Here is a 144,179-nt window from a genome sequence, read left to right as displayed (position 1 = left end):
CAATCAGAGCTGCTGAAGAGGAATAGATATTATTAAGGATTAGAGATGAGCTTTCCAGTGAGGATGAGACAAGCTATTTCCTTTTGTTCTCTTCTCTTTTCTCTCTGTGTGTCAAACTCTACCGTAGTAGACCACAAAAAAAGAAGATATATCCAGTAGCTGTCGTGTTGACAGTTTGGGTGCTTCCTCTCCAAAGCCCAGCAGAGGCCACATGCAGTGTCACTGTTCGTCTTTAATCAAAGCCACACTCGGATAAAACAGGAATGAATAAATAGCTGAAAAACGTACTGAGTGCAAATCATTGTATTTAGTATTATGTGCAACCCGCAGTTTATTCTACTATATAGACCCACTCAAAAATTACACTTCCCTGGAACACGAAAAGGTGAACTTTTAGGTGAACATCCCACTATTTTCCATGTAATGAAAGTAAATCAGGAATAGGGCTGTCGAGATTTCCAAAGCCACATGATAGCTTTTTGTCAAGTCAAGTCAATTGCATATTTATTGTCATTCCTCAATATAACCGGTATACATTGGAAAAGAGATGGCGTTTCTTCAGGACCATGGTGCAGTAAGGAAGGAACAGATTGAAATTGTATCATTAAACAGTGAAAATATTGACATTCGTTAATGAATGAATCGTTCTTTTAAGTCAGATCTTTTTGACTGTTCGAATGAATCAGACTGATTTGGTTCACTGGCTCAGTGATCCGCTACACAAAATTATCAGTGAGTAATTTTTTTAGTTTGTAAGTCACAAATAGCTACTGTATGGCTTCAAATGACTTCAAAACACAAGTCAAAAAACTATATTTTGATGATATTATGGTGCTTTTGCATCTTTTTTTTTAATCTTGACACTTTCCCCATTTATACTACTTCAATAGAAAAGAGTGGATTTTAGATTCCTTCCAAATTTCTCTTTTTCTGTTCCATACAGGTTTGGAATGACAAGGGAGCCTGTAAATGATGACAGAACATTCATTCTTAGGGAACCTTTTTTCTTTAAATAAAACTGTGAAAAGCATTTCTGAAAACGTTTCAGCAAATTACTGATGCACAATCTACCAGATGTGTTACTTATTTTTTACTTCCTCTGCTTTTTTTAATCACACTTCGTAAGTCTAGAAGTGCTGTTGTAATGATTAAAATTGCACATATCTATATTATCTTGCCCGAGAGAAAATCTCACCAGAATGTTCTGTAGATGGCTCATGCCACGATGAGTGATGTGATTGTTACTCAGTATCAGCGTTCTCAAACCAGTCTTCTGAAAGCTCAAAGCATCACAAATCTCCTCCAAACCTGTGGAACAAAGAGAAATGACTACACAAGAGCTGAAACCAATTGTATAGTTTAACCACAAAAATGGTTTTCAACCGTGCTATTGGAAGTGCGCAATGCAGCCTCAAACAAAATGTGTGTACCTGAGTCAGACGTGGTATTGTTGCTTAGGTCCAAGGCTCTAAGAGTGTTGTTGTATTTGAGAAGGTCTGCGAGTTGCATGGAGTCCTGGTAGCCGTTGAGCTTGTTTTCAGAGAGGTAAAGCTCCTGCAAAGCGACGTTCCTTTTCAGAGCACCGACTAGGGCAAGAATTGAGAAAAAATCTTCAATAAGCATGGTGCTTTGTCCTTCTCCGAGATATGTGTGCCAAAGAACTCTGCCACAGTGCAACAACAAAAGATGTCATGTAAGACAATCTGGAAGAAAAAAGAAGAACACATTTCTGAGAATGCCCACAGCGGTTCATCCAAATGACAACAAAGGCTTATTGAAAACTTTGAGGTTGTATAGGACTAACTCCATTATCATTTTTATTTACATCGCTGTGATTATCACGGTCATCATTTTAATCGTCAACATCATTACGTGTCCCTTTTAAGGCCAGAGAAGCTTTCATGGGCTTTTTGTCTGTGGCCTCACAGAGCTGTCTGTCCAAATCAATGCGGCAGATTTGATCAGACCCTTTCGGTTGCATGCGGAATGCCAACATCGTCATCATACACAGTAGGAACCAAACAGGGGGATCGTTGAATTGATCGGAGGGACTCCACTGTGCGAGTCAGCGAGTCCCGCAATCAGGGCCCCACCGATCGATAGCAATGATCAGAAGCTGGGCGTCCCGCTGGGAAGAATGAGGGGGGCGGCCGAGCGGCCCCGAAATATCAAATGGATCCACTTGCCGCTTAAAGAGACAGAGCCGTGAAGACATAGGATGTGCCACTTCACTCCTCTGTCTCATTTAAGGTCATTTTACTTGGGTCCTGTTAATGGCCATCACTTTCTTTATCTTTCTTTTACCCAGTCATTTTCGGGGGCTGCCATTTCCATTTAGACATTAGCGTGATGATACAGCAGTGACAGCAAACTGTTTCTATGCATACATAGTTTGATGACCAAATATAATATGCTTATATAGGCTACTGCATTAAATACTGTATCCCACAATACAAAACCATTTTCAAGTGGATTGACCATTCATCGTGATGAATGAATTTAGCCACGATTTTTCTCTTTTTCTTTCTAGAATTGGAGTAAAATGCAGAATAAATAGATGTTAAATTTACTTTGAAGAAAAAAACAATTTCATTAAAAAATTGCAATAAAAACAATCATATTTAATAAAAAAATATATATAAAAAAGTATTTGCAAGTTTTAACGTTTCATTCAAATATTATATTGTTGAATATTATTGTATATTTATTTTAAAAAACTCAATCAAAATGTTATATTTAACTAGATGTAATTTGAACAACTAATGTACTCAGGAAAAATCTGCAGACTGATTCCAATTGGACTTTTGAATTTTTCATTAAAAAGATACAGTTCTTAAGAGTAATTTGTTCATGAACCAGACTACACTGAACTACACAGTATATTTCTGCATGCCATTCATGAGGAAAACTCAAGAAAGATGTGTTTTGTTGCAATATTTTGCTGTGTAGTCTTTTTATCTCTTCAAATTCAATTCAGATTGTAAACTCTCATTCAGAACGGGAGTAAATATGATTTGTTTGCTCTGGCCGTGGTGATTGAGCAATGTCGAAGCAAATGCAGAAAACACAGCGTACTGCACAGAATTCAAGTTGTAAGCAAGTACATTACAAAAATAGCTTATTTGAAAGTGCTATTTTTAATAGAATGTATTCAAGTTTAATCAGAATGCATGGCTTGCAGGCGTTTGTGTTTTTTTTGTGTGTTTTTTTGCAGACTATACCGCGGTCACACACCACTTGCAATGTTGACTGATCTAGCTCTGTTATTTAGCGCCATTGCTTGTCACAGAATGCATAGGCCTATGGGTAAGTTTTCATGGAAGTCAGTTTCTGCCTCATCAGTAAAAAATAAGATATTTTGACCTACTGTAAGTCACATTGTAAAATAAAATGTCACAATATTAAGGAAATTATAAGGGGAAAAGCCAAATTTATACATATGAGATATTCACAACTGTGATCAAACAAATTGTGAGATCGCAAATACAAATGCATTTCCAATTACCTTACTTTTCTGAGGTGAAAACAGGCTTCCACATGTTTTAATAATACATGTCCTAATGACAGTGTCCTTCACCGGCTTGAAGGGCCGCCACATGTCTGTTAAACCTGTGTCTGTAGTCCTGTGTCCTTTTTAGGAGACAAGCTCTATAGTGCCGTGGGAAAGACTCCATCTCACAGTGAGCTGGCCGAAGTGTCCTGAACGGATCGGTGCAGCAATGTGTAAAGTGACAGGAAGAAGATTACGACATCTAATCCAAGCCCAGTCTAGCTGTTAGGGTCACTGGGCCAAAATCTGCCACTCCTCCCCTTGTCCTGCTTCATCTGTTCCTGCTGGCCAGGGCCGCTCATGGAGAACGCTCATTTCAAACACATGCTATCTGTACTTTAGTACTGACATATTGCTGTATTCACACTAGAGCAGGTAAAGCAACTCGTAGACTGAAATTAGCACTTTCTGCAAAAAAAACAAAAAAACTTTAAAGGTCCCATGACATAAAATTTTCACTTTTTGAGTTTTTTTAACATTAATATGAGTTCCCCTAGCCTGAATATGGTCCCCAAGTTTCTAGAAATTTCAATCGGTGTAAATCGAGCTTTTGCTATCTTTCTCTGCCTTTGAGAAAGTGGAAGCTCAATCGGGCTGATCTTGAATCTCCTCCGTATGACGTCATACGGAGGAAATGTTACCTCCGCTTTCTTTGCTTTGACCGCCCAGAGAATATTTCCCGTCCATGAGAAAATGAACTAGGAAGTAGGAACGCGTGCGCGCGATTTTAGTTTGTCCACGGAGATATCATGGCTTTTGAGCGAGCGAAGCATAATACTTGCTCAATAATTGGATGTACAAATGAACACCGAAGCCTTTTTTTTAGTGCCTTCATCCAAGCCCCAGAACCAGTGGATTAATTTCATTTCCTCCGGAAATGCGCCGACACAACTCCCCAAAGTTTTGCTCTGCGGCACACATTTCACCGACGACTGTTTCCTCAACTTGGATCACTACAGAGCTGGCCTCGACGAAAATAAATCGATCGAAAATAAATCGATCAAAATAAATCTGAAAATAAATCGATCGAGCCGAGCAACAATTTCTGATGTGTAATTGTTCAAGTTCAGACAGGTAATCTTTCTCTCAAATCGTTCAATACTGCTGTTTATGCCTCAGTAAGTCAAGCCAGTAACTAAAATATCAACTTCACATCGTTTCTTTTAGTAGGATGAAAATAATCGTATTTAAATTGTGAATAAATTATATACAGAAAGCGATCAAAGAACAATCTTTGTAGGAATCGCGCGCACGCGTTCCTACTTCCTAGCTCATTTTCTCATGGACACAGCGCGATCGAGTTTATCTGGACACTTGCCAAACTCGTTATGAAATCAATAACGCACGTTACACTGCACATGAAGCTCTTACTGTATTTACATCATCGTGTTTGCATTGGTGAAAGCAGATAGAGTGCAGAAACTGCGTTGCAATGATAAGATCTTCACTCTCGCGATCAACAACAGACTGTCATCTGCTTGCACAATGCTCATCACGGCAACATTTTATGTGATGGGAATAGATCTAAATACTTTAAATACTTCTGACGATTTGTTAATCTCAATAGCTGTAATAGTAAAAACGTATAATAACTGTAGTAAAAGTATTCGAGAGAGTTTCACATGTAATAAGTAGCTATTTCATATGCAAGCATGTCAGCCAATCACAGCAGTGGCCGGTTACACTGAAGTCTCACACAGACACGCCCCTTCAAACAGAGCGTTCAAATCAGAGGCTAAAACTGGGCTAGGAAAAATGCCTTTTGTTTCTAAATTATGACTATTTTCTATCTAAAAAACATACTAACATTATAAGGGCAACCCAGGACACATTATAAAATAATATAATAACCCCATGTCATGGGACCTTTAAGAACAGCGTTGAAGATTTGGGACAGTATGTTGAGCTGTCGTGATACTCAAAACTCTGCCTACCCTGGAGTAAATGTACTTATGCAGTGGGAAATTTTGCACAGCACTCGCTAGACCAAAACCAAGCCAAATGTCACAAAAAGGCCGTCCCTAATATGAGTTTATATTAGCACTGATGCAGTTTGCTAGTTGTTCATGATTTATCCTCAATCAGGGCTTGACAAAACTTTTTTTGCACACCAGCCACTGTGGCTAGTGGTTTCCAAGGTTACTAGCCACTCAGCATTTTCACTGGCCACGATTTTGACATTGATACCATGGGGAAAAACTGCCAGTTAGATATTTTTAATATTATCTCATAATTTAGCAGCAGGTATATTAGGCTGCTGTCACTTTAAGACCTGACGCACGGATCCATTATACTGTTACACATGCGTTTTCTTTCCCAACCGTTTACATTCACTTAAACCATAACTGACTGGGTTTACATGAATACTCGCCAAGACTGGCATTTTGACATTATTTTGTGTGTATTTGACTGTTTAAGTGTAATAAGCAGTTAAAAAGAACTCAATTTAGTACTGAGATTTATGTGCTCGCACTTTGGGTGTGAGCACAAAATCTGCGCGAATGAGTCCCATTAAGTGTAATTGGCAGATGTTAATATCAAGAAAATACTATTGCAACTTCCATGCCAACTTTAGTTGAGAGCAAACACATAAAGAGTCAAATTATGTAGTTAACCCCATAACCCACAATGCACCTGTTAGCATAATTTGCATTTCACAGCACAGGGTCCTATTCTCAGGCAGCAAGCACCCAAACTTTCTTTCATTGTAGCTCGCATACACTTCAATTGGACGGTGTGTGCTGGGCATACCAAGTGTGAAGAGAGGTTTGCCGCTCAGGCAGGTGTTTTCAAGGTGTAGCACTGTCAGCCTGCTGGTGAGAAGGGCTTTTGACAAGGCCTGTGCGGCGTAGTCCACCATAGGCATGTTGCAAGCATCCAGCCTCCACAGGCATCCACTCTGAAGAGACCAGACAGCAAACCATCAGAGAGAGAGAGATAGAGAGACTTAGAGGCCTGGTTTTGCCCTCGCTGCGGACTGGCCTCTCTGTCTCACCCTCTCTCATCAAAAACCACCCTGTCTACAGAAGCAGAAACGTCAAAACCGGAAAACAATTCTGACGGGAGGTTCCCAAAGATCTGCAGGCCATTCCGGAGTTTCATCCTGTAGTCCACCACTTCAAAAGTGTCCAGATTTTTTTTTTTTCTTCTTTCCTTTTCTTGGGAGATTTTGATTGATCTCATATAATACTGCCTGAGAGCGTGCCTTTGGTTTTTACCATTGAAGTCCTCATCACCGTAAGGTGATGCTGTCTTTCATCTAGAGCTGTTGCTAAATGAACACATATTGTCAGGAGTTTTATGAGGACTATAATGATGTCCATTAAAATCAAAGTGTGAATGAGGCTTTATTCAGCAGTGGAACATTTTCATCTTTGATGCATGCAATTCATTGCTTCCAATTCAATCTGAATACCACTGTGAGGTATTGGTTCACACTTAATGACACTTTTAAAACACAAGGTGTGTTTCTGAACTTTAAGAAAATTAAGGCAACGTTTACATAGCGTCTTTATTTATTTAATTAATAACTTTTTAGATAAAATGTCAATTAAAAATGTCAAGTTGCCATAAATTATTATCTGCCATAATTTTAAGATTAAATAAATTGAATGTTTAAAAATATATATTTTTAAAAAGGAGTTAGAAATGCAAATTGTTGTATTTAAATTGTTCCGTTTATTTTGTTTATGAACAAATAAGACTCTTTTAAATGTAAGAATCGTTCACTTGCACGGAATTATTTAATTCATTAAATAATATTTTTTACATTGTAGTGTAGCCTAGCCTACTAATAAAATGTTAAAACGTTTTAGCATAACATATTATAACTGAATTACATATTTCACGACCCATTGGGCAGTAGGATTAGATGTGCAGTAAATCTTACCCGTCGGAGGAGGTGTGACAGTGAAAGCCAACCTGAGAATCCCATGCCTGAGTTTGAGGACACGTTGAGGTGCGTAGCTGATTCGTAGTACAACAACATATCCAGCAAAGATGATGCTCCCTTAATGAGATAAAATACATTAATATCAACAAGTAAAAATAATCCTGACATTAAAAATGAATATTTTGGACAACGTTTTTGGGGCGGACTGACAATAATCTGGCGTCAGAGTTTGGCGCGAATTCTGCAGGCCACATCATCACTTGATCGCGACCACTGGTTAAAAAAAAGCGCAAAGCGCCACGTCAAAAGTCATATTTTACCATATAGTGTGAAATCCTAATTTAATGTAAGGAGAGCAAATGATCGTCTAGCCTAGCGCGAAAGAATGGTAGTAGACGGGCTCTGATGGTACGAAAACACGTCTTCCTGCGCGCAAAATGCTCGACGAGTCACTCACAACAACAAATGACGAGGACGAGCCTGGCTCTTTCCTAATCCTTCCAAAAAAAGACTATCATTATCATTATCAAATTAAGTTATTTCTTTCAACGATAAATTGTAGATATATGTTTTACAAAATATATTTAAAATGTATTTATTTATAAAATATTTATTTATTTATTTATTTAAAGGTGTTTCACGTGACAGAAAACTTTTTTGAAAAATTGAAATTGACTAGTGACTCAACAATTGAACCAAGTGTGGAAAAAAAGCCTCTTTCTCGCCAGCGTTTTTGAAAAAAAGTTTCCACATATCAGCATTTTTTTTACCAAAGTGTCATGACCCCCAGAATACTTTGTTGTAGCTATGACCAGACCAGACCCTCTGCTTAAATTTATTATAGCTCCTGCATTCCATTTTAGCAAAACTTGCATATGGGTAAAAGCTGAGAAAATCGCGTTTTTATCAAAGACTACATCCAGATCGGAATCATCGGATTCAGAACGATGATCAAAACATAGATGGAGTAGGCTATATCGAGTCAATCAACATCCAAGCTTCACAGTCCAACCACACTCCTGGGTCGTGCTGTTTAATATTGATGATCATGTTATTTTACATATGTTTCTGCTTCTTTTTCACCTGTGTTTTGATCAGAAGATTCTCTTTCGGAAGATGTATAGCGCCCCCTACCATATAACAGTGTAAACACGGAAAGCCTTAAATTTACGCCAATGGCAGACAAAGGAGTTAAAAGCAAAGGTTCATATACTTACATTTTCCTCCAGCTCGGCCCCCTGCAGACTGATAAAATCAAATTGCACTGATTTCAGGATCTCTTCAAGAGATTCGCAGGAGCAATAATCTAACCGCTCACCTGGAAAAGCAATCAGAATGGAGATACCACTTTTTACACATATGTAAAAAGTGGTATCACCCTGGCCTGGACAAAGTGTCAAGCGCATTTGCTGTGACAAATTTCGTACAGCACTGGATAAACTAACATACATCTAAGATATCTGCCCCTCCAAATAGTGAGGCATATTAGACACTAACACACATAACACGATCACGTCTGATCCCCTCCCTTCAGTGGAGGAGACAATCAAAGAGCTTCTGATTATGCAGGAACAGATGACTTTTAAACAAAGCCCTGAGAAATACTTTGATGGCCACAGCAGTCCGTCTATATTAGACACGCGTTGCAAAGGCCCCCTTCCCCTCATAAACTCTTATCTTCCTGGTCGGGGAGAAGCCAGATCGCTCAGAGCTGCATGTTGGGGAGATAATAATTTATTCATCATTAGCATAATCATTTGTAATTTTTTTTAACAATAATCACTTAACTGTACCATAGGAAGGGGGGATCAGAAATCCCATTTTTCTAATCCCCTCTGCCATGTGCAGATAATGACACTGAGACTTAGAGTTAGATGCCATCAGTGTGCGACTAGGGCGCAGGAAGCCAGAACATGCTGACCCGCACATCAAGCTCACGTCTACTGGTATCAATAACCGCTGTTTCAGTCATCAAAGGGACAGCGCATTTTAATCCCAAACTAATGCCCTTCAGCGTCGGCATGTACATTTCAATTAACAGGCGCGTCAAAGTTCTGATCTTATCAAAGTGTGGTAGCTAAAAAGTACAGTTGCTGTTCACTTAAACCACACTTCAGGGATAATGGGAATAGGCTATCTTTACAGCTAAGCAACTTAAAACACACATACAAAATAGTTTAAAATGCACATACTGTAAATACGGAACATACATTTTGTTTAGGTTGTCAATATGACAATGAGCTTTCTGAAATACTATTTCTGTTTAGTCAATCGTGGCATTCAGCGGAAAAATATTTCCTAATAATCACCGCCGTCCATGACAATTCTATATTTCAGACCGCTGAAACTCACGAAACTCGTAACTATTTTACATTTTGCTGAATTATTGGCTAATTCGAATGAATTTGTACAATTTCATTTGTTTCATTTTGTCAATCTGTGTAGGCTACGCCCCACTGACGGTTATTCCCTAGTTTTTTTTGGGGGGGGGGGTTTTATCGTACTGTATGTTTCCGTACAAATCCCATTGTACGAATTCTTACGAAATCACTACCTCATTAATATAGATACGTTTTCTCATCAGATTTGGTTGAACAATTTTTTATTATTATTTATTTACTTTTTATTAGAGGAAGCTTAATTTAGCTCAGTCAGTCAGCATTTCATTTCTGAAATACTTTTACATATTATTTAGGGTCAACCCATGGCATGGGTTTGGGGCACACACTATTATTCGGACTTTGCGATAGTCCCGCCTCAAAATTACGTCATTGGTTTGAGACAATGGCACTTTGTCAGGATGCTCATTTATGCTATCTTGTTTTGTCTCAGTTCCAAAAGTGAAGGGTTTTTGGGCCCGTGTTTTACTGATTCATTGTGTTTACAATTCTGAAAGAACAAAAGCAGCTATGGCTACATATTCTAATGGCCCCATAATTTCCATAGATTCCCAAAACAAATAGACTTATAGGCTGCTACGTGATTCCACATTTTAGTGCAGCACAAAAGGGCAAATTACCTGAGTTTTACAACTGAAGAAAAGATAAACAAAACATCTGATTGCTAAAATGCATGTTTGAACCTTCCATTATGTTGTCACGGTTGGTGTGCGCCTCCTCCCAGAGTTGTGTCTATGAATTTGAAAGATTCTCTGTTTGTTTTAGGATCGCGCGGTAGAGCGTTTACAGTGGGTCAGACTAGTGATTCCAAATACGTGCTGATGGAAAGAAGAATAAAGCTGGAATACCTGGACGGATGAAGGGATGAAAATATCAGGTGAAATGATAGCACTGGGGGGATTTTTCTGGTGGTGTTTATAGCTTTAAAAAAACAATAAGGCTGTTCAAGAGGGATAGCAAAATAATAAATAGTGAATTATTGAACTTACCTGACAGGTCAAAACACCTGGCTCTGTCGGTAACACAAGTAATTTGCTGCATGAAAAAGAGACACACAGATCAAAATCAAGAGATTTCTGTACTCAGAAAAGATTTTCAGGGTTTCAATATTTGCCTATTGAATATTTCAAAATTGAAAGCAAGAATAATGAATGCGTGTATGCTGTAAAATGTTTGGGTATAACTTGGAAAATATGATTCGTACAGTATCATCTAAATAAAATGGATTAATAAAAAAGTATATATATAATTTATTATATAACAAAACTGTCTCAACCTGACTGCATTGACCAAACGCCAAATTTAGAAAGGACATTTAAAACATAAAAGTGTCAAAATATTTATTGCAATGGTCTCTATAGGATAGAAATTACATGTAGGGACTTTTCCTAGGCCTATGTGTGGGGGGGGGGGGGGGGGGGGGGCAGGTCCCAATTGTTATTGTGTGATAGGCTATGAGCTAATGCTAAAGTATTTTGTGAAGCTTAGCTATACAGACACGCCTTAATACCTCAAACAAAATGTAATCATCAACATTTGAAAGTGACATCGTACAGTTTATGTAAATTTCAAGTACGTCACAGCGCAGATCATTTTAGCTCAATCTGGCAATCTAGCCGCTAGACTGTAGCTAGCAGATGGCAGTTAGCATCTATCAGGCAACGGACTGATGAAGTCCCTCAGTCAACCTGCTGTAAACACGAACAGGACGTCATATGGGATTTTGCGTTTAGAGCAAAACAAATTAAGCATCACAACGTGCGAACGAACACTCTCCCGGTTTCATGTTATTCGGAAAGAAAAGTCTCAACAAGGATGACTTAAGGCCACGGATTTGTACCTCTCTTTCTTTGTTTGATGTTTTCCATCTTAATAAATGTGGAAACTTCTGAAGCCCATTGCTGCTAAGCAAGCTTCTGTGCTGTGTATTGAGGAAAATGAAATGACAAAGTACAAAATGCATTGATGTGTCAGGAGGGAGAGGACAAAATGAAGTGATAAAAAGAGCTCTGCTTCCTCCAGGCAGAACGGGACACAGCTTATAAACTTGACTTCCACAGACGGCATCTCAAGTGCATTTCCAATTCTTCACTCAGACTCCAGGAGACCCACTCCAGCGCTCGGCAGTCTGGGTGGCTTTGTATTAGCAACTGTTTGAGAGCATATATTTCTCCTTTTTTTTCTTCATTTAATTAGTTGAAAAAATTAGTTCGAAACATTTTATACAGTAAAAGCTCTCAGGGATTCAAATCAGCCGCACATTTTCCTTTCAGCATCTTTTCTGCAATAAAGGATAAATTATTTAAAATAACACGACCTTTTATCTCACACCCTTTGAAGGCAGCAAATTAAAAATGTAAATTGGGATCTAATTAATATGCAAATATATTCATTCCCAGTTAACAATTAGCAATTAAACCTGCAGTGTCTAGAAAGAGCATAGACCAAATTAATAACTTAATTTATCATTAACAAAATTAAAATGTACACAATTTTTTTATTTTAAAAATTGTTACGCTGTCTCCCTGGCTCTTCATCAGCAGCAGTGCCGGGAAGAAAAAAAACACATTTAATAGAACAATTTGGTGCTTGTCATGGAAAATGATAAATAACTAGCCTAAAAAACAACATGATTGGCTACATGGACGGTGACTGCAGCGTTGCATCTTCACACAACTGGGAAGGAAATAAACATGCCCATTTCATGCGGTAAAGAAAGAAATCATTGCGAATCCTCAGTCTAGAGAGTGCAATGGACATTAAAGATTAAAAGTGTGAAAGTTATTTATACTCTACGGTGTTTAGATGTGAGAGATGTGAAATTCGACTCTGTATTGGGGGGGGGGGGGGGCAGTTATTTCACTTCAGACACTCTGTGGCTTTCTGATGAATGTTCAACGCTCAGAGCTAAGCAGCTCGACAGAGTTAGGCTGGGAGCAAGGATGTTTTTGGGGAGCTCTGCAGCGCTGCATTCGCTCTAATGGGAGGACGGTTCAGTCTGAAATACAAACTTCTCACAAAATCTACCGCCTTATCCTGCAGGGAGATGTGAAATGCTGAATCGTTTGATGATGCTTCCTCGGCTTCTGAGGCGAGCACTCATACTGTATGGGGCGCTTCTGTAAGTCTTTTCTCTTTGTTATTTTCTGTTACTACAATTGCCACCACCTCCGACAGGATTTGCACTTCAGTGGCGGTGACACTTCAACAAACGTTACTCATTTACAAGCCCCTGGGATAGTAACTCATATCAAGAAGTTTCTGTGTGTTCGGAGACGGAGTGGACACGGAAAACTTCGAGTGAGAAACTTCAAGACACTAGCTTACGACGCTAAACAAAGAAAGCGGGGTATATATGAGGGTGAGGGTGAAAAAAGTATTAAGTATTTAAGCTGGTGTTGAACTAAGGGGGCCTGGGGTCCTTCACACAGGCCTTTTGTTTGTTTACCCCTTCTATGAAGACGTAACCAAAAGCAATACTGTTTTACCCACTTTATAAATAAAAAAATCAAAGAATAGAGAAAGCCCACGGGTACAATAACAGCTTTAAATAGATTTCAGCAGCCATCCTCTTGGGACGACCCTGCCTGGGAAAAAAAAAAGCACCTAATTTGATAAATATGCTCTTTAAGCAGCAAATTTCATTTAGCATTCTCTTATTAGAAATTCACACGCAGTTCTCAACTAAATATCCTTCCTTTTAGCTTCTGCTTAAGCATACATATTTCACCCTTTTAGGGGGACCACCTACATTCCTTTCAAATGCAGTGGGGTTCATTAGCGGCGTGCAGATAATGCCGAGAGTGTGTTTAATGTAAGCACTGCTAAGTCCCTCATTTTCCACAAATAATTCTCCTTGATCTAATCGTAAATTTATGCAGAAGAGAAAACTGATGCTCTTAACGTTGCTGGTCAATGTAAAATAAGTGCGGAGCTTGAATTATGCATGCATGCTTGTGCGTGTGTGTTTGTTTGTGTGTGTGCGTGTGCGTGCGTGCGTGCGTGTGTGTGTGTGTGTGTGTGTGTGTGTGTGTGTGTGTGTGTGTGTGTGTGTGTGTGTGTGTGTGTGTGTGTGTGTGTGTGTGTGTGTGTTTGTGTGTGTGTGTGTGTGTGTGTGTGTGTGTGTGTGTGTGTGTGTGTGTGTGTGTGTGTGTGTGTGTGTGTGTGTGTGTGTGTGTGTGTGTTTGTGCGTGTGCTTCTCATTTCCTTTCATTTACCTGTTTGTTATTGTCTTGCTTTTTTATCTCAATAAAACGTGGCTGGCTAATTAACCTGCTCCCTAAGAGGGATTAAAATGTGTTTATTTTTCTTTTCATCCTCTTTCTTTCTTTCATTTCAAAGTTATTTTCACCAAATAATGTTCATTACACATAGCTATTTCAAACCAAATCTTCTGCACAAATAACCTAATATTAGCAGGGAATCAAAGCGTGAGAAGTGCCGTGTGTTTTAATGCACATTATTCCACTGTACCTTTAATTGATCAAGAGCCTTTGTGTTTGGTTTCACCTGGTGCTTTTCACAGCTCTGCTTGTAGGCCAGAATTATATCTGTCAGACTGAGACTGTCAGCTAAAACAGAACAAACGAATTAGAGCCACATCAAGAATATTCCATTTTTAATCCTAAAAATTTTTATTAGCTCCATGAGATATAGGAATTAAAAGTCATGCATTAAAATATTTTTTTTCTTGTACATTCATTTCTTTTCTTTTTATTTACCTTATGACTCAAGATAAGAAGCCTATACACAAGTAGGATTTTTTCAAAACAAATGTATATATTTAAAAAAAAAAAAAATGTTTGATCAATTGTGACAGTAAATTGATAAAAAGTGACCTTGTAAATACTTTTTTGAACATTCTATTCATCAAAGAATCCTGCAAAAAAAAAAAAATTATATCACGTTTTCACTAAAAGCTGCACAAGAATAGGATCATGTGACACTGAAGGCGTTGAAATTTCAGCTTTGCCATCACAGGATTAAATTCAATTTTACCTATAATATATTGAACATTTTAATATATTTTTAGCCTTGGTGAGCAAAAGAGATTCTTTTCAAAACATAAAAAAAACTCCAACCATATTATAACAATTTATGTTGCTTTTGTGTCAAATGTATGATGTTACATGAACAAAGACAAGCACAATGATCTGAAGAGGCCGTCAGCATAACATCAATGCCATCTCACCCTCTTGAAGTCGAACCCTGCTCTCCACAAAGTCAGACACCATCTCCTCATCTGGGGGAAATGATACACGTTTTTCTCTGCCCTCCTTCACGGACAGAGATGTTATCTCTTCCTCTGAGTGCCCTGTCATTCTTCTGGATTGAGCGATGTCCCACAAAGTTGACTAACCAAAATTTCCATCAATATGTAGCTCTGATGTCATGTACTTCTATGTCAGACATCCTATTAGCTCAGACGTCAGTCCTCTGAACTATAAAATCCATCATATAAGATAACATCTCTGGACACATCATGTTTCCCTTATTGCTGCAGAAACCAAACCATTAAATGTCCTCCAAAATCTGCTTCTGTCAATTCTTGTTTCGTTATTCTGTGGCCTAATAGTCACTACGCAAAAGAAAACCTAAACTCGCAGCATAGCACTTGTACAAAACAGTTACAGGATACCACATTACATACTCAATTATTCATGAATTATGTGCCTCTCAACGCTAGTAGAACTATATAAGTCAACATCAAATATGCACAGGGGGAAACAGAGCCTAATATATTTTTTTGAGGGTTACTTACTGTTGTAAATACTTTAGATTAAATGTGTAGCAGTATGAGAGAGTATGACAAACTCAAAGTTTACACTACACAAATTGGACTAAAATTGTAAATGCCTTCAAATATACATTTTGTATTAATTTGACAAAATGTTGTGTTTTCTCTACCCACCAGTAATGTTAGTTTTTAAAACATTATGATAAATAATTTCTGTTAAATTCATATTTATTTATGTTCATATTACAGATTTTGGAGTTCCACCGCCCTCCAAAAACATAACCAATTACAATATCATGCTGTTCAATATCAATATCAAATCGGTAAAGAAACACTGCAATACATTTACTAATCTTGAAATGTTCTGCAAAATAGAACAAATGTTGCAGCATTTATTTATTTTCAAATTGCCCTATTTATTATGATAACAAAACATCGTAATTTGACTGTAAGTGTTATAAAATACATATCCCATAAGGCATTGCAAAACCAGGAACCACGCAGCCCTCTTTCTAACCAATCGCGTTCGCTGAGCTTCACTCTGAAGAGCTGTTTTGCGGGAACTTTGGAGAGGAAGAGCTGTTACAACCTGCCACTCACGCGCGGAAAGGTTAGTAGAATACTCTCGACCTGCTTCGATAAAGTGTCCATATATGTTTACCAGCGGATTATGAGTAAAAATTATCGGCTCTGTTGTGATACAAAGCCGGAATAAGGCAGCTAACTCTGCTAGCATATCGAGTTGAAATTGTTGAGTCGCAGTTTCCCCCCAAATACAATATAAATAACTCAGCGTCACTTTCATTGATAATATTAAATGACATTAACCGCATGTTTATCACTCTTAAATACTTGTATCATTCCTAAACAAAATAAAGCCATGAAAAGCTATTAATGTCTGTTTTTCTTTTAAGTATAAAAGTGAAACAAACAGCATCATTGGCAGGACTGCAAATTGAAACTGGTATCCCTAACACAAATGTCATCATCACTGACCTTGTCATTAATTGTAGTGCTTATACGAATACATCTCTCATTTTGAAAGTCTGGCTATTCAATATATCAAAGTGTATATGTCAATAATTATGACAGAAACACCCACCTTCATGTCAGTCACACCCTAGTCTTGTTTTTACATGTAACGTTAGTGTAACTATTAGTAGGCCTGTATCTCTGAAAGCACATGTTCAATGTAGCTAAAGTTATGTCCATAATATTATAATCATACGAAGAGACTACATCTGATGGTCAGGCCCAATTTTTATGTTGATGTCCAAATGTCTAAAACCACATTAACAATCTTTGAAAATCTTTTCATTCTACCCTGTTTTTTAATTTATTAATTTTTATTACTACTGTTTTGAAAAAAAAAAAAAAAAAAAATTATATATATATATTATTATTATTAGTTGGCCACTAACCAAATGTAAGCAAATATTTGACAGTGAATTTTCTGTGATTTCCAGGTTTGTAAATAAAAATAATAATAATTTCACAAAACATTTTATAATAAAAATTTATTTAGACATTCAGAATTTAAGTAAAATTTCCAGTTAAACTATTCACAATATATATGTAATGTAATGCCCAATGTTCACATCCTGCCCAATGTTGTCCTCGTATTAAAGGCTGTGAAAATGAATATAGTGATTGTAACCATGTAGGCTGATGCAATGTGCAAGATGGCGCTTGTTCACTGAAGTCTGTGAAATTTAGCAGAGACTCGCTTGCATAGGGATCGTCCACTCCTGACAGCAAAAATGGTAATATTTACAGATGGAAATTTAAATATACCTGTGAAATGTAAGTTATGCACTAAGACAGACACCTAATGTCAAATGCATTAAACAGCACAAGTATCTGTCAGAGCAAGCCACTTTAAAATATACCCGTTAACTATGTCTTATGAGTTATTTGAAGCCCTAAATATAATATAAAGCATGTCTCATGTTTAGGACAAATTGGATTATGCACTTTCTCCACAGCAGCTCACTCAGTGTCCTCCACTCTTTTTCAGATCCGCTCGTAATATCAGACTACTGTATATATAAACTGTATTGCCTCATCTCATCCTATATCATTTATAAAAAATATATTGATATATAATACAAACTCCATAATACCGCCCAGTCCTAAACCCTAGTGGTCCCAAATTCAGTTGTAATGATGCTTGGGTTTCTCTTCTTTGATACATTTAAGAAAAATGCCACCCAAGTCCAAGGCAGGTGGGGTGAAAAAAGCGAGAGCTCCACCCAAGAGGAAACTGGCTGAAGAATTCCCACCTGGAGAAGTCCTGACAGATAACGCAAAGAAAAAATGGAAGCTTGGATCTGCTGTTGGGCAGGGAGGTTTTGGCCTGCTGTATCTCGGTAAGATTTTTTTTTTTTTTAAAGTAGAAAGTTCTAATGCTTTTTGGATTTATTTATCAGTTGTTCAAATGTAAATTTGTCATATATCATTTTAGCTAATGAAGACTCCTCAGGATCTGTTGGCACTGATGCACCTTATGTCATTAAAGTGGTAAGGGACAGTGTGTATCTTTTTGTTGTTGCGGACGGCAGGTACATGTCCAGAGTTTGAATGCCTGTGATGTTTTGGTGGTCACAATTTTATGTATTTATTAGTTATTTATCAATAGAAGAATTTCTGTGGCCTTAACTATAAGAAAAAAAATTGAATACAATAGAAAATAAACAATTAACTAAAAATGCAATTATCGACAGTCATTACATTTATTATTAAAGAAAACAAAATAATTCCATAGACTTATGTCGAAGAAGACTGTAATATCATAAAGAAGCAACCACCTAGCTTCCTAACAACTTTTGCATGAGCATGTACCAATCACATTTTCTTGAGGAAAATGTACAAATGTTTATATTTGACAAGCATTCCAAATCAAATTTGTGCTTTGTTAAAATGGCATGACATGGATATGTGACAATGGAAGTACACTTTCCCTCTACAGGTTTTTTTTTTTTTTTTTAATGTATGAGGGTTCACGTTTTTTTCCCCTTCTTTTTTCTTTTCTAAATGTCATTTATTTTTGGTGCTTATTTTTACTGTCTTGCAGGAGCCAAGTGACAATGGCCCTCTCTTCTCTGAACTGAAGTTCTACATGCGAGCTGCCAAACCTGATCTAAGTATGCCCTTGTGACTGCAAACACACTCTCATATGCATGATGAGCCAGGCTGAAACAAAGTCGAAGAGCAACTCTTTTAATTAAAGAAAGTTCTGAGCTCACCATTGAGGGCCTTATGGAGACAGACAAACCACAACTCTCTGCTTTTGGTGGCTCTTATGGCTGCCCCAAGGCCACAGTATTGCGCTTTATTTAATAACAATCCAAATGTCAGTCTCCCTTGACAATTAACTGGTATATTACTAAGGGATGCTCATGTTTTATTCATTGGAATATTGTAATGTTGGTAAATATTTGTCCCACCCGCAGATTACCTTGCGGCACACTCACAGTTTGGTCCCAGGGGAATACTCTTATATTACTTTGAGCACCAACAAATTTAAAGAATAAGTTTTGAATAATTTGCCTTTATGAATTGATCATGTGATTGCATTTAACTGATTGTGTGATCGTCTTAGTTCAGTTTTAGGACTGATGTCTCACTGTAGTGTTTCTTCTTTTCACTGGGAAGTGGAACAGTTTATGTGTTGAGAATCATGTTTGTGATGGAATGTTTTTTTTATATTTTGATTCAGTTGGGACTTGGATGAAGTCAAGGAAAATTGAGTATTTGGGAGTTCCAAAATATTGGGGCTCTGGGTTTCATGAGAAAGGTGGCAAAAGGTAATTTTCAAAAGTATTACATAATGAACAATATGTGAGTTTTTTTCTTATGAATAAAATGTTTAGGAAGTTATACATTTCTTAAATGCATGATTTCACATGAATCTTTATGACAGGTACAGATTTATGGTCATGGATCGATTTGGAACAGATCTACAGAAGAAATTTGAGGGAAATGATAAGAAATTTCCAAGGAAACTGGTTCTTCAACTGGGTCTCAGACTTGTAGGTTTCTTCCAAGTGTACTTCTATCAGAATAAGTAAACTATGCTGAAAGTTTAATGGTGCATCAAGTTATATTTTGTTTGTTTCGCTGACAGGTATGACATTGCACTTCATATTGACATTTTGACAAAGCAAATATTTCATGTCATTGAAATACCCTTCACATATGTCACTCATGATTAATTTATTTCACAACCAAAATGTCCAATAATAGGTGGGGTTACTAAAATAAAATGAGCAGTGAGTGAGGCCACTCTTCTATCGAATAATTTACTAATAATTATTCAACATTTGTCAATAAGCACAATTCATTTTTATAATTATTAAACTTTGTTAAAACCCTTTTGAAGATGCACAGAAATCTTCAACATGACTGTTTGTGGCATTGCATGCAGTGAGAGAAAATCTTATATTCCAGTATTATTATAAAATCTCATATTCTAACAAATCTTTCATCTCTAGCTTGACATTCTGGAGTACATCCATGACCATGAATATGTGCATGCAGACATCAAAGCCTCCAACCTTCTTCTGTCCTACACCAACCCCAATCAGGTTTGTTTCAAGCCTTCCACATGTTTAACAGATCTCTGTTGCCATGGCTGTACAGCTCTAACTGTAGAGACATAGACAGGGTGTGTAAACTGCAGGACTATACAGAGCTCCTACTTCTTTTAATTGGAGTACCAGTGATTTGCAATGTAAGAAACTACTTGTCTTATTTTTTTTTCCATCTGTTAATGAGATTTGGGTGGGAAAAAAGCAAAACAATTTAAGCCTTTAATGCGGCTCATAAACTGGAGAGATTAGAGACAGTATTGAAGCTGTCTCTAGCAAATAAGGTTGGGGGGGCTGGGCAGGGGCAAATATTTAATTTGAAGATTAATAATGTATCAGTGGTGTATTATTAAGATGCTATTTTTAAAGTCACAATTTAAAACTCGGCCTCTTGGGATTAGTCGCTGCGTACTTGGTGAGTCTGAGCATCATTTTTTTTTAAATTACTTGGGTCTTTTCTTTGCTTCTGAATACATGTATTTCTGTGTTTTATTAATGTGTGTGTTAAGTACTCAGACACTGAAATGCACCGGTTGTAAACTAAATAATACGGATGCCTAGTTATATTTTCATTTCAATCAGATATAGGAATGATTTCAAGTGTTAATGTATGATAGGAACATGAGACTAGTTTTTAAAACTAATTGTAAAAATTAATTCTGAACTGAATGTAAACTACTCTTATGAACTGGTTCTCATAACAAATGATTCCAAAAGACTCAAACTAGTTACAGTTAAAATCAGTCTGACAAATCTTTTACAAAGTAAAATCACAAGTTAGCCTAGTGTTTACTAAATTAACATCTGAAAGTAATGTTAACATACATTTTAGTAAGGTGATCAATCAGTAACCACTTGAATGGATTTGAGTGTCTTTCACACATGGTAAACGTGTAGTTATTTGCAGCTTTTTTCTTTCTTTTTCAAATAAATGTTATTTCGCAAATTTGTTATGCATGCACTTTATAAGTGAAGGATGGATGATGGTGCAAAAACAGAACTCTGTGTCCAGAACATCCTGAAAAAATCGATCAAATGCAGATCAGATCTTTAGGTTAGACTCTTCCTAGTATAGAGCTGCATGATTCGGGTTAAATTGAGAATAACAATCTTGTACTAGATGATAGAACAATAATGTACTAGAGATTCTGACAAAATGTTAATTGCTGCAGTCTATTTAAAACATTTAATTTATCTGAATAAAACAAAAAAGAGTTTGAATAAATTATTCAATGACTGAATTATAAATACTTCACTTGTTATAAAAACGTAGATTAATCCAGTAATGAAACAAGTCTCTTGAATGAATGATTCAATGACAAATACATTTTTTAACAGTCACTTGTTGCCACCAGGTGGCGACTAACAATTTAACGAACCGTTTTGATCGCTACCGTAGACATCAGTAACTGTTTACATGTGCACCAATAATGTGATTATTTCTAATAATCAAGGTCAATCGCAGTAAGACACGAGCAGAACTCTTTACTCCAGTTTACATGCAATTTTCATTATTCTGATTATCTGCTAAGAAGTATGGTTATACCACACTCAGATAGGCATACAGCATGCATATTACTGGCCATTATTTAAATCTACTTACGTCAAATTCACAATACATTTATATGGACGTACTACTGGATATTATTATTCAGCGCTCTGATGAACATCGCAATGCTGGGTTTGCATACACTGCAAGTTGTGTTGACAGAGTTTAGTGATTTGGTGAAGAGAAAAATTCAGACTAATGTCATGGAGTTCATTCGTGAAGTTGTGTGAACAACACATGGCATTCGTGTAAATCCGTGCACATGCGTGCTTTGGTCAGAGCGGTAATAATGTGATTAAGGTGTTTACATGCCTGTTTATTGCGATTAAAATCAGCGTACGCCACATAGTATAATGTGAATATGGTTACTACGTATTAATCGTACAGCTCTATCCTATAAATCAAGCTGCTCTTTAATGTGTTTTGTGTTAACCTCGTAGCATTCACCTGGTCTAGTAAAATGTTGTTATTTTTGTACAACCATTTCTACAGATTTGTAGAAGAATAATGACTCCTTTGAGATAGATGACCATCCTACAAACTGTTTAACAGTTGGCAAGTGTGGGTTGAAGACATTTTGATCTCTAAACAAACATAAACATGTCCAGATGTAAAACGCAGGGTAAAAGGTGACTCATCCGACAATATACATTTTCAGATGCCTAGAGAGGACTCTTTTGTTCTTGATAATATTCTGTGCGTTTGTCATGCAGCTATACACTGCATGACATAAAGTTATAGTTTAAGTAGTTTTTCTTAAAAGTAATTGATGTTTGTCACTGTGGGTGAGCTGTTAATCTTTACTGTTGCAAATTGGTGTATACAGTTATTTTTGAGACACTTTACCTGGACACATCAAATCATTTGGCACTTTTTTGTGCAAAATGGGTAATAGGTGCACCTGCAATTTGTGCACTGACTGTTTTAGTATCTTTGGAACCCTGTTAGCTGCTTCCTGTTGCTTTGAAAACGCTGCTATCAAAGTGCTAATTGTCAGACCTCTTTTATATGTGACACTGCTAATTGGCAATCAGTCTATTTGCAGCTGCATATGTGATTTATTTGTAGTAACCTTATTTCATTTACAAGTCTTTTTTTTTTATTTTCTGTAATTCTTTTAGCTGTGATTTTACATTTTTGTTGCACAGGAAGAATTTGATTCTGACTTTTTTTATTTGTTTAACCCAGGTATATTTAGTGGATTATGGATTGGCCTACAGATACTCTCCTGAAGGAGTGCCAAAGGAATACAAAGAAGACCCAAAGAGGTGTCATGACGGGACCATTGAGTTCACTAGTATTGATGCGCACAAAGGAGTCGGTAAGAAATTGGAACAATCAGGTCTATCGTCACTTTTAAGTTTAGACTAGGCGAATCTCTATGGCCTGTCAACTAGAAATGTTTTACCCCTGCAGGACATCATCACCTAAGTTTTTGTAAAACTTGTTATGAAAAAATTATAAAGGCAATTCAAAGAAAATTGTTCTTTTAATGTTTTGATACTTTGCATAAAATACTACAAAAGTGGTTAACCCCTTAAAAATGGTGTGGGGGAAAACATTACATTTCAGCCCCTTCAAGAAGAGCAGACCTGGAAATCATGGGCTACTGCATGATCCAGTGGCTTTGTGGCCGTCTGCCATGGGAGGACAAACTTCAGGACCCATTGTATGTCAAAGACTCCAAGCTCAGGTGAGTATCTTTAACCTCACTTGTAGCATTTTGGATTTTACTTTTTTCTCAACCAAGATGTACTTTTTTCTCAACCAAGATGTACTTTTTTCTCAACCTTATTTTTTGCCATTGGCCAATGAATATTAACTTTCATGAAAAAATGCATGTTCATGCATATATGACTAATTCATGTATTCTTTAATTGTTTTAAATTTCTGGATACAAATAATAATGGGTTAGATTTAATGAATTATAATAGATACATTTTCAAGATGTTGTATGATCCATTTTTACATATTCTTCTCCTCAGGTGTAGAGACAATATTGATGAGTTCTTGAAAAGCTGTTTTACTTCAGAAAATAAACCAGGTGAGAAAAAAAAAACAGCATTAAGTTCATAGGAGAAACTTATATTTAATATTTATTTAAAAAGATGAATGCACTTTGGTTTTAAAATCTATTATGTAGTTTGTATTAAAGTAGGTTAATAGTATTGGACCTTAAATGGCACATAACACACACAGTTTCTGCCAATCTCATGTTAATCTTGAATACCTTTAGAGTAGTATTGCATCCTTCAGATTTATAAAAGAGAGATACGCTGTACTGGTTCTTTCCGAAAACAGTCGAGCTCCTGGAGGCGTGCCGTGGGCGGAGCTAAAGAGACACACACAATACATAATCGCATTATCCCTCCCTGGATAACGTTTGATTCTCTATATGTTCGTCTTGTTTACGTTATATGCACTTACGTGCCGATTTCCAACAAAACACAGACATTTGACGTTACTTAGTGCCTGCAATTTCGATTCATGACCGGGATTTTTTAGCTCTGGAACCGCTCCATCTTTCATTTTCAAACGATCTGCAATTCCAGCATCGAACTGGGCCTTGTTTAACATTTCTCGCTGAAATGCAGAGAACAAACAAGCACACTTGCACAACTTTGTTGCTGCGCTGGAGAAACTAACTGCATCCACTGTTCCCCTACTGGGTTCTTTGGGAAGCTGAACAAGATTATCTTTCCCTCTCAACCAAAACACACTGATTTTGTGGTCTAAAAACAAAATGACATTGCTGCCGACGGCTTCTGTAACCCGAATGAAGAACATTGGTGAGCGTGCTCTTGCTCTCGCTTTGGTTGATGAGTGCACTCACTCTTCTGGGAGAAGTACCCATACAAGAAATTCCACACTTTATGACGTCATACAGGGCCATACTCGGAAAAAAAACTTTCAGAAACTTGTACGAACCCTGAAGGAGTGTTTTTGGCACAGAAATACTTTTTTTTTTTTTTTTTATCTTTGGCCATGTTAAGAATGAGAATCCAACTCTTTAACAGTGTAAATAAGTCAGAATGCATGAAATAGCATTAGACATCCCCTTTAAGCAGTTTCTCGCAACTAAATGGTATTTAAGCATATTTATTTTTTAACTGGGTCGCGACCGCAGAAGCACCTGTGAATTCTGCAGTAGTACTTTTTGTTTGTCTGCCAAGCGGTAATTGGATAGATGCACTTTTCGAGCTCTGATGCGCAAACAAGAGCACGAGGGCCTCTTCTCGTGATAATGAGTGTCGACCTTCTGATTTAGCCTTAATTAGTGCTAATCTATCATATATAGTGCTAATTCTCGCAACTTCTCACACTAACTTTAAATGTGTGATCACTTTCCACTTTTTATACGCAAATTTTCTGTTGACAAATATTTTAGTGAAATGTTTTGTAAATCTAACTAAAAAAAGTGCACATAACTATTGTATCAGCTACCCCGCTCGACCACAAAGCAGTGACATAAATAAAAGATGCAGTTTTTAAACAAACTTGTTTTTCACCCTTCTCCGTTCTCGACCTCTGCATTGCCTAGTTTTGCAGTCAGTATGTGGCAGTCTTTACTTTTGCAGAACTTTAGGGCGTTCTTTCTTTGTGTCATTTAAAAATCAAAGATGTCATTGGCTCCCTTTGCTCAGTCGCTGATGTGATGGCAGTTCTTAAGCCGTGTGACAGCCGCGCGGCAGACGGCGAGATCCCTCCTCAGGCTGTTGTCTTGTGCGTACACGGCGCATCACAACACCGAGGTGATGGGAGGCGGCACTGTTAGCACGGCCATCACGACTAATTCTGTTTGGTGTGACTATTTTAGCAGCCGACAGTAAACAACAGTTTGTGAGCGGAGAAGTATAAGGAACAAAGTGACAAATGTCAGCCCCTCTCCTCTAAACTTAGCCTGAAGGTTAAAGTGTGAGCGTCTGCTGTGAAGACGCTGCCCTACAGGGACTGTTCTGTCTATGCTAAATGCACAAACATACGTGCACTTGTAACTTATCAACGTCGGACTTCTGCGTGTTCCTTTGAGACAGAGGTCCAAGTAACTTGTGCTTAATCACACATAATTGCTCTTCGTTTGTTTATTGACCCAGAAGTGTCTTTAACATTGTGCAGCTGTATTGCTATGTCTGAATGAATAAATCCATCAGCATTAAGATTTAAATGTTGTGCTTAATGTTTTTTTTTTTTACATTTCCAGAGGAAATGGGGAAGTTCATGCAAGAGGTCAAGGTTCTCGGATACACAGACAAGCCAGATTATGCAAAATTGCGAGGTATTTTGCAGCAAGGCCTGAAGACCATCGGGGTGACCGATGACAAAAAGCTGGACTTCACCGTGTCTACTAACGGCTCGGGCCCGCCCTCTGTCAAGGTGAGAACCACCTTCAGTAGAACATCAAAAAAGCGACCTCTGTGGCACTCCATCATTCCCGGCACATTGAAAATGCTCTGACAGTCCCTTTTTGAAGCCTGGTGTTTAAAAACAAGCCAATTCAACATCCTATAATTTGTTTACCTTTTGAAAGCAGATTCAAATTTGAAAATGCCCACACACGATCCAAGACTAATTGCACAGGTTAGTAGGAAACGTGGTCGAGCGCATTGATTTTCAAATACGATTAACGTGCAATGCTTTTAACAAACGTTTCTTGAGCTTATTTGGATTTTTCAGCCGACACACAAACATGCTCTTTGCTCACCTCATTTTAACTCGGTGTCATGATGTTAATATTTTAATGAATGGTTAGTTTAATATCTTAATTTTTAGTATTTATCTCTGCATTTCAAATGGGAGAATGTAATTTGACCTTAGTTTCCTATCCTATATTGCAGTCAACACCCTCAAGGTGTCAGCTGGTATGAGAGCTCACTCTGAATACCTCATCTCTGAATACTTGTTAATCACTGAATCGTTTTATCTTTATTTCAAGCGATATGATCTTTAGAAGTGAATTCTGCAGCCGTCACGTGTATTTTGTGTAAAACAAACTGTCCGAGCCCACAAAGATGCCCTTGATGGCATATACTTTGTGAAAATGATAAGACTGTGGCTTCATTCATGGGGTCCGGCACAAAGAGCTCTTGGCAACAAAGCCGTCTGCATCTCAGGTTCTCTCCAGCGCCCGGGTGTTTATCCCAGTGGCCCCTCCTCTTCCTCCCACAGACAGGTCCTGAGTGCCTGTGTTTATTCCCTGCTAATGTATCACAAATTTGCTGACACGGTAACCTTGGAGTCGGTGCGGGCCGGCAATCAGCGAGCCGCACTTACAACGGGAGGGGACGGACTCTCCTCACTTCCCACAATGCAGTTTGCATATGGAAGGTGCCACCAGGGAGCTGGCCCATGCCAGCTGAGGGTTACCTGCCCACTGCAGTTATTGTATGTAATTATCGAGCCAATCTGTTCAGCTCAGCAGGGTCTGGATGGTAATCATGAGGCAGCAATTGGCAAAATGGAAGGGAAATGTGAGGGGGTGTGGGGGGGGCTAGTAAGGATGATAGTTCAAGTCCGAGAGAGGGGCGAGCATTCATTATGCAGTCTGAGTGAAGAAAAGGGAGAATTTGATTGCTGTCGTTAAGTGCATCTTCTTCATAACCCCTGGTTCGGTTTGCACGATTTCCCTGAATTGAGGACTTGAGCTTCTATGCTAGAGTTTTCATTTGAGGAGAAAAAAAACAAGGATTTTTGATTGATGAAATTGTTAAAATAGATTAACTCATAGTAAGTTTATTGTTTGAAGTTCTGAGGAAAATTCTCAATATTGAATTCAAAATTTGGGTTCGGTAAGTTTTTGAAAGAAGTCTCTTATGCTCACCTTGGCTGCATTTATTTGATAAAAATACAGTAAAATTGGGAAATATTTTTACATCTTTAAATACATTTTCTGTTTTAATATATTTTAATGTTTAATGTATTCCTGTGATGGGACAGTTGAATAGAGTCAGTCACATGATCTTTCAGAAATCATTCTAATATGCTGATTTTGTGCTCAATAAACATTTATTATTAACTGACCATACATTTTTGAATGGTATATACATGTATTGCGTTTGACATTCAAATTATTTTATTTGTTCTTTCCGGATTTACTGGATAGTTGAATCATAATCACATTTTCTCAAGAGTTCACAACGCTGAAGGCGCTGCAACAGTTTTCATGTGTATATATAGAGCAAAGGGTCCCTTCTTAATATTTGATTTGAACTTCCTCCAAGGTTGCTGTAGGCAAGTGAATTGACCACTGCTCTTCCATCTTTTCCATTCCCATGTTCGTGTTTTTTTTTTGATGGCAAGACTCCCAAGCGAAAGAAAGCGGAGGAAAAAGGCCAGTCTGCTGATGAAACCGAAGACGCCCCTGCAAAGAAGAGACGAGCTCCACAGAAAAGGGGTAAGCCATGTTAATGGACATTAGAGTAATCTCTAGCTTTACCCTTTTGCAATCTTCATCAAATTTTGTAACAATGGGTGTGGTAAACATTTTAAAATGAACATGTAACCTGTTTAGACGTGAATGGAGCTAAAAAGGCGGCGACTCCTGCAAAGCGGCCAGCGAGGAAAGAAGCTCAGGCCTCCTCTGAGCCAGCGGTGAAGAAAAGCCGAGGAAGGCCCAAGAAGAACTCTTAATCCTCTTCGAACTCAAGTTCAAGTTGTTTCCTTTTTGTATCTTTTAAATTGTCTGGTCTGTATTTGTTCTCTGTGGTTGCATTTTCTTAAACTTTAGCAGGGTGTTGGGCACACTCTCTCGCAGTGAAATGATAATAAATAAGAGGTAAAAAAAAACGACAGTGGCTTTGAGTTGAGTTATTTTCATTCCTTTGTAATGCCTTGAATAATCAAGCCTATGCGGATGAGGTCCAGAGGGGATTGCTTTGCCCCCGATAAGGAAATCCCTGAAGGAGCTCAGAGTCCCGACTCTTCCCCCGCCACATTTTCCCCTTGTTGTTGTGCTATGAAAGCCACCGTGCGGCTGGCACTCCGACATCTGTGGGAGAGGCGAGCTGGTCTTTGATACCTGCATCGAGGCAGGCAAACGTGTGGCAGACGCCACTGAGCCAGGTACGTGCGTTTGGAGAAGGGGGCTCTGCGCCTTTCCGCTCAGCTGCCATTTGATCAAGTGGAGACAAAAGACTAGCACTTGGGTCCTACTTTCCATGTCACTCTCACTTGAGTCTTTCTTAACTTCCTGTTCTCCGCTAGGAAATGGCTTCAAAGAGCTATCATTAAAAGTTAGTTGTGGCTCCACCACTTGTTATGCATTGTAACTTTATCGCTGGTTTTGATAACGCACGGCAGCATTCGCAGGCGTATTTTTAGGTCGAAATGTCATCTTGAATTGTTTGCTTTGTAATCGCAGTAAATTTGATATGACATTGAGGGGACAGGAATAATTTGATGAGGACAGGTTAGAATACATGAATAATAGATATGGCATGTATACAGGGTCGTGACTGGAAGAGCAGAGTTATGTTTTCCAGGAGTTTGGGGAAATACACTTGTAATAAAACCAAACTCAGGTGTGTGTTTTTTTTGGGGCACAAGAATGTTGCTGCCACAATCTAAGAAAGAATCCACGCACTGTATAAAAACAGATCTGCTGATTCACAGGATCTGGTTTATATTTGATTCTAATTTGATTTTCAAATTATGATTTATTTGCTTGCCTTTCAGTTAGAATGTCCATTTTGTATACAAATAGAAATGATCATTATGTTGCTGTAAATGATACAGCATCAGCAGAGGGCTGTATATATGCCATTTCAGACTGATTCAAATAGGTAACTTTTGTTTTGAAAGATTGATTTAAATAACAGGCTCACAAGAGACATTTGTGTGAGTTGGATTACATTAGTTTGTATTTTTGTTTTTTGTGTGCTACTGAAAATAGGCATTAAGCAAAAGATATATGGAATGAAGATCACAATTAATTCAAAATTAAGTGGGAAATGTATTGTTAATTGGGAAAAGGATAGTTTTACCCAGCCTTAGATGAATCTGAAATTTTGAATTGGATTTCTCAATGCTTCAGCGTGTTCTTTGAAATTAGACGTGTAAAGTCAAAACAAACCATACAAAACCTGGGTATGGCACGGTAAATTGATGCACTTAAGTTTCCAAACCATTGCAACTTGTGTAGTTCCCAAAAACCCTGAGTTGTTTTCTTTCAACACTAAACTGATTGCAGTTGTCCATCATCATCTGCCCTAGGGCAGATTAGGCGATTCTCTCTCATGTACACAAAAACCATCGTTGATGCTGTTATCCCCAATTTGCCCATTTCAAAGCTCCTCTGAGGCCAATCTCCCACCTTTCACCCTCTCTGGTTTCCTTGCTGAGGGGGGACCACGGCCTTGGTTGCCTTGTTAACTCTAGTTAGACTCAGTTGGCCCAGCAAGAACAGTGAAGGGGGAAGATGTTTCTCCTAATGTTTGTTTTCAGAGCGGAGCCGCGTGAGCCCTGAGCTGATGCCGGCATCGATTGTTCCAACAGTGAGGACTAAAGTGCACCCCTGTGCGCTTTCTTCCCCTTCCTCACCACTGACCTTCAGGGCGCACAGCCATTGCTCCGCAGTAGGGGGCAGTAGTACATAATGATTGCACAGCTGGGGGGAGGAGGGTGGGTGAGGCAAACCTTAAACACAACATTACCACCTGTACCTCACCGGAGGACATGCTGCTTTGATGGTCCTGACTGTGGCCATTGATTGACCTGTGTTTATATCCACTCTCTTAGTTTCTAAGAGTTTGTCTTGGGCTGTTGGGGTTTGCTGGAGGGCTGCATGCTGGAAAATAATTTCTCCTCACAGAGGTTCCACTGGCTCTCTGCTTTCCTCAATGTTTCGGAAGGAGGTTGTTTGTTTTTAACGGTAACTAGTGTTCTTGTTTCGAAACTTTAGCTTTTATCGACTTGCTGCACTCATGAAACTTTGTGAATTAGGGAATGGCAAGATGGTTCTCCATTTATTACTCTAAAACAGGGACGGGAAAATAATTTTAATTCATTATTAGGGCTACACTACTGTTCAGAAGTTTGTGGTCATTTAAGAATTTATTTATTTTTATTCAGCAAGGTGGCATTAACTTTATCAAAATACGTTTATAATGTTATAAAAGATTAATATATAAAAAATGCTGTTTTAAACCTTTTTTCTTCAAAGGATACTAAAAAAGTAGTGATTATACTGTACTATTAAAAAGTTATTATAGTATGCACAACATTTGTTGTATGCACAGCATTAATAATAATAAGATAAAAGATGTTTTTAAAATAAGGATCATGTAACACTGACATGTGATATGTTTCCATTACAGAAAAAAAATATATATATATATATATATATATATATATATATATATAAATAAATAAACTAAAAAGAAAATGTTATTTTCAAAGTGTAATAATATTTCACAATATTACTGTTTTAACTGGATAAAAATAAAAAATAAACTTAGAAAAAAAAGTAGCCTTGGTGAGCATACAATATACTTTAGTATACTTACTAAAAATTGCCGACCTCAAACTTTTGAATGGTAGTGTTTTTACAGAAGCATCTAAATGATTGTTGCCAAGAGATTTGGGAGCTTTTGGCTGCATGTTGGAATACAAACTACATTCATGACTATTTTATATTAGTACAGTGGCATTTTCTGTCCTACAATTCCAACATTCAGAGCCACAGGTTAGTATCAGAATAAGGGGAGGGGGTAGTTGGCAGTGGTAGAATGTAAAAATTAAAGGTCTTCAATGATGGTTCCAAGCTAATTATAATCACAGACTTCATTCTTTTTACTTTGTTGTGGTCATTTCTTCTCTGTTAGGGCATCTGATAAATTTATCCATCTCGTATCTTCATTTGTGTTTTGGGGGCATAAAAGAATAGATTCTTCTGTGCGATTTATCAACACCACCTCTGTTTTTTTTCCATCTTTCGCTCCTTAAGATGAAATAAATTTCACTGTTATTGTGTTTTGTATTTATTCCCGTCCCCATGTGCCCCCATTCCAAAATACCCACACATGGAAAAAAGAAATATACTGATTTTACATGGCAGAGAGAGATAGAGCTCTTTCAATGCAGTTATGGTACATTTGCGATTCTAGTTGTGTGTAAATATTAGAAAACAGCAGGTTCTCACATTCACCGAGGAAAGGCATAGCAATGGGGCTAAGACGCGCGTTCTTATCGGTATTGTATTCACACTACACCGTCCTCCTGCTGTTTCTAATCTGCCGCCGCCGCTGTGAGCAAAACTGGACAGGCATTTATTGTCCCAGCAGGGGTATGCTTGACAAGAGAATGTTAAACACTCCACTACCTGCAATTTTCAAAGGTGATACTACACATGATAAAATGTAGATACACGCTTAATTTCTGTTTTTGAGGAAACAGGAGAGAAACTAAAAAAAATTAACTGATTTTTCTCTTTCTTTTCCGTACATGAGCTGGATTCAGCAAGTGTAGTCTGTGCTTTTACTCTTTGTTAGTTGAAAAAGCTGTGCCTCTTAAGCCGTTGATCCTCCAGGCGAAAGACTTGTCCAAAACGAAAGTGCCAAGTCCAAGTCTGCGGGCCAAATTGCAATCTTTAATTCGATTTACCCTTGGCAGCGGCATTGAGTGGGTTTAGTGGTCATCAAAAAGACATGTTCATCAGCGTGAGGCGAGCTCTCTTACTCCGAACTGTCCGTGTCGTTCATCAGGGCTCTCTCAGACGACTCCCTCAACCTCTCCATGTCTCTGACAAGCGACGAGTGCCAAGCACAGGCCCAATAACTGCTGGTGACATCGGCGAGAAAATAGAAGAGGCAGGAGACTTAATTAATGTGACATGGACACGTATCTCATGGCCACTGAAAGATTTCTAATGAAGTGCTGGTAGATGTCCTAATGAACTCTGAAGGGGTCCTAAAGAGGATGTTCAAACTTGCGTTCCGCCCCGTTAGCCCGTGATCGCTGTCTCTCAGCGATATCAAAATCACACTGCTTAAAAAATACGCCTGGATGCTTGCTTGTGAGCTACGGGTCTTCGATTAGGTCTCACTGTCTAATGGTCTTCACGCTGGGTGTGTCGTTTAAAGAAACAAAACGTATTTATCTAAGCAATTTATGGGACACTGAACATAATTTTATTAACAGGGAGTCAATTATCTTTCTTGATAGATGGCTGCACTGATGGAAATGTTGGCTATGATGCTATCAATGGTTTAAAGATCACTGGTAGGGTTTGGTTGCCCAAGTGCTATTAATGCGTTCAGTCCACCTTAGTAGTTTTGTCCTGGACCATCAGTGTTGCTACAGTAACTGTAGGCAACGCTCAGCAGGGAGCTGAGATCTTTCCTTGAACACAAGGCCCATGGGATGCCCGGGGCAAGGTCTTGCATGTGGCTTATGGAACATGGCGTGCCTATTTGGGGGCAATCGAACACCACTATTGTGGTCATTTTGTGGCTGGATTTGTTATGGCATTTTAGGAACTCCCTTGAATGACTTTTGCAGCCCCTTATCAAGAGTGTAATTTTCAGCTGTTAAAATAAGGAAATGGCCTTCTTAGGATCATGGCAAAGGAAAGAAGCTGCAATAATTATTTTTTGCAAGGATATGCTATCCATCTATCAATCTTCTATCTATCTTAATATATATTAGGGCTGTCAATAGATAAAAAAATGTCATCACTGTTAATCGCCTTTTTCATCTTTGTCGTGAAATTAAACCTACACCATTTATCTGTTCAACATGTTAATTCTGTCATTATTTGCTATTGTAATGCAGTTCGTTGTTGTGGGAAGGAGGCGGCGGGAACTGGCAAACATTCACAGACTTAAATACAATAAATTAAACGAATACAAAACTAAAGTAAAGACAGCAGCCCCTCACGGACGACTGCTGTCACATATAACAAAATAAAACGCAACATAAATCCAGGCCTGGCCTCTCTCGTTCTCGACTGTCGTTGCTCCTCCTTTTATGCTTCCGCTCCTCCGTGAGAGATACGAGACCGGTGCGTCTCTCATTAGTAATCACGCCAACTCGTCCTGCTCGCCACAAGTAAACCATCAGGTTTATATGGTGATTCTCACAAAACTGTTTTCTGCAAGCTTTTTTCAATGTAAATTTAGGCTTTTTTCAATGTAAATTTACGTTTCTTTCCAAAAAAGGACACCAATTAACCAAATTATATAAGGAATCAATAGCATAATTCACAAAAGTAATGCACACCAAAAAAACTAAAGAATTCAAAGTCTGCCATGAGTACAGTACAACAGCAAAGAGCTTGTCTACATTTTAGACAAGTCAAGTTGCAATACCGAACCAGACCACATAGAGATGCCAGAAAAAACTAAATCAACTGCCACCCTTGACCCGAATGCACCTAATACACTGCACTGGTCTTCAACCCTGCTCCTGGAGGGCCACTGTCCTGCAGAGTTTAGTTCCAACCCTAATCAAACACACCTGAATCAGTTCATCAATCTCTTCAGGATGGCTTGAAAATATAAAGGCAGGTGTGCTGAAGCAGGTTGGAACTAAACTCTGCAGGACAGTGGCCCTCCAGGAGCAGGATTGAAGACCAGTGTAATACAGTAACCTATACGAAGCCATTCAGAATTACTAAACAGAAACAACATACACATGGCAAATCAAATCGAGAGCACATACACAGTTTGTTTGCACATTATAACGACTTAAGCGTGCTTACTCTACGACTCCTGTACGTCACCGTAATCGTCTCTACCTTGATTGCAATCCTCATCCATTAAATCTTTACTAGCAAGACGCTGGTTTGCTTTATCCAGCCGAGAAACGTAGTTTGCGTCACATCTGGCGGCCGTACAGCGGTGGGATGGATTGACGTTCGTATTTCACACAGCACGATGCGTGAGGACTCGCGCTCTTCCGAAACAATCACAGAATATGACAGAGTTAGTGTTTTAAAGCGAAACGCAAGAATGAGTACTGGAAATGCAACATGAGTCTCTATTCTCTCTGCCATCTCTGATATAACCCTCGTTTGCATAACATTAGCGCTGTTTTAGAATGATTGTCTGAATTAATTCACGTATGCCTGGATCATAGGACTGAAAACTTTCAATGAGTTTAGCAACTTAAGAAAAAAAAAAAAATTCTGATCGCAAACAGAAGCAAAATAGATAGACAGAGAATAGAATTTTCCGCCTACCAGGGTTACAGGTGCTTTGTAGATGCTCAGAGGGATAAACTCCAGACTTCTAAGATCATCAAACGTTAATGATGCAATTTCACGTGCTCCAGTCATTTATTTGTGTTAAATTATTTGAACGCGTTAAGGATTTTGAATTAATCGCACACATTAACGCTGACAGCCCTAATATATAGTGCAAACATTTTATAATCTTTTTGCGGATTATAAAATGTGTTTTTGCAGCAGCATGACGATGATGAACCATGAGGTTGCGAGACCCCTCTGAGAGAGTGGTTCCCATAAGATAACGTCATCAGCTTCTCCAGCTCCCAGCAGCAGAGCTAATGCTTGAGGGCTTCAAACAGCCCTGCGGGTTCTATTGTGGTGTCCGGCTTGTGGGGAGGAGAAGAAACGAGCAGCTCAGGTTTCATGAAGCACCACTCCTCCTTGACACAAAAAAGGGCCAACCTTTCTGACCCTCTGCCCTCTCCCACCATTGTGTTCTTTCTCTGTTGCTGTGGCTCCAGCCACCAGATTGGTTTGCTCAGGAATGGGAGAGGATGTGTCTGCCGCTCCATCTGTCAGACCGAGGATCAAATAATAGGATTTTCTGTCCTGGAATTGAAGATAATTGCAGTCTCTATTCCGCTCCCTAACCGTATGATATTAACCTTGCGCTCCTGAGCCCACTCTGGGGGCAGAACTTGGGCCAGATGGCACTGTGTTTTGATATCCGATCCAGGCAAGGAGGTCAAGTTGAAGTTCAAGTCCAAAGGACCGCTGTCCCGCCTCCGCTGATACAATAGAGGTGTCATTCAAATAGGACGTCCTTAACATTACTGGTTCTTTGCTGGGAGGACAAAAAGTAGAAGCAAAAGAGCAGTTATACATACGGTGCGCTGCTGAGGGTGAAGACGTAAACCATTTATACATACCGGGGGCACGGTGGGAGAGGCCGGAGGTCGGAAGAGGTTTGCTTTGGGAACATGAGCAGTGTCAGCGAATAGATTTGGTATCAAAGGTTTTTCCTGTCGTATGTGGGTCGAGAGCGAGTAAGATAAGCTACAAAGCCATTCATATGTCTCGTCTCATTGCTGTCCATTTGCTATCTGGTGTTTGTAAAGGTATTGTGCAAAAAAAAAAAAAAACATAAAGGAAAAATTGCTTTGTGTGATCGACTAACCCCATCACCAAATGTAATGAATGAGCCATTTCGAACACTTTTGATGATAAGACTGTCCGCATGTGGTACGGTGGCCTCCTGTGGTGACTGAGCCGAATACACTAATAATGTTCCCCTTCTCCCATGGTGCTCCTGAGCGTGCCCTGGTTACTGTCCCCTTGGTAACATGCACACATTTAGAAAACCTTACATACACACTTGCAATCGTGTTGGTAAGAAGCAACTAATTAAATCATATCAAAAGTTTTGTTTATCTGATACAGAATATTGTGTCATGATATAAACATGGGTGAATCTCCAGTTCTTGTTTCACACCAATATCAATAAATGAATAAATTAAGCTTATTGGACCATAAAAATTTGGGACTGTATTTTTTTTTTCCATGGCAGCATTTACTCCCCATGTAATGTGAAAGATATCATTTTTATTTAGTGTACATAAAGATATCGCTTCTAAGAAAACTTGTTTAAAAAAAATGAGATTTTGATATTTTACTCTTAAGGCATAAACTGGCTTCCTTAGAATTTTTTTTTTAGATTCACCCAAATACTGACCTTCCCAATTTTAGTTCACAAACTTGAACAATTAATGGTATGATTTATTTTATAATGCCAATAGTTTTTTTCTCCTATTTAAAAATAGATGTTTTCCCATTCTTTAATATGTTTTCTTTACATAAGTACCTCCACCTTATATGCTCCGTTTGTGGATGATTGTCATGATTTATGTAGTCATGCTCTCTCTTTCCTCCTCTTCCTCCCTCTCTCTGCACCTTGCATGGGATGGCGTGAAGTTATTGTAATTTAGTGATGATTTGTCACTGTCATCCTCCAGGTTCCCGCTGTATCCTGAGACCAGCGCTGGTCCCCTCTCTGGCTGGGCTGTACCAGCGGAGACTGCCACGTCATATATATGGGAGCCCCATTAATAAGGGTTAAATCTGGCTAATTGTAATCCAATTAATAACAGACACAATGATCTAGCATCCGTTTGTTATTTGAGGACCCAGCTGAAACGCTTTTGAGGGTTCATGCCCCCCAGGGTTCGCCCACCATTGTTGGCTTACTCAGTATGCAAGGCTAGTTTTGATTAAATCCGTTGACTAGCGGCCAATGCTAGGCTGCAATGCCAGTGGCCCTCAGTGCGTCTCACTTCTTCAAAGGGGACAACTTAATGGCAACCCTGGTGTTATTATCCTTACCATATTTCTTCCAATTACCCCTGTTATCTCTCTCTTTCTTTACATTCCAATTTAGTACAGTAAATCCCGAGAAGCGGACTTTTATTGTCAATGATATATGCCGTAGAACTGAGTGAGAGAAAAATAGGAGAGTGAACCTATTTGTGTTTATGGCTTTAGAGGGAAAGAGATAAATGACCTGGCTTTTTTATTTAGTTTTAATGAAGAAGGGATTGAGGGACTCCCTGTCCCGGTGGCATTAATGTGATTTTCCCCCCCACCCCCCCTCTCCAAAGAAGCGCTTGCCTGTCCTCACATTTGTTTGTGACCTAGTTGTGCTGGTCTCCGGAAAGGACATCCGGCTTTGTTTGCGTGAACATCCAGTGTCCTCCTTGCTCATAAACACACTAATGGGTTTTTCACTGCGGCAGCTGGACAGGGGTGGAGAAGGAGCGAGCACTTACAGTAAACGATCAGTGTCCCTCGATATTAAACGTCCCTCCGGCCACTAGGCTAAACGATGGTTCCATTTAGACCCTCCCCAAAGCTCCCTCCTACCCACTTAAAGCCCCCGCCTCCACCGTCTCCTGCTCCGGTACAAGGCAGCACCAAACAATATTAGCCGAGCCACCTTATGCTCTCCACATGAGTCCCCTCAATCGTTCAGCGTTAATTGGATACTCAGTCCCCAATTAAGTTCTTGGCCCAAAAGGAGAGCATGAAAAAACAAGACAGGTTTAGCTCCCTTCTGTGGGACTTCATTAGACGGCTACTGCTGCAACATCCTCAGGGAGAGAGAGAGGACAGTGTCGTACGCACGCACACACTCTCGCACGGTAAACACAATAGCCCGGTGACACAGCTCGAGTGAAGGGGCTGGAGCGTTGGGAGAGTGAGGCTGGAGAGAAGTTAATTACACACACTGTGTGTTTCTCACTCGCCTGAAATATTTGGAATTCATTAGCAAAATCAATATGCATTCGATATCCACGCAGAAACATAGAGTATGTGTTGTTCGACTAAATACAAAAATTGTAATCGTTTACTCATGCACCCTCATGACCTTCTAAGACTTTCTATCCCTTGTGGAACACGTGATATTTTTTACTCTTTTTCAATATAATGCAAGTGAGTGAGGACTGGAGAACTTTTTAAAGCACCAAAACGGAGCATAAAAGAATGATAAAAGTGGTTCCACATGACTCTGCTATGTTGCAACCCATTCTCACTCCGAAGGTGTCGCTATATATATATATATATAAAATAGGAATGCCATTTTCTTCTTAAAATTTAAATGGCAGGTTTGAGAGATTAATGAACAGATCTTTTAGTGATGAACTTGATCCTGTTTCGTTTGTGAATGTGGTTCTCACAGATTTATTGATCTGGTCGCAATTACTGAATGGAAAGAGGAACATTGCAAACATATGCAAAGAACATTTTTATTTCATTTCTAACATTTATAACATTTCTAACATAAAACTATCATATGGCTTTATAAGATTTGGAATATTGTGTTTAAGTAACATGGGGTATTTTCTGGTGCTTTCTAAAGAAGATTCATTGTTACATGTAAAAGAGCAAACAGAACGTTAATCCAAAATGTCTTTGTGTTCCACAGAAGAAAGGAAGTGCTACAAGTTCGAAACAACATGAGGTTGAGTAAACGATGACAGTATTTGCATTTTTAGGTTAACTATCCCTTTAAATGCATGTTGAATTTGCCCTCTGTGGATGGCCTCAAACCAGTCCGCTTGTATTTACCGCTCACATCCCCCTTCCGTCTCTTTCCACAAGAACGGGGTTGTAGTTTACTCATAAATTCATCAGGCGCAAGGTTTGCACGTAACAATTTGTGACTCGTGTGTCTTTTCATTTTAGGGATAGTAGGACACGGACACCGCCGCAAAACAGCATGCTGTATACTGTAATGAAGTTGATTTTTTAATGTTCCTGCCACACAGGATAAAAGACAGGCTAATCACAAAGACCAGCCCCCCCCCCCAACCAATCAGTTGCTATTTATTTTGACTGGAAGCTCCAGCTAAAAGTGATGGCAGTGTGCGTGAAGCGATTTAGTCGAATCAGAGCTTGCTAGATTTTAATTTTGTGTTTGTGTGTATAGCAATGTTAAATTCCTCTCTGAACGATGGAAAGCCATGTGTGCTATGTTCAGAGAGGTAACCTCTCTTTTATACGGGTAGTGAAATGTCTATTAACGGAATGGCTGTTGTTCCCTGTGGTTGGCATGAAAATAGTTATCAGGGTAACGTTAACTTTTAATGCACCTATAAATTTACAATTAAATGGGTTCTTAGCTGTGGATAGTGCCGTCTTCTCCAGACTGTTTTTCCACAGGGTGGTGATAGCATGTTGGTGTTGTCCTGAAGCTTGCCTGAAGACTGCCTTAAGGGGAACTCCTCAGAGGAGGCCATGAGCCTACTGAACTTCCCTCCCTTCACCCCGCATCAGCCAATCGGCTTCCAGCAACTACGCAAGCCTGGCTAACCACTTTGGAAGATGTTTCTCTGAAATGTAGGTAGAAATACGAGTGGGTGTACTGGCTCGGTTTTAATTTTAATGAAGTGAAAATGCCGGAAAGCACATTTTCACAAAGGAAGGGGAATAGTTAACCGCATTATCCTTTTAGATTTTAAAGGATTGTTCAAGTTCAAAACAAGTTAAGCTGTCAGCAACATCGGTGGCATGCTGTTGATCACCACAGACAATCATTTTGACTCGTCCCGCAGTTTGTAAAAACAGACAATTGCATTTATAGTTATGCATTTAGGGAACATTGGAAGTCTATTGGCAGGGCATTCTGGAAGGGTAGAACAGGTTTGTTATTGTTAACTAAAACTATTGAAAATAATTGTATTTAAAAAAAAAAAAAAAACACTGAAATAAAATATAATATAATACAAATATATAAAAACAAAAACCTATGAACTGAAATCAAAACTGAAAATCTAAAAAGAAAAGCTTATTTACACTGGACATATTTAAAATATATAAATAAAATGACACTTTGCACAGTTTGCAGCTTGTATTTTTGTAAAGCCTTTTACTGATAAGCCAGTAATTATTTTAATGTTATGGCCAATACCGATAAATGAATGAAATTAACATTACATACAATTTTGTAAGTAAAACACAAATTCTCATCAAACATTTCTAATGCTACAGCTAGTGTATCACATTATTATAATACAATTTGAAAAATGGATATTCACTTTGGTATTTGCTTTAAGATTACATTTAAAAGTGTTATTAAATTACTTATCTTTTTGAAGATTAACTGTAAGTGAGCATTAGATGACCGGAAAAGGTTAGTACATGGTTTTTGTTTGTTTTTACAAGTTAAGGGATGAGTCGGTTATTCTCCGGTTATAGTGTAGAGATGACGTCAGAACCCGGAAGTCTAATGAATCTAAAAACCCAGAGGAAAATCTCGAAGGATCCAGCGGCGAATTAAGCTTCCGGGCACTGGCATCATCCCTGCACCACTCAATTGGCGTGATGACATGCACAAGCTTATAATGAAAGAGCTAAATTGTTTTAATTCTTTGAATAATGAGGCACAAATCAGAAAATGTTGCCAGCTTCAACCGAAAGCCTGGCTAAGCATTTTGCACTCTTGCCCTTTACTTAGCCAGCTGAGAACAATCAAACATATCTCTCTCTCTCTCTCTCTCTCTCTTTTTTTTTTTTTCTCTCTCTCTTTTTTCTCTCTCTCTCTTTCTTTCTTTCTTTCTTTCTCTATCTCTCTTTTTCTTTCTCTGTCTGTCTCTCGCTCTCTCAGGCACACATATAGTACATGAGTTAACAAACCTCTGCCTCTGGTCCCCAGGCTAGAATCAACAGCTCCTCTTGATGACACGTATACGTGCGATCTCCCACCTATGTTAATCACCTCTTCACACAAACCGCTCGCTTCACAGCGCAATCACATCCGTTAACAGCCACCCTCACGCTCTCTGTGCAAATGGAGCACGACTCCAACCCACAAGAACCCACCCCTGCCTCCTGTGTGTGCCAAAAACATGCCCCTGTGCCCTGCAGTAACTGGCATCGCATCAGACAATGTCCACTGCACCGTGGATATAAATCTTTGCTTTTTAAAAATCAAGAGGGGCACATTTCTGGCAAGACGAGGGCTATAAATTTGCAACTCCCAACCATGTGTTCGAAATCCTGGTGCTTTGGTTTGGACTGGGCTTCAATTAAAACAAGATACTTCTGGCTTGTGGGACTCAGATCTTTGGTCAAACACATTAACTACCATCTCTCTGCCAGGACATCCAGAGGCATGTCTGTAGGGCTCCCGAGCTGTTAGAAGGCAGTTCTTTCTATAAGACGCTGAGGGAGAAATGGACATTATTGGCAAGCCCTGGGCAAAAGTAGTGCATTCTGCCGACATTTATTCATACAGCCTCAGAAACGCTTTTAAAGACTCTTAACTTATGCAATGGGTATGTAGTATTTTACACATACCATTTTGCTGTTTTTAAAGAATTTGTTCACCCAAAAAATGGCATCATTTACTTCACCTTATCGTCTTAAACTTGTATGTATGAATGTTCTCCTTGGAACTGCTGGGACTGCTTTCAAGACTGAAACGCTGAATCGTTTTAAAAAAAGAGTGAATCTGTAAATATGAATCACTTCTCTTATCTGAATCCCCTCTTGCCAAGATTTTCTGTGAAAAAACCCCAAAAACAAAACAATGTAAATTTCGTTTCGTTTTTCAAACAGAACCATCATATGGTTGAGGAAAACATGAAGTGTTGCACACAACTTGTGTTTTGCCCAGTCCTCCCTAATAGAAGAAAGAAAGCCATACGGTTTGGAACAACATAAGGGTGAGTAATTGCTCTCAAGTATTGTGCCTTTTTGATTATAGACCAGGATAAAAACATGTTGTTCAGTAATCTGTTCCCGCTAGCTGGTCTTGTAGCCTGTCATATATCACGACAGTTATCACCTCATTTTCAGCTCTAATGCAGTTGTTGTTTTTGGGTGCTGGTGTAATCACCAGCTTGCCATGTCCTTGCTTGACCAGATCATGGCATGTTCAACACTTCACCATCTGTTGTCTTTTCTTTTTCCCACTGCGCCTAATTGCATGCATGCTCAACTCATCGTGGACACAAACCCTGCTTGTTGTTGTTGTTTTTTTGTTGTTGGTTTTTTGGGCGTTTTATTAATGGTGTGTTTGTGTGTTTAGAGGAAGATGAGCCCTGTTGGTTTGTCCAGAATGTCCTTAGAGATCAGATCCATGCATTTTACCTGTAATGAAACTCCACAGAGGGCGGTTGAAGGGAAAAGGCCGTGTTCCTCTGGGTCACCCTTCTTCTAATTGGGTCTTAGTGGTCTCTTAATGCTTGAGGTTCCATGACCTCCTGTGGCCACTTTGTAGTCAATACACTCGCATTGTTCACGAGGCTCTGCAAAACAAGAGGGATCTCACTGGCTAACTTTTGGTCTTTTGTTGCATTAAAGGTTTTGTTCATTTTAAGGAAGTAGGACTTGCCAATTATGTAGTCAAATTGTCCACTGTGCTGATTTCAGATTTAACAGCACCTATGGAGTGCTTGTTGGTAGAACAGCCTTTGAAGATTAAAACCACCTCCACTCTTTTTAGTCTGCATCCTGCTCTCCATCACTGTGAGGTACTGTTGCCTATTAATTTTCATACTCCCTTTTTCCTGAAATGATACTTTTGACAAGTGTCAAAAGGCTTGTTTTCATATTTTTCAGAGGTAATTTATTGGGCATGGCAGGGCTTCCTTAAAGGATATATTTTGCTTTTCATGTCGATCAGGCCAGCTCCAGACAGCGCTGGCTGTGTGGTGAGAGGTGAGTGTTGGGTGGAAGTGTTCCATTGGAGAGCTGCATTGCAGCATCAAAGCCCCCTGTCAGCTTAAAGCTAGACATCACTGGAATAGATGGTTTTGTTTTGAAACAACAGACAGGAGCTGCCAGTGTGACAGCAGTGTTGGCTAATTGATACAAAAGTATCTGATGTTGACCTACAAAATTTCTGGGAAAGTTTTTTTTTTTTTTTTTTTTTCATACATATAATTTATATTTGTATGTAGACCTTATGCCATGTAAAGAGTGAGTGCATATGTTTTATTTTCCATTATTTATGTTTTATATTTTCTTTGCTTTTCATTATATTTCATTGTTTTATTTTTAAAAAATCCTTTCTTCCTTTCCCTTGGTCACATAATACTTTCCCTATCTTTAGCCTTTTACCTTTTTTTTTTACCAGTTATATATTTATTTTTATAATATTTATATTAATATAATTAATAATATTTCCTTAATGTATTTTAGAGGCGATGTATGTATTTTTTTTACTTTTTTAAATATGTATTTTTTTTCCGTACCTCTTACAATAACAAAGACGTAGGTTGATGACGCATAAGCATTAAGCGGAATTATGGATCTTGTCGTCAAGCTGATGGATCTAATAATGTTTATGGATGAGTGAATACATTGATGTTTTTAACATGACTGTGGTATGAAGTAGGGTGCGATTGCTAATAAGAGACCGATATCAGCGCCACTACAAAATTCTTACATATTGTACATTTAAAGCAAAAAAAAAAAAAAAAAAAATATATATATATATATATATATATATATATATATATATATATATATATATATACCATAATATGTTTTCAAAGATTTATGAAACATGCTAAGTTCTCTGAAAAATGGAATGTCGTTGTTTTTTGGTCTGTGTGATCCCCACCACTGACAATTTATGCAATAGTATTTCGCCACCATTTGGCGGAAAACACAGCGTATTGTAGCCACGGAAGCCAACAAACAAACTATAGGTCAGTGATCGCATGTCCATTGCGCTCATTCCTATTGCGTGTCTTTAATCTGGTAACCAGCGTAAGTGTCTAGTCTGAGGAGGAGGGGGCAGGAGAAACAAGCCTCTCCAATATTTAGAATTTGTATCCATTTCAACCACTAGCTGTCAATATTACATACTGCACCTTTAAGTGCATGTATGTTTAACGTAGTATGGGCATGTTGATTTAGCTACATTAAGTAAGAAATAATATAGTCACAACTAAAGGGCCTATTCAGCCTATAGACTGTAAAAAAAATGGACGACGTGTCTCCACTTCCTTCTACTGTAGAAAAACGGTCCCTCCATTGTAGTAGAAGAAATTGAGATCTTGTGCCAATTGCGTCATTTGCAGACCGATTCTGCGCAGTAGCTACCCTGATGTGGAGCCACGATATCAAGGTCCTGGCCAATCTCCCACTTGTTTTTATTTTTTTAAGTTTGGCTCATGTCCCATTCGAATACATTGAGAGAGCGGAGTTTATGACCTATACTGCAGCCAACCACTAGTGGGGGCAATCGAAATGGTTTGGCTTCACTTTTCAGGATGTGTGCGGCACACTTGATTCAGCCATGAGCATATTGATAAGCTTTTTGCTTTCTTTTTTCAACAAATTTAAATATTAGGAAAATTTTAGTAAATGTTATTTTAGATTTTTTTTCCGTTAATTGCCATGCAAACACCAGAAAATTAAGTGTTTTAAATTATAGCTGTTACTGTATTGTTTAAGCATGACTGGTGGACCACCGTGTTGACCAATTATGATCAAAGACCAGAACTATTTGTTTTATAATATATCAATATCATGATGGGAGCAGATGCACGGACAAAGAATATTTTCACAATCTCCCCGTGTCATTGTCCATTATTAACTCTTCAGGCTGTCCTGTCCTGGGTTTGTTTTGATGTCTTGAAAATGGACGACCATCCCACCTGACGCTGCACATGAAGTGCCTCAAGTATATCCCTTTAGAAACATAAAGTAGGTATATATTTCAGAGCGAGCTGCCAAATAAATAAATAAATGAAATATTGTTGCCAGACTTGGGCCCTTGATTCATCTTCATTTTGGGTTCAGATTTCACTTTTGGGACTAGTGCAGCAGATCAGATGACACCAAGTGAGCCAAGAAGGAGTGTGCCCTTGACTTGTGTTCGTGCCTTTTTTTAGTGTGTGTTTCTCTCCATCTCTCATCCTCTGTTTATCATGTGGAGGTTCCGCTTTGTGTGTACGTCCTGTCTGTCTCAGACTGGTTGGAAAGGTTGGAAAATTGCTGATTTCCCTGAAGAACAAACGGTACCTGCAGGCCCCATTAAAGCCATCTGTAGCATGCGTCCATGTTTATCTGCTCACCCATCCTTGGGGAAGACATACCCCCCAACCTCCCCCCGCCGCTCCACTGGACTCCAGCTTCTTACCAAAGACCTATGGCACGTGTCCCCAAAGTGCCTGGCCCCGATGGCCCCCCATAGGTTGGCGCCACGGTGTGCCAACTCCCTTCCTCTGCCAGCAACCTTCAGGTCCATTACCGTTCGCTATCAGTAGGGACCAAGCTGGGGGAGCCGACAAAAGTGGCATTTCCAGAGCGCATCAACATACTATCCCTCAAGCGCTTCAGGCCTCGTAAAATTGGACTTATGGCTCGGTTGCCAGCATAAATAAGTCCCTTTGATAGTTAGGGGAAGAAGTTATGACACTCTTGGGTACGCGTGAGGGACAGTGGCACTGTCATCTCATTCCTGCTACCCTGGCACCCTGGTGCCTCTGATCTTTCTGCCGATTCAGGGCACGCTCTCTTCATTACCGCCGGCCACCAGGGACTTGTTTTTTCTGCAAGATTAATGAGTGCCGCGGAAATTCTCCAGCGCATCTCGATAATTAAGTCTTTGTTTATCAAAAAACAAGTTATATTAGGAGCAGGAAATTCGCAGTAATTATTCATAATCCTAACAATTCAAGTGTAGCTACCTCATTTGCCTGTGTAATTCTGCTTTTTAATTTCTTGCATACATTTGCATATTAATTTTGCCCGTTGGCTGCTGCAGGCCTCTGACAGTAATTTTTTTTCCCCCCTTTCCGCGTGATGTTTTTCACAGGGTGAGGCTCAGTCGGGTGGCATTTCGGCTGGGTGTAATGATAAATTATGAATTTTTCTAATTTACTGCATAATGAAGTAACCCCTTCCGATCCATTTCCTCTTCCTGCGATGCAGCTTTAGGCCCATCAGATGGTTGTCGGAGCGTGTTTCTTTATCTCTTTGAAATGGCCATGTGGTCATTAGAGATGTCGGTGCCACGCGGGTGTCAAAGGCTGTTTCTCCAGTCGGGGTGAGAGATCGTCAGTTCCCTGGCATCCGCTCCAGCTATGCGCAATGCCTTTCCTCATTTCCACTTTGCAAATGGTGTCAACTCCCATTTCCATCGAGCAGAAGAGACTCAGGACCTGTGTCCAGCTCGAGTTGTGTACACTGCGTACGAGCGTTCGTTGATGAGCACATCTCAAAGACGTACTGACGTCCTCAAATGTTTTCCGTGCGGTCTTTAAAGCATTTACTGTTACACAAAGTCGACTGGGGCTGTCAGAACAGAATGAATATTGATGATCTTAAGCATCATGAAAGCAGGATGTTATGCTTGAAATTCATCAGCCCACTTAAAGCACATCAAAGCCACATCGCACGCTGAGGCACTTTGGAACTTTTATGCTAAAGTTTTAGGGTTCTGTTGTTTGACAGATAATCTTTTAAAATACAGTCAGGGACGAGTGGACATGTTAAACGCTTGAGCCAACACTTAAAGCAATAGATAACCCAAAAATGTCCATGTTGTTCCAAGTCTCTTTTCAGAAGGAAAACTTGATTTATAATGAACAAACTTCAAAAAAGCCGTTATTCACTGGAAACCAGCATTCGTGAATGAATAATTATTTTGAGTCAGTTCATGTCAATAAAAAGTTTATTTGGTTCACAATACTGGTATGAATGATTTGTTCACAACTTAAAAATAATAACGTTCCATTTTTGGCTTGCTATTGTATGGCTTCAGAAGACTTTGAATATAGAACACAATTATGGGCCACTTTAATGATAACTTTATAATTCTTTTGTGTTTTTAAGCTTCAGTCCACATTGAATTTAATTGCATGGGATAGAGCGATGGGAACTGTCTTAAATCTCTTAAATCATTCTTTAAATGTCTTGTTTTACTCATTCTTTTTTTAGGGGAAACATTTAGGCTGTTTATAGTACCTAAGCCACCAACTTTAGAAACAAAGCTCATAGGGGAGCTTGACCATTAGCCGTCTGCCTCTCCTCCACACAAGAAGAAATCTCAGTGCACTTTCCATCTTGCCAAACCACCTGTCAAACAGCAAAATTTGTATTCTATAGTGCTGTTTATGTTGTAGGCAATGCAACAGATGTGAGAGTCGCCAAACTATGATGCGACGATACGACTATAACTAGAAAACGAGTCCTCTGAGTGTGCCAATTGTTTGTACTCAGTTCTTCCTCAATATTTCCATTTTGCCGCCTCTGAATCTCATTTTTTCAGTGCGTTTACTGCAGTCAAACAGATATGGGGTCTATTTCCTCTAATCTAGTCTCCTTGTGACTTCGATAGTGGGTCCGCAGGGGTGTGTTTCGCTGTAGTCATGTCCATATTGCTCACCATGCACATATTACGAAATATGCATTCTCCTTGTGTTCAATTGATTGTGATGCTTAAAGGGATATTTCACCCAAAAATAATTACTCACCTTTGTGTCGTTCTAAACCTGTATTTTTTTTGAACATCAGAGAAGTTTTAAAGATTTCAACAGGTCACTGTTTGTCATTCAATAAAGGGTGACTAGAGGATATCAAACTTAAAAAAATTATGCAGAAGCACTTTAAACGTATAACAAAAGTGGTCCATAGACTCAAGCACTATATTTCAATGTGATGGCTTTATGTGATTATAAAAGTCATTATTCACAAAAAATTGAATGTCCACAATAGTTCCCCGAAAACTAATTATTTACTGTAAAAAGTGTTCAGTTCACTTACTTAATTTTAAGGCAGCGGGTTTAGTAAAAAATATTAAATAAACGTAATGCTTAATTGAAAAAAAAATACTGGTGAACTTGACAATTCCACTTAAAATTATTAAGTATATAAACGTCATGCTTAATCGGAAAAAAGAATTAAGTCAACTGATCACTTTTTACAGTGTTCTTTTGAGTTCTAATTTTAATAATTCTAGTTCATAAAACTGACCTTACTGAATTGTTTACAAATTAAACTGATCTAGTTATCAAGTTCACTGACTCAATGATTCAGTCGCAACAGATTAAAAAAATATATTTTTAACTCACTAAATTTAACACTTAAACGCGTCATTCACTACCCTCTCCCTCATTCATAGACATCAAACGTCTTAGTATCCCTCAATATATTCACTATAAACAATACGGTATAACAAGAAAAAATTATAAAAGAATATGTTTTCTAATAATTTTTTGTAAAGTGTATAGGGTCACTAGAGACCCGAGGTATGTAATATTGTAAGTATATATTTTTTTGCACAATAATAATTTAATCTCTGATGACTCAGTTAGCACAATTCACCTTTATTCTTGAAGGTGGCAATAATGTGATGTTTTGTGAATGTGGTTAAGATCACAAATATTAGCTTGATCCTTAATGTACTGGGGAAATGACATGTGAAAATGATGATGGTTAAAAGCATCTGCTCAAAATGAACCCTTTAATGTTTCGAAAAGTAATGAAATATGCTTTATTTTATTCTTTTGTAATGTATATTTAAAAAATTTGAAGAGTTTTATACTTTTGCGGGAGTTAGAGATCCATCCGTGTTTGAGATAGATCCGGGTCGCTAAAAACCTGAATTTGTAATAATGATTGGTGAATCATTCATGCATTTAAAGGTTCATGGAAAAAAGTTACCACTTTTGTGATACTTGGTATGTGTACTTGGTAGTACCGTAATGGTATGTTTGTCTTCTTTTGAAGCTTTAAAGACCCTTTCATTGGAGTTGCATGGAAAAGAGCGACCATTACAAATCATCTCCTTTTGTGTTCCACTGAAGAAAGTAAGACATACAGATTTGGAACAACATGAGGGTGAGTAAATGACACATTTTTAGTTCTGATTACAAAAAGTGAACAGTAATAGTGAACTGCAAAATAAATTTGCATGAATTATACTTATAATTGAATGAATTATACAAAACAACCCTTACGTTTATCAGATTACAATTTTGTTGCCAGAACAATTTGTTAGCAGTATGACAACGATCCACGGGGCAGAATTCTGTGCCATTTAGGCATTATCATGTAGTTTGTGCATTTATTCATCAGGACCTATCACCTATGATAATACTTGCTTTGTACACAGGTTGCGCACGACTGACCTGCTTTTGATTTCCATCCTATTTCCCGATGTCCGCACATGTAGCTCCTGTTAATGGGGCCATGCCGGTCATTATCGAAATCTAATCTGTTTGGTTGAGGGGACATATGCATAAATAGTGATAAAGAAAGAGGGCAGCTGTCTGTAAAGGTTAGATGGAGATGACTGTAGAGAAAGGCCAATATTGTCTGATAATATGGCGGTAGCACGGCTCTGTAATTATGAGGTGTCGCCCCATGCAGCTGCTTCCGCCCTGGCTGGCATTGGGTGATGACACCAGAGCGAAATATAGCACGGAGGTCTCTCCAAACAGCCTTAGTGTCAAAGGGGTTGACATTTGAATTCTGATGTGCCCAGAGACATTTACATACTGCCCTCATTACCAGACATTTATCCTTGGCTGTACTTTCAGACAACACACAAAGAGTTCACATTGACTTTTTTTACTGTTGAAATGATAAATAAATGCAATGAGTGATTGATTTTTATTGATTGTGTATTAGGGAACAAGAAAGTACTGGGGGACTGGGAACAGGGCATGGCATGTCTCTTTACTTCCATATCATGTGACCATTAACAGACATCGTCGTGAAATGATTGAAATATTAACTTAAAATATTAACTTAAAATCTCAGGGGGTACTTCAGGTAAATTCAGCTGACAAAAAGTTTGGGAACCGCTGATTTTTGGTGTCAACATTGTAAGTCAATTAACCTACTTTAAAATGGCTGTTTTTCTATCAACGTTTCCAGAACAGACTGAACTAGAGCTTTGGTTTACATAACCGGATGCGGGGGCAAGATCACTGGGGTGAAAAGGTCCCTGTGAGAGAAAAGAGAGAAAGGGAGAGTTGGAGGGGGGGGGTTGACGTTGAAGTTGAAGCCTGTTCTTTTGTGCAGCCGCTCTTGATCATTTACATCAAGTTGACATTCGGAGAGTTTACTCTGGGGTCTGTAATTGTATTCTTTCTCCAGTTCTGCATTGCCAACCGTGAAAATGGAATCTTATCAACCCTGACCAATTTTTAATGTACAAAATGAATTGGCAGAGGTTCAAAAAAGGGAGCTACAATTCAAATCAGGTGAATGATACATGTATTTTTTCCTCTCCGAAATCCTTCTAGCTGTTAGCCTAACCCCCCCAATCAGCCCCCGCTCACTGCTATCATATTACAATGGATTTATTTTTCTTTCAGGGGAAGGGCAGGAGCCACAAGGGCTGAGGGAGGGTAATAGGAGGTGTTCTAACTGGAGGAAGAGGTTGAATTGCTCAGATTTATTGTAGTCTTAGCGGTGGATGAACTAATTGAATTGATGACCTAAAACAAGGACGAACAATTTCTATTTAGCTGAGATCACTCTATCAGAAAGATTGAGAGCCATATTTCATTCATCGTGCCATAGGTTAGCATGGGGTTGAGGTAAAACATTGAGTTACTGATCCAAGGATCCCTTCTCTTTTTGATGCCTTACTCAGTGCACCTAATTGCAATAAAATCTAGATTGGGCAAAAATGGATATGACCTTAATGTGGTTTTCAACACGATGATTCAAGTTTCCTGGAGAAAAGGTCACTGCGGTGTTAACGGTCACACCTCGGCTGGTTGTACCTCCATTTTAGATCCCTAACTAGACAAAGTTTTGATGGCATGAGCAGGATCTTGATAGAATCTTGGGATGACCACTCTATAGTGGTGATTTGAACTTATAGTGATGTCATATTCTTTGCATTTTTTCTGAAAATAGATCTTTGTTCTGCCTTTTTCTACTCCCAGTTAAAATTTCATAGGTGGAAAAAAAAAAACAAAGAGAGCGAAACGAAAGTTATACATATGTTAAAATCACATCGGTGACAAAGATCATAGAAGTGAACAGCATCCTCAGTCACGCTTGTGGTGCTAATCTCTCTTTTTTTTAAATCAAAATTAGATTTGGAGCAACGGAACAAACAGGGGGCGAGACTTTGGCGTAATATTTTAATCAAATTGTCATGAATGACTGGATACAATTAGAGAAGCTGTCAATCAGAAACGCAGGGATCCTTTTGTTGCTCATCTGTCAGAGACTCGGATGCAGACAGGGCATGATGGGCCTGCATCGGAGATGACCTTTTCTGGGATCCTCGTATATGAGCTACTTTCTCCTTTTCTGGTCAGTTCCTTTCCTCTCCTTAACTTCTTTTTATGCGGAATGGGCGAACAAGTGCTCCACACACCCTGTCGGGCTTATCTTTTCAAGGCTGCGATTGGCTGATGCATCATCAGACGGCAGTGAGGGACAAATCTGCTAATCTTTTTAAATGACATTAGAGCTCATGCAGAGCTGCATAGGCACGTTTGAGAAGGAACACCATCAGAAAAATGACTGCCATGGATGACATGTTCACCCTTATTAAAAGGAACAGCAGCATGCTCTCCATAACCAACCCCCCAATTCCTTTTTTTTCCCTTTTATTGTATTTTGCATGAGCACTTTAAAAACTAAACAAGTGTGAAAACGATCACTTATTAGAGCAATTTAGGCTCGAGAGTCCTTGACAGTGTGAATAAACGGCCTGATTTGGCTTAACAGCAGTAATCTTTGAACATTGGGGTGTCTGCGCATGGTGAGATAATCAATTTCTGACACACCTAAAGAAAACAAGCATTTTCTTTCCTTAATTGGGCTATTATAAGTGCATGAGGCATAGACAAACGAGAAAAGCATTTTTTCATCTCTGACTTTTGGGAGGAATGTGTTTGTTTCCCTTCAGTTCCTTTGCTTTTTCTACTTCAATAGAAGATAACATTTTTTGTTGTTCTTTTTCTTTTTTTTTGGGGGGGGGGGGGGGGGGGGGGGATTGTATTGAGAGAAACAACAGACCACAACACGATGGCTCCAAAACAAAAGACTCTGCCCAATCGCACATATATATTTTTTTATCCTAGTGCACTAATCTATGGTTCATTCCCTTGAGTCTAGCACTAATAATATGTGTCATATATCCATGAGTCAGTATATGGTCATGACTGTTATCTCCAATAATTATGTAGTGAAGTGGATTAATTTGTTCAAAAATGAATGGTCGATTTGATATACTGCCTTGGAGACCAAAAGTGCATGCAATTATGCATGTGTATTTAACAAACGGGTACATGATCCTACACCTGGTGCAATTATAATGTGATTCCATACATGATGTGCTGCTGCTGGAACCATCCACTGGTGTGATTGACTGATCATGTGACATCTGACAGAATATTCCTCTCTCTCCATGACAATCTGTTGAGTGACACTTGATTTACTATCTGTTTTTTTTTTTTTTTTTTGCTCTATTGTTTTTCATACTTAATTCGTATTTACTGTCTTCCTTTATTTTATTTATGTTGTCATCAACTGCCACTTCATTGTTGTAAATGTTCAATTATCCTTATATTTGTTATTTGGTTGTTCATCAGCAAAAAAAAAACAGTTCGGTCTGGTCGAACAAATATTAAAATATATCTGTCTGTCTGTCTGTCTGTCTGTCTGTCTTTCAGTTGTGTGCAGTGGTGTTTTAAGGGCACCTATTATGGAATTTTGAAATTTACCTTTCATGTAGTGTGTAACATAGATCTAAGTGAACAAAAACATCCTGCAAAGTTTGAAATATGAAAGTGCACCGTATATAAAGTTATTGTCTTTCAAAAGTAAGAGTCGACTCTGAGTCATTTTTATGAATCGTTAGAAGACCGAAGCTTTTTCTCTGACTAGATGACGTCAACTTGTCAAGTTATTTGAATACGATACGCCCACTTATTGCGCTCCAAGGCCAGCAGGGAAAACATCAGGGCGACGAGACGCTGTGTTCTGAAGTGCGACTCAAAAGCAAACTTTTTTCATCTGCCCAAGGAGGAGCATTTGAAGACTAAGTGGCTACAATTCATATAACTGTAACCACAGAAGTATACCGAGCCTTGTGCTTTGCTCGCGCCATTTTCAAGATGATTGCTTTACCAACTTAAATGCAATCAAACTTGGATTCGCGAGCCGGCTGATATTGAAGGAAGGTTCAGTTCCAAGTGTATTTGCATCAGCTTCCTCCTCCGTATCACAACCTGTAAGTGTTATTAATAATTTTTGCTTTTATATTTTATGTAGCATGCTTAATAATTATTTTGTTTGTTGTGTAAGCACCGTTTAGCTTCTAGGTCTTCAATGACAATTGTATTGAGATTGCCTATGTGAAGTGTTTGTTGTTGTTTTCGGAGTTGTCTTAAAGAATAGAGTAATACCTCGTAGTAACGTAACTACATTTTATTTTTTTTATTTTTGTAAAAACGTTATGTTTATGCATCGGGCTAACGCAAACAAAGACTGATTGTGCTTTTACAATATGAACTCTGGGCTATGCTCGATAACATAACATTACATGCTTTATCTTATTTTTAGTTTTTTACTACAAACTACAAAGCAGTGGACTATAATCATTATTATAACACGATTTAATTGATAAAAGCATCATTGTACTCCGTGTTAAACAATAAGTATTATCTTTGTAAACACTGCTGGGTCATCTGACCAATCACAGATTAGCGTCGCGCAAAGGAGGGGTTTGAAAAAATGAGTCGTTGAACGAAACATTTGGGAGTCGGTGAGCAAATCAGGTAAAAATAAATGCATATTATGCGACAACAAAAGTGTTTTTTGTCATTGCATGCACGTAAAACTGTTGTTGGGGACTCCCTAAACAACATTAGGAACATTTTAAATGTCATAATAGGTGCCCTTTAAAATGAGGCAAATACCTCTCACACACACACACACACATATATATATATATATATATATATATATATATATATATATATATATATATATATATATATATATATATATATATGTGTGTGTGTGTGTGTAGCTTTAATTTAGTTGATTGCTCACTAAAAAAAAAAACAGTGTTGTGTTTTCAGACCATTTCAAGTTTGATTTTTATGTGCCATAAAAGTGTTGTTATCTAAATGCATTAGTTGTTTATTTACTTTAGTCTACCCATTAACATCATCATTGTCTTCATTCAGGCGCGCACGAAATTCGAGATCGAGAACGCGCACGAAAACTTTAAGATGGGTTTATCGCCCGAACCGATCATATTCAATCATAACCGATCATATCCAATAATAGAGGCATTGTCTCCTGTCATGTGACTTTCATTCTAAATCCCCCCAGTGTGTTACTTCATAAAAAGGAATGACATTTACACTTTTTTGAATGTCTCATTTTGTTATATTTGCATTGTGTTGTTGTTATTTTTTTATCGATTATTTTCTCATCCGATTTTTTTGAGGAGACACTGCCTACCTTGGACATGGCCTTGATATAAACATACTGTATGTCTGTCTTTCTATCCATCTATGTACCTTCTTTAAAAGTACGTTCTTTCTCCCTGTCTGTTTTCAGTTACTGATTTGCCTTGCATTTGGTCTCTTTTTTATTTTTCTTCGCTCTCAGTCTCATTTATCTACATAAAGGCCTTCTTTCAGTTTGAGATTGAACTGCATCCAACCTTTACCACTTAATCAGGGGGTTAATACCACACTCAGTGATGGTGGTGTGTTGGACATATTGAGATGTCAACCCATTTACAAAGTGTGCATAGGAAATTACGGAGGTCCTGTGTCATTTACACTCCATCTGCCCCCTGACGCTATAAAACCAAGAAGGGTGGAATCTAGGAGAGAGAAAGGGGTGTTCATCAAACCAACAGCCCTCCATTTTTGGAATGGCCATCACCCTCTCGTTGCCCCCCCCACTTTCCATCCCCTCTTCTTCGCTCCCCTTCTTCCCCACTTTATCAGAACACGGAGGCAGCCGATCCTGTGAAATATAACTTGTGGTGTCGGCGGCCTGCGCACGCGCTCCAGCAATATGCTCTCACTCAATCAGATTTGCATAAGTAAGCTCTCAGCAGGCCTGCTCCACTGCCCAGGTGCAGGCCTATTTGCATATAGAACTGTGAGAGGGCTCCCTAGAGTCACTTTAGACTCCAGTGGCTGCTGAGTGAGCTTACGGGCCGCGGCACTGGAGATGAAATTTGAATTAAAAACCTTGGCCGTGCTGTTTTTTTTTCCTTGTGCAAAGGGGGGAAATGGGGCCAGCGAAGAGGCACGTAGGCATTGAGCTCGGAGACAGATAGATGGTGGGGGTAGATGGATGACTGGACAGAGGAAGCTGGATGGGCCGCTCGGAAAGGCACGGTGAATCTTAACGTGGTGTGATTTTGACTTATGTGTTTGCCATGAGCTCGCTTGTCGGTCATACACCCCCCACTTTTATGAAGTCATAATGAGCGCATGTTTTGTAATGTAATTTAAAGTTATCTTCTGTGTCATTTCAATATGATATGGGCTGTTTGAATTTTGTTTTCAATGTATTTCTTCACGTAAACTCAAGCGCACATTACAAGACATTACAAGATTTTACTATTTTAAGAGTCAAAAACCTGATCTTGCAATTGACAGATCTACAGTAGTAAGCAAACAGTTGTAAAACGTACGTACCAAAATGTACAGTAAGTCTTGTAGTGTGAATTTGGCTTAGTTTTTTAGTGGTCTTCGCAAGAACAGTGTGTGAACTTTTTCTTCTTTTTTTGGGGTTGGTCTGCTAAATGGGATATTGTTTAATGAGTGCATAAGAAAGCTGCTTGACTATTCTTGTTTGAAGAAATTTGTAAATCTTACAATTATTGTAATGTATGGTAACACTCCTTGTTTTAAAGACACTGGAAGTGCATAATCTGGAGGTCAACACATATGACCTTCATACAACTATAGACTGATTACTGGAACTATGTGTAATGCTAAATCATTCCGAATATATTTTATAAGAGGAAGAAATTGTAGATATGAAACATTGATCAATTTCAAAATTCAGAACTTATTTAACTTGAGAACAAGAAAAAAAGCCTGACCCATAAATGGATGCTCCAATTTGATTGTGGCATGGTGTCTGTAATCATTTATCAAATTTCATATTTATTTGGCCACTTCATGGGTTTTACACATGTATATTATTTCTATTACAGTTAATTTATTTGTAATATAATTAATATACATATTTACACACATACTGTACTAAAATTGACTACTGTATATGCTTTATTCCTAATATTGCGTCTTGGATTGACAACCTCTATTCAAGCCTATGCTTTTCATGAACCGTATTGATTGGATTCAAACTGAACATGAAATGATTGATGGGAAAAGGTGCATCCACAACACAAGCTCTTTATTTCGCATTATTGTCATGTACAGTATGAACTAAACTAAACTGAACATGGACAAAGGTGCATCCACAGCACAAGCTCTCTATTTCGCATGATTGTCATGTACAGTATGAACTATATTCAAACTGAACATGGAAAAAGGTGCATCCACAGCACCAGCTCTTTATTTCGCATGTATCAAAATTGCAAACGTCTGACCAGTTGGCCCTTATCTGTATGACCAGATACCATCACAAAACAGGCCTGTAATGGGCACATGCTCCATTTGATAATCCAAAAGCCTTGTCCTGAGATAGGATTTATATATTTTATTTTTTTCCACGACCCAGGCTGGGGGCTTATGGTCTGGAGAGAGCAAGTGAATTACCTATACAAAGGAAATGCATTTTGGTCCCTCTGCTCCTCAGACTGGGTTAACATTATGGCTTCCATTCTGCCCCTTGCCTTGTTTTTGATTGATACTTTTCAATTACAGTCTCTTCAACCTTCCCCCTTTCCAGCCAACATTCAAAATGCTTTTTCTCCCTCACGTCTGTGATAACTTCAAACATTTAGGGGGTTACAGGAGCACCAGTAACCCTGTTTAGCTGGTGCAGTAAATTGGTTCCATGTTCAACATAATAGCAGTGACAGGGTTTTGCTAGGGAAATCAGTCCAGCAAAGGGACATGCCAACGATAAGACATCCAGCTTTGAAATTCTATTTCTTGGTATCAGAATTAAATCTGGACGTTATATTTCTTTGCCAGCAAGGCACTCTGTAGTTGCCTCCCGTTGATGCTATTTGATCATTGGTTGACAACTAATACTAACCCGGCCTGTCCTGTCCCTTCCTTTGGGGGTGGGTTTCATTTATTTATTTATTTTCAATATTTAATCAATAATATCTTTATTTTAAAGTTACAAACTGTTTCTCGTCTCAAATTTTGTGGAGGTGGAACAACTTTTGGTGATGTTTTGGAGAAACTCAACTTGTAGGAACATCTTCACTGCATAAACTGAAAATGTCCAGTATATTATATTGTATTATTGCAATGTAATCTATATATTGCAATGTAATCGACCCTTAAACAAGATACTTTTACTAAAGAGCGTTTTGAATAAAAATGAAGATAATCCAGTGCAATAAGAGAAAATAAATTTGTTTTCTTCTATAGTTAAGGAAATGTAATATCTTATGAAGTGCTTCTTCTTAAATCAATTAATTTAGATATTTTTACTGATAAACAAGTGTAAAAAAATGAAATAAAAAAACACTAATTAAAAACTTATTATGAAGTTATTATTGATGTGTTCTTGTTCAATTATATTGTCTTGTATTATAAACTCTTTCACATTTCCTAGTATTGCTTCCAAATAAATTTTTTTTGGAAACAATTAAATCTTCTTTTACTTGTTACCATATGAAATCGTGAAAGCAGTTGCCTCAAAGTACCTTGACAATTCTTATATGAAAAAAAAATCACAACAAAAGTTGATACATCACGAAACTTACAGTTTAAAGTGTTCTAATCCTTAGCGGCACCAAACCGTTCTGTGCCCTAATGCCATTAATTATCATTTCCAATTGGATAGTTTCAACTGTATCATCCCCAGCTGTTCCATTAGGCCAACATTTTCTGGGAAAGATTCTCTCTCACTTGGTCTCTGACTATCGGTGCATCCCTCACCAATTCACTCCTCCTAACAAATGCGCCCCATCCGCATCAACTCCTCAACTTTGCAAAGTTGAGGGCTGGGATTAATACGTGTTAAGTATTTGAAACGTGTCTTCGTTGGGCGTTCAAACATATTGTTATGTATATGTATCTCCTTGGTCTCACCATATTATATAGTCAGTCATTTATAGTGCTTATTTATTCTTAACAGTACAATTTAGCGAGGAAAGGTAAACAAATACTTCACATACAACATCTTAACATTGGTAAACAAGCAACTGGGTTGGTGCCTTTGTATTGCTGGATATACACGAGGTGCCCGTGTGCATACTGTACGCAGGGACAGACTGACGGATGTATTTTGAGGGGATTAGGGATTCCAGGCATGTTCGGGGAGGTGGAGAGAGAGCTCCTCCTCAGTTCACCCTGACATTGTGAGTGTCAGCATCAGATCACTTTAATCAGGCAAGGGATATGCATGATAAAACGGATAAGGGACTTTAATCAAAAAAATTCGCTGGTCTGGAAACGTGACACACTCCGACAAGCACGCCTCATCCCTGCCGCACCCCCGTGTCACTGCCAGGCGTGGGCTCGTCATGAATATGCATGGCAGGAAGGCAAGGTACCACATTAAAATGTGCTATTGTTTGTTCAGCTGCACGGCCACCAGAAGAAATAACCAACAGACTCGTAGAAGAGAAGTTTTCTAAAAATCCATCATAATAGTGTGTACTTACAAAACTCAGATGTACAAACACGAGGGGGTTCGCATGGTCTGCTTTGCTCTGACCCGTTGTGGCTGTGCCATTGATATATTCAGTTGTTCTGGAAAATGTGCATATTCAAATAATGTATGTACAATGTAGAAAACATTTGAGAATTAATGTCAGAACGTGTGTTGCTTATTACAAGCAACTGGTTAATGTGTGTGTCTTATGAAGATATATTGTGTGTATTATATATATGAGTGTGTGTGTGTGTGTGTGGTAGCGGTTCTGGCTTATTTGGTGCCCTAGCCTAGGCGAAATAAGACATGCTGACTCGTGAAATGTGTACATGTCAGTACTCGACATACAAAGATGGATCCTTACAATTTAAACGTAGGCCTAAACTGTTATTTCATCGGTCAATGGTGGAAGTCTGATGGTCGATATAGCTTTTGGTGGTCACCGTGATTTTGCCAGGCAAGACATATTCCGATCAACATTTTGTCGAATCTGGAACAACATATCTGTCTGAAAATGTAGTCCTAACCCCATCTCCACCCCTAACCCACCCTACCCATGAGTTATCACTAAAATCAGAGGGAAACGATAGGAGAATAACACTGATGTAGAAGCACCTAACCGTAAACTTGTCATAAACTGTAAACTTGTCCCATCTGATTGGTTGATTGGAATATTGTTCCAGGATCGACAAAGATGTTGATCAAGGAAGATGTTGTACTTGTGTGAACATTCACCAGCCTCTGGCAACATTAAATCCAGGAGATAAGATAAATCTACAGCAAGAGCATATGGAGATTCGCAAATGCACAGGACAAGTTTGAGCGCGCACACGCAATATCTGAGCGGGAACAGAGCCATGAGAACATTGAGTATTTGAGAGCGCTCGTCCAATTTTGTGTGAAAATGAAGGAAATCCGCATACAAGAGAAAAGATTTGCGCATTACATGGATGTGCTCTCGACATTAGTCATTAAAATAACGTCATAGAACTATAAAGAAGAGAAGAAAGTCATGTCTCTGCGTGCGTGGGTGGTGCCCCATGCCTCCCCTCAGCTTGTCTATACTAAGGTGTGTGAGTGTGTGTGAGAGATAGATAGATTCAGGTATTCAAACTGTCCCCACAAAGTAATGGTAGAAATTTTTTACATTGTAGGCACAATTTTTGAGAGGAAAATTCTACATTGTATATATTATAAATAAACAAAATGCCATTTTAAGTGCATATCATGCACACTTTTGTTGGAGGGTTGTGTGTAGGGGTTTATAACTTGCTGTATAACAGTATATAGAAGTCAATGTCCCCGTCACAGCTTCAGTAACGTGTGTGTGTGTGTGTGTGTGCACGTGCGAGTGAGTAATATATGTGAAGTAACGCGTCTAAAAGTATTTTTGTGTAATATTATTATATATATAATTTACTCACATATTTTACAATTACAATAATAGAAATTGCAATTGTTTTTTTAATGTATTTTTTTTAAATACATGGGACATTTAGAAAAATAAATTATAAAGTAAAATAGTCTCATTTATTAGAATTTCTCTCTCTCTCTCTCTCTCTCCTCTCTCTCCTCTCTCTCCTCTCTCTCTCTCTCTCTCTCTCTCTCTCTCTCTCTCTCTCTCTCTCTCTCTCTCTCTCTCTCTCTCTCTCTCTCTCTCTCTCAATGTTGTTAATACAGTACATACCACATAAATTACCTTTAAGGCTTTTTTGAAATGACATAGGTTGTAATTTAAATATACTATTCGCATAAAAAAAATGTATGATGACCTACATGTATAGAGATACTAGAAAGATAAACACACTTGTCTGTGATGAAAATCAGTCTAAACAGCCATAAGAGCAGATGTAAACTGACAGCTCAGTGGAATCCATGCACAAACTCACACATCAATGTCAAGCTAATGAAGTATGTTTAAGTGCCATTGATGTGCTAAAACAGTGACATGTGACTGCCTCTTGAGCAGTTGTAATTAATTAGCTTACATGAGTTCCACGATGCCAGCCATACACGTAACGCAGATGGTCTTTTAAAAACAATGTCTATCTCTTTATATTGTTAAGTAAAATGAGTAAAAAAATTAAGAAATAAGTAAACCTTCATTACAACATTTGCATTGTGCTTGCTTGCATATCTTACTTATTTAAAGTAGAGCGGTAAAGAAACAAATGTCTCTTTGATTCTGGACTTTATGTGCATATTTTGTTATGATTTGTCTGTCAGGGTTGACTGAGATTTCACAACAGTGTCTGATTGTTTACTTGAGAAAATGTTAGTTAATTTAAAGGCGCTTTTTTTTTGCGGCCGAGGTTTGTGTGTTTGTTTACTATGGCAGTCTTCTAAGTGATTGAATATGCAAAGCAATTTTTGGTGATTATTTTGTGCTAATTTGAAGGCCTCTGCCTTTGCCTAGCCATTTATTGGTTCACCCTCCTGAACAAATCCCTAGAATTCAGAGGATCATCATTTGGAGGGAAGGGAGCTTGTTAACCTAATGATTAAGTTTAACCAGGCCTTGAAGAATATATGGATGTGGTTCAGCTGAGCAGAACTGAGTAATGGGTTGTAAATGAGGGGTGTTGGCAGGGGAGGGTTCTTTGAATATGGAGGTGCTGCTCTGTGCAGGTCAAGGAGCTTCCAAAAATGACTCCCAAAATAACTTGAGCGAGAGGGAAAGGGATGAGAAAACCAGAGCGACGAGGAACTGATTACAATCTCAGCAAGAGACGTGCGCTAGTTTCTCTCTGTGTTCTGCATTTATCTCACTAAATGAAAAGTGCTATTCAGAAGAGTCATTTGATTGATTGAAGTTTGTAAAAGTAAAGTACAATAATGCATAATAACAATCATAGCAATGGGAGTTATGCCTTCAAATTGTTATATTACTATAGTAGCTTAAGAAAACATCACTATGTATTTATTTACATTTATTTGTTTATTAATTAATAATTTTAAAACATTTGAATTTCATAAACAATTAAAATAAGGCGGAAAACATACTAGTTAGTTTTACCACAGTTAAGTGAACTTTTGGGTGCATTTAAATTCATTTATTTATTTTTTACTTTTCTATTGTTAACAATGTATTATTGTTGTTGTTTGTAATATTGTTTTAATTAGTAATCATAACATTTTTCCTGCATGTGTCCTCAATATCACTTAACAGTCTTTCGTAATATCTCTTTAGCTAACATACACCTTAATGACATCATGTCATTGACATTACCATGGCATTAGTTGGTCTTTCTCACTTTAAAACACTGCATCCAGAAGACGATATGATATTTATGCAAGAAGAGTTCAAATTCAGTCAAAAGATATTAGTATTTTCTGTGTTCAATTCCATACAGTATATCTGTAAATATTAAAGTTATTATGAATAATGTTTAAGTGCCTGAACTTAACCAGAACATATTTCTGAATGTTTATTTTTTATAGAAATACTTCCTTAAATTACAACAAAAGTTTTTTTTTCTTTTCTTTTCTTTTTTTCTTCTTTGATTTGTTTGGTTTTGCTTTGCTTTGTTTTATAGAAATGCTTTCTTAAATAAATAAAAAACAAGTACTGGAATGACCCGTATAATAATAAATGGATTGTGGACTTGCACATTCCAACAGTTACATTATTTTACACCCTTCATACTGTGACTTGTAATATTTCTCTCCCGATATTAATACTATGCATATGTGTTTTGTGTATGTATTATTCCTTTGGAAAAGGTCATGTGAGTAGAATATTGGATGCACAATATATCGGCCACCATATCGGTATTGGCCGATATATGATCATTTTTTTTAGGTTATCGTTATCGGCCCAATAAGAAAATTTGGCCGATATATTAAAGGGCACCTATTATGACATTTAAAATGTTCCTAATGTTGTTGTGGGAGTCCCCAACAACAGTTTTACATGCATGCAATGACAAAAAACACTTTTGTTTTCGTATAATATGCATTTATTTTTACCTGATTTGCTCACCGACTCCCAAATGAATCGTTCAACGACTCGTTTTTCAAACCCCTCCTTTGCGCGACGCTAATCTGCGTTGATTGGTCAGATGACCCAGCAGTGTTTACAGAGATAATACTTATTTTTAACACGGAGTGCAATGATGCTTTTATCAATTAAATTGTATTATAATAATGATTATAGTCCACTGCTTTATAGTTTGTAGTAAAAAACGAAAAATAAGATAAAGAATTTAATGTTATGTTAGCGAGCATAGCCCAGAGTTCATATTGTAAAAGCACAATCAGTCTTTGTTTGCGTTAGCCCGATGGATGCATAAACATAACGTTTTTACAAAAAAAAAAAAATGCAGTTACGTTACTACGAGGTATTATTCTATTCTTTAGACAACTCCGAAAACAACGACAAACACTTCACATATCTCAATACAATTGTCATTGAAGACCTAGAAGCTAAACGGTGCTTACACAACAAACAAAATAATTATTAAGCATGCTACATAAAATATAAAAGCAAAAATTATTAATAACACTTACAGGTTGTGATACGGAGGAGGAAGCTGATGCAAATACACTTGGAACTGAACCTTCCTTCAATATCAGCCGGCTCGCGAATCCAAGTTTGATTGCATATTTAAAAAGCAATCTCTTCAAAATGACGCGAACAAAGCACAAGGCTCGGACTATATTTCTGTGGTATAGTGAAATGTAGCCACTTAGTCTTCAAATGCTCCTCCTTGGGCAGATGAAAAAAGTTTGCTTTTGAGCTGCACTTCAGAACACAGCGTCTCGTCGCCATGATATTTTCCCTGCTGGCCTTGGAGCGCAATAAGTGGGCGTGTCGTATTCAAATAACTTGACAAGTTGACGTCATCTAGTCAGAGAAAAAGCTTCGGTCTTCTAACGATTCATAAAAATGACTCAGAGTCGACTCTCACTTTTGAAAGACAATAACTTTATATACGGTGCACTTTCATATTTTAAACTTTGCAGGATGTTTTTGTTCACTTAGATCTATGTTACACACTACATGAAAGGTAAATTTCAAAATTCCATAATAGGTGCCCTTTAAAGCCGATAAATAATGTATAATTTCCTTCAACTGAGACACTTCAGATGTGCACTGTTCAATATGATGGTTTTGAATTGCTTGAAATATGATTGGAATTACTTCAAAAAAGAAACTACAGTAGGCTACACATTACAAGTCTGTCATATCAAATTATAATGAGAACATTATAATTGTGTGCTTGGGACATGGCTTTTAATGGTGAGACTTTTGTTTTTGTAATCAGTCTTTCAAAAATGATATAAAAATATGGATTTAAATTTATCGGCCAATATATCGGTTATTGGGTTTCAAATATAAAGAATTATCGGTATCGACCAAAATGTTCATATCGGTGCATCCCTGGAATATTGTATATGAACTCATTGTTGAATCCGGGTTGCTTTTGGAAACTTCTGTTCCAGTTACTATACCTGGTCAAATCAGAAGGGATATGACCTGATAAAATCTGCTAAATTCATAAAGCCCACCAAACATGTTAAAATCTGGGATTAAACGCTCTATTATCACCTGCAATTTAAGAGAGATTTGTGGTTTATGTTTTGAGCCTGTGCAGGTATTAAGCCAAATGAATGTGGGATGATCTCAGGTGACACACCTCACCGCAACCTGTCAGCGAGACGCTTTACCCACAATTAACCAAAATAAAAAGAGAAAACCGGGAACAAAGCAGACACGCGTTCCTAAACAACTGGCGCCTGTGTTGAGCTCGGGTGAGCGTGTGGATACAGTCGAGTGCTGCTGTACATTGGGTTCGGAGGGCAAGCGCTCTGAGTGAAATTACAGCCGCTGGTCAGACCTGTTGCAGGGAGTTTGTTACAAAAATGGGTCCTACAGTGGAGGGGGAATATTGAACGCTGAAGAAAGGGATACAGTGGCAGAGGATGTTTGCTGTAATACCCAGGACAGGTTCCTCCACTCTGAAGTGGACAGATCAGATGCAGACGAGATTAGATTTCCTTTAAAAGCCTTTCCCTCGCGCTAATGGCATGAGGCCTCTCGCTCAGAGGCCAGAGTAAGGTCAGTGGGATGGAATTGAATGCCCCCAGGAAAATCTCGCTTCTCACATCCCAAAGCTAGGAAAGCGACACGGGATTTAAATTGGCAGAAGTGTGCATACATATTGAAATCTCATAGTGGTGGCAGGTTAAACATGCATATTTGGTAGGGAGGGGGGGGGGGGGGGGGGGATGCACTTTGGAAAATGCATTCGGTTTGTTTAGCATCTGTGAATCTTTGCTTTTTGTCTTAATGGGGCAGTGTGTTGTTAAAGAGCGACGCGCTTAGTTGGTATTTTAAAGTAGCCAGCACTGATCAGTTTTCAAATACCTGTGCTTGAAGCTGTGTTTGAGGTTTTTCTTGATCTTTTGGTTTTCATCCAGGTGAGTGTGGTTGGATATTGTGGCATAGTGGCTAATGCTCAATGACGATTTGGACTTTTCACTGCAAAATATGAGATAGAAACAGAGAGAGAATTTAGCCTTGCAACAGTGTTTTGTAATGCTACATCACTGTTTGTTTGAAACAGTAGCTTGTTACTCCTGAGCCACTATGTCATACTATTGAAGAGGGTCGTTTTTTCAATAGTACAGCAGTTTTTACTTTGTAAGGTTGCTACTTTTAAAGTTAATTACTCCTGGTTATGGCCACTATGACTTTGAGCAAGGCACCAAACCTCATTTTGATCCGGGTGGGTTGTCACCGTAATAAGCAGTATTGGGGAAAGTTACTTTTAAAAGTAATGCATAACAATAGTTATGACTAGTTGTAATAGTCACAATAATAAAAAAAGTAACTAAAATAGTTTTTCTTATTTACTTTTTTTTTGGAAAGTGTTGCTGTTACGAACTCTTATTTTGATATTCTGTTCTGTTTTCATTAGTTCCTGTTTCCCTGCTCTGTTTAGATTCTGGCCCCGTTTACACGTACATGGTTATTTTAAAAACCGGAGACATTTCCCTTCATTTGTGCCCTTCGCTTACACGCAAATGGAGAATTTGCCTCTGAAAACAATTATTTTTAAAAACTCCGGCCAGAGTGGAGATTTTGGAAAACTTAATTTGCACGTTTGCATGTAAACTGAGAAAAACTGAGTTTTAGGCATCTGACGTCACAGTATGTGACTATTTTCGGGATTCTGATTGGCTAACGGGGGCTTGAGCTTCTCGTTACACTGCCACCTACAGGTTTGGCATGCTCTTGACGGCATATACACGGGTTCGTCTAAACGTACACTTTTCTGAAAACTGACAGGTGTGCACAATGTTATTTTTGAAAACGGAGAGGGGTGAAATGTCCGTTTATGAAAATAGCCGGCCACTTGTAAACGTAGCCTGTTTCCTTGGAATCTGATTATGTCCCTGTTTTTGTGATTATCATCAGCTGTATCTTATTTAGTTCCCGATTATCCCCTGCATATATACTCTCTGTTCAGTTTAGTTCTTTATTTTCTACATTTAGATTCATGTTCCTGTGTACTCATTGTTTATTATTAAAGACTGTTAGCATTCCTAGTTCGTTCATGTTGTTTAAACTACAAAACGTGACAGTTACGTTTCTTTGGTTACATTTTCTCATCTGGGCTGGGCTTGCTTGTTTGTTTTTTAACAAATGTAAAATGTAACGTCCCTTTCACACCAAAAATGAAATGATTAAGCCTCAGGCTGAAGGAAATGCAAATGTACAGTAGAGGACGGAGCTCAAACAAACCTTTCAGCTGTGCTGCCATTCTGGATTGCAGAAGACTAGGATGCAGGAGAAGAAAGATAAACGCTCTTACTTCAGCAATATAAAAAATAAATAATCACAAATGTGAAGTCATTTTTGCTGATTTGTATGGTTGAATTGGATAATTGAAGGTCAGCAGCAAAGACATTGGCTAATAAAGTGGGATTAAATACATAAAGTATATTTGTGCAATTTAACATTTAATTAGGTTTGGGTAATAACCTTAAAGTTTACCCACAACGCCTCTGCACTTTACTCCTAATTTCTCTCAACATCGGGACAAGAGAGATGTAAATGGGAAAACAAAGTAACTTTGTTGTAAATTCAAAAAGTAATGTGTTAGTATACTAGTTACTTCAAAAAGTAATCTGATTATGTAACTTACGTTGTTTGTAATGCGTTACCCCCAACATGGTAATAAGTGTACTGTAAGTTGCTTACATCACTGAATATGTGTTGACCTTACCTTTGAATATATTATGAAGACTTTGTAAGCCTTGATGTGAAATTCCTTTCACTCGCATTATGCATATTAGGTTAAGCTAGCTACCGTGTGCCCTCGGAATCCAGTATGCCAAGGTGTCATGCATACAAGCTGTTTGTTTTTATCTGTGCCAAAAATCCTTCTGAAAACATTATGCATAATCAACAATTTATAACAAATTATCAATGTTTTTTGTGCTGTCCACGACCTAGAGCAAACATTAAGATATTCACCATCAAATATGCTGATGAAAATCAAACGGGTAACAGTTGGTGGAGAGCAAACTCAAAGTGCCCTTGTGCATATGCTTGACAAGGGAACTCTGAGAACTATAAGTTAATTTCTGATATGGAGCTTCTTCTGTGGTTGAGTAAAATGGCTGGTCTGATTGACTATTGTTGAATTTAAGAGACAGGGGGCATTGAGTATTTTATCATCTTTTTACAGACAACAGCACTTGCAAAACGAATGTTTGGGAAATTACAATTACTTTTAATCCTCCAAGTTCAGCCAGCCAATTTTCTTTTTGAGGAATTATTCCTATTTCTTGCAGAATTCTCAGGTGTCTCCTCAACTTTTTAAACGGCAGATACCCACGGTTTATTGGCAGGAGTTGTTAATTTAATAAGGGTGAGTTTCAGAAGCACTTGTATAAATCATTTAGTTGGAATTTAGTCCTTTCATCCACTCTTGAGATTAGCAAGCCATTAATGAATTATTTGAAAGAAAATATGAAAAACTTCAATGCAAACACGAATAACATAACCAAAGAGAAAAGTTGAAAGCCCATAAGAATTTTGACCAAATTTGACATTATCTTGACATGCAGACTTCAATTTCTCTCATTTGTTTTATTTTTCCTTTGGAGATAGTTTTTTTATTATTATTATTATTCTGTTATTGTCTTGTAACGGCATTGAACAGATTTTGTGACTGTCTGAGATGGTTAGAATCACATTCACACTTAAAACTCAGAAACAAAATTTAAACAAAAAAGCAACATCTAGAAAACATTTAATCCCCATTTTAGATGTCATAGCTGATTGGAAATCATTTAAGAGTACATTTTGTTGTTCAATTTTTTATCCCAAAAAAAATGATATATATATATATATATGAAAACTTCAGATGCAAAACCCTCTAAGTGCAATCTGAAATTTTCTTCTAAAATGAGCATTTTTATCAAGCTTGTATATTTAAGTTCAGTAATTTCACTATAATGACAATTAATAGGTAATTTTCATTGCCATCAAAGTGTAAAAGTGTTAAAGTAATAACTGAACATAAACATACAAGCTTAATAAAAATTATCATCTTCATACATACATATATATATATATATATCACATTGTGGGTTTTGGTCCTTGTTGTTGTCTGTCATGTGATCCCCTGTTCTAGTCATGTGATCCTGCCATGTGTTCTCTTGTCTGTTGAGTCATGACTCATGTTGTCATTGGTAAATCATCTGATCATTGTTCACAGGTGTTCATTTTCTTGTAATTAGTCTGTGTGTTTAAGTCTGCAGCTTGGTCTAGTATTGAATGTTTCTTGTCGATGTTCTTGTTTCCAGTTTCAGCCTTAGTTTTATGTTTGATCACGTCAATGTTTTGTTAATTAAAGTTGCGTTTGGGTTCTCAACCAGCTTGCCTCCAGTGGACTTAATCGTAACTATATATGTAAGGGATATTGTATAGCGAGGCGGTTGTTATAGCGAATACAACCCCGACAGGCTGATCATCTTGATTCAGCCTGAAGGGGTTGTATTCGCTGTAACAACCGCCTTGCTATACATTATCCCGCTTATTACATGGCTGCCTACCAAATAAATCAATAATTTCAGGCAAAATATTGATTTAAAAAGGAGTTTATTGACTTAAAAACGATTGTATTGCTTCCGTTAAAAAACACTGTGTCCATGGTAACGCTCTGTTTTTCATGGCAACAGTGTGTTATACTTAGCAGGGGTCTGTTATCAAGAAATAGCAGGCCACATTCTACATTAGAATTTAACCAATCCATGTAATATATATTACATGGCTTGGTTAACAAATGAAACCTTGTTATAAGGTGTTGGGTAACAACACTTTACAACAAGGTTTCATTTGTTAACGTTAGTTAAATTAGTTAACATGAACTGACAATGAACAATACTTCTACAGCATTTATTAATCTGATCACACTTTAGATTAGGGTCTAATTCTCACTATTAACTATAACAATTATGACTTTTGCCTCAAAGTCCTATTTACTGCTTATCAATAGTTAGTAGGGTAGTTGTTTAGTTTGGGTATTGGGTAGAATTAAGGTGTGTAGAATATGGTCATGCAGAATAAGGTATTAATATGTGCTTTATAAGTACTAATAAACAGCCAATGTCCTAATAATATGTTTGTTAATAAGCAACTAGTTAATACAGAGAATTAACCCTTTACTAATAGGCTATTGTTAAAATAAAATGGTTTGTGTTAACTGGTAAATGCACTGTAAACTAACATCACATGTTTATTAACTACAGTAATGTTAACAAAGGTTAATAATTACTGTAAAAAAAATATTAACTCATTATTTTATGTAAGGTAATGCATTAATTAATGTTAAAATGAGACCTAGGCTACTTGTAAAGTGTAACCATAAATTGAATATAATTTTCATCCTGCCTGTGTACCTTTGTGACAACCAACTCCCAGTCTCTCCATTGTTTTTTACTCAAGTAGCAAACTGGAAATCATTTCCCCTTTTTTAATTAGAGAAATATTAATGCAGAAATGTCATAAAGAAAGAAAAATCTGATATCTGAAGTACTTCATGGCATGAGGAAACTGCAGTGACTGACGTCCTGAATTGCACATGCCATTGCACATTCATTCTGCTGCCCACCAGGATCTCTTTCAGAGAGCCCGATTCCCCTGCAGTCGAGCTCATACCATTGGCGTGATATCTGTGGAACCAGAAGGCACCTGAAGTCTCTCCAGCCAGGCCCTGGATCAAAGTCAGCTGACCCGTTCCAAATGCACCCCTGAACCATGCATCAAAATAGCGCCGCAGCCAGTAGCTCAGTGGGCATGGGGCTCGGGCCGCGGGTTGGCCTGTGCCAGTGCAGGCCTGGGTGAACACGTCAGATTGATTTATGTGACGTGTGGCCCACCCTGACCCCTGTTAGTGGGCAAGCCGGCTGAACTGTCTCCCCTGGCTGGTGTCCACCTGTTCTCTGGACTGAAATATCCCTCATTGCGACGGGCAGGGGCGATGCCGGCAGCTCCAGGGTCACTGATCACTATTCAGATTAGGAGTGTAAGTTGAAGTTAGAAAATGTGCATGAAGTATTGTTTTTTCTTGACTCAATCAGGACGACTTTAATGAAGGAGAATGACATCATGACAACACTAATTGGATGATGGGACCACAAGAAAGTGCTTTTCTAGCCCTTCATTTGCAACTACCCTGAGCTACTTCAAAGGATCTCTCCAAAACAAAAAAGGCACTGCTAAAATATCTTCTATATACTAAAATAATAGCAATATATGTTGCTTTTACTTTACTTTATCAGAATGGTCATCCTTTTCTCTGGCATATTGTTTAGTTACGATATCTACTAGAAGGCAGTGTTATTTTGGTATTAAGGTGCGTTCACGGCGTGTAAGACTCTGAATTTTGTACCACGTGACCAATCCAGATTTATTTTTCCCGAGGATGTGAACAGGTCCAAGTAACGTCACGGCTTGTCACAAAGTCCCTTTGAGGCAAGTTGTTTCACTCGGCGGCCATCTTTGGAACGCCTCTCGGGCAGTTATTTCAGTAATGCAAGTACAGCTCCCATATCTTTGAATGGGGAAACATCAAATTCTCCAAAGCTGTTGGTTAAGCTTACGAAAAAAATTCATATTTGAAATCACTGTCTCACAAATGTTGTTTCTATGGCTATGTTCACACTGCGAGCCTTAGTGCTCAATTCCGATTTATTGCTCAGATCCAATTATTTTGTATAGCTGTTCATGTTGTGGTTTAAAATGTGGCCAATATCAGATTGTATCAGATGTGAACAGATCATGGTCCTGAACTGACCTGCATGCGAAAAGAATGATAAAAAGATGTCAACGCAGCACACTGTCATATAGAAGTAAACATGGAAGACATTAAAGTAAGCGATTACACGTTTATTTATTGTGTGATCTGCTGCGGAAGCCAGCTAATTTATGCTCTGACAATATTAAAAACAAAGACAAGGATGTGAAAAAAGAGAGCAGTTTTTTTTATGATATGAGCCCTTGTGTTTTGCTTGTATATATAACTCTCTGTAATACTTTGAGCTCTGACACATCACTGTCCTTCTACTCAATACCTTTCACAACTGTCTTGGACTTTGGGTGTGCAAAATCTTTGAAGTGACTCCCATCAGTGCAGAATTGTGACGAATGTTGCTGTGTTGTTTGTTGCTTCTAACGGCATGCTGTGTGATTAAAAAAAAAATATATATATATGTTTTTGGGTTTACAATACTTTTCTGTATGGATTTTACATAGTTTTTCCGTAAATTTCACGGTAATTTTTTACAGTGCAGCTGCAGTGACGCAGTGACTTTACCAATAGCCGATTGGCTCTTTTATTTTGAAGGCGTGACTTATTCCGCCATGTAGAGTTGCAACAGTGCCTTTTTCAGTGACACTGGTTCTGGAAGGTTTTTTTTTTCCATTAATTTTTTCCATAGGGATTTGAAAATAGTCTTCAATAAAGAGTTATAAGCCGTGAATCACAACACTACAAACTTTGATTTGAAGATTTTTTTTTTTTTTTTTAGAAATTGGACAAAAAGACAAAGCTTGTCTTTTTCAGCAGTTATTATGTCCCGTAATTCTGTCGACTGAACCAGCAATTACAATCATTGGTGAATTAATTATTCTTTTGAGTCGATTCTTTGTTTCAGCGAATTGGCCAAACATGTTTGCAAAAACGGTCTTAAATCGATTTGCATGCGTTCTTTATCCCATTGAATCATCTGAAGCGATTTCTCAGTCACTAAAAACAGACATGCAGAGAGAACAAACAGCACTGTTTTTCCAGTTGTTTTGATGAATATGCGCTAAATGGATGTCTTTGAAAATGTATATGCTTTTTACAGTTTTCAGAGATACAGTAGGCTTTGCTCTTAATGATGGTCCGGAAATCCTGCATAAAGGAAGTGCGAAGTGCTCATAGTTATATAGTGTATATTAATCAAATCAATTTTCGAGCAAACTATCAAGGTTTATGGTCATTGAATGGCTTCTCTGAGGTAAATGTGTTGCCAATACATGACATATTGTTTTGTTTTATTGACGTCTTTCCCCGAATGCAGCGAAAAATAATAAATAAATATTGGTGTAATTTTTTTCCAACAAGGATCAGTTTAGCTTGACAAACATGACACATTTCACAACACATTGTTTGTGCATTACAGCAAAGCAAGGCAACTGCACTCTCTCTTACATGGGCTATGTAGCATTGGAAATTCAAATTCACTCGAGTGAATCGGGTTGTTCAATTCTTAAAAAAAGAAAAAAAGATTCATGGCATGTTAGGTCTGCTTTTTAAAATGCTGTTTATTGCTGTTTGTGATGCATTTTTGTAACTTTTAAATATTTTATTTATTGTAATTTCTATAAATTCCTGTAAATCAGTAAAGGTGACATTATGCCTCTTTTCACAAGATGTAATATCTATGGTGTCCCCAAAATGTCTGTGAAATTTCAGCTCAAAATACCCCCAGATAGTTTATCATAGCTTGCCAAATTTGCCCCTTTTTGGGCGTGAGCAAAAATGTGCAGTTTTTGTGTGTGTCCCTTTAAATGCAAATGAGCTCCTGCTCTTCGCCTTAGTTCAGAAGACGGCTGATCCTTTACAGTTTACACGAGCTTCGGATACTCGGAAATAACAAAACACGCGAAATTCAGTCATCCAAAATCTCAAAAATAACCAGTAGGCCTAGTGGAGAGCAGCCTTACAGATTAGACTGCACCTGGACGTTTTTGAAAGGTTAGTGGATACTTTTAGTTGTTGTGGAGTTAACTTGCATTGTTTCATCTCTTCGACTTGCATGTACCAACATGTTCAACTTTTACACAAGTTGACACAGTTCCCAGAGATATTTATTTTTATTTTACCTTTATTTTACCAGAAAGTCTCATTGAGACTTATATGAGACAGAGCTGTGACATTTTTTAGGTCAAATATTGTTCTGTGCTTGTCTGTGCAGCCAAGGGCAAAACAGTTAGCAGTTGCTAACTTTAGCTTGCATGCTTTGCTAGAACTTTTGCCATTGTGTTAGATCTGGTTACACTGCTGTGGCTTGCGAAAACCAAATGGCAGCCCCGTGAAATGTGCAGATTATAGTAAGATCCCCTTACTACGTCAGACGGGGAGCGAAATCGGATCAGTTTATTTTTCAACATGCTTTCAGAGAAAGGCTTACCAAAACAAAGTTACTGGGTTGTCACTCTTCATGTTTTCTGGGTTAGTAGACGCACCGATTATATACTGTAGCACTTAAACACAGAAAAAGACCGGTTCTTATGATATGTCCCCTTTAAGGTTAATACCGTCTATTAATGTGATTAATAGATAATGTCATTTTCTTGTGATTCAATTTTAAATATCACTGGATAGTTATATATTTTAAAGGTAGCCTACACAATATAACTTTTTTTTTTGTTTAAAATGAACAAAATATTATTAATTATAATATAGATCCTTCTTCCAATACGTAATTTTAGTCTTACCCTGGCAAGCCTATTATGGATTCATATTTTAGTCATAACACAATGATTTTCGTGGTAAATTGCATTGGCTACATTCGTCACTCGCATGTGCGTGTCTCCTCTCTTCATATCTATAAATAGAGAAAAGTTTCTCCATGTATGGTGTGAATGTGGCATAGGTTAGTTGTCACACAAGTGAGAAAGGTTGACATGGAGCACTAAATCTGGAACCTCTGGGGAATCACCCGTTTATGTATGTTTTAAACACTGAACAGAGGAGAGTCTGCTGGCAAAAAGAGAATGCGACAGACCTTGTAATAAAATGAGAATCATCATTAGCTTGGCTTTTCGGAGATGGCGAGAACTGGATTTGAAATGTTGTAAAAGCAGATATAGCGGAATTGGCGTTTATATTACTGGTAAAGTACCAGGCGAGTAAGGTATTTTATTAAACTGATAAAATGCCATATGTTGCTCTCTAATAGAGTTCATTGCAAAGCATTATCTATTGTAAAGGGTTATCATTATGGGTTGTTTTAGCGCTTTGCTGGAATTTATTTTCAAGGAAATACTGTCTATTAATGGGTAAAGCAACAGTAACGACTTCAGCTAGTCAGCTTGAGATCCTTTCCATCTAAACTGGTTATATCTTTTAAGCCTATAGTAATGTTTATTGAGAAGTAGGATAATCTCACTCTCTTTTTTTAGTTATGAGAAAGAACCATATTAATCTGCACAGTCACGCAGATGCCGAAGCACAACCAAAACAATGTTCTTCCGCATGCAGTTTTATTTAAAAAAAAATAATTAAATTGTTATCCTTATCCTCAACTTTGATCACCAAAATGACATATTTAAATATTATTATATAAAATAATGCCTTGAAATAGCTTGAATGTAACTTGAATGTACAACCTTGCTTCATTTAGTATACACGGGACCATATGCTCCACTCACTCACACCAGCTCACAATACCTGATCCACTCTGTCATCTTTACTTTAGTAAATGCTACACGATGGAAAGACTGGTTTAACTCAGCCATACATGTTTGAAACTGATTCAGAAGAAGAAGAGGAAGAGTGAATTATACAGACTTGTCTACAAGTTAATGTATAATAATGGTAATGCCTTTTATATCGCTCTCCTCTTCGGACGCATAGGCCAGTGGTAATTAATATGATTAGCCTTGGCTTGACTGTTATTAAACAGCTAATAATGTGTTGCTAATGTTACACAAACCATGTTCCCGTTCACCATTGAGTCAGACCTAGCTGCCTCCTAAAAATCAGCATCCTTAGAAATCAGGGTGGGAAATTAACTTTTTTGTCCAGCAGCCACAGTGGCTGGTGGATGCCCAATTTTACCAGCCACTTATATTTTTTACCAGCCACTTTTTCCGGAATTCAAATTGCAAGAAAGAAATTGCTTCAATACGTTTTTTATTTATTTCAGGGTACCCCCAGGATCCTCCAGCTTAAATTCAAGGCTTTTTAAGACCTTTTTAATACCATTTCAAATGAAATTCAATGCCAACTTCGTACCCATTCCAACATAAGTATGAGGGGAAAATGTCAAATCTGTATACATTTTAAACCCTGGAAAATAATGATGTAGGCTACTATGTAGGCTACTTGAATTAAATAAAACATTTTATTTAAATGATCAGTCATATTTAATACATACGCAACAGCGTTGTAGTGCGATTGGTGTGTGTGTAGGCCAGTGTTCATTTTGGCAACCATTTTTGATTCAGTCTTAGTCTTCATCTTCAGACGAAAATGCTTATGAATGCAAACTTTTAGTCATTACTTTTAGTAAACTGCAGTTACTTTAGGTAGCTATTTTATATGTAGTCTTTAGACAGAAAATGTCATAATTATTCTCTCTAGGCCATTCAATTAAGCTTATGATGATAAATTATTTACATTGCACTCTTTAGCAGTAGCACTTGTGCAATTCTACATATCCCTTTTCCTAAGTTCCTCTCTTCCACTTAGACTGCAGTCACACCTTTTCCATTAAGGGACAATATTCGCCCCCTTTAATACATTTTTTCATTTACTTTTTAACCTTTATAATACCTTTTAAAAATAAATAATGCTTTAAATAAAACAATGTTCAATAAATATGCAATGTTAAAAAACGTTTTTAATATTAATAAAAATATTATATTAAAATAGCCAGTAGGTGGCGGTCATCGAGTCATTCATTCATTGAATCTCACGATTCGTTCAAAGCCACAGATTTCGTTGCAAAATAGAGCAATAAGCCTGACTACTGTTTTAAATGCAGTACATCACTTAAATGTTACCCTTTTTTTTTACTGTTGTATAAAATCAATGTCACATTTGAAATCGTGTGGATATTCGGGAAACATTGCATTCTTGCTCATATATGATCAACATTAAAACACTGCTGGATATCAGCCTGCATTTTGATCGCAGATTTAGTCGCACAAACAGCGCAAGCGGCTCGTGACAGAACACAGACCGACTGAATGACACTTTAATTTAAGTAGAAAATCTCAAATAAAGATCGCTGCACTCCAGCTTGTCTGTGTTTTCAGATCATCCGCGCTTCAGCAGTGTAGAGAGCGCGCGCGCATGGTTAAAAATGATTTCCCTTTCACCGGCTCAGCTCAGCTATATATATATACACTTTTTATTTTATTTTTATTCTCAGTTTATGTCTAGAAGTTATACAGTATAACGGTCTCTTCAGCGCCGTGACACAGCGCTGAAAACCAATCAAAAGAGTTACTCGACAAAAGTGTATTATTGTTACTTAGCAACCGCATTCTTTGACAAAGGCTGTCCAATCCGTACAATGATGAAATCACTCGCAGCATGTGTTTATTGGTTACTACTTAATACATTCAATGTTAAGTCAATGTAAAGACGCGTTTATGCGCGTCTGGTGGTCCTGTCCTGGTCCCTCGGTGGATGCGAATTTTTGCAAACTGTATTCGCTTTTGGTGCGAACGCAGCATTATTATAATCCACCCGCCACTGTGGCTGGTATACACGGCAAAGTGACCCGCCACTTTGAAAAAGTACCCGCCCTTGGCGGGTGGCGGGTGCTAATTTCCCACCCTGTTAGAAATGCTTTGAACAAGTCAGTGGAGAAAGGCATATAGTAGTTCATCATAACATCGCAATATACATCATATACATAATTCACCCGCTATATTGTTAAATGTATCCGATTTTTCATATAATACCGGGATATTAATGATATGCTAGCCCGCCCTGCACGCTGACAGGATTAGTTACAACATGTTTGTGATGTAGGGAACAGGGGCGGTTTACAAACCGCATGTGCCTTTGGTAAACCGCAGTTTTAAGGAGAACATACTCTGCAATAGTGTTGACTTATACATTTGTACATGGTTTGTCTTAAAGCATATTAAAATCACCACATATAGACATATAAACAATAATAAAAACTTGATTTTCACCACAGGGGATCTTCACCGAGCTTAAAAGTAGTTAACTACGTTTTTGTATTTATTTATCTTTTTATGTAGTAAATGTAGTTAGTGACTTATTGTTAGTAGCTTGTAGTTTTGCGAACTACTTTTTAAAAAGAGTAGCTTTGTAGCATGAAAAGCGACCATTTTAAACAGCAAGTGAAAGCCTGTGCACAGTGCTGAAAACCTCTCTTCCTACTTCTGAATAAGGCATCAAGATTGATTTGGAGAAAGAGTAGCATTGAATAAATTGTAGTTATGTTCATAGCATGATTAACTCTTCACTTCAGCATTGTCTGACTGGCTTGACGTGATTAGTATCGGTGTCATGTCCCTGTGAAAGTTTGCAGAGGATGAGAAAGTTGAGACAGTTATGAAACCTTGCTCAGGGCCGGCCTCCTCAGCGGGGGTTATAATTAGGTTGTCTTAGAGTTCCACCAGATTGTCCAAGTGGAAAAACGATGAAATTGAGAGAATCGTTGGCCATCGATACCCAATTATGAGACTGGGATACCAGTACTTTTAAATTCTTTCACAGCATGACTGTCCTAGCGATCTGATGTTTTGATCCTCGGAACGCTGCTTGCACATGTACGATCAACCGAGAGGAACACATTAACAGTCTACTAGATATGTCAAGGCAATAAAATAAATGTAATGAACTTAATGCTTCCCATAAAGCCACATTAAACCCACTGCAAAAATTCCATTTGAAGGTCTCTTGACTATCTACTGCTGTTTTTTGTTTTTTTTCACCAAACCTACATAGATTCCGGTTGAATGTCGTCTCTCTGTGGTCTTATCAGGCCCTTAAAATTGTTTTTAATTTTATATTTTTGTATCTGTAATATTTTTTTTATATTTATACATATCTTTTAATTATATCTCGCTCTCATTTATTTTGAAAATGTTTAAGTTTTTACGGTATCTTAATTACTTAAATAATACTTATTTTTTAAAGTACACACACACACACACACACACACACACACACACACACACACACACACACACACACACACACACACACACACACACACACACACACACACACACACACACACACACACACACACACACACACGTACACACAGTAAGTAATACTAAATTTACACTAGTTTGGCCCATTCAGGCAAATGTTTTGATCGGATTTGAACATCTTAATCTAGCAAATCAGCAATTTATACATTATATGATTTTATCTTTTATTTTTGTACTATTATTTTCTCCTCATCCATTTTTGACAGTTTCCTTTGCTTCAGAGAAACTCTATGTCCTTCATAACTTCATGTATAATATCAAATCAGATATCCTTCTATTTAAAATATCAAATGATATCTTTTGACTTCCTGACTGATGTGCTTCCTCCTGCTTAGCTGACATGTTCATACATTCCATGATTTTAATTCTTATCATAATCTGTGAGAACATACTTTTTTAGGTTGCCATTACTAATGTCAAAACTGGTTGTTAAATACGTTAGGATATGATCATGTACTGTTAAGGACCACTTCAAATTAGACATTTCTTTTGAATTGGATATTTCTTGATGGCCTAAATTTTAATGAACAGCACCCCTCTTATGTTTGGGGTTTGATATGAAATGGTGCATTGGCGTCCTTGATCTCCTGCAGTCATCCTCGAGGTGTTCTCTAATATGGCTGAGAGTGACATGCCTCGACAGTTAGCATTTGCACATCAATAAGGCAATGCAGAGCTTTGACCCAATTACAGGGCTGGAGATCAGTGAGGCTGGAGCTCCGGTGGGCTCGGCTGGGGAGCCTCGCGCTCAGCTTGGCAGGGTCACGGGGAGCCGGGTCACTCCATCGGCTCTCGGCTCTCAGTCTCAGGGTCAGCCGGTGGTCAGGAGATGAGAGAAAGCGCTGCCTTTAGCCTTTGAGTGCTGTCATCTTTTCCTCTTATCTTCCTCTCTTCATCTGCCTCTTTCTCACAGACACACGCATACGTCTCATCTGCTGCTGAATATTGGGTCTCTCGTCTTTTTACACACGCACGCACGCACGCACACACTCCAGGGGTGTTTTCTCTGAAGAGGTAAAAGAGGCAGTGCTTTTTCCAAAAATGTGGATGTAAATTTTATATTAAATGCATATATTTAAACTAAATCAATTTACTTAAATACATGTTAAATATTATATTCTATAATTAAAGTGGACCTATTATGCCTTTTTACATTTTCAACTTAATGTTGCTGTTTTAGCATGAAAAAGGTCTGCAAAGTTACAAAGCATGGAGTCACATCATAAGGAGTTATTCTCTATATCACTAAGCACTGTTTCTGAACTCCCTAAATTGCCAAAACGCCTATATTTTAGTCTTGAGTTTTCCTCTGGGAATGTACACATCACAATATTCCTCAATATTCCTTAAAAAATTCCTGCCCAAGGCATACGCAAGATAAAAAAGGGGGTGGAGTTGAGTCGGATTAGAAGCGTGTTGAAATTCGCGGTTATGGTAAGGGACGTGACATTTCCGAAACACGCTCAAAGCGGTTGACCAATCACAACACACTGGTCCAGCCGACCAATCAGAGCACATTGTGCTTTTTGGACGGAGGGGCTTCATAGAGACCGGAACTAAACAGAGAGTTACTGACAGACTGGGAAGAGAGGTGCTGCAACAATTTAAAATGTGTTTTTTTCAACATGCAAGCATATAAACGTATTCTAGTCCACAAACAAAATCAAGACTTTGTAATATGGCCTCTTTAAAATTTTATTTTTATTTTGTTTATTAAATCCAGAAGTCCACAACATGCCATTGACACACAAAACACACATTACACTTGTCACACACTGAGAAGTGACCTGTCAGTCAGCCCATTCCCACAATCCTTCACCTCGGAGAGGAGTGGAGGAAGACTTCTCTCGGTTCCATGCCTTGTTAGATCTATCATCCCTTTAATTAATAGTGTTTTTACGGCAGCGTCTGAACTGTGTCATTTCCATTATTGGAAAACCCAACGCGATTAATGAATAATTTTCATTTTTGATCCATTATATCATGCCAGTTGATCTCTTTTCCGCGCGGCTGAATGATAGCGTCGTTTTCTGCCCCTCGATCAAATTTAATTTGGCCCTCTATTATATTACAGTGTTGCGACTGAAGTGTCAATTTTTGTCAGGCAATTAGAAGCTCTAACCTGTGAAGCTAAGTTTGATAGGCATTGTAATTGGATTGTTTCAGCAATAGCTTGAAATGCTTATAGCTCTTTTTTTCCCCTCTCATTTCCACCCTTTTTCACTCCTTCCTGGCTTCTGATAGCAACTCTATATGTGTAACTTCAGAACAAACAAAAGATGGTGGTCTAAAGGGGGAAGCTAAGAGTGCTTGGCTGGCAGAAACTCCCCCTCTTTGCTGCTTTCCCGATTTGCATGGATTTGCAGTACGTCTTTTTCTGCTTCTGTGGTAGATGTTTGTCATCTTGACCCTGCAAGAAAAGCGTAGTGCTACATTTAAAGCTCTTTCTGGCAAAATCGTGGCCTTTGTGGGCCGTGACATGAATGTGGAGATTTCTGTAGGAAAGAAAAAGTAGTAGCTATGCACAAAAAAAGTAGCTAACTACACTTAAGTTAAGGGGGCAAGACATAAAAATACATTTATAGAAATGAATAAAACTAACAATCCAATGATTTAATAATAATTATACAAATACAACAGTATAAAATACATCATTTTACATAACTGAGTCAAAAATGCAGTATATATTATAAGGAGTTGAATCATTTTTGTAAAAAATCTGAACTGTGCGACTGAACCGACTGGACTTTTTCAGTGCTACTATTTAAGACAAACAGATTCGCTAGAATGAATTAAACTTCCGCTACATAGGAGAGGGAATGATTTAAGACAAACTGACTCATTGATTCTGACTTTCCAGCCCATCATAGACTGATTTAGGATATACCTTTTTGACTGTTGCTTGTCAGACTATACGAACGTGATCCCCACTGTAAGCCATGTCACACTGTAGGATCTCAGTTGTTATAAATTAGTTTTACATCATCAATCCGTGACACTCTCGGTTACTCTGAGCTGCATTTACATGCGGGATAAAAATGGTGGCTAGCAAACAAATCAATCTCTAGTGTTAATTTTGATCATGACTTTACTTAAAAAAGAAAACTCGAAAAAAACTAAGAAACGCGTGTGTTTTTTTGCTGTCTCTCTAATTCCATCAGGCTCTGCACTTCTATTGGTTTTTGATTTGACGGTTGCTGTAGGAAAAGCCACACTGCATGACTCCGCCTCAAAACTTTTGACACTGCCAGAACTTCGCTAGAAGTCAAAATTTGATCGCAATGGTCATTAATCAGTTGTCGGCCAACATGTCAAACTAGTGATCAAAGACTTCAAATTTTGGCCTAGGATCAGAGGAATCTTTTAGTATTCACAAAATTAGGCTCAGAGGGCTGAATGGTGGCCGGTAATCTAAAGACAGGCATAAAAACGAGGCTGTGAGGGATAGAATACAGTGCGTTTATTGGATTGTACTGATAATCGTTCAGCTGATGTATCATCTTTATGAAAAATTTAAATAAAGTAGACAAAAACTCCATCAAAAGTTGTTTAAAAGTTGTGAAAATTACGTGATTTATGACCTGTATACAGTGTGTGCCATTGTAAAGACTGTAAGTATATTCCTCACAGACTCGTTGTCATCCATGTTAAATTCTAGGTCTATAGGTGAGGGAAACATTTCGATGAACCGATTCTCTAGAATGAATCAGACTTTCTGCCGCAATGTGTGTGAGAGAGACAGAAAGTTTGTTTGATTATTCTTTCATCTCAGACGTTGAAAACACACTATATCACAACTTGGAGAAAGTAGCTCCTTAGTTAAATAATACACTGTTTTTAAAATAGCTGAACTTCTAGCTGTCTTGCTACTGAAAAATATCCTCCCTAACACCGCCTCTGATTAATACAATTGTTTTTGTTGACAGTCGTTTTTATTTTTTTATCTCAATTAACAGAATTCAATTTAGCATATTTTAAAATTAATTAAACAAGTGAAAGTGTTTTCACTTTGGCTATCCACAAACAAGTTATTTCCACCATGCCTTTAGTAGCCAATGCTTAAAAGTGCATAATGTGCTCGCACATGTGCATTATTAGTGAGTTAGAGAGCTAAACTGAGGCGCAGAGTTATACTAGATTAGCTCAAGATATGCAGTGTTTTTGATGAGAGCTGTTAAAAACCTTCACCTGTGTCGAGTGTTCTGCCCTTTATGGCAAAAAGCAAGGCCATTTTCAGTCAGAGAGTAAATTAGGCCTCTCATAACGGCCTATTTTTTGTCTCCTTTTCTTTCTCAGCATGACAAGAACTGTGACGCTGGGTGTATTGGCCAAATTAATGAGCACTTCCTAGTATGGGTTCAGGAACACATTAAAACACTCTTGAAACATGTTCAGATTTTAGCCACACTTCTGTTCTGTATCACATACGTGCTTACCAAAGAGACTTGAGAAACACTGTCAAGTGTTTTTTTTGTTTTTTTGTGGACTTGGCTATAACGGAGACACTCCCTCCGTGGAGCATTCGAATCAGAATGACAAATGCTTTATGATTTGCCCTTTCAGCTGGAAATGCAGGTGTCTTTGTTAGAAATGCATGGCGGTCAGACAAGCTGCTCCCTACATGTAATTACCAAAAGATTTTTTGGCAAACACACCAAATGATTTTTTCCCCCTGCTTTCTCCAGGAATCCCAGTAAACACTTTCCCCTTCCTTCACAGTAGGAGAAGTAAAATTATACATTTGGTAGAATGAATCTGAGATGCGTTTTGTTTTCATAATACTCCTAAGTTTTAGCTAAGTGATGTCACTTTGCGCTTTCGACTTTGTTACTGTTAGTTAATCTATAGCTTTTTCTTTTCCCCAGTAGCACTGCAGGCTTTACTGTAGTTGATATGTCTCTATAGACATCATTATGCTTTGGCTCATAGAGACATTTGCCTATCAGACAGGCCTGGATTAACATGTGGCTTTTTAGCACCTGGAGCAGCGATGCTCTTCAAGGAGGAGCAGGCATTTGAAGGTGCTCAAAGAGCATCAGGAGAGGGGGTGGAAGCCGGTATGATTGTTTGCGCTAGATCTCCCCAAACCACCACCCCCCTCCCACTTGCTCTCGGAACACCGGTCCCGTCGCTCCTGGCAACACCCCGGGTGACATGGGCACTGCCGATGCCTCCTGGGAGAGACTGTGTCACCTCTCAGTGAGGCATCAGGCTTTTGTTTCATGATCAACCAGGGTTGGATAATAACGCATGTTGAAAGTGAAAAGAAGAGAATTAAAACAAAATGTGGAGAGGCAGTTGTTCACCAAAAAAATACAAATAATAATGAGGTTAAAGGTCATTAAGTGTGTTTTTAGGATATCACGCTTTTCTTGTATAATTTCTGCGCATTCGCTTTGCTTTAAAAAAATGCATGCATTCATTTATTTAATGTGATTTTATGTAAGAAATGCTTCATTTGGCAAAATGTGGTGAGACAGTTGTTCACTAAAAATGATAAAATAAAATAAAAATAATAAAGAGAATAAAGGTCATTATCCATTTAAATACAAACTGCAGGAAATCGTGCTTTTCTTGTTTAATTTCGGCAAATATATTGCTTGTTTTATTAAATTATTATCATGTTTTTCACTTTAACCAGTCATTTGCTAAAGAAAAAAATGCATTCATTTATTTCATGTGATTTTATGTACCGGTAAGTGATTATTTATTTGGCAAAAGTTGTTCAAAAAGAGAGATTACAGGTCATTATCAAATGTGTAAATCATGCTTTTGTTGTATAATTGTGTTACTTTATTGTATGTTTTTGTTGCATAGTTTTATTATATTATTATGCTTCTTCTGTTAAAGGTTAAAGGTCATTATCAAAATGTGTTTAAATACATGTGGAAGGAAATCATGTTTTTCCTGTAGAATTTGCGTTTTCTATTATAATCATGTTTCTTCATTTTAACCCAGTAATATGTGAACAAAAAACATGCATTCATTTACTTCATGTGATTTTATGTAAGTGATGCTTTAATTGGCAAACTGTATGCGTTTATGTAACACACACACACACACACACACACACACACACACACACACACACACACACACACACACACACACACACACACACACACACACACACACACACACACACACACACACACACACACACACACACACACACAATATCTACCTGGTATCACACACACACACACACAATATCTACCTGGTATCATTCAGACAGGAAATGCCTGCCTTTATGTGTGCACCTTTTTTGTGCCAGTGGAGGGCAGAATTACATTTCTGAAATTCAATCCGGCAAAGTTGATTAAAATGCAATGAGAACAGCTCTCCTGCTAATGTTGTTGATATCGAGTATAGTTCCTCCACTTTTCCTAAAGGATACACAGCCGTAACACGCAATAATTCCAGTCGCTCAGATTAAAATACACACTAAGGGCATGCTGATGAGACTGAAGACTCGCAGTGTTGTACGTACGGTTTTAAAAAAGGAGTATTTGTCTCTATAAGTGCACATTTAACTGTATAAGTCAATGATAGCTCGCTTAACGCAACTTTGCGTCTTAATTATACGCGATAACGTGAGAGGGGAGCATGGTGCCGACATCTCTGACCCCAGAGCATCTCTTTCTCGTGCCGCTCGATGATTTGTTTTTATTTCAGCATTTATCATATACTGACAGATAAACTCCAGACCCAGATCAGTTTGAATCAAAGCGAGTTGGAGACTTCTACAGAGCCGTAAATGTCTTTAATGATCCCCAGGCAGCGGAGCAGAGAGGCAGAGTCTGTTTGAGTGGCGTTAAAGGGAGAGATCTGGGCCTCCCCTCAGCGTCTAACCTACTGGCACTTAAGAGGAATGTTGCATATGCCGCCCTGCATTTGCCACTTGGATCAACCAAATTATCTGACAGGAAAGAGGGAAGGTTCAAAATTGAAATTTCAGCTCCATTTATTTAAACACAGCAAACCACTTTGTGTATATTCAACTTGCCGCGGTGACATCACTGTAACGCTGGTCCGGCCGGGTGTTTGATGGGCGCCTTGAAAACAAACCGTGGCTGAGATCTGGTTGCATGATAATAAATAGGATATGCCAATCAAATTAGGGGGTGTGTGTCAGTTTGGACTGTGTGGAGAGCCAGGTACCAGCGGTTCAAACTGAGCGTATCAATAGCTCGTTTTAAAGGTCGCTGGCCTCATTTGTGTATATTTGGTACTGTATGAGTTTTGAATCTTAATAAGGACAGCATTTTTTTTCCTGGTGTTTGTTCGGTAAACGTTATGAACACTGGGAAAACATACTGTATGTTTATGCTAATTTAGTCAGGTTGCAGTGATGGGCCCATGGTAGTCAGATTTAATCAGTCCATGAAATATGAGTCAAAACTAGAATATTTTTTGGCTATAAACTGTAACCAGGCATTCAAAGAGGTTCCATTTTCATTTAGAATTTTGTTTATGATTTTTGGCAACAGGGTTAAAAAAAACTATTATTTGTTGTAGAAGTGACCTTTTTTTAAGTTGTAATCACTATTTTGTACCCTATTTGTGGGAAGTACCATTACTTGTGATTGGTCTACAACTTTTACCTTAAAAAAACCTTGAACATCATTATTACAAAATGAGCCTTTATTTAATATGTTAAATCTCTGCTATTATAAATCTTAAATGAATAAAAAGTGAAATAGTAGGATATCGACGCTTGAGAAAATATTCAATTAGCCCCTCTGTATTATATATTCTCGCATACGATTGCGCTGAGGCTTGTTAAATTGAGATTAATTTAAAATTCACACTTACAGTGTGATCACAGATCAGAGTCTTGTTTTAATTTTCTTACTCTTGGTTACTTCACTGGAGACTTAACAGAGGAGCTCGAATTTTCTCAGCATTCTAAATAGACTCATGCCGACTGACTGAACAGCATTTCCTCTCACCAGCCCCGTAAAACAGAAGAAAAAAAATCTGTTCAGGCCTCCATCATATCATATTATCAGGCTGCACAAAAGTTTTCAGTTCACGGTAGGGTGATGCATTTGATAGACTTGCTTTTTTTTCTGTGGCCATATGAGTTTTAGTTTTCGTATCATTATTTTGTTTGGACATTCTGTATCTCATATCTCCCCCCTCCCCCCCCCTCCCCTTGTTTATCCTTGTTCATACATGAACGCTGCTCTTTTGCTTGCATGAAAATATTTCAGAGACAGTGCAATCAGTCTTACTTTGGCAGACATTTCTGAATGGAACTGTTGGTAAATTTGATCTTTGAATTGCTCCTTCACAGAAGCAACCAAACATGGCACACTTTTATGACATCAGCAGAAGTATGTTAATCTTTCTTTGTGAATTATAACAAGTCGTTTCTTCATTCTGCAAAAGAAGGTGTCTGGCGCGTCAGAGTGATGCATGGTTTACTCATGTAAATGTGATCTTACTCGCTGTGGCACGATGACTGATCTCCAGTGCATTCCAGAAAAACAACGGCAGCTCGTTAGAAATGCGTTAAGCACACAGATGTAGCCTTTTGCCAAAGGAGACAGGTAGGACCTGAGCAGAGCAGAAACATGAAATTCAAATCAAATGTACAGATGAGACGTTTTTGAGCGCACAGGATCTGGCCGAGTGTATGAATTTCCATGTGTGCTCTGTGTCATTTTATCCCCCAAAATAAAAATCGTCATCATATACTCACCATCATTCACCAGTGAATCCAATCCAACTTTCTTTCGTCTATGGAAAACCAAAGAAGTTAAGCAAAATGCTCCTGCTTTTCTTTCGCATACAATGAAAGTACAAAAGACATAAAGAACCATAATCTAACTTGTCAAGTTCTGCGATGTCATGAACAAGCCATAAATGCAAGACATTATTCTCAATTTTGACAGCATATTTAAATATGCAAAATTCGATTTTTTTGTGATTTTTGGAGCTCGACAGCTTCAGTCCCCATTCACTTTCATTGTATAAGAGCAGCTTGGATGTTCTGCTAAACATCTTTTGTTTTCCATAAAAGACATGATGGTGAGTAAATTATTATAAATGATCTATTTCTTACATTTGATATGCACATTTCGAATGCCTCTGAATTATCAACACAATCAAAACTTTGCTTGATCTTCTACATTCCTTCTGACCTCTGATTTAAAAAGATTACAAAGTAAAAGGCCTTTGTAGGATCATTCTAAAAACGGTGTCTTTTTTTCTTCTAAAGTATGAGCTCCATATTTTCCTGTTGCATACTATATGAGCCATAAAAGCATGAAATATACTCAACAAAAAGACGCATGCAGAATTTTTTTTTTAAATACATTTTTTCTTCAGGTTCAAAAAACTGTTCCTTTAAAAAAAAAGACGAGATTTCTGACGTATTGTTTCATAGGCTATGTCAAGCTTTACATGTTAATGGTAGGGTAGGCGATTTTCGGAGAGGCTAGCAATAGTAAGCTAGCTTTTGAAAGCGTAGATCCCACCCTCCCTTCAGAGCGTCTCCAAAGCCACACCTCCAAAACACATGAACGCCCACAGCGGGAGCAAACAAAAGCGTCACGAGAGACGGTGTTAAATTACATGTCTCAAAGCACATTACATCACAATAATAATGAACATAAACAACTTAAAAAGAACTGACCTGTATCACCTGACTGCTGCAGATTCATTTCGGCATTGATATTAAAACGCATAAATTTGAGTCACAAACCGCCCGAGTATAACATCACAGGTTTCTATCTCTTACAAAATACGGTAGTTATGGCGTGAACGCAGCGTAAGCTCGATGTTTTGGTTCAGGAGGAACTGTAAAAGGTGTCTGCTGTTTTGGTTGCGAATGCTTGGTGACTGTATCTGTCTAACTCTGCATAGCATGAAACACGCTGATGACGTGTGAGGTATGGAAATACATATACATTGACAGGTAGGTATAGGGCATCGTATCAATGATTGGACGCCTACACCTTCCACAGACGTGATATATACATATGAATACATTTAGACCACCTAACGTAGTGATTGCTATCAGGATGTGAAGAGACTTTCAAAGTTTCAGCAATGACTTTTAGATTTTCTCCAGGCTTTAAAGTTCACGCAGAAGCCAGTGATAATTGGCAGGGTTATAGCTAGAGCAAGTAACTCAGACTCACAAAGCAAAGTTTTCCACTCCACTCCAAGAAGCACATATTCTGTGGGGAAGTGCACTTTCCTAAGCGACACCTTGTGCTATCATAGATGGCTTTGGCACTTTAGAGCGCTTGATATACCGTGGCATCCTGCAATCCATGGCATGTTTTAGTGGAGAGGGGAAAGGGATGGAAGTGGGGGTGAGGTTGGTCCCAAGAGAGGCACCACTTCCCCTTGTTTATGGGGCATCCTAATTGGGACAGTGTTGTCAGACAGTCTGATGTGACTTCTAAGGCACTGTTTCCCTGAGAAGTGTGCGTTTGCGTGTTTGCTTATGTGCACACACATGGTGTTGAAACTCTGCTGCCTGCCCTGTGGCTTCCTCTGCCGTTTCCTGCGTGAGCGGCCCAGGCTGCCTGAGCTGGCTCCCCCTCCGAACGCATCTCCGACGCCGCATGAACGTGGAGGTGCGCCCACCTGTGCTCAGCCCGGCACAAACCCACAGGTTCGGAGCGCTGGATGGCAGGAACTTCCCGCTGCCACCCCCCACCCCCCCCCTCTTCTTACTCCGCTGCTTCCAGCTGAGGAAGAGTGGGTGAGAACACCGCCAAACTTTACCTGCTACACCACATTCGTATTTATAGCTTGTTTTGTGTGTGTGTGAGTGTTCTTTGCACTACCTGCTTACCGACTGACAGCGATTTTATCTCGTTCTCATACCTGGCAGTGACACAGATACTGTACACACAACATCCCGGCAACATCCAGGGAGGCAAAAGTGCATGAACATTCATGAATAGGTCATCTGTGTTTTTTAATTTTTTATAAATATGATTTGGATGAAAGCGTGATGGAAAAAAAAGCCGGTTAATATTGATATTTCATAACAGAAATTTGAAACCCTTTAAAATTTCTACTAATTTTTATTTTATTTTATGAATAACTTGTGCTTTTATTGTAAATATTGTTTTTTGTTGCAAGTAGGGCTGTTATTCATGTGTTCATGATGATAAAACATTTAATTTATTTAACACTGTTCAAAGTTCAACAAGGAGAGGAGCTTGCACACATTTCTTATACAAAGTATAATACAAAGACTCCCATCGAAGCAATTTTGCCACCTTCATGTTTTTTTTGCAAGTTTCCAAACCACACTTACCAAAAGCATGCACAAAATGAGTAGTGTCGTTCAAACAGGATGTATATTTGCAATCAATTACAGTTAGATGACGCTCAACGAGATGGAGTCTCGAGGTGTTTTTTCACAGTGGACAACCAAATCTTAAAACACTGCGCTAATGCCGTGAGATGCTGAAAAAACTGCAAGAATCAACACAATGACCAAAGATATCAAGAACATAGTGCAGAAAGAATACAAGTCAGCCAGTCTATGCAAAATAAAATAAATAATAGAAAAAAGGCTTTTTTTATAATGTCTGCTCAATGATTTATTTGTCTGCCACTACAATTTATCTTTAAATGATCTTCATTTGAAGGCTTTTGCCTCCAAATATTGATACATGCAATTAATTGTGATTAATTACGTTAATTAATTGTCATATCATGTAATTAATTACATTCAAAGTTTTAATCAACTGACAGCCCTAGTTGTAAGAGAACATGTTTAGTTTTGAAGATAACTTTGAGAACTTGGCGCAAATCAGAAAGACAAAACAAAAACAAAGGCAGAAATAAACTGCATTTGGCAGTTGGAAATCAAACAGCTGTGAGAATAGACTGTGTGTGAGAGAAAAATAGGGGTCCACTCTGGGGGTGAAAATGCGCCAGTTAACATCCTGTAAACAAGGCCAACAAAGGCGAGATTTGAATAATAGTGCAGAACAGTACATGGAGGTTACCAATTATTTTTGCATAAGCAGTTTGAGATATCTCTCTCGCCCTCCCTCTCTCCCTCTGTGTTTAGCATTAAACATCTCTTTCTCCATTCTCTGCTCCTCAAACAGAAATCTTTGAGCACGGCGTAAAGCTTTGTTTTCTGCGATTTGATGGCATTGCAATCCCAGTTGCTTTAAATAATTCATCACGTGTGGATTTGCTTTAAAATAAATTAGATTTTCTTTGAGAACTGACTCTAAAATACTTCTCATCTAAATAAAGTGCTATGATAATTGTGACTTTGAAAGTTTTTTTTTTTTGTTTTGTTGCAAAGATCATTTGAATTTAGTCAATATAAATGTATCAATAGTTGTGTAACCACTGTATTTTTTTTTTACATTATAATAACTTTGTTAATGTGCACATGGAAAAATGGGGTATAAATAACACGTACGCAATTTAAAAATGACCTCAGTTTATTTCACACATTTTATAAAAAAGAAAAACATTTCATAATGAACAAAGCACTTTATTGACTTAGCAGTATGCATTTAATGACAACAATTTCTGTATTTCTGCATATTAAGATGCTATCACTTGACTTCTGAATTAAGTTTTAAATACCAGGACACTTATAAAAGTTAATTGAACTGACCGAGCAAAACTGAATTCAGATTTCTCATATAAAATAGATTTTCACTATTACTGCTGCACATTTGGCATGAAAATCTGTTAGCTGAAATCTTGCTGGGTCAAGTCAGTGCAAGTAAAATTCTTGTATATCAGAAGTACTTGACAGGAAGTGCTCTCTGATTCTGAGAACCGTGTTCGTGCGTTTATACGCCGCCTCTCCGTACTGCACACATCACGTCGAAACTCGTCTAAAGTTGTACACCTCCTGTCTCTAGAGTCATAGTTCACTGCCAAAACTCTCCACTTCATTTTGGTGACTCTATTAAGCTAAATTTTGCAAGGCATGCATCCTTTATTCATAGTGGTCTCAGAAACCACAAGGGTTTTACACTCATGCATAGTTAACTGTTAATGCGAAATGCTTGTATCAAGCAACACCGATCATTGTCTTACAAAAACCCCAACGAATCATGCGATCAAACCCCAGGCTACCGTGTGTCAAAAACCTTCTATTTAAGCACCGGTACCCAAATAAACCAGCAGTTTACTTCTCTCTCACAGGTCGGACGGGGGGAAAAGAAGTCTCACTTCTATAGAAAAAAAGCACCAGGAATGCTTTTTTTCCTCTCTCTCCTCGGTTCATATAATGACCAACAGCTGTTACACCTGCCACAGTGAAAAAAAATTAATTAATATACATCATAAACATTGATTTGGTTCATAAGCATAATTTTAATTAACATCTCAAAGGGAAAGAAAGAAAGATTTTTAAAGCCAAATCTATCATTTCCGCACTGTGTTACTAAACTAAAAATGTTTTCATTTATGAAATTGTTTCATCACTGTATTATAATTGTTACGCTTTTTGGTTGGGGATTCATTATAAAACAAATAATTTTTTAAAAACTGTTCAAGAAATATATGAATTATTTATCGGCAAGCCAGATTCCTAATACAACGGTTTCTTGAATTTTGATACTGATCATAGATCATTCGCTGAACACCCATGGCGAATAAAAATAAATAAATTAGGCCTACTTATTTTCCAAACAATATGCTCACTGCAACATGTTTTCCAAGGAAAGGCTACCAAGAAGTGAACTAAAGTGTGAAGAGCATTATTTTGAAAGAGTAATAAGAGAGAAGTGTTTTGTGCTCGCTTTATTTTTATCTTGCTCGGGAGCTGCGAGAGGAAATGACAGATTGAAGGATTCGGTGGGCGTCTGGTTTTCGCTCGAGTGTCCTGTGTGTAGTTAACACATGCCCACCGTCGCTCCTCACAGAACACCAAATGCCAAACGACTCACTGCTCAAAAATGTCCAATAACAACCTGCAAGAAATGGGTCCAAATATGCTTATTTCTATTTTCTAATTATACACTACTTTTATGTTCTCATTTTACTTGCCTCAATTAACTTTCTGCAAGACCATTAAAAATATAATATAGACAATTATATATATATAATTTAGAATTTGGTTGGTGTTTGTTTGTTTATTAGTACTTGTCGATGTAACCTGGCCATTTTTGAAAAGAGAAACTGACGTGTGTGTGTGGGGGGGGGGGGAGGTTTGTGTGTATGTATATATATATATATATATATATATATATATATATATATATATATATACATATACATACATACACAAGTCATTTTCACTTTTCAAAAATGGCCAGGTCACATCGACAAGTACTAGTAAGCAAACAAACAAACAAACACCAAACTGTTCCGCAACAACCCCCAAATACCACCCTGGGGGGGAAAAGAACCAGGGAGGGATGATGGGGAAAATCCTCCAGTAACAATGGACAATTAAAATTTTATTCCTGAGTTGAGAAATTAAATTTAATGAATGTAGAGCTCTGCAACAACAGATGGTCTTCTTATACAAAATACAAAGATAGATTCCTTGTTTGAAGACCGCCTGATCAAATGCCAGTGGTTATCAATTAGGAGCAGAGTGATGGTTAGTGAGCGGGAACATAAAAACACTGCGTCTCCCCCTCCACACACACCCTCTCTACCTTCACACACACACACACACACACACACACACACACACACACACACACACACACACACACACACACACACTTCAAATCATATAGTTTAAGCACCATCTTGCCTGTGAGAATAAATGTAACATCGTCCTACTCGCAATTGCTTTATATGCTTTATAGCAAGGTTTTATTATACAACTTATACAACAGACGCTGATCTCCACCTCACCAGGGTCACAGAGAAGAAAAATTAAATGCGCTGCATACTTTCTCTGTGAAAATTCAAACACCTTCTATATATATATATATATATATATATATATATATATATATATATATCTGCATACTTTTTCTATGAAAATTCAAAGACCTTATATAAGTTTATAATATGCCTTATATCAACACCATATATATATATATATATATAAGCTTGTGCCAGATAAACATGATTTTCTAAATTATGTACAGTTAATTTAGTTTCACAAACCCATCAGGTGAGGTGAATTGTTTATCAAACAAAAACGAAAGAAAAAAAATTAAGTGATTGAATATGTAAATGAATAAATGAGAAAATGAATGCAGAAGGAAATGACCACAGTCATCTTCATATTTGCAATATGATTCTCAGGCTCCATAAATAGTAATGGAGTGTGGTAATATATACTGCAGCCCAACTGGAGAGAGCAATTAAGAGGCTGCTCAGATTTAGTGGAAATGAAGCTACTTGCAAAAGCCAGGGAGGTAATTGTGAGACAGCCTTGATTGTTTTGTAAAAAGATGCTTTCCCTTTAACTTTTTAAACACTCCGGCATCTAGAGAGACTCTGTTTTAATGGAAATAAGTGAGTCTGGAAAAAAAAGGTCTAAGTTTTTCTCATTTATTTACTTCCCTAAATGCATTCTTAATCATATAAAAATTAAGGAAATAAGAATAATTAAAAAATGGAAAATTTTAGCACTTTCGGGAACGGCGAGGTCCTCGCGTCATTCTGCTTCAAAGAAAAAAGATAAATGATGATGCCATTAAAAAGTGAACTAATTAAGGAAGGCTTCTTTTAAGAACTCATTAACTGCAACCTCATTTACATAATGATGCATATTAATTAAGTTTTAATGAATCTGAATTTCCACCAAGCCGCTTTTCTTTGGCTGTGGAACAAATTGAACAAATTATTTAAAAGTGTTCTTGAGTCTACTTTTCACACCAAAGGGGAGAGAATGCAATCATTTGTAGAAAATCATATTTTTTTAGGCAGGCCCATCTGTTATTATTTTTTTTTTTTATGTAATCATTTACCCTTTTTTTTTTTTCTAAACCTGGGAGATTTGTTGCATTTCCACACGAATCATGAGGTTTGTGATCAAGAGTAAAAACCCTGGAAAATAAATCTTAAGAAATAATAATGATAATTGATAGCGCATGTCCACACAGTCAACAAGCAATGCCAGAGAGTGGCTTTATTTTTCTCCTACACAAAAGGTGTATATAACCTACTTAATAAACAAGAACTTGTGCATATTATAAATGTAATTTAACTAAAACTATCTAATAAAAAATATAATATCAAAAAAGTTGAAGACATCATAATTGGTTACCTTAAGACCTCTACAGGACTTTTGTTGCAATCTGTTGCTGCAAAGGTGAAACTGGAACAAGAGAATGCATGTTTAACAGCACCAGCTGCCGCGATTTCAGGTGTTATTGTGGTGTGTGTGAGTGACTTAACACATGTGCTGCACAAACATCAGTATCATCTCCTTCCTTTCTGCATGCAAAGCTCTCTCTCTTCCTCTCTCTCTCTCTCTCTCTTTAACACTTAACGCTGCAACACTACGAACATAAATCTGGGAATAAGCACAGCCCGTGGGACTGACAGTGCACAAAGTTTGGCGTTTTAGCCTTTTTTTTATTTTGGGGGAGGGAGTGGAGGTGAGAAAGGAAAAGAGAGAGAGAGAAAGAAAGAAAGAAAAAAGCTGATGAAAGCCATTGCATGATGCTTAATGCCAAACTCACTTGCGCCAAATGGAGCGACGGTGCCTCTCTCTCCCCTCCGTCTCCCAGATGCTGAGCTCCGGATGTGTCTCTGAGGTTAACCTGACACAAGCGACAGCTCCCCTCCCCGTCTGCCCGCCTCGCGCAGCCCCCTCTCGCTCCTTCATCCGTTTCTGGCGCTTTAAAGGAATCACCTTTCTGTGGCGGTAGGATGCCGGGGGTTCTTCTGACAGTGAGCACCTTCCTCAGGGGAGGTCAGGAGTCAGGGATTCAGATGAGGCAAGCTGGCGATGCAGTGTAACTGAAAATGGAAAGCAGATGTTAGTTAATTAGGGAAAATGTGACTGACAAGACTTGAGCGGCAAGGTACACGAGCTAGCCGGCACCGAGCAGCTGTTGTTGCCGACTTCATTGTCAGTCTCGTACACAAGTCACAACATCCCCACGGCGAAACGCGGCCGCGTACGCAGACAATTATCAAAATAGAATTAAGCTTGATTTAATCATACCCTCCTCTCCTTTGAGTTTTCGGCCACCGTCGGCCAGCCGTGCCGCTTTTCTCGCCTCCCTGTTTTCTTCCAGTTCATTTTCTGCATTTATTCCGTCGTCGCGGTGCTCCCAGGGCTGTGACTCCGCCGAGACTTGTGCTGAGAGGGTGGAGAGACAATAGACGGGGGGAAGAATTGCAGACAAAATAAAACATTCTTAATGAGCCGAACACAGTAATCTTTCACTTCTCTCTTCTGCAGTAGGAGGACTTAGTGGTGGCGCTGAGCTTTTTTGGTGAAGCGTTTCAGCGAAGTGAGAACGAATAGGTGCAGAGCTCATCGCTTCGATTGTCATGGATCCTTGGATGGGAAAACAGATTAATATGCATTAAATGTGGCACTGAGGAAATCACGAACACATACTGATAGATGGCTCCCCTTACCCCTGACCTTCTGTGTGTATGTACATGTACAGTGTAGGAGTGGGAATTTGCAAAAATTTGGCGATTCGATAGTATTGCGATATTTGGGCCACGATTTAATATTATTGCGATTCTTAACATATTGCGATACAGCAAGTATTGCGATTCGATTCTACGATATATTGCGATTCTTGTCCCCCATATTATTCAAAGGCATTACAAAAAATTTGGAAAACAAGACTGCTCAACTAACTTCTAATGTCATATTTCATTCTGTGAACATTATCTTCAACACATTAACTGAAGTGCAAAAACTTAGAAGGGTAATGCAAAAACTTTGTCCTTGAACATTCAGGACACAGGACCTTATTACAGGACAGGACGTAATTATTCTCTAAATATGAGATCTCTCAAATTAATGGTGACATAATTAACACCAGCACATAACTTGAAATTCTTTAAATACAATAGAGTAACATAAAGGCTAAAGAAGACATAATAGAGTATCATAAACCTGAGATAATCCAACGCATTCTCATCCTAGGGCGTTATATACTGACACTTTTGACATTTCGTCTACATCCAACGCACATGGCACTCTTTAGCGTCAATATGACACGCACAGAGCTTTGTTCGGTTATGGTTGGGTTTAGGTCTGGGGTAGGGTTAGGGTTAGACCGCTAGGAGGCGCCTTCTGGCCCATATCTATCTGCGTCTCATATTGACGCTAAAGGGTGCCATGTGCGTTGGATGTAGACGATATGTCAAAAGCATCAGTATATGACGCCTTGGGATGAGATCGGGCTAAGAGTAACTTTGAGCTTCAATCAAATTGAGAAAAAAAAAAAAAAGTGTACTGCTAGAGTTCAGTCCTGTTGGCTGCAGGGTCATCAACCAAAATTAATTTGGGAATATTGGCATTTTTGTTTAGAAAAAGGAGTAGGTCCGAAATTTACCCACACTTTCGATTTGAAAGAAGACGGAGCGTCGTGCACAACCGGTTGTGATGGTGAAGCCATTTTCATTTGAATTTGCTGTTGAATGCACGACAACAAAACACCGCAACAAGCGCCACCTTGTGGATGTAATACGCAAATGTAAATTGTCAGAGTAAACTCAGAGAAAAACTATGGAGAAAACCCTAAAGTAAAACAGATAATTTAAAATTAAATATTGCAATAAGTTGCGCTACTGTATCAATATAATTGCGTGCGCATAATATCACGATACTGAACAGAATCAAATTTTTCCCCCACCACTAGTACAGTGGCCCCAAGATTGGGAGCGTTCACACAAAAATGAAGGATGTTGTCATCATTTACTCATCCTCATGACTTTCTTCAGTGGAACACAAAAGGAAAAGTCAGTTTTTTTCTTTCTTTCATACAGCGGAAGTCAATGGGGTCTAGTGTTGCTCCAGACTCCATTGACTTTCATTGTATGGACCAAAACAGTTTATTTAAAATATCTTCTCTGGTCTTCCTCAGCATAAAACAAAGTCATGAGAATGAGAAAATGATGGACAGTCTCTTGGCAATGTATCACTCAAAATCCTGATAAAAATGGTGTAGACATTTTCATGTTGTCAAAACACCTCCATAGCTGAACATGACCGTATGATAAACTTCACCTGTGGTTATTCCACAAGAATACCTGTGTGAAATTGAGGGGAACTGACTTCATATTTCCACTGTAAAATCACCTTGAGACCTGAAATGTGAATAAAGATGAAGTTAGCTCTGAGAAGAAAAGCCACACATATTTTATCATCAAATGCAATGACATGCATAAAGTGTGACTAAAGTGTCTAAATATCGCGTGAGGCCACTGTACATTGTACAATTACAATCTCCCAGGAATTTATACAATAGCTTTTTTTTTTTTCACCCAACGTCAAGCCCTCTTGGGTGACTCATGCAAAGTCTGAGGAGGATGTATAGGTTTAGACACCCATGAAAAATTCATAGAACTGGTGTGTTTGGATATGGTTACACTATTGTATTAAGGATGGAGTGTATAATTTACAGGCTTGATCATTACTGTTTTGATAATCTGCTGTTGATTTGTTTTATATCCTTTATGTGCAATCTTGGTTTTCCAGTATGCTAAACACATGCAATAATACATTTGGTTGAAAGCACAAATCGATATACGCAGGATGCCCCCCATTATCTTTGGTGTGTTATTTGGTTTGGGGAGTGTTTAAACTAAGTATTTCTAAACGCTTTATTTAATTTCAAAGTAACACATTTTCTTGTCCATCTTCCATTTCTCATTTACTCACCCTCATGTTGTTCCAAACCTCAATGACTTTCTTTTGTGGAACATTGGGGAAGTCATTGGGGACTTTTAGAATGACCGTGGACCTCTTTTGGACTTTTGATTTATAATATCATCTTTTGTATTGTTCAGATGAAAGAAAGTCACTATTCGAAAAAATGTCTGATTTTCAGTTTAGGGTGAACTATCTCTTTAATGCACCACAAACACTTATTATATCCATTTCTAATTTTGACAGCACTGTTAGTGCAAGAGCACACTGCAGAGTGCCAAGAATTACTCTACACCGTCTTCTCGAGCCTAAATCTGGGCATGTTACGTGAATCTCTGGTCAGCAATATTAGCCTGTGAAATTGATGAATTGCTAGACATTAGCCCCATTCAAACAACAGATGTTAATTCACTTCAGATGTGAATTATCTGATCATTTGTGTCAGGAAGCATAATATGAATGACACAGATTATCTGAAATTCGGCTCTTCCCCCGGTAGACACAACGTCCTTTGTCTCCTCAGGTAGAGGGCTCTGGAGTTAAGGAGGCAAACTCCAGAATGTTCCATTAGCCAGCCGTGTCTCTAAACATCTCATTAGGACCTCGACATGGCCCGCCTTGGGCTCTGCTGTGGAGAGCGATTGCTTTGCTGTTTGATGAGGAAATATTAGTTATCCTGGCTCTGGATCCGTACACATATGTCCTTTTGTTTGGTGTCATTAACCAAGGACACTGGAAATATCATAATGGCCTCGGTTCTTAAGGTTGCAAACACATGTCTGAATGATAGCATTTACTGTATAACTATCACAACTACTGTATGTTTCTAAATCTAAAGTGTGGTACAAAAGACTGAGAACACATTAAAAAGCTGGATTTCAAATGTAAACCTGTAAATAACGAAACATTATGATGTAAATTAAGAAATTTATTGGCCACCAATAAGAACATTTGTGACATTGATCATGTGACTCTGCTTTCTTGCTTCTGCTCAAGTCACCATGAAACTGAAGTTAGATAGTCTTTTCTTTTCTACTGGGATGTATTTCCGAGTGAAACGGCTTTTCGAGAAAAAAATGTAGGACGGGGCCTTCATTTTGTCCATTGGGAAGGATTGGATCGGTGTCATTTGGTAGCGCTGCGATCCCATGTCAGTGACAGGTTGTCCCGCTCTCGTGCCAGTAACACATCATCAGAAAAGAGATGCCATTGCAAGAGGGAGGGGGATTTATTTTGTTTAATGATTATACAAGGGCACATTCATTTTTTTTTAAATAAATAATTTATAATAAATTCTGCAATATTCCATAAAAATAAGAATAGGCTTTAATGTTCACACCGCAGCAAAATGGTTGCGAGTCCTGTATTTAAGAGCTGCCCTTCACAAACTATTGGAAATGTACTACTACTTCCCACTTCTGAAGTCGTGATTACAAGCTTATCACGTTCAAATGCTTTGTTGTCGGAAAGAATAGGAATCATGGGGGACACCATGTTTATTCTTGCCTATTTTTTGGGAGTAAATCTTATTAAAGTCAAAATGTATTGAAGATATTTAATTTTTTATAAAATGAAGCATCCCATTTGTTGACAACCATATACATTTTTTAGAATTTTGGTCTGTTTTCACTGTGTATAAAACATAAAATATGCTTCAAATGGTTATATTTAATTTGCACTACTTTAATGATAAAACCATATGATGCAGCTGTTGTGGAAAAAACGAATAAGCATACCAGTCAAAGGAGCAATCGTTCTCCCGCGTTTAAAGCACACCTAACTTGGAAACTCAGTACAGAGTTTCCCAGTAGTAAATATGACGTGTCTAATTTCATGTCTAATTTCCTACTAGGAAACTCCTATTAACCATAATTCCGTTTGCACGTGAAGGCAGCATTAATACGGTTGCATTCTCACACACAGAGTTTGCTTATTTACAAGATTGCCAACCTCATTCGATAATCTCATTCACTGGAGCCCCGTGCTGTGTGAACGGAAGTGTAGTGGCAATTGTCCGTTGAGTACAATGCAATCTGGTTGCGTGTTTTATATGGGGGGTTTTGGTAACTCACACAGACAGAGATATGAAGAGCTGTCTGAATGTTCTAGATCCAATAAGAGCTGCTCCCGCCATTGTTGTAGACAGCGTGAATATCCAATCATAGTCGATGAACTCGTGTCTCGTTTAGACTCTTGCTGTGTCAACTGTGACGTCGCCATCTTGGATTTATACCTCAGTCAGTGTCACTTTGGTTGTAGGTGATATTTACGGCTAGCTAGAGCTAGAGTCCCTTATTTGTTTAACGACTTGACTAGCGCATTTAAGCCGTTATGCGAATGGGACAGTTTGAGAGTCACACTTGTTATTAACTAGGCTACGGTTGTCAATCCCAAACTGACTGTGTGAATGTGCATTCTGAAATTAATGGTAGCCTACTTACCGTATATATTCATTATAGGCTATATGAAAATTGCTTACTTTTAATAAATATTACTAATAATATATATTATGTGTTATATTATATATGTGTGTGTGTGTGTGTGTGTATATTTAAAAAAAAATTAAGTAAGCCATTTTCACTTGTGGTCTCAGTCTTTTGGACCCCCACCGCAGTCAGTCCCCACTGCCCCAGATTCAATATAAGATAGAAAGAATGCTGTGTTCCATGAACTAAGAGCACCACGCTGGTAAGAATGTGTTGCTAATCACCTCCGTCTTTGTTATTTCTGCGGTTGAATCCTTTTCAGCTCAGCTGATTTGATCAAGGCACCACCGTTTCCAGACTTTGAGCAGTTTCTCTTTCCCTCCCTCTAGAGAAAAAGCATTTACTGAGAATCCAAAAGAAAAATATGGTGTTAGAACCTCCCCTTCCTTCAACACAGTCTCGTGGGAGCCGAGGAAAGGTATCAAAACAAAGAAAATCAAAAATTTCAGACTAGATAATAACTTGGATTACAAAGAAGTGCGCAGCCCGAAGAACTGGTAATTGGGTCAAGAGTACTTCATGTGCTGAGAATGAAAATAATAAGATGAGATAAAAACAGATAAGATTATAAATATATGAAACCTTGCGCTTGTTAACTTTGCTGAAGATTGGCGTGCTGCTGTTAACCCATCCTTCCACAGTATTTTTTAAACTGATTTTCTCAATGCGATATGTCTAATCGCACAATATGTTCATCAATGTAAGCATTGGTCTTCATTTAGGTCTCTTGAGTATACATGTAGCATCAGGCCTCAGTCCATTCTGGTTACTTCGATTGTCTCTTCAGCTTTTGGACCATGTGTCCTTTTAGCTCCCACAGCGCCGTGGCCAGACCGTAATGCCTTCCTGTCCACTATAGCCACAGCCGGCCCCAGGGGCTATCTAAGCCTCGTTGGCAGGCTTGAATCCCAGAATCCTCTAAATAGAAATAATTGTCCCTGACAATCGCTGTGTGCTTTGCTAATGCTTGTGACAGAACTTTTTTGTCGTTCTGACGCCCACGAGCCTGGCTAGCGATACATGTAGAATATGCTAAGCTATGTAATCTCATTCCTGATTAATAAGTGCCACGAGTGCTCACGCTGGACGCTAATGGCTCCATTCAGCAGTTGTGTGACCACGCTGGAAACCGTGGGACCTAATGTCTTGACATTATTCCACTTGACCACTCTCGAGTAGGATGATGATGACCTTAATTGTGATAATTTAGCCTGCCTGCTTATATAAATCTGTCCTGAATGTCGCTAATATAATACAATCTGTTATCTTTACTTATTAAAAAGCATGACAAAGTATGCGGTGTTAAAAAAACACTGTCATTTTATTGAATTAAGGTTTTTTTTTTTTTAAATGAACATTTTTTTTTTACATTTTAAATAATAGCTAACTGCACCTAATGCAATGTGTGCAATATAAATGTGTGTTCAACAAACCTATATATTTACTATAAAAATATTTAGATCCAGCATATCCTTTGGTTAGTTAGAGCGAAGACCATAGTAAACACACAGTACATACGGTAGTATGTACAGCAAATGTGATTTAAAAGGCATAGTGGATCGTTTTGGTCAATTTTTAGGTTCCAGCAATTTATGAAGTTTGCTTCCTTCAGTTGTGTCATTCTTTCACCTGTTCTTTCCTTTCTTCCGAGACTGCGCCACTAGTGCCTCAGAGAAAATTTGCAGGCGGTGCAGTGCACCTGTGGCAGACGCTAAATACAAGCTAACAAAAGACCCAAACAAACACATTCAAAAGCAACTCTCCTCAATTTTCCAAACGACTTGTCCATTTTACGACAATACTTTTTCCCCGTTTTTGTGCCAAGCCAGTCTTTTTTTCTCCCCCTTTCCAGTCAAGGCAATCACCTCTCTCATATACATCTGTACAAATTGATTTCCTCTTTACAAGAGAAGATAAAGAGCACAGCAACAGAAATACCTGTAAGTGAGGTATAATTACTGAGAGAGACACCCCCTACTGAGTCCATTCAGCAAAGTCCCAACAACATGCATTTAAAACCTCAATAGCGCTCGACGGCCTCGTACGAATAAGCCAGAGATTTGATTAAAATTATAGCTCTTTTGCTCCTACTTCATCTATTAAGATAAGCATCTTGTTCAGGGCATTTTTATATATACATATGAAGAGGGCTGGTACAATTTAACAGTTTTCTCCTGCTGCTCCATACAAAAGGATCCCTGAGGGACTCCACTTCACTCTCACCTGTACAAAGCGGTTGGTGTCAGAGTGGCAAATGGCCATATTCAATAATATTCAGGAGCTCTATCTCTGACAGAGTGTCTAAAAGAATGTGTGGCTCCATTGTTCGTTTTTAACACGTAATGTGTCTGCTGTGGCCTCAACATCTGTCACTGGAGTTGTAATATGTGTAATAGTAAAATATATATATATATATATATATATATATATATATATATATATATATATATTCTTTTTTTTTGTGTGTAATCTGGCAATGTATGGGTTTGGATACATGCACATAATAGTTCACCCAAAAATCAAAACTGTGTCATTTACTCACTCATATATGTTGATCCACACCTGTATGACTTTCTTTTTCTCCAAACGCAAAAGTTAAGATTTCTATGCAGTGACAACGTATGAGGACAGATGCTTCCATGACTCAAAATCACAATAAAACTATTATAAATATAATCCATATGATTTGCACATACTCCAGGTCTTCTAAAGTAATTATATTATAAATTATTGCTTTGTGAGAAACAGATTAAAATGTATGTTGTTATTCACTGATAATCTTTGCCACCAGATCATAGAAAAATCACTGATTATCCGACTTCAAAAGAATAATTAATTCATGAATCGGGCATAACTGTTTCTCTCATTCACATTTGAGTTCTATGGATTTCTTTTACCACTTTAATAATGATTTGATTTCTTTTCAGTTTTTTAAAAAAGGTAAAGAGTGTCAGTCCCCTGTTCTTTGTTGAATGTAAAATAGTTGATCAAAATGGATTTTTGTGCATTTAGCAGAAGACAGAAAGTCAGATGAGTTTGGAACAACTTGAGCATGAGTAAATGACAGAATTTTCATTTGTGGGTAAACTATTCCTTTTCATGACAAAACAATCCAAATATTGTGAGATGATGACTATATTATGTGTCTCATTTGAGTTTTCAATGATATTATAATTTGTTTGTTTAGCTTTAGGTCATTTTTGGCAGCTGTAGTGGGAACAGGAATAAACATAATTTTCAGCTCAAAATAAGTTGTAAGAAAGAAAAGGAAAAAGGTGCAACAGTTCTGGAGAGGATAAAGCGAGAGGCAAGAAGTTTTATACACTTTTACCTCATATTTTGCAGGTGACAGATATGTCAGGACCTAAAAACCCTGCGGTACAGCGTTTTTCTTCCGCTTAAAGAAGGAGTTTCTTAAACCAGAGAGCACACAGACAACCCGAAGGACTTGTATTTTTAACAAAGCATTTCTCTTTTTAAAATATCTTCAAGTAGGTTCACCTCATCCCTCCGAGCTTTCACGCTTTTCTTTTGTATTAAAATTTTTGGAGGGAAAGGCATGAAGCAAAACAAGAGCAGAAGGCTGTTTTTCTTTTTTAGTGGTGAGCTGATACTAGGTATTGTGAGTTTCGCGATGTCTAATGATCCACTGACGGTGCTGTTGTGTCCCGTGAGGCCTGGTTTGAGTGACTTGTCTGATGTGGTGAGCTTTTAATGGTACATAAAAATGAAGTCACGTAATAAATGAGAGGGAGAGTGAGAAACGGGGGTAGGGGGTTTAAGAAAGAGTGTCCTCTTAGTTATGACAGTCATGCTTTCCTTACACTGTTTGTACAAATGTTATGCTTTTTAATAGTTAAACGGTTACTACACATATAAGATTGAAATAATTGGCATGACTCTTCCATCTATTTGCATATAAATGCATCTAAATACTTAGTATCTGTCACTGCCTCATAGGATCAAACAATAAAAGAGAGCATGATAGAAATGGGTAGTAATCACTTCGCAGTGTGATTCCCTTGAACCATATTCTCTAGATTTTCATGGTTTATTTATAGATGTTTTTGCATATGTGTGTGATGTGTAAAGCAGTGATCAGGGCCTTAGATATAGAATGTCCAGAGTCTATTTAAGGATGAATTACTTTAAGATGGCATTTGGAATTTCTGATGGGGCACATGTGCTTCACTCTAAATGCAACACTGCTGACTGGGTTCTATTGTCACCAGGCATTATCATTCCTCCTTAATTTTTGGCTGCAATATGTCTGTAATATAGATAGATATACAGTGGGGAGAACAAGTATTTGATACACTGCCGGTTTTGCATGTTTTCCCACTTACAAAGCATGTAGAAGTGTAGTTCTGGGCTGATCCCTCACCTTCCTCATGATCATTGATGCCACACGAGGTGAGATCTTGCATGGTGCCCCAGACCGAGGGTGATTGACCGTCATCCAGAACTTCTTCCATTTTCTAATAATTGCGTCAGTTGTTGCCTTCTCACCAAGCTGCTTGCCTATTGTCCTGTAGCCCATGCCAGCCTTGTGCAGGTCTACAATTTTATCCCTAATGTCCTTACATAGCTCTCTGGTCTTGACCATTGTGGAGAGGTTGGAGTCTGTTTGATTGAGTGTGTGGACAGGTGTCTTTTATACAGGTAAAGAGTTCAAACAGGTGCAGTTAATACAGGTAATGAGTGGAGAACAGGTCTGTGAGAGCCGGAATTCCTACTGGTTTGTAGGTGATCAAATACTTATGGCATGCAATAAAATGCAAATTAATTATTTAAAAATCATACAATGTGATTTTCTGGATTTTTGTTTTAGATTCCGTCTCTCACAGTTGAAGTGTACTTATGATAAGAAATGACAGACCTCTACATGCTTTGTAAGTAGGAAAACCTGAAAAATTGGCAGTGTATCAAATACTTGTTCTCCCCACTGTATATATAATGGTTGAATTAAACATTTTAGCCGGGGAACACTGTGATCCAGCATAGGGTAGTCTTCACCCATAGCCTGCACCCTAAAAGTGTTTCATAAAAATAAAATAAAAAGATTTTTTTATGATCCCACTGAACACATCAGCACTTGCCATCACTGCTTACTATAAAGTAATGATTTGGTAATGATTCACTGATTTGGTAATTTATGGTCATCTTTTATGATTCCGGGGCAGCAGCAGTCAATTCCACAGTTGTACTTGTACAGATAAAAAAAGACGAGGTTGTCCATGTTCACAGCAAAAAAATCCAACCAACCTGTAGGAAACACAGACTTAAACAGAAATGGAACAGTGTGAAAATCAAATTGTGTGGAAGAAAATCGAATGGCTGTGTTTAAAAGTGTCACAACATTGGCGAGATATATGGTTGCACTCTGTCTCATTATCTTACTCTGGGGGTGTTCATTTCCTTAAAACAATCACTTAGAATAGTATATTCAGTGGTATCTCTGTATTTTCCTTAGCTTTAAAACTGACAGTTACTTAAATACACTGAACACTTCTTTCTTCCTCTTGAATTCCTTTACACGCCTAAGAAGAAAGCAAGTCGTGATGGAGCAGTCAGACCCATAACATAGGTCTGTATCCGTTGCACCTTCCATCTTTTCTTCCAGTTACTACCTGCCTCTCCAATGCACTCTTTGTATTCAGCATATGTAAGGCTAGCAGATTGCTTGGCTGTTCTCTTGTGGAATAATCAGTGCCAGAGCAAATGCATCTGCTTCATGATAACCATTCTCAACATGAGCAAATGTCTCTGAGGTTGTCCAACACATCCACCTTGAAATGTAGCTGATTCACTGAGGCCTTGGCTCTCAACATCAGAGAGTTGTGATAAAAATGAGCTTGTTTATGTTTTGTTTTTTGTTTTTTTCCACAGGCCAGCTTCTGTTGTGTGGCTCTGAGAGAGGCAGAGACAGAACAACTACACTGGCTGCTGTAGCTTCAATTAAGGCCAATTAGACAAGTTTGTGCAAACAGGTTATTTCATTTGAATGTTAAAACTTTATGAGGGAAATTCAACATGAAATAAAAAAAAACGTATTCTCTTAGTAAATGCATGTTCTGGGTCTTGTAGTGAAGAAAACGTTTTTGTCTTCGTCTGTCATCACCAAGCTCTCTTCTTTTTAAGCAATCGAAAGAAAGAAGAAAATAAGAAAAACGTTGTCATGAAAGTCTAGATGGCGCAGGCTGATAGGTCCTTAACTCTATTCTGCTTGCAATCACATCATTCTCTATGTAAGCAGCCAATGAGCTCTCTGCTCAACTTTTTAAGTACTTGGTCCATGTTTGCTGTAACATTTGTGCTTCAGAAACCCTCCATCTTCCCCAGCTCCACCTGTATTGATGTGTGCTTTGTACAGCAGCAGCATGTTTTATTTGGCAGTAAACATTTACATAGCAGCGTGGTGTGTATGTATTGGCAGTAGCAATAACCAACAACAGCAGCAGTGTAGCAGATTTATTCCGCCAACTATCAACATTGTCATATCCATTACCATGCCAAACACTCCAAGAGTTGTCATGACAGACACATTGTTTTAATGAAATGGCCTTTACTGAATGTGTGAATTGTGTGATAATGTTTACAATAATCCAGAGAAATAGAACTGAGCTAGTCGGAGATCAGCCGATGGTTTCAGATAAGAAGTTATATTGTGTCAAAAATACTATATAATCCCTTTAGGCTCATGTTACTAAAAAAAAAACACAGCAAGAGAATTTAAGCAGATATTTAGATGACTAAGCTTCAATGGAAATGTTAGAGGCATGGTACCGTATAGCTCAGCACTTTCAGAGAACACACTTGGCGTTCTTCGAGAAGACTGAAAGAAAATGGCATCATAAACATATGCTTTTATTTAGCATTTTATGGTTTCAAATTGCATTCGCAGAACCGGCACCCCCCATATCTCATTTCTTAAGCGCATGCAGGCAAGAGTGAGGCATTGTGACAGTGACCATGTGCAGTCAATGGGAAAGGCCCCTTTGTCTGCCCCGCTCCCTGTCACGGAGGGTCACGCAGGCTTACCCTCGGAATAAAGCCCTGGCCATTGTTATAATTTGCATTGATGCATAGAGAAGCAGATAGGCTGCTAACAGGGGTTACTCGGAGCAGGGGTGTCTTTGCATGGAAATGTATGCTCAGGACGGACAGTATGCGTATTTCTCTCACACCCCCATCTCCTGGCAGCGGTGTAGGCCTCTTCAAGGTCACTGCCAAGGACAGTGGAGCCAATTAGTATGCAGATCAGGACCTGATATGGTTTAAGGGTATTGCTCTGATGCAATCACATTAGTTAGGCCAGTAAAGAATCCTCAGCTTGACCTCAATCATTGCAGCCACAGGAGAAGGTGAAGAAAGAATAGAGGAGGGTCTGCAATGTCCTGATGCTTCTTCTGTTCTCGTACCCGGCATCACCATGGTCTTCACTGTAGGGGACGTGCATTTTTTAACTTGGCTTTCGATATTCAGTGAATAAATTTATTAATATTAAGGTTCTGTTGATGCTTTCATTTTATTTTATGCTATCCCTGAGAATCAAACCTACAGCCTTGGTGTTTATTTTGCAATAATCTACCAGTTATTCAATTACAGTGCGGTTCAACGCCCTGGGTGCAATGATGAAAAGGCTTCAATTTTGCTGTCTAATTTTTCAACTTTGCTTTCACTATTCATTAAATCAATTTATCAGTATTAAGATTACTGATGCTGTTCCTTCCTTCCTTCCTTCCTTCCTTCCTTCCTTCCTTCCTTCCTTCCTTCCTTCCTTCCTTCCTTCCTTCCTTCCTTCCTTCCTTCCTTCCTTCCTTCCTTCCTTCCTTCCTTCGAATCGAACCCACAACCTTGGCCTTTACCTGTTCATTATCTACCATTAAAAATGAACCATTACAGTGGGGTTCAAAGGCCTGGGAGGACTGTTAAAAAGGATTCTATTTTGCTATCTAATTCAATAAAATACAAATAAATTTGAATACAACCTATTTTATTTTATGCTAATGTTCTAAATCCTAAAACTCATTTAATTAAAATCCCGGATTTCAAATGTGGTGTCAAACTTTTGGACCCCACTGTATACAGTATCTAGCTGTTAAATGCATAATCTGTAAACTAAATATGACCAAAATAGGTTTGTAAATGTAAATGCTTATTGCATAGTGTGCACTGCGTGGGGCTGCTGTTGTGCTGCGTAAACATGATTTCTGACCGAGTGCGCTGTTCCCCTGGTGGTCTGGTGCCTGGTCCGAGCCGGTCTGCCGTGGCCTTAGAGGCTAGAATGCAATTTACTACCCCCTTTTTCTTTCTTTAAATCTGTGTCCGGGTTGTAAATTTCTTCCAATTCTCGCTCTTTCGCTCCTTCTATCTTTCTCCCCTTGTCGGAATTAATGAGATCAGGTTTGATCAGGGCAGCCGAGTGTTCAGAGAGAAATCTCACAAGCGCCTTGTGTCCTGTAATAGAATTTGCATCTAATGCATACATAAATCAAACATCTTTCTGGACATTTTCATATGCATAATGTCATTTCATCCTGTTTCTTTCTGAGTGGGGTGCTGAAGGAGAGGAGGGGGTATATGTAGGTGGCTGGGGGGATTGTAGTCAAGTAGAAAGGTGATTTTTTTTTTTTTTTTTTTTTTTTTTTTACTCTCCTTTTTAACTTCCCTTTAAAGGTTTTCTTTTTGCTGACTGTGTGTTCAGTGCGTTACAGAGATTACAGATCTTTTGGGGTTTTCTTGTCAGGAACTTTTATCGTGAAGGGGATTGTTTTATGTTTGGGTTGAGTGTCTGTGCGTGTGCGCTAAATATGTATAAAACATGAGATATGTGTATTTTTGTGCGTGTGTGCAAAGATCGGAGAATAAACATGCTTTGTATATGCACCCACCCACACATGTGGATGTGCACATGTATTTTTCTGAGCGTGAATGTATGCGTGTGCATGTGTATATTTGTGCTGATGGCATGTTGATAGAGAGACCAAGGGATGGGGTGGGCCGATGCTACAATATTTCTTTCTTCCTCTACCTTAGTCTTTGGGGCTTTGTTATGCAAATGCACAAAAGAGTAGGAGATTCAAAGTGCCAAGATTTCAAGATTTCTTTTTTTCAAGAACAAAGTGATGAGGTATCTTGATTGTACTCAATGTTTGGTACTTCCTTGCTAACAAGGCTTTACTTTGTAGAAATCGCATTTGCAACCATCATAATTTGCATGTCTAAGAAGGTACTTATACTACACTTTACCATCCGGCAGATTTACTGTATATATGCAGTAGAAATATCGGTTAGGTACGCAATATTAATTTATAGCAAGCATTACTACCGTCTACAGTAACGTTCTGTTGGTTTACATTTGAGACCTTCATATCTGACAGTGGTCTTGAGTGTTTAACATGAGCGTTATTGGCTGCCAGATCACTGGCTTAACCTTGCGAGGCTCTGGTTTTAAAATACATTTGCATTTTCTCACAGATTTATGAAACAGTTTTCACTTGATATTACATTCATTCCGCTCATGAGCGAGATTGTCCATAACTCACCAGAAGATGAATCTGTTTTCCCACCAGAAGTAATTAAATATCATATTTTCACTCAGAAAGTTAAAATAAATCACTTTTTATGTGAGCAGAATCCTTGGAGATCGCACACACGTGTTTCGGTGATGAAATAAGCTCAAATGTGGATGTGGCTCCCTACCAGAAAGAATTAAGCGCTGGCAATGAGCCAAGCTGCAGAAAAGAATCAAATCTCACAAAAGAAGTCATTCGCCTGTTTATATCCAGCATAACGTCCGGGCAAGAATGTTGGTAATTTGCTTGTTTTGAAACACACTGTCCCTTAGCATAGGCTCTCTGAAGGCCTCCATGCCCCACTTTCATACGCTCATTACGATCTACATTAATATCTTCAAATATTAATTGGACCCATGAAGCCATATGAGTCGGCACCCTTGCATGTCGGCTTGTCAAGCGCTTGGGCTGAGGATGGGCTGACGTGCCGGCCACGAAAAAGTTTCCATGCTAAAACAATGGCATTAACGCCAATCAAGATGACACTTATGAGCCTTATTAAATGATATGTAATGCTCAGCATCCTTTGCGACTGCTCTGCCCATTAATGTAAACCACTTCTGACCTCTTGGGTTTCTTAGCACCATAATGCAATGTGATTATGAGTCCAGTCTCATAAATAATAAAAAGGGCTAGCAGCATCATTTATGTATTAACATGATGATAATGTGTTGCTCCTTGCTTTAAATGATATAGATTAAAAAGTAATGTGTTTTTATGCCATTTTTTTTGCACTGGAGGAGAAGCCACATGAATCAGACGTCTGCAAACGTGGATAAATACTTTATAAAAATTACTATGCATGTTACTTTTTTTGTATTAAAGTGTAATCGACAGTGCACCAATGAGGTTTAAATTGTTTTTAATTCTGTACAAGTTCAGATGATACCACTCTTGATTTAATAAACTCACTCAAAGGTAAGATCGAAGATGTTTCATTGTATTTTTTCATGCTCAAAGATATTGAGTATAATCGAGGGGACTACACATTGCCCAAAACCCCGTTAAAATGTCCTAAACGTTTTGCACAATTTTGAGAGCGCTCATGTAAGCCCTGTTGAGCTTCACGATTTCATTTCAAGTTTACACTCATTTGGGTGACTCGTCTTGCACATTTCCTTCCATTTAACCAGTTCGGCTTTTCCAGAGTAATCGCTCATCTCATAGTTTCTGAATAAACAAATGGATGAGCGAGTACAGTATCTGTTTGTATTGTGTTTCAGAACGATTCTGCGCGTTGATCATTATCTTCTATTCTCATCACAAAATCATCATCCACTGCAAACAGACTCTTTAAGGTCTCTCTCATCTGCAGTACTTTAGGTTTTTTATCTTCTTCTGCCTGTTCATTTGATTCATTAGCATACAGATAGTGCTCTCCAAAGATATGTCACGCTAGAGGTGTCCTCATTGCAAAGCAGCAAGTCTTATAAAGGTACTCTATATCTGTGACTGTGAGTTGTTTCTATTTTTTTTCCTCCAGGGATGCTTTGTTCTCTCATGTGGGAGCGACAGTCACTAATCCTTCATTAAACGGCATTGTCAGCATTTAAACAGGAACTGCATTTAATGGCTGCTGACCAGCAACACAGAGAAACTGTAATTAATTTCTTTGTGCTTGAATTAAGGATGTTTTTCAAAGCACAAGCCTTGCCACAAGCCTTCACTTTCATTTAGTTTTTTTTTCAGGTCTAAATGTAAGGTTTTCTGCGTTAGGCTATGTCCTGTATTTTGTGAATGAAAAGCAAAATCCTGAGATACATTTTTGAGTTAGACCCAAATGTTATCATTCACTTACCGGTAATCATGTTGTTTCCATGACATTACTTGAATATGGTACTGTGGAATTCCATTCGATTAAAAAATGTTACGCAAAAATGGAACTATTTTATGAGGTGGCGTTTTTATGTGAATCAATACGATGTGAATTGTACAAAATTGTACGATTATTAGAAAAATGTAAGCATGAAAGTCCACCACCAACTAATAAAATGTATTCCTACGAATTAGCCACTAATTCATCAAACCGTAAATTGGTTATGAGTTGCAATGAGATTATGTTGGGGGGAAAAAATCCCATGCTTTTGCTTCATGTGAGACCTACTAGGTCAGTTTATAATTTATATTTTTGGAGCATCTTTGATGTAAATTGTGATGTGACATTGGAAATCTGTGATAATTATGAATGCTACATTTAGTTTAACAAGCTCATAGTAGAAACACATAAACCGTTTTTGACACATTCTTCATTCTCAACTTTCCTGAAAATAGGTAAAACACTTAAATTGCTGGTCCCTGATGACAAAGCAGACACAGGAATATGCAGATAGATTTATCGAACTAGCCATACGTGGCCGTCTTCCTGGTCATGTAATGAAGGAAATATACACGGCGAGTGGTCAGAGAGCTCCCGCGGCTTAATGACAGTGGATATCTCTCAGACAGGCCCTGAAATATTTGCTCGGGAGACTCTCCGAGGGTTTCAATCTCCCACAAATCCATTTATATGTTTGCAGCTGATTTATGGCCTTATTTTAACTGTCTCCTACATGCAAATGCAGGAGGCCGCTTAGAAATATACATAATGTGATTCTCAGGGTCATCCCTCCTGCCTGTCAGAACGCATTCCAGCCAGGGAGAGTGGAGGGTCTGGGGGAATTGCTCTTTCCTAAAAGGAGTCAGGAAGTGGCCAGGCGATGCTACCTTCCTGCCCTCTTCTGTAAGGAGCTTGTCATTAAGAGAAAAAGCCTATAGCCAACGTATATTAAACATTCAACATATACAACATAAACTTAGGAAATCTTACACCTGTCTTTTAATGATGGTGAACTATCCCTTTAAGAAAAGCTAGAGAAACTGATGCAATGTTCCTGAGCGATTTTGCCTTTGTTATGTGAAACTACAGATGGAGAACTTGCCATGTGATGGGCTTGTTTACATTCAGACAAAGCTACAGATGGCTGCATTTGCATGATGTGTAGAAACATCATGAAGAGATTCTCATATCAAATCTGAACATGACAAGCCAGCAGAAGCCAAACGGGATCCTGATCAATTTCCAGTTTCCTAAGCCTCTTTCCTTAAATAAAACTCCTCCTATCCGTCATTCTGATCATTCAGAAACGGGGAGAAAACGACGCATAATGCTATTCCAACCTTAATGAGGCATTTACGTCCATTGGTTTGTTAGAGCAATGCACTACTTGCTTCTGCAGGTCATTAAATAACAAATGAAAAAAAATGAAGTGCAGGGAATGCACAAATGTGTCCATATTTCCAGGTCATAGTGGTGTAGCTTCATTAAAGACATCTGTCATGGAATGTGTCATCACTGAACGCCTTCGATGAGCATTACATTTTTTTATATAATTCAACTTTTATGACTTAAAGCGGGTGTTTTCAACCTTTACAGACTTAATGACTCCTCACTCAGACTCATTATTTTATTATACTATATAAATATTTAATCATTAAGTAATAGGTATATAAATATAATACATTATTTTTTATTCAAATATATATATAAAAGATAATTCTATATCATTCAATCAACTTGAAAAGTCTGGTTTTAAAGTCATTGTCTTACCTCCAAGGCATGTTCCAATGTTATTGCTTATCATTATTATTATTATTTTAAAAAATATATATTGTTCTAAACGGCTATGATATTCACATAGCAGTTTAGAATGATATTATGATGTATGATAACTCGTCCATGTCCATCACATACACTAAAATAAAATCGCCTCAACATACTGTATCTAATTGGAGAATATTTTAAGTGAATCTCTGCTTTTACTCCATTCCTGTTCCTAGGAGAAATTAAGTATTCCATTCGCTGCATAAATTTTCAGGTCTTACTCATGCGACACTCAGGGGTGTTGAATTTTTTATGACAAAAACGGTCTAATAATTGTTGAACAGATGTATTGTTGAAGAGTGGGCTCCAGCAGACCTCATAAAACAGATTTAACATGTTAACCCTGGCTAGCCCTTAAATGACATGCAAAAAAGGAGGAGGAATGAATGCTGAATCTATGCTATGTTAGCAAATTATTCTTTAATTGTCAACACATCTAGCAAAAGAAAGTGCAGTTATAATTACACTTTAAATATATATATATATATTTATGAAAAAACAACAACATTTAGAAGTCAATGAACACTGACTCTGGTGGCATTTAGAACCATTTTTACAGTGAAATACATACCCTGACAAAGCATTGATTTTTTGTTTTGCCAGTTGTGAACACAGTTGACTGTTGCGTTAAGACACTCAATGCAACATTTTCTATTATTTAAATATTCTCAGCATAAAATTCCATTTTTTTAGATGGTAAGTCAACCTTATGTGTCAGAAACAAGTTATGGGTCTTCTTGGCTCAGTGGGACTAGAATTAGGTGGTGTGCCAGTGGCAACATTTGAGTTCCTTCATCTAATTATGGTCTTTTTTCACTCCCTGACTTGCTGCATAATTTAAGACTGACCCATGCCTGTGCCGATGGCACTGAAGTTTTGACCCATGGTTTGCTTTAATCAGATTCAAAAATACATGAGTTACATGTCAACTGAACTTCCCTCATGTTTACATAATGGGCATCAGCTCTAAATTAGCCCACTTCCGAACTTGACATGCATCAGGAGGCTCCGGGAGGCTTTGAGGGTCTGGATAAACATTATCAAAGGTCATGAATTTAAGTCAACTTATTCCCTTCGATGTTAGTCCACTTTCCATCAAGTTTTTCCTCCCCTCAGCCTCTTTAGCAGAAGACCTATTTCAAATGGCCCTGTCGCTGTTATGATGAAAAAGACTGGAAATTTAGTTAAATTAGTTACAGTATATTTTTATTGCATCAATCTGGGGCCAGTTGCACATAGCCATCATGTTAAGACTGTCTTAAGATCTTAAGAACTACTGTAGTATGACCAACTAGCAGTTAATGGGTTAATCATTCTAACTTTTCTGTGTCAAAGTAGACCAAGCTACGTTTTTATAAAAAAGTATGAACAGTCTTGAATAAAACAATTAGATAACTAGCTTGTAAGATAAGTCTAAGCAGTTTATGAAACCAGCCGCTGTTGACTTATGTCAATATACTGCATAAAAGTATTTGGACTCTCAACTAAAAATTTATGAATGTTTTGAATGTATGAAACATCATGTGTTTTGGTGTGGTTTCTGATCTCGGTCAGTTATTCTTTATGCAGGTGACATAGACACGCTGGATGGCATAATTAAATCAATAATTCAACCGATTTACACTGATTCATTCATGAAAAATGTACATGACTTTATGAACGAGTCATTGAATCACTCAAGCGATTTGTTCAAAACACTGATTAAATGAGGAACGAAACAAGTTACTATGAGTGAGTCATAGAATCATTTACTCAATGATTTACTTTGTTCATTCAAAGATACCGATTCATTCAGGAACGACTTTGTTGCTCGAAAACGGCTTTGGAACTATTTCTGTTGGCAGAGCAAAACTAGAAATATTGTGTCTAAAATACTCCATGCTGCTTTTTGAACTGCTATAAAAGCAATTTAACATGTGTTGTGCCATGTAATGCTGCATTTTCAGCATTACACTGAGCATAAATTTAATTTTTAAAGTCAAGTTACAGTAAGTAAGACTGAGTTGTTTTCTGCACTGCGTCTGTGAGTTGCACTGCAGTTGCACAAAACAAATTTTTGCTTTAATTGCTTATAAAAAGGTTGTAAATGGCAGTTTGTTGAGTATACTGCCTCCAATGATGTCCAAGTCCAAATTAGACATATTTTCCCACAACTGTAACACAACCTGTGCATTAGTTATATTTACACTCAACTGAATGGTTAAAGCACCATTTATTTTTTTTCCCTCGCAAGCTTCCATTTGAAACTGGATGAAGCCATTTAACAAATCCCCATTAGTTCTCTGTATGGCAGCAAGATATAATTTAGGTAGCCGTTAATTAAGTACAGTGTAGCTTGAATAATTCACTGGTCAAAGACAAATTTCATTAAGCCACCATTAGTTGACAGGTGTATGAACATTGTAATGCTCATATCTTATGCAACACGAAAAGTGTTTAAAGACCAGATTAAGGACAAATGTTCTTTGTATCCCTGCTCTTTAGGACTTAAGGGATGTTAGTTCACCTAAGTGCTTTAATGTTCTTTCTACTTCTCCGTATTGAAATACCTATACCGCACAACTCCTGGTATCCCTTACCATGTACAAACTGTTTTTATCTCTGTATTGCTGGTGAAAATATTACTTTAAACACCTCTTTTAAAGGGTATGGCTCAGTCTTTTAGCTTTCTCAGACAGAAAAGAAAATAAGAGGTAGATGAGTACCAGTCTACCACTTTCATATTGACTTTGGGGTATTTCCTTAGCTCATATTGATTAAGGTTTAGGGTACTGGAAGCTAATTCAAGGTCGTTGCTTAGAGCCAAACATCATGCGCAGCCCGTGAGTGTTCAGATATGGGGGAAAGGCTCTACAACAGCTTGTTTTGATATTTAACTTGGTACTATTGTCAGTTAGCTCTATAACATCACAAGTTCAAGTGTGTACAGTATTACTTTTTAATACTAAGGAACACACCATTAGACACACTCTTGGGTTTTAGCTCATCACTTTTTTGTTGTTGTTAAAATTAATGCCAAAAAAGTTTTGAAAACCTGTAAGAAGACAGCGAATATTACATAAGCAACTTGCTCAAAAAATTGCTCATTGGTACTGTAAAGTTGAATACCTAAATATGCTAACAATGTGGTTTTATCGGAAAAGTAGTCATTTATGGAATCATATGAAGTATAGGCTTCCTTTTCATATTTCTTCAGTATTGAGTACTTTAAGATTGCCGATAGATATTGATTTATTTTGAATTTGACTAGAAAAAAGAGTGAGAAAGCACAGCTAATAATAGTTTGTACTTTCCCCGTACTCATTTAGCAGATTTAACAAAAGTTAAAGCTATAAAATGCGTGATCTGGTGCGTCTGTGATTTCTTTAATTTCTCTGGTTAATTCACATAGCCATTCTCTATACTTCTTGCGTATGAAGCGTACCCCCTATGAGGAAAAACAATAGACTGCCTGAGTGGCACCAATTGCCTGGGGGCAGGACTTGCTCCATTAGGATCCCCAAAAGGTATCTAGTGAAACAAAGCCCGAGTCTACAGTTGATTGGCAAACAAAGTAGGCACAGGCACTTAGGAATTCAATTGCATTTTACCCATCACCATTTCTGTTCAGCCTAAATTGTGCGATGGACTAACAGCTTCTATTAGCTCTAGTAGTGCCTATTCAGGTGCTAATTGAGATGAAACCAGGGTTTGTCAAGGCAATTATAACAAATAGCTGGAAATGGCTGGAGATGGCCTTTGAGTGAGCTAAAACTGTGGAGGGGTATTAATCTTTTATAGCCGTGACATGAGTAATAAGGGGTAAATTTATCACTGTATCACATCTGCAGAGATGATATGATATCATTATGATTTTTTTTTCATCTTTTGAAAATACAGAGGAAAAAACTTCAAGTTCAAGGGCCTCAGAACTTCATAGTTTATGCTGCTTATGAACGTCTGCGGCACATAACATGACCCTTGTATTAGATTACATTTAAAAAAAACTCATCAACTTTTGTCAAGAATTCTAGGAGTTACGTACAGTACACTGTTGGTCAAAAGTTAGGAATAAGATATTTTACTAATATTAAAAAAAAAGAAGAAATCTTATGCTCACCAATGCTGTAATTATTTGATGTAAAAACAGTAATATTTTAAATATTTTATAATAATATGTATTATTACAATTTAAGATTTTTAAAAATGTATTCCTGAGATGGCAAAGCTGTTTTTTTCAGCAGCCATTACTGCAGTCTTCAGTGTCACATGTTCCTCCTGGATTAAGCAGCAATAATAATAATTGATAATAACTGAGCAGCAATTCAGCATATTATAATGATTTCTAAAGGATCATATAACCTGAAGAGTGGAGTAATGATGCTGAAAATTCAGCTTTCCCATCGCAGTAATAAATTACACAGAAATAAAATAGAAAATATATTTGAATAAGTAATAATATTTCAAATTATCACTGTTTGACTTTATTTTTAATTAAATAAGGGCAGTCTTATTGAGCATAAGAGACTTAAATATAAAATAAATATGCAAAACCGGAATTCTTCCAAAATTTTGACTGGTAGTGTATACAATATGTGTGTGTATACAATATACAATATAAATGTATATATATATACATTTATTTTTTCACACACACTAAATTATATATATTTTTTATAATATAAAATACATTTTAACAATTGCTGGGGAAAGTAGGCCAATCAGCAGTGAAGATTAGACTAGGTTGTGTGTGTGTGTGTGTGTGTGTGTGTGTGTGTGTGTGTGTGTGTGTGTGTGTGTGTGTGTGTGTGTGTGTGTGTGTGTGTGTGTGTGTGTGTGTGTGTGTGTGTGTGTGTGTGTGTGTGTGTGTGTGTGTGTGTGTGTGTGTGTGTGTGTGTGTGTGTGTGTGTGTGTGTGTGTGTGTGTGTGTGTGTGTGTTTGCCAGAGAGCGAGTGAGAATACCAACGATACCGGTGAGAAACCGAGCAAAACTTCTCACAATACATTAAGCCGTGGCTCAACTTAGCAACAATCCGTTTCTTCTCAATCTCTGATGCAAGTCTTTACCCAAACTGTATAAATAACACTCCCACCTGGACCTTATTCACCACCCAGTGGCATTTATTAGGAAGTCTTTCGTCTCATTTGCATCAGAATTACCTCTTCAGGTACTGGTGTTAAACTCTCAAGCCAGTGATTCCATGGATCACTTAAGCCGAAAGCTTATCAGTGTTATTATAATTTATAAAGGATTTAGGAAATCATATTTTGGAGAATGTTGATCCATAGACCATTCCCGAGGTGTTATTTTCTCACTCCCGTGTTTACCCACTTGGTAGATCGGCATTGTGGAATTTTGCACTTATCTTTCAGGAAATCCGCTTTTGCCTAGGAGAGAACACTCGGATATTTCCATAAATTACACAGACAAAGTGAGAAAAGAAGGTGCTTCACCTGAGGCGGCTAAAGAAAGTTTTCTAGAGGTTGCTGAGCACACGTCAGTAAAATTGACTGTCGGCTGTGGAAACAAGTCTGATTTTGTCTTTAAGAGCGAGCTGATGTGTTGCTTCTAAATCACTGTTAAGATGTGTGAATGCTTGGTTAGCAAAAATGCGAATGAGGGAATACAAAGACGTATGCTTTGATTGCTCTGAATATAACTGAAATAATTGTTCAGTGCACCTCTGGGTTGAAAGAACAAAGCTTCAACTAACTTTTAATGCTTAAACCAGCATATATTCGTTTAACCGTAAAGCTGAAATAAGTACTTTTTTTGGTTGTTTAATATGTAGAAACAACCATAGGTAAGCAATTTGGGTTACCCTTCATTTTAAGATGAACATGTTACAGTTATGCATTTAAGTGATGAGTTTTAATAATTAACTACATGTACTTACTTTAGGGTTAGAGTTGGGATATTGGTTTGGGGTTTGTTGCATGTAAATATGCATAATATCCCAGACAGCAACATAGTGTCGGCCTAGATACTGCCCACATCTGGGCCGTGTGGAATCCATGTGTACCAGATGTGGGCCGGATCTGGGCCAACAATATGTTGCTGTCTGGGATAGTTATTACTACAGTAACTACATGTAGCCTAACATGTGTAACAAGCATACTTTAAAATAAAGTTTTACCACCATTTGTAGGGTTATTTACCCACATGTTGTGGCTCTGATTTTAAACCATTATACTATTTGTATCAGTTCCTGACTTGAACCAGCAACTTAACTAATAGTGTGAGTTTGGGGGGGGGACTATCTATTGTATCAGCCAATGGCAGGCGGCGGGGAGTGTTCAGGAAACCAGTTGTAAAAAATATATTTTTGTGTGTTTTTTTATTCCATGAACATGGCAGTATAGTGGCGAATATACACACTTTAAGGTAAATAAATGGATGACTAGAGAAATGATACATTATTATCAAACTACACATTAAATCTGTGTCCTACATTTCTTGTACAAAGTTTACCATGGTAAAAGTTATTTATGCCAAAGTATCATAATGTTAATTAGTTATACAGTATTTACATTTTATTTAATTTCATGTAAGTTAAGTTTAAGTTTTCATCTAATATTTGTTTTATTTTATTTCAGCTCTACTTTTTAGTTCTAGTTTACAATAACAACATTGATGGATTTATTCTGGTTTACCTGAAGTAAGTGTGCTATTTTAGCAGAAAGTATGGTTAGCATCCAAGGGTAAATGAGATGAGCCCCGAAACGGTTGTGCACTTTGAATGTGGCTTGAGGAGGTGTACTCTACGTGATTCTCATTTATGAAGGACGTGCAAAATGCAGGTTGCGCTCGGAGAATGCCGCGCTCAATTCACATCACGTCACGATTGTGTACATCCTAACATTACGACAGGCCGCACATATGAAAAGGAATAAGCGTAATTTCTCTGAAGCAGCATATGCTCCACACATTAACTCTCTGCGAGGAGTGCATCTCCTTGTTCCTCCATCCTAATTTACAGTCTCAATGGACTCTACCTTTCAGAAGGTAGAGTGCCTCTCTACAGTCCACTGTAATGCATATTCCCTTTGTTATAGCGTTAGTGTCAATTCTGACTCAACATGGATTGCCAATTTGTCTTTTTTTCCCTTTTTTTGGCACGGGCAATTTAAATGCACTGGCTTTTATGCAAAACATACTAAAATCAAGCATTTTCCACTAAATTGGACATTTTTATGGTTATAATTTTGCCATTCTGATGGCAAGAAATGCTGCCCCAAAGGGATTGTGCCTCTTATCTTTTGTAGCTTTCCGTGATGTCTGGATGACAAGTTTCTTTAATATGCATGGAGAATGGCAATTTTGGGAGACTTTTGTCCTCAGATCTTGATGTGGCAGATGCCAGAGGAATTACCCCCCAAGCACCCCTCCCAATTCCTGGTCCTAATAAAAATGTCAGTGCTCCAGAAACCTGTACTCTATCTAATCATGGTTATAATGAAGTGTGGCTGAAATAAATATCAGGAAAATCTATATAAAAATTCTAAACATAGAAATCAGAGCTTCAGTATCATGTTCAATGCAATAGGATTTAGAATGAATAATTGTGGAACAGTTTTGTGGAAATGGGTAAATAAACGCATAGCCGTTTCATTGGATAAAAACACAACCATCAAATTTCCAATCCACTTGTCCCAGAATGATTCATATAATATCTTATTTTTGTTACACAATAGGTAAAGAGCATACCTGATTATAGTGTAGTATATCATTTACAATAAAGACAAAATAACATATTCAGAAAAGCACTTTCAGAAACATCTTAGATAAAAAAAAAAAAGTGTTCATTGGTGAGAATCTGCTATGATTTGCTATTGTTGCAATGCAAAATACATGGAAAAGTCAATGTTAGAAAGTTTAAGGAACAGTTAACCCAGAATTGTATTTTTTCACTCTCATTCTGTTTCAAACTCATGACTTTCTTTCTTCGAAGTAAAGAGAAGTGGAAAATTCAATTTGTTATTGCTATGAAATAAGTTCCCCATGCTTTGTTTCATGCAATTTCAAATAACAGACTTTCAAGCTTAAAAAAGGACACAAAAGCACCATAAAAAGTGGTTCATATAACTTGGCTAAATTTTGAGTTGCCATTCACTGAAAATCCCAGGTGCATTGACGAGAAGTAGAAAGAAAAATGTAATTGCAGTCATATGATTTCATACAACTTGGAATATGAGTCATGGATTACATTTATGATACTTTTGTGTACTGCAAAAAATCTGCAAAAATCAAGTTGGATTGAAATGACATGGATAAGTAAATGATGGGTAACCTGTTCCTTTATGTTAATGAAAAACAGTTCATACAAATGATTTCCATATAATCTGCTCTTTTTTTTCTTTTCTTTTTACAGGCCCACGTCTCACAACATTGTTCCACAAAAGGTAATTTCTGATTTCTCCAAGGTCAGCTATCATGTGCTGAAATAAAGCCTTTACATTTCCACTTATTGTGATATGCATTCGAGCTTCAAGGTTTGGTTCACTGTCAGTATTATGAGAGATGATAAGAGAAGCTCAGTGTGTCAATCAATGCAGAAAGGCGAGGGGTGCAAACTCATTTGCATAGCCCTTTTTTTTCTCTCTGTTAACTTTATTGGGATGGGCGGGGCAGATGTTTGAGAAGCCCTGCCTCTCTAATACAGCTCGAGACATCGCGCTCAATCTCTGTCCCTCGTCCCAGTTCTCTCGCGAGCACAATTAAAAATGTATAAGGCTGCAGCGAGGATGGATTAGATGTTGGTCTCCCACGGCTGCTGATCTGGAGTGCGAAGCTGTCACAGAGGGGGTTAGAGGGAAAGGTGTGGGCAGGAACCTCACGACGACTGAACTTTTTCTTTTTCTTTCCTTCTTCTTATAGCTTAAAAAGCTCATTGAACTTTTAACAATACTAAGAGGATACAGATACAGGGAAATAGCAAAAAAATATTGTCCAAATTCTACACCCCCCCCCCCCCCCCACACACACACACACACACACACACAAAAAAATAAATAAATAAAAGGGTTAGTATCGTCAACTAAAACTAAAATTCTTAAAACATTTCAGTTAATTGAAATAAAGCTGAAATTAAATAAATATATATATTTATATATATAGGCCTATATATATATATATACAAATATTAGTTGGAAAAACTTAAAAGTACTAAAATTATTACATGTATTAAAAAAACAAAAACAACCAATATATATGTGTGTGTGTGTGTGTGTGTGTGTGTGTGTGTGTGTGTGTGTGTGTGTGTGTGTGTGTGTACAAGTACCTATGATCTACATATACGTGTGTATGTACACAAACACACATATTATATAAACAAGGAGATACAATAGGGGCCTACACACACACACACATATTATATTATATAAACAAACTTTATGTTAAATGCGATTAATTGCAATTAATTGATTTGACAGCACTAATAAAAATACAAGCTAATTCAAAATATGAATAAATTTGGTAACACTTTATAATAAGGTTTCATTAGTTAACTACTTTAGTAAACATGAATTAGGAGCGAACAAGACTTCTACATCATTTATTCATATAAATTAATGTTAATTTCAACATTTACATGCACATAATGCACTGTGAACATGAACAAACAATGAACGACTGTATTTTTAAATAACTAACATTAATAAAATAAAATAAAAATACTGTAACAAATCTTTTGTTCATTGTTAATGTTGGTTAATACATTAACTAATGAAACCTTATTGTAAAGTGTTACCATTAATGTAAAATAAAAATGACAAAAACACTGATACACACACACACAGAACAGACTAAAATGACTCAAGCCACGAACTTAATTAAACACATTAATGCTGTTAACACGAGAGTAATTATAGAAGAAGTACTAACATATTCTGAAAAAAAGATAATGAATGAGTCCCAGCTCTCAGAAAATATTACCAGTGTTGCCCTTTATTGTATACCTAATTTTTTCATCAACTTCACTTTGCACCCTCTCCCGCCCACCGAATCCACTCGCCCTGCTTCCAAACGGATCACCTGCTTTTGTTTTATTTACCGTTTCTCCCCCAGGTGTCATCCCTCACCTGTCCGATACAGTGAGTAGCCTTTCATCCACCGTCCCCCCCTTCTCGAGACACCACCCCTGCCAACAGCATGCTCACAGCTAATCAATCTCACACACTTTATTTCTCCTTAAAGACCCACCCTCAACAAAGACATGGACGCGTCCCGCAAGATAAAGTATCATTCTATCATGTTGGGTTACTTTAGGTTGAATATGTATCAGGACTCCACCTTGCCAAGTGGGTTCCTCTTCTTCTTCTTCTTCTTCTTCTTCTTCTTCTTCTTCTTCTTCTTCTTCTTCTTCTTCTTCTTCTTCTTCTTCTTCTTCTTCTTCTTCTTCTTCTTCTTCTTCTTCTTCTTCTTCTTCTTCTTCTTCTTCTTCTTCTTCTTCTTCTTCTTCAAACAGGAGGGAGGAGGATAAAAACAACCAAACCCCTGCCAGCAGACTCGAACAGGAAGTGAACTGATGATGTATATCTGTATGTGTCTGTGTACAGAGTAAGTGTGTGAATATGAAATAAAGGAATATGTTAAAAGTGAGACCCTTTTGAGTGCTGATATGGTTTTAAATTATTTATCATCCCGCTATTTCGTTTTACTATGCTTTTTAAGGTTCGGCGTGCTGATGGATTCCAAACAAACAGCAAAATTGCAAACCTGCATAAAGGACAACAAACCATTTTAATAATACCGAAAATGTTCCTTTTCATTTAAATGGACTGCAAACATAATTTTCCTTGTTAGAAAGGCACTTGTGTGTTCCAGTTGGAATATATTGGTCAAATCTTCTGAGAAAATGTTATTTATTGTCTTGAAGCTGTTACTCTAGTCTCTCACATTCAGAGATTTTCACAGTGTTAAGCTGATCAATGCATTTTCACCCCCCGCGAGTGCAGGGTTTCCCAGCTGTCAGGTTATGTTATCCCTGATGGGCCAGATATCCTGTGTTCAGAGCACCTGCCTCTTATTCTGGTCACCCAAAGGCCTATTATAATGTCTTTACTGTCAGGATGCAGGTATGATGGGAGTATGTGTGACAGAATGCGTCGATGAGCTTGCTTATCACACATTGCTTTTGACTAAAAGTGAAGGAAGTCATGTGGTTTTATACTGTATAGTGCACTACGAATTTGCTATTGATAGAGGTTTCCTGTTGCAGCAACTGTGAACATGCCGTATAGTCGAAAGCCGTTTATGAAGTTAAAATATGTGTGTCACAATTAATATTACTATATTAAATATAAACTAAATATACATATATATTTATATGTAATATATATTACCGGTGTGTATATTATGTATATATAAAATTAATATTTTAAATTCTATCCATCTTTCCATCCATCCAACTATAAATGAATAGATCAGGGTTATTGTCAATGTTGCCTTTACAATAAACTAAAATAAGCTGGAGGAGTACAATTACTGACTGGAGATAAATAAGAAATTAAATTAGGTAAAACTGAAACAAAAACAAATGAAACCTTAATAGCAAAAAAAAAAAAAAAAAAAAAAAACGGTAACACAATAAGTTTCATTTGTGAACTTCATAACATGATCTAGCAATGAAAAATACTTCTAAAAAGCTTTTTTTCATTGCTAGATTATGTTAACAACTTTTTATTACTCTCTTTTTGAACTTGTATTAATCTTAGTTAATGTTAATTTCAACATTTCAAAAAGACATTAATGAAGCTAAAAGTTGTACTAACAATGAACAGTTGTATTTCTCATTAAATAATCTAAAGAAAGATTAAGCCTAACCTAATACTGAAACAAATTGGAATGCATTAACTAACATTAATGAATAGTTATAATAATTACAATAACTGTATTGTAATCGTTATTAACCGACCAAAAAACAAATAAAATGACATAAGCACATAAATAAAAAATAAAAAAAGATTTATATATATATATTTATGTATTTATGTATGTATGTATTTTTTTCCCTGAATCTGAATATGTAAATACACAATCTAGGAGGGCTTGTTAGGATGACACATCCACCCTTTTTCAGATTTGTGGTTGACTGAAATTAATTTTTTAAATATTACAAATATTACATTTGGTCTCCTCAGTCCCGATGTTGCAACATTAACGTAAAATGCCTTCAAAACTTTGGAGACTAAAATGGAAATGTGAGAGAAAAGACAGACAGCGGTTTGCAAAACACAAGTTTATGAGAAAACAAGTACTGTCAGTTATTACAGTCAATCAAAAGATGCTTTATCTCCCTGTCTCACAGAAAGAGGACCGGGGCCAGTCGTCCGAACACACGGGTCAGCACAACCTGCTCCAGCCCAGCCTCAGCTCATTAGACGGAGGTGTCTCCGCTTCCAAAGCCTCCGCTTTGACATTCACGCAGCGCTTCCAGTCGATCAGGTCCCAGCTCTGATAAATTTGCATCTCTTTGAATGTGACGCTGAAAAAAAAAAAAAAAAAAAAAGGCGGCGAAAAGAGGGAGGGGAGAAAAAGGGCCCAGCCACTAGATTAAATTTTGCCGTCTAGAAAATGAGAAAAAAGGGCCTCTATCTCCTGGAGTCTACTGGGAAGATCTTTATTCTGATTCTTGTTAGAATTGTTTATCACAGTGACAGAGCAGGCCTGAGCAGAGATAAAGGCAGTGCTCCATCACGCGCCCTGACAGTCGTAGGACATGCAGTGGAATGAAAGAAGCCAGGGAAATATTATTAATAGATGCTGACTTGATTTGCCTCGATTGCACGTCAAGAAGAGGGGGCCATGGCTTGATTGCAGCCTATGAAGTTCTGTCCAAAAGGGAAGCTATTTTTCATTAAGTGATAGAAGTCTTTTTCTTTTTTTTCTTTTTTTTGGCTTCCTTTTGCTTTCCAAGGAGCTGATAACTTATGCAGTTTATTCTAACCGTGCTGATTTGTGTCAGTGAGAAAGAGAGGGAGGGAGAGAGAGAGAATGGGGCTTATCTTGTCTTTTATAAACTAAACCGCCTTTCCTGGTATAATGTTAGTTTTGGTGCAAGTGAGGAGCTTGCGTGCACGTTTGACCTGTTCCTGTGATCTACACGCATGCAGCTGTACTGTGGTTGAGGCGATGCTGTGCTAAAAAAGTAAGCAGTATCGCATGCTGAATATTCGCAGGATTAGATGCAATTACAACCATATCTGATGTGCATACTCCAGTAAAACCAATTGTGCGAATCTGATTGAATTCATCGCATGTGCAATAATAATGCACAGTGGGTACGATTTTAAATAGATGAGATCAATATCAGTTTGCACTGTTTCGTAAAGACATACACAGTAGTTTCTTTAACTATGAGCAGTTTTACAAATACATTTTCCTTTAAAATACAATTTTCAAAGTCTCTAGATTATTTAATTTGTCTGTATGTATCTATCTTTAGATGTATTTTGAAAAATTATTTCTGATAATTCTCTCAATTAAAATATATATATTGTTGGCGTATGACATACTTTTTTTGACATGTTAGCTAGCAATTTATGAACCCTAAATGCAAACAATTAAATACTTTTACACTTTTTTGCACAATTTTATAAGATTACAACTTAATTGACGATGTTATAATATTATGAACGCCAAAAAATACTGTTCAAAAGTTATAACTTTTGTATATTCTTTATTTTTTCTTCATACATGACATCATATTTCTTTCTTTTATAAAAACAAACTTTTATATAACAATTTATTAAGTTGAAATTGCTGGTTTTAATGGAATAATTAATGTAAGTTTGGGGTAAAAAAAATGTTTTATGTATAACACATTTGAAAAGTATAAATATAACGGTATGGTAAAAAAGTGAATATGACATATGGTAAAAAGAAAAAAGTTAGTTAGTTAACTCTCAGTTAATATAATAAGAATCAACCCCTGGAACATAAAGTGTGAGTAGTTGAAGTAACTCATATATACTATTTATCAAATATAGTGATATTTTTAATGAGAGTGGAAATGTGTTCGACTAGCAGGGGCGGAAGGAGAGACAATAGGTACACACACACACACACACACACACACACACACACACACACACACACACACACACACACACACACACACACACACACACACACACACACACACACACACACACACACACACACACACACACACACACACACACACGTGTGAACAGGGGAGGTGATGTTGTATAAGGGTAGACAGATGGAAGTCTAACACAGGGTAAACCCAGCCTCGAATATTTATTTATTAAGGACAAATCGTATATATCACCGCCTTTGAATCTGCTTTGCTTTGTTGATATTCCATCCTTTTTGCTCTGTGATCACACTGTAAATGATTTCATGTCATTTTCACAGACTTTTTTCAACATTTTCAGATATATCTTACAAAAAAATGTGCATTATATTTACTAATATTAAATAATAGTAATATTGCATTATATTTACTAATATTTACTGAATTTCAAACAGACAAAGCCTCAATATATATATATATATATATATATATATATATATAGCCTATATATTTCTTTTTTTTCTTTTTTTTTTACCTATAACAGATTCTTGTTATGCTTACTAGTAAGTTTACTTGTAAGCACACTTTAAAATTAATTATGGTAGTCGTTTAAAGTGCCATACAAATAGCAGTGATTAGACAGATTTTTTAATGTGGCAATGAAACATTATAAGTTGCTGTTGATTTAATGCAAACTTTCTAAAGAATTTTTTCCCCATTACAGATGGTGTGAAAGCACTTATGAATTCATTATGGAGGTCTTATTTGTGCTTAGTTACGTTGCGACTCTTTAAATGCCGAGAAAGAAGTGAATTTGCAAACGTTAGCCTCTCACACACTTTGCTTTCCGAAGCACAATTTTCTTACTGGCACCATTCAGTACGTTTTCATGTATAAGTGTAACACAATCGATTTTATGTTTATAGTCCACCTGTCTACCTCATATCACCTTAGTGGAGATGTCATATTGTATTTGTCAAAGGTTTTCCTGAAAAGAATCCCTGCCCTTACAAGTTCAGTTTAATGCAGTGCATGATGAAATGCACATGTAATGTTAACCTGGGTTAACAGCTTCAAATGAGCTATTAAATTGCTCATACAGAGACAAAATTTGAGTGCTATTCAAGTGGGTCTTTACAAGTGACTTTTCTTCTCTAATATGTTCTCAAGATATGTGAGAATACTACTAATTATAGCCTTTAGTAACGTAGCATAGCGACTCTCAGCAGTGCCTCAGTCACTTTCACTCGCCGCACACTCAAGTAGATCTGTACATTAAGTGGAACAATGGCCGTAGTTATCAAATGTCTGATTTAATTTCTCTCACACTGTTCCATTGCTACAGTAACGTTTGCACCTTAAACAGCCATGATATCAGCATATTCTATATCGTAGCAATGATTCCGGCTGTCCACCCATGTCGACGGCCCTTTAAGGAATATGGTTTTTGAATGGTCACTTGGACAGATTCACACTTTTTTTTTTTTCAGCACAGGTTAACGGAAGGACATACTGTGATTTTTTGATACTGTTACCTTAAGGGGTTTCAGGTTGTGTGTATAGCTATTATCAATCGCTTTGGCAATCACATTTTCTTGTAAAACTTTAATACAGTACAATTGTAATGCACACTGCATTGAAATCCTTTTGTTGTCATTTTAATGGTCACACTTTTATACCACGGAAACCTAAGTGTTGCAGCATCGAATGAACGTGAATGTATTTTATATTGTGACAACATTGTTTTTTGTGTGCTTACAGTGTGTCGAAGAAAAGATCAGCACTGTAAGTGAAACTTTTGAGGCAATTACCTTGACAAGTAAGTGATTTCATGACAATGTATGATCAATGTAGTCTTTCACTACAAAAGGGGTGTTCTGACTGATTCCAAGCTTTCAGGAATAAATCGAAATGAATGGGAGCTGCTTGAATGGAAATTGTACTTTCATTTGTACTTTCTGAATAGAAAAGAGAACTTTTGGAAAGTAATTAGGGAGCCATTTTCATTTGGGAAGCTAATATGTTTGTATATACAGCGGTGTTCAAAAGTCCGAGACTGCAAGAATCTGGGATTTTTTCTTTTGATGTATACCTGGAAGTTTTCGGATCTGTACAAAAGAAGATTCTTCCGTCTTTGAACCAAGATGGGAAATAACAAAAAATGCTTTTTTAAATACATTTTTTGAAACATTAGTTTATTTTAAAACATTAATTTGAAATGTCATAATTGCATTATATATATATAAAAAATACCCATATGTTTGACCTGCACTTTATTTAATTACATTTTTAAAAATGCATATTTATATCATACTGTACATCTTGTTATATACCCAAAATATTGCCAAATCTCCTTAATGATTTGTATGAGGTCTTCATAAGTTGTGCAAGGCATATCGCAAATGTAAATCGATTTCTACATAATTCATTTACTGTTGTGAAGGAACATGTCTTGACCCTCCATACTAATGGATATTTAAACATGGAAAAGACTCAGGGGAGGAGAGTGAGTGAAAACGAGAGCATTAGAGGGAGAGAGAGAGAGAGAAGAGAGAGAGAGAGAGAGACTATAAGAATGTATACAAGCTGCGCGTGCTTGATGAATCACAGCGGGGTAGATTTTATCCATGTTATACGCTGCCATTTTATCAATGTAGCAATCAGTAAGCTAATAGTCATATAATGTAACAATGCTGGAAATGGTCTATGATTTAAAAGCCATTGCTGACAATCAAGTATAACCTTGTTTAGAAATACTAAGCAGGATAAGAGTTGATCAGACTCGCCTAGACCTTTATCTGATCATAACTTTGATTTTAACATGGAAAAGAAAGGTAGAATATTTGTTAGTGCTGTCTTTGTTCAGACGAATAGGAAAGAATTGAATGTCTCATTGAAATGAAAGAGAAAGGACACCTGTTTTACACCGCAACAAAGAACGCTTTAAAAGCCAGCATGAAATGTCATTTGGACTAAAATGAATGAAAATAGCAAATATTTTCTTCAGAAGTTGATGTTTGCCCAACTAGGCCAAAATGCGCCGGCCTTGGATAAAGAATCTCTCTGGAAAATGTATAGTATTGGATATGAAGTAATGAAATGGAGAGTAATTCAAAGCTGAAACAATGTAGCAGGGAAATAGTCTCTAATCATGTAAATGACACCCGGGCTATATGAAAAACATCTCCTCAGTTAATAACAGTGTGTGAAAGGTCAGCGTCACTGATATCACGTGCAAACAGAACGAGGAAAGAAAGAGCACTATTTTTTTTCCAACCTCAAATGTCATCTCTCTGATCTCTCCTACATTTGAGTTTGCCCTCAAATGTACAACGGTGTGCACATGGGAGCTCTTTTTAACAGAAAGACACACAGAACCGTTGAGACTTTTGTGTGCGGTAATTTAGCATCTTATTCACTATCTGTGCTGGTGCACATTAATGTTAATATATACCGTCCAAAGGTTTGGGGTCAGTTAGATTTTATTTTGAAGAAATTAATACTTTTTATTATTTTTTATCAGCAAGAACACATTAAATGGATCAAATGTGTCAGTATGCTGTTCTTTTGAACTTTCAATTAATCAAAGAATCCTGAAAAAATGTACCACGGTTTCCACAAAATATTAAGCAAAACATAACTATATTCATCATTGATAGAATGCATATTAGAATGATTTTTGAGGATCATGTGACACTGAAGACTGGAGTAATGATGCTGAAAATTCAGCTTTGCCCTCACAGGAATAAATTACAATAGAAAAGATTTATTTTAAATTATAATAATGTTTCACAATAATACTGTTTTCGCTGTACCTGCACTGCAATCTTACCGCCCCAACCTTTCATTAAAAAAATTCATAAAAAAAAAAACGTTGCTTGCTTTTAATCTGTCCTGTTTTGATTGATTGATTGATTGATTGATTGATTAATTGCTTCAAATATATCGTTTTGTACTTTGATTATGAGGAGCTTGATTGAGGCCGGTGAAATGACAGTCTTAAGACTCCTCAGTCTCTGTCTGTCAGTGTTGGTAATGTTGAAACAACTGTGGCATCCAGTTCTGCCATGTCCCCCTCCTTTTCCTTTGTGTGTTTGAAGTGCTATAAACAAAGGGGAGTCCACATCACTTGTATAATAGCCCACAGTGTTACAAAGGGCCCAATACGTTATCTTGACAGCGGTGGGAGAATCTTTTTTGTCTGAGTATGTACTGTTGTCAAGCACACACTGGCTCAAAGTAACCGCTCCGCTCGGCGGGAAAGCTGGTTCTTCCTCCGCTGTATTACACGCCTGCTGCCGCGTACGGGACACGGACACCAGGTGAAATAGCCGTCTCTATCTGAGGCCTTTAGCATGATTTGCCCCATACCTTTAGAAACAATCTCTTGCTAATATTGTAGACTCTGTATGATGTGACTGCGGTGTATCTTTGGCTGAATTCCATGAATATCACCTATTAGAGCAGCTCTGTCCTATTTTTATTTGTTTATTTTTCACCCCCCATGTGATGATGGTCATATTTGCACAGATTGAGATCCTGCTGAACTTTTCCCTACGTAAACAGGTGACATAAGTGATTTCCGGCCAAATCAAGAGGTCAAAATATGATTGAAATAGCTAACATTTTAAATCCAATAGCCACAAGAGCTATTGCTTTTTATAAATGGATAAGACAAGTGATTTGATAGCATTATGGTTGTATGGGACATTACCAGGCACAAATGACCAGTAAGAGGATTTGGACATTGCATGTACCTGTGACCATCTCTAGAGATTAAAATAGACAGGGTGATTGCTGTAAGTCACAGTACATGGTAGTTGACGCATAATGTGTCTATAACTTTTTTATATATACAGTATCAACATCAAAATCACCTTACATTTAGGTTCTGTAGCTGTTTATCATTTAATCTTTTCATCATCTATTTTTACATTCAGTGTTGGTATACACACACACACACACACACACACACACACACACACACACACACACACACACACACACACACAGTTTGTTTTGCTTAGTTGTGGACATTCCATAGGTGTAATGGTTTTTATACGGTACAAGCTGTATATTACATCCCCTTACACTGCCCCTATCCCTAAACCTACCCATCACAGGAAACATTCTCCATTTTTACATTTTTAATAACACATTGTTTTTTTATGTTTTTTAAGCTATTAGAATTATGAGGACTCATGAAACGTAATACCAATGTAATACACATGTCATTATACAGATTTGTGTCCTCATAAATCACATAAACAAGAGCACACACACACACACACACACACACACACACACACACACCCACACACAACCGTTCGAAAGTTTAGGGTCTGTACGATTGTTATATATATATATATATATATATATATATATATATTATTATTTTTTTTTTTTTTATAAGTCTCTTTATGCTCACCAAGGATGCATTTTCTGTCATGAAAATACAGTAAAAGCTGTAATATTGTGAAATAGTATTATGTTTTCTGTTTGAATATACTTTAAAAATATAATTTATTTCTGTGATGGCAAAGTAAAAATGTCAGCATCAGGTATTCATTGTCACATGATCCTTCAGAAATCCTTCTAATATGCTGATTTGCTGGTCAAGAAACATTTCTTATCAATTTTTTAAAAAGTTATTCTACTTACCATTTTTGTGGATTCTAAATCATATTTTCAAATAATAATATATTTCTCAGGATTATTTGATGAATAGAAAGTTAAAAAACAACATTTAATTGACAGAGATCTTGTATAATTCCATTGCTGAATAAGACCACACACACACACACACACACACACACACACACACACACACACACACACACACACACACACACACACACACACACACACACACACACACACACACACACACACACACACACACACACACACACACACACACACACACACACACACACACACACACTGTAGACTAAGTGTATATAAACTAGATATATTCTACAGCCTGTGTGTTATGCTGTTACCATCTTATCCACTAGGGGAGCCACACTCCTCATTTGAGATCTTCACTCTGCAAACCCCTTCCAGAGGATATTCATATGCTAAAATTACAATTCAGTACTAATCAGAGGACAGTGTAAGTCATTTTCAGTTCACAGTTTGCAGTAGGCCTAGTCAATATTCATTTTCAAATTATTTCATCTATGCTATCGCTGTGCTTTTGGCATGTCATTGAAGTTAAATAAAGAGCAAATCTTAAATTTGATTAAATTTTTATTTCAGTATTAATGAAAGTAAAAGTAAAAGTTTTCTTTCTTTTTATTTATTTCTTTATTAAGTTTCTCAATCTTCAAGTAGGGAAAATTAAGGTCAATAATTCCCAGTCTATAGTCAAGTAATTTAAATGACCAGAGAAACCAAATGTATGTCCTGTGCATATATAACAACAATACGTTTTAAAACTGCTTTTTTAAGTCCTGCTGTGTGATTCTGTCTTTCATCCCTCTGCTTCTCTTCTCCCACTCCCACCCATCCTCTCTCATGCTCACTCAATAATTTCCCCAGTCGGCACGTTTACACACTTAAATAAATATATAAACTTATAGCGTATAAGCTGAGAAAATCCCATGTTGGTCTAAACATGAGAATTCATCCATTCAAGCATTAAATGCTGGTGCGAAGAAAGCAGGCAGAAGAGATAGGACCCTCACTGCTCTCCAAGACGCAAACTGACAAAAGAGGGCAGTATGATGACATTGACAAAGTGGACAAAGTTTTAATCTTTGATTCCTTGCCAGTCGCTGGAGTGGCTCTCTGTGTTTGTGTTTGCGAGTGAGTATGTGTGCATCTGTATCTGCAGGGTGTTTTGTTTGAGCATAGAATGTCGATGAAAAGAACGGCAATGAAAAGTGGATACTTCAAAAGATGAGAGGCAAAATCAAGGACTTACTTTATGCTGTTATTCATAGTGTATAGCCAAGATCAAATGTTTATTGAACACTGAGATAACAGCACACCTTCCACATTTAGCCGCTGTTAGCATTACCTTCATTTTGTGTATTTTCCACACAAATTTGAAAAGTCAAAACTAAATAAAAGCAGGCCTTCATGGATTGAAATAATGATATTCATTAATTGAATAAAATAAAGTGAAACCAGTGAAAAGTCTGGGTACAACTTATTTATTTATTTATTTATTCAAAAGATACAGTAAAAACTGTAATATTGTGAAATAGTATTACAAATTAAAAGAACTTTTTTATTTGAATATATTTTCAAATATAATATATTCCTGTGATGGCAAAGCTGAATTTTCATCATCATTACTCTGATTCATAATGCTGATTTGGTACTCAAGACACATTTCTTATTATTATTATCAATGTTGAAAACAGCTGTACTGCTTTATTATTTGTACATTATTTCACAATATTACCATTTTGCTTATTTATGTGTGATTTTTTTGTGTTCAGGATGGATTATTTTATTAGCGTAATAGTCAAAATTAACTTTGTCTTGTAAAATTGTAAATATCTTATCTGTCACTTTTGACCAATGTATTGCATCCTTTCTGAATAAAAGTATTAATATATTTTAAAAAGAAGACGGGCCAAACTTTTGACCATATTGACCAGTATATATTCTCTCTCTCTCTCTCTCTCTCTCTCTCTCTCTCTCTCTCTCTCTCTCTCAGACATATGTGACAAGAACCCCACCCCCCACCCCAATTAAAAAGAATGTTGAAAAATATATATATATATATATTGATTTGCAGCAGTTTTAAATGAGATGTTAACCACTGTGGTTTGAGTGTAATTACGCTGTTGACTTTTGAGTCCGTCAAGATATTGAGACAACTTCCCTGTGACAATGGTTTGGAACAGCTTATGATATGTTAAAGAATAATCTCCCTGCTCTCTGTCTCTATGAGTATGTACAGTAAGTGGTGTTATATGGCAATGATATTGTGATTGGAGGTTGTTGCCAGAGCTTAACGCCAGCTCTCTCTCATGGTGCCAAACATTCTTCAGATTTCATTAGGTGAAAGCGCATTCGCAAATGGCGTATTATGTCACGTAGGATGTGATTCTTGCTCAGATTAAGTTACGATCCATCAGGAATCCACACAATCGAATGCCAAATCTCAATGATGCAACATTTTCCAATCAAAATAAAATATGTTCAGCCATCAGGAGGATCTCCTTGTTTTGGACTTTTCTCTTTTGCTTAGTCATTCCCTTTCTGTACCTGCGAGTGCTGACGCTCTTGTAGCCTGACCTGACAGAAAGACGTATTGAAAGACTGTCTGACACTCACGTCCACACCTCTGTTGAGTTATGTCTGGTGAAATCCACCTACTCAGTTTATTTCCTGCTGATGCTTCAGGATTCATGGAAATTGTTTGCAGATACTTGGTTGTGCAATGAAAAGTAGAGTTTGCAAAATAGAACGATTGCAAAGAAATTCATACACAATGTCTTGACTACTCTTCTATGAAAAACAAGACTTTTTCTTATACAGCATTGACCCATTTATCTGTTATATTTGTTAATTATTTAGATTTCACATTGTTACCTATTCATAACAACTGAATGTTGAGTTGATTTTTTGATGTTGATGATCGTCACACACAGGACAGGATGTAAAATAGATATGAATTTCACTTACAGTACATTTATGCAATATGAATTTCACCGGATCTCTTTTGTCTGAAAGGGCTTTTAATGCAAACGTTCAGTGGGACCTGGGAGGAGGCCTGAGGTAATACATCACATTGCTTTTAAAATAGCCATCAACCAAGGGGCGAGGGCCAAATTAAGCAATGTTCGTTGTCCGCGAACAGGGACTTGCTTTCAACCCGACCCTAAAAAACCTTGTGAAGTGAATCAGCTTAATTGAATTCTGGAGTCCCGCTTTTCCAAGGCCCAAACAGAGAATGTGAATTTTGTGTTGATGCAAAGCCCAAATCATTTTTCTCCATTTTCTGTGGATGATTTTCTTTTCCAGAAACGTCTCATAGTAAAGGGGATTTCAGAAATCATAATCCGACTTAAGTTAAGAGTATTCTTTCACTAATTCATGAAATATATGAACACTCTATATCTTCAATTAAGAGGATTGAAAGATAAGTGTGGAAATGGGAATTGACTGGAAATTGGATGTTTTTGGGCTAATCTGTAGTTTGCGAGCAGGTTGAGGACTATGAAACAGATTATGAGAGCACATATCTTAGATATCACATACCTGGAGTGCTGTCTTTGTACGTGTGGATACTCGCGAACGTCAACGTCTTTTTTCCTTAACAATATAGGACGCGAAATGTGCTGATGTGATTCAAATTATTCCCACAAATTAACATACACATGCAAATGAGGATTTAATTAATGGCAAAATGCATTTTGATTAAATACTCAAAACGTCATGATTCTAATCTTTACAAAACTTTTAATTAATTTTGCTAGTTAAACCTCATCAACACTTCCAATGGAGCTTAATTAGAATCTAGCCTCCCCCTTATAATTTAAAGCAGGAAAATCAAAAATTAACCATTGTTATCACATATGTAATGCTACCAGTAAGAAAGATGGAGTCGTTGATAAATTAGCGGGGTCCTGATTTTCGCTTGCCAGTGAAATAATAGTGCTAATTGGCAGATACTCCAATATTGATTAAATGAGGCACACAACACTCATTTCATTAAGTCGTTCTGATACCATAATTCAGATCTTTCTCTTTGTGTATCTCATCGCCTCAGGATTAACAATTCAATAAGACCCAAGACTGGAAACTAATGGCCAAAATAAACATCCAAATTAAGCTCCGATGATCACTTCAAAAGGACCCTTCCCGCTCGCTGTTTTCCTACACGGCGAGTTCACGAAAAGTTGGAAATAATTGCCCGCCGCGAGTTTCCCACAGTACAGTCCGCGTTTCTTTCCTTGGGTGTGTCAGCTTGTGCTGGAAGAGAGGGTGAATATTAAAACGTGTGCACCTGAGATGTGGCTGCTGTCAGGGTATCTCGCCTTTCATCACGGTGGGAGCAGGTAATGCTAAGATTTTTAAGATTGCCTTTTCAAAGCCTCCAAACTTTCCTCCTCTCCAGTGGAAGTCCACTAAAGAGTCTAAGGAGGCTTACGGGGGATAATTCCTTCCGAGGTGCTGGAGGTGAGATAACCAATTACACATGATCACTTTTGACTTCTCTAATCTCCAGCCTGTATCGCTGGATTTCACTCATATGAACCTCACAAACCTCGTCCGTCTTAAATCAGACATCTCAGCCTTTGTTATTCTAATATTCCAGCTTGACTTCAGCACTTCAGTCAAAAAGTTAAGTACCATCCCAACGGGCACGAGTTTCTCTGGCTCCAAGAGAAATTTGACCCGTGACTCTGAATTACAGCATTCTTAGGTTAGCTTTTAGCACCAACATTTGTCCACAATACAAAATGAGCTGTTCACTCAAATGGTTCAGATGAGTCAGTGTGATTTAAATTAATATGAGATTCTGTATCTCTGCCCAGCCATTTAGTTTTATTTTGCAATGATATTGAAAGTCATTATCATTTTAAAATTCAGTAATATTCAACATCCTGTTTTGCCACCCTAGACCTTCCTTTTCACATGCTCTCCAATTCTGACTCTCCTCTCCAGTCCTTATCTATATATGCAGTGTAAGAATGCAATCTCTGTGTTTGCTTGAATGGTGAAACCCAAGGCGGTCCAAATCTGAGCGTAGTACTACTGGCTTTTCCTTGTTATTCTCTCATCTTCCCCCCTGCAGTTTTACATTCAACATATTTTTTTCCCTCAAAACCATTTTAGACACCAGAAAGGCTAGATTTATTTAAAAGCCATTGCTCACAAAATAAAGGGTTGTGATTCACAGATACAGAGGTTGACACTTGAGAAAGCTGCCAGGTAATCTGCAGTGATGAGTTGGAAAGATAAAATGTTAAAATATCTGTGTTAATCTCATATCAAATATGTGGACATTCCTCTTAATTTAGGTAGCTCTTTTTAATCTATGTAACTTTGAGGATTTTCTCCAGTTCTAAGTGCAATATTAAAGTGTTAATGCCAGAAATGCCAGTTGGGCATTCTTATAGCTTCTTAGAAGTGATAGTAGCTAGTATTTGAACCCACAATACACATTACTAATATAGCCTACAGAATATGTAATACCTGTAAAGTGACCATTTGATGTCCTTTGTCATTTATGTAAAGCAGAAGCTAAAGCAAAATGAGTGATCACCTCTGAATCATGCAGTTATAGGAGTATTTTGAGAGGAACTTTGTCTACTGAATGTGAGATTGTCCTCTTGTCACAAATACAGATGGACTTCGTGAACTAATAGGAGTGTTTGATTTGCAGGAAAACAATTTGATGTAATATAAAAAGCTTCTGAAAAGCTCTTCCTGTTATCACAAGAAGTGGCTAGGATGCTGTGACCAAATAGCACACATTTGACCAAAAAAAGTATACAAATTATACACTCTGGTTGCAGTTACTACTTTGGTGTATGCAGACCCACCTCTCCCTGAAGGTCCAGGAGTCTCCCACATATTGATAGACACAATGTCCCAGAAATCGAATAAGAGAGAGAAGCCCCATTTTCAGGGCATTAAAGTGCATTTTTGTAGCCTGGGAAAACCCAGACCCTCTCAGTTGTAACTGAGTAAGGGTCTGGCAAAGCTCCATAGACAATTCATTTCCACAGGGGCGTCACCAACGGACGTCGGAAAGATCTAAAACCAATCAGAGCGATGAATGACATGACGTATGCAGAGCGACGGAGAAACATCTCGAGACTCTCAGCAATTCTCTGTTTGTGTTAACGAAAATGACCATTTTAAATCGCTTGAAACAGACGAGATAGCTGATTCGAACGAGTGATGTTGTGATGTTCCACGGCGGCATCCATGTCTGTAATGTACAAAATCTGCGTCACCGTCTCTGCTCTGTCGTCATCGTGTAAAACGTTTCTGATTGGTGCCGCGATTTCGGCGGATTGGAAATGGGTTTCAATGGGCTCTTTGCCAGACCCACTTGCAGAGCAAATCTAAATTTGCCGGAAGTGGTCTGGGTTTTCCCAGGCTAGCATTTTTGGAGACTTAATTAGAAGTTGTCAGCCGAGATGCATTTTCAGGTTTGCATATATCGCTTTACGTGAGTAAAAATAATTACAAACAGGCAGCGTCTGAATGCAAACAAATGTACTGAAACTTAAAACAAATGTGTTTCATTTGTTTTATACATCAGAATCATGATTAACTGAAATTAAACTAAAAAAAACTCTGCTTTGATTTGCTTGGGCGAGGAAAATGCTCGCTCGTTCCTCGAAGGGGCTGAATGCGAGCGTTTCTCTGTGAAGAAACTCTGCTCTTGTTTGTCCCTTTTTTAAGGCAATTGAGACAATCATCTGGGCCCCGCGGATCAGGACCTGCTGCAGCTGAGGCGAGGAGGAAACTGAGATTGTGGGTCTCTTAGATGGATCTCTCTTTCTCATTCTTTGGTAGCTTTTGAATGAGGTTTTGAGCTTTTGAATGGCAGAGCGTACATAGTGGCGGGTCAGGCTGGGACTGCCTTGCACACAATGGCTGTGTTGCAGGATTACCAGCCCAATCTGCTGAAAGACCAGGGTCAGGGGCTCCCCCCTGAGGCGGTAGCAGAACTGCGCCGCATCACAGATTTCGCACTCCGTGCCACCAAACCATCAAAGATTTTGCTCTTCTGCACATCCATTGAGGCAGTGGTCAGAAAGTACAGTATAATATTTTTAATACCTTCCTTCTTTTCCTCTACCCTCTGATTGTGAGTATGTTGTTGGATATTAGGGTTTTAAGTTGAACATAGTGAGGTCTTTTCTCGTTTTAGAGAGTAACTTTGCTGAGGCCTCCCCTCTCAGAATCTACCCAGGTTGGCACTATTAAGTCGTTGGCTCTCGTGAGCCTCCTTGGTAGAACTGGTTAGGTCTCCTCTCGTTTTTGAGAGTCATTAGGTTGAGACCTCCATCTTTTCAGAGCTCAACCTAGACGGGGCCTCCGATGTGTATGTCTCTATGAGCCTCCCCTGAGTGACTCGCAGTGGAAGTTAGGTCACCTCTTGTTTTAGAAAATTATTTTATTGAGACCTCCACTCCCCAGAGATCCACTAGGATATAAGTATAGTTCTAGAGAGTTGTCATGTTAAGGCCTCCGCTCTTTGGAGCTAAGTATGAACTATGGTGCTAGGTTGTATGGCTCTCTGTGAGCCTCCTTGAGTGTTGTTAGGTCTCTTCTTGCTTTAAAGAGTCATCTTGCTAAGACATCCCTAGGCCTCTGCCTGGATATCAGTATAAAATGTTTAGGCTCTTTTTTTAGCCTCTTTGGTAAGTGGTCCTTAGCGTAGAACGTAGCTAGACCTCCTCTCGCTTTAGAGAGTAGTCTTGCCAAGGCCTTTGTTCTTAGAGCTCAGTCTCGGTGGCTCTCTGTGAGCCTCCTTGGTGGAACCAGCCTTACGGAAGCATTGCTAGGTTTCCTCTCAATTTAGAAAGTCGCTCCCCAGAGCTCCGCATTAGATAACAGGTCCAAGTTGTGAGACTCTCTGTGAGCCTCCTTGGTGAAGTGGTCTTTTAGTGTAGAGTGTATTTATGTTTCATCTTGCATAGAGGTTGTTATGCTTGCATAGAACCTGCTCTGAGAGCTCCTTGGAGGCAGTGGGATGGGTTATAGCCTCTTTTTTGAGCCTCCTTGGTTACCTGTCTTCAAGGTGGCATGTAGGCTTTCTCTTGCTCTAGAGAAACATCCTGCTGAGGCCTCCACCCCCAGATCTCCGCCTGGATAACAGTATTGAGTTGTCAGGCTCCTTTAGAGCCTCTTTGGTAAGCAGTCCTTAGCGTAGAATGTAGTTAGGCCTCCTCTCGTTTTACAGAGTTGTCTTGCTGAGGCCTCTGCTCTTAGAGCTCCCCTAAGTGTTGATTGGTCTCCTCTTGTGAGACCTCCACTCATCAGGGGTGTGTGTCCTATGGCAATAAGCACAATATATTTTTATACTTGGGCATATTTTTTAGGTTATTCTTTGAATATCAGGCCCTGAGCTAAGCTCCCCAATGTAGTAGGTTTCTTGTCATAGGGAAAAGAGTCATAACGACAACTGGTGCATCCCCCTAAGACAAGGAACTGTGACTCCGTATCTGTTCTGTTGAAGTCATCGACTTGTGTCAGCCATACGGCACTCATTCTTTCAGCATGGCGGAGTGGGCATTTGTTCCCTAGCGTCCTAGGGCACAGTGCGAGTTCCCATTCGTAAGGAAACGTCTCGGGTTACGAATCTAACCTTGGGTCCCTGAGAAGGGGAATGAGAATGTGCAAATGTTGTTGCCATGCTTCAGGCATGCCTGTCCACGTCTGCTTCAGACAATAAGTTGATGACGTGTACTACAGGTACCCTTTTATACTCTGGTCGCACCAGTAGTGACGTCATAGGCTGTCGCCGGCCAATGTTATTGTCGTGTTTTGACACGTGCTTCAGACATGCCAGAGGCATTCCCCATTAGCATCCTAGAACACAGTGCATCATTGCCCTTCTCAGGAAACCAAGGTTACATTTGTAACCCGAGACGATTTCCTGACAAAAATTAAGACATTTCTGTCACAGATTTTTATCATAATAATTTTATAATAACATTTTAGACCTTTCTAATAATTTATTGGAAAATAAAGTAGTATTTTCATGTGTCCAACCAAAATGTTGTTTGGAGTGATTAGTGATATTGGGCTATATAAACAAAATAAAAAGTTCTGTACTATATACTGTACCTGCAGTCTGCCATTTTTGGAAAATAAAGATTTTTTTTGTCCTGTATGGAACATTAATGTCCTTTGTCAGTCACGTGCCTGTTTAAGTGATGAACAGCACTTAGCTGTGGAGCACTTTTTGGTGCTAAAGTGAAATTAACAGTATATTTGTCCTGTCTGCTGCCTTTCACTTCACAGTTTAGGATTTTCACTAATGCCAGTCAGTGTTGTCATGACATCAGTTCCAGGGTGATGTCCCACGGCATTTACAGCTCCTGTGATTGGCTCAAAAAGTTGCCCATTTACAGGGAATCGTGCACCAGCCACTGCCATTGAAATTTGGAATGGGATGAATGCTAGCAGATTGCTTTCTCCAGATATTATTAACCTAATAGGTTTGCTTTTATGGCTACATTTTTATAGTTATTGGTGTGGGGGAAAAAAACAGGAAAAAAATAATAATTATTGTGCAACTGTTTGTTTTTTTGGCATCCTGGTGACAGCTGTCAAGAATCAACAGCCTAGATTCATTGTCATACTACAAAGATTGCAACACTGCTGAATTAGCACCATGCACATCGCAGGCACATAATGTTAGCCAGAATTTAAATGAACGAAAAGAGAGAGAGAGAGAGAGAGAGAGAGAGAGAGAGAGAGAGAGAGAGAGAGAGAGAGAGAGAGAGAGAGAGAGAGAGAGAGAGAGAGAGAGAGAGAGAGAGAGAGAGAGAGAGAGAGAGAGAGAGAGAGAGAGAGAGAGAGAGAGAGAGAGAGAGAGAGAGAGTTTACCACATTTTCACACAGGCACACGGAACACCCACAACCTTCTGCTCACACTATTTTTAATCAAGCTTCCAACAGCAGTTATGGAAGTATTGTAACACTCCATGGCAATAACTTTTCTTTTTGGGATCCACAATCCACGTTCCTCTCCTCTTCTGTCGTTGGTTCCTTTATTTTCCCTTCATATGCAAACTGCTATGACCACAAAAGTTATGAGCGAGTATGACTAAATAGGACACAGAGACTTGAGAAATGTATGTGGTTTGTGGCTTGGAGGAGGTGTGTAGGGTTAGAGATGGAGTGTGTGTGTGTGTGTGTGTGTGTGTGTGTGTGTGTGTGTGTGTGTGTGTGTGTGTGTGTGTGTGTGTGTGGATAGGCGAATTGGTGTCCCGGCTTGAAGAGGGAGTTGTGCTTTTAATCAGACACAGATAATGGCTGCCATACGCCCCTGTCGATCTCATTCCGACCCCTTTTTTCTCATACGGCACTTGAAAACTTTGTTG

General features: G+C 37.8%; 2 protein-coding genes and 1 long non-coding RNA gene across 8 annotated transcripts in view; 2 read left to right on the top strand and 1 right to left on the bottom strand.

The window, feature by feature from the left end:
* Window positions 1–10,897, bottom strand: part of LOC307009645 (protein phosphatase 1 regulatory subunit 37) — a 37,239-nt gene extending 26,342 nt beyond the window's left edge. For 2 of the 4 annotated variants that reach the window (XM_079633522.1, XM_079633524.1), the window contains exons 1-5: window positions 7,655–7,843; window positions 7,440–7,559; window positions 6,302–6,449; window positions 1,431–1,586; window positions 1,196–1,308 (exon numbers count right to left, since the gene is read on the bottom strand). In XM_079633522.1, coding sequence (XP_079489648.1) covers window positions 1,196–1,308; window positions 1,431–1,586; window positions 6,302–6,449; window positions 7,440–7,559; window positions 7,655–7,699 — 582 coding nt within the window. In that variant the 5' untranslated portion in view covers window positions 7,700–7,843. Of the gene's footprint in view, window positions 1–1,195; window positions 1,309–1,430; window positions 1,587–6,301; window positions 6,450–7,439; window positions 7,560–7,654; window positions 7,920–8,659; window positions 8,761–10,830 lie in introns of those variants that run through there. The other 2 variants (XM_079633525.1, XM_079633523.1) reach the window with 2 other exon arrangements.
* vrk1 (VRK serine/threonine kinase 1) lies at window positions 7,413–28,507 on the top strand. 2 transcript variants are annotated; one of them, XM_079633521.1, is made up of 14 exons: window positions 7,413–7,508; window positions 10,607–10,718; window positions 17,778–17,947; window positions 18,043–18,098; window positions 18,652–18,721; window positions 19,297–19,384; window positions 19,501–19,609; window positions 20,072–20,164; window positions 22,905–23,037; window positions 23,289–23,409; window positions 23,702–23,760; window positions 25,918–26,090; window positions 28,014–28,107; window positions 28,225–28,491. In XM_079633521.1, the coding sequence occupies exons 3-14, from the start codon at window positions 17,782–17,784 to the stop codon at window positions 28,341–28,343; spliced, it is 1,281 nt and encodes a 426-aa protein (XP_079489647.1). In that variant the 5' UTR covers window positions 7,413–7,508; window positions 10,607–10,718; window positions 17,778–17,781; the 3' UTR covers window positions 28,344–28,491. The 2 variants fall into 2 exon arrangements, with proteins under 2 accessions (XP_079489647.1, XP_079489646.1); XM_079633520.1 differs by lacking the exons at window positions 7,413–7,508; window positions 10,607–10,718 and adding an exon at window positions 16,075–16,188 and having other exon boundaries at window positions 28,225–28,507.
* Window positions 28,508–49,122: 20,615 nt separating this feature from the next.
* Window positions 49,123–127,432, top strand: LOC307009643. Of its 2 annotated transcripts, none has more exons than XR_013800089.1 (3): window positions 49,123–49,233; window positions 122,473–122,503; window positions 126,409–127,432. It is a non-coding gene; the product is annotated as an uncharacterized lncRNA (long non-coding RNA). The 2 variants fall into 2 exon arrangements; XR_013800090.1 differs by lacking the exon at window positions 49,123–49,233 and adding an exon at window positions 73,287–73,412.
* The last annotated feature ends 16,747 nt before the right edge of the window (window positions 127,433–144,179 follow it).

Source organism: Phoxinus phoxinus (assembly GCF_949152265.1).
Source record: "Phoxinus phoxinus genome assembly, chromosome: 13".
In the NCBI taxonomy this organism is placed as follows: Eukaryota; Metazoa; Chordata; class Actinopteri; order Cypriniformes; family Leuciscidae; genus Phoxinus; species Phoxinus phoxinus.
Note: the sequence above shows the minus strand (reverse complement) of the source record. Positions and strands in the feature narration are given on the sequence as shown.

Bases quoted from the DNA above. Each gene is read 5' to 3' on its own strand.
- vrk1 (XM_079633520.1), top strand. From the start codon at position 17,782: ATGCCACCCAAGTCCAAGGCAGGTGGGGTGAAAAAAGCGAGAGCTCCA. The intron at 19,610-20,071 runs GTAGGTTTCTTC...TTTCATCTCTAG, and splicing joins TTCAACTGGGTCTCAGACTT to CTTGACATTCTGGAGTACAT. The intron at 20,165-22,904 runs GTTTGTTTCAAG...TGTTTAACCCAG, and splicing joins CCTACACCAACCCCAATCAG to GTATATTTAGTGGATTATGG.